The sequence below is a fragment of the Bos grunniens genome, chromosome 5 (genome assembly GCF_055505025.1).
Source record: "Bos grunniens cultivar Pamir isolate PY7600 chromosome 5, Bosgru_T2T1.0, whole genome shotgun sequence".
Taxonomy (NCBI): Eukaryota; Metazoa; Chordata; class Mammalia; order Artiodactyla; family Bovidae; genus Bos; species Bos grunniens.
Window position 1 is genome coordinate 57327883 of NC_141169.1, and position 143029 is coordinate 57470911.

General features: G+C 44.0%; 5 protein-coding genes and 2 pseudogenes across 24 annotated transcripts; all 7 read left to right on the forward strand.

Annotated features, from left to right (window-relative positions):
• The first annotated feature begins 263 nt into the window (after nt 1–263).
• LOC147372017 (retinol dehydrogenase 16-like) lies at nt 264–5822 on the forward strand. The gene is made up of 4 exons (XM_086400473.1): nt 264–790; nt 3065–3323; nt 4172–4335; nt 4877–5822. The coding sequence occupies exons 1-4, from the start codon at nt 391–393 to the stop codon at nt 5092–5094; spliced, it is 1041 nt and encodes a 346-aa protein (XP_086256599.1). The 5' UTR covers nt 264–390; the 3' UTR covers nt 5095–5822.
• Nucleotides 5823–23010: 17188 nt separating this feature from the next.
• Nucleotides 23011–32809, forward strand: LOC147372018 (retinol dehydrogenase 16-like). 2 transcript variants are annotated; one of them, XM_086400475.1, is made up of 4 exons: nt 23011–23147; nt 26262–26276; nt 31147–31310; nt 31873–32233. In XM_086400475.1, the coding sequence occupies exons 1-4, from the start codon at nt 23026–23028 to the stop codon at nt 32088–32090; spliced, it is 519 nt and encodes a 172-aa protein (XP_086256601.1). In that variant the 5' UTR covers nt 23011–23025; the 3' UTR covers nt 32091–32233. The 2 variants fall into 2 exon arrangements, with proteins under 2 accessions (XP_086256601.1, XP_086256600.1); XM_086400474.1 differs by lacking the exons at nt 23011–23147; nt 26262–26276 and adding exons at nt 27231–27614; nt 30030–30288 and having other exon boundaries at nt 31873–32809.
• A 3746-nt stretch (nt 32810–36555) lies between these two features.
• On the forward strand, nt 36556–65422 carry LOC147372019 (retinol dehydrogenase 16-like; annotated as a pseudogene).
• On the forward strand, nt 43084–44313 carry LOC147372020 (uncharacterized). The gene is made up of 3 exons (XM_086403671.1): nt 43084–43364; nt 43447–43714; nt 44125–44313. Exons 1-3 carry the CDS (start codon nt 43084–43086, stop codon nt 44311–44313), a joined length of 738 nt encoding a protein of 245 aa, XP_086259797.1.
• A 1545-nt stretch (nt 65423–66967) lies between the features above and the next one.
• LOC147372021 (retinol dehydrogenase 16-like) lies at nt 66968–75045 on the forward strand. 18 transcript variants are annotated; one of them, XM_086403935.1, is made up of 7 exons: nt 66992–67080; nt 68302–68354; nt 69098–69304; nt 69534–69599; nt 71326–71584; nt 72452–72615; nt 73183–75045. In XM_086403935.1, the coding sequence occupies exons 1-7, from the start codon at nt 67013–67015 to the stop codon at nt 73398–73400; spliced, it is 1035 nt and encodes a 344-aa protein (XP_086260061.1). In that variant the 5' UTR covers nt 66992–67012; the 3' UTR covers nt 73401–75045. The 18 variants fall into 18 exon arrangements, with proteins under 18 accessions (XP_086260073.1, XP_086260070.1, XP_086260061.1 ...); XM_086403938.1 differs by having other exon boundaries at nt 67028–67080; nt 68964–69304; XM_086403943.1 differs by having other exon boundaries at nt 67063–67080; nt 68989–69304.
• Nucleotides 75046–75162: 117 nt separating this feature from the next.
• Nucleotides 75163–79797, forward strand: LOC147372022 (retinol dehydrogenase 16-like; annotated as a pseudogene).
• A 2142-nt stretch (nt 79798–81939) lies between these two features.
• Nucleotides 81940–91532, forward strand: SDR9C7 (short chain dehydrogenase/reductase family 9C member 7). Of its 2 annotated transcripts, none has more exons than XM_086403953.1 (4): nt 81940–82389; nt 86070–86328; nt 86949–87112; nt 90358–91532. In XM_086403953.1, the coding sequence occupies exons 1-4, from the start codon at nt 82089–82091 to the stop codon at nt 90573–90575; spliced, it is 942 nt and encodes a 313-aa protein (XP_086260079.1). In that variant the 5' UTR covers nt 81940–82088; the 3' UTR covers nt 90576–91532. The 2 variants fall into 2 exon arrangements, with proteins under 2 accessions (XP_086260079.1, XP_086260080.1); XM_086403954.1 differs by having other exon boundaries at nt 81940–82165.
• The last annotated feature ends 51497 nt before the right edge of the window (nt 91533–143029 follow it).

The window sequence follows — 143029 nt, forward strand, 5'->3', positions numbered from 1 at the left end:
ATCCCATTATAAGAATCTTCATTAGAAAAAGTCTCCTGTGATGTACAATAACCTGGGGGACCCCGGTCACAGGCTTCAGTAAGAAAAAGGAAACAATTTGATTGTGAACCATGAAATCTGGAATGCAAAACTTCTAATGCGTGTGTGGGTGTGAGGATTGAGAAGGGAGAGGTGGGCAGAGGGAAGCAGGAGGAGTGGGAGGACCAGGAAAGTGAGGTTGGCAAAGGTATTGTCATCCTTAAGGTTTTGTGTTGGAAATGCAATGGTATTGATGAGAAGCGGGTTAAGAGTACCAAAAAGCAGGCACTGGGATCGTCGTCAGTAATAACTCACTGAAGAAGGTGAACAGGAAAATCTTGAGAAGTCCATGCCAGAGAGTCTGGAGCCTCCATGCTAACCAGCTTGGTGCATGTTCTTAATTGCTCCTGTCTGATCACTAACCAGACCCTATTCACCACAACCGTCCCCTACAAAGCCATGTGGCTGTACCTGGCAGTCCTCTTGGGCCTGTACTACTTCCTGCGCTGGTACCGGGAGAGGCAGGTGGTGAGCCACCTCCGGGACAAGTTCATCTTCATCACGGGCTGTGACTCGGGCTTTGGGAACCAGCTGGCCAGGCAGCTGGACCTGAAAGGCTTGAGGGTCTTGGCTGCGTGTCTGACAGAGCAAGGGGCGGAGCAGCTGAGGAACCAGACATCAGACAGGCTGCAGACAGTGATCCTGGATGTCACCAAGACTGAGAGTGTTGCTGCGGCCACCGAGTGGGTGAAGGAGCGTGTGGGGGACAGAGGTACCGCCACATTTCTTGTATGTTTACTCTTCTCTCTGTGTGAGGGGCACTGGTTGTCAGCCCCCCTGGGGAAGAGTCCAAGGTGTTTTCCTAGATGTGAAGTCCCATCTGCCTTCCTCACCTCACTCAGCTGACCAGACGAGCCTCTTCCAACTCTCACCCCTACCTCCTGACCTTGAGGGTTGCAGTTTGGGGGAGAGAGTTCCCTGATGAGACAGTGTCCTTGTAGATTCCCTGCCTGGTATTCCCTCCGGTCTCAGCAGAAAGTCTGGGTTTCTCTCTACTGAGTGAGCAGGGTGATCAGGGTGGACTTCCTGGGGGAGGGGTGGAGGTAGGGGCTCTGGTTGAAAGGCTGCAAGGGTGTCTGAGGGAAGCACTTGAGCTGGGCTGTGTTCTCAGCACTTGATCATGTTCTTGTTGGAGACCCATAGTCATTTCACTTGGCTTTAAATGTCACTCATCTTCAAATAACAATACTGAGTTCTCAGGGCTTGTCTAGGGGAAGTCAAATAACTACTATGGAGTTACTTTCTCTCGCGGCTTTCTGATTTTCTCTACTGATTTTTTTTTTTTTAAATTCCTACAAATCTGCCTATGTAAACTAGAGATATGCCAAACACTCTAAAAATCTCACCACCCAGAGATAAGGGTTATTAGTGTTTTGACATACATGATCTTATATTTACACATATTTATCCTTTCCTTCTACTATATAAAAATACATAGATTTAGAACATGATAAAAATTTCTTCAAAAACATCATAAATTATGACTGAGAAAATACTACACATTAAAATAGCATCACTTACTAAAAAGTATTTCATGGTATGATACATAATTATTTCCTATCTTGTATTCACCATACTCCACAGAAATGATATCTCTGCAAACTTCCTTCTACCCAAGTCCCTACACTATAACCATGTATGGTGATTGTGTCTTTGATACTGTATTCATCGTACAAGTCAAGCATGTTGCTGAACAGGGTAGTGACTCAGCTCTCTGTGTGGAACTTCTGGTTCCCTTACCCCAGCAACCTTGAATGCCTGCTGCTGCCATGAGGCCTATGGTTGCTAAAGGTTTACTTTAAAACCTTGGGATTGTGTCTTCGATTCTTGCAAGTGGTTTCCTTTAAGCCGGGCGAATTTGTACCAAGAAGATGAAGCCAGGGTGGCCTCCTGTGTGAGTGGGAGGAGAAGGTGGAGTTTTCTGGGGTAGGGGGTGAACTCTGTGCTCTGGGTGTTAAGGGTAAGGAGAGGCATCCCTGCCCTCCCCCAAAATAGCCCTTGGAATTCTCCAGATTCCTGAGACACATTGCTCAGTATTGAAGTGCGGGTGTTTCAAGCCCAGGTCCTAGAGGTCAATACCAGGTCTGCCACTAAGTTCCCTCAATACTGAGATCTCAGGTCTGTTTCACCCAACCAATCCGCACTCAGTTATAGTCATCTTTTTTTGTTTTTGTCTTCATCTCTTGATTCCTTTTTTTCTCTCTTTTCCTCTCTATGTTTCCTCTCTTTTCCTCATACTAACTGTTGGGCACTCAGTCCTGAAGCTGTCAGAAAATCTTGAAAGCTGGGAAATATTTATTAATGGTGTGCAAAGACACCATTGATAGCTCAGTTGGTAAAGAATCTGCCTGCAATGCAGGAGACACTGGTTCAATCCCTGGGTCAGGAATACCCACTGAAGAACAGATAGGATACCCACTCCAGTCTTCTTGAGCTTCCCTGTGGCTCAGCTGGTAAAGAATCTGCCCCTAATGCGGGAGACCTGGGTTTGATCCCTGGGTTGGGAAGATCCCCTGGAGAAGGGAAAGGCTACCCACTCAGTATTCTGGATTGGAGAATTCCATGGACTCTATAGTCCCTGGGGTCACAAAGAGTTGTATACAACTTAGTGACTTTCACTTTCAAAGATACCATGGACCGTGAAAACCCAAAACTTCACTCTTGAGTTCCATACTATAGACCCACTAGATTTCCTCAAGCTCAATACCTGTCTTCATCAACTCTGGGGTTCCTGTTCCTTGTCACCAGGCAGTGGGTGGAGTGTGAAGACTGGGTTGGGAGGAAGGCACACCTTCTGTGTGTGCCTACTACTACTCACAGGTTCTGACCTCCTCAAACCCCCAGGAGTGTGTTGGTCTCTGCTCCAGCCCCTCCCCTGCAGCCTCTCTCCTAAAGTCCTTCCGGGTTGGAGGGTGAACGGCAGCATGGCTCAGTCCTCTCTCCTGGGACGAGCACAGTGTTGCCCTCTCCCCCTCACCCTTCCCAGGACTCTGGGGTCTGGTGAATAATGCCGGCATTTGCACACCCATGGCACCCAATCAATGGCTGACCAAGCAGGACTTCGTGAAGATTCTGGAGGTGAACCTGTTGGGAGTGATAGATGTAACCCTGAGTCTGCTGCCCCTGGTGCGGAAGGCAAGAGGCCGTGTGGTCAACGTTTCCAGTGTCATGGGCCGGATGGCTGTCTTTGGTGGAGGCTACAGCATGTCCAAGTACGGCGTGGAGGCCTTCTCAGACTCCCTCAGGTAATGGTCTGGGAGGGAGGCCCTTCTCTTCTTCACATATTCACTGAGGCAGGGAAGGGGGCAAGAGGGGGGGTGTTCTACAGGGATTTTCATATATCACAGGCCTAATGCCTCTTCCTTCTAGGTTCCTCTCACTTACTGTGTATGTCTTTTGATGGGAAGCATGTTCGTGTCTTTGGCATCCCCAGGTGGTCCCAGACCTATAGAGTTTGATTCAACTTATTACTGCCTTGCAGGAGGGCCCACGGTCAGAAATTATTGGAGGCACAATAATGGATAGTTTTGCCTGTGCAGGCCTTTCATGTGCTCAGCTGCTGTGGTATTTAGGCTCTGGGAGCCCTGGGGGGATGTGTACCCCTTGAAGCAATTAGTCAAGGGAGCCACGTAGTCAAATCAGTGGTAGAGACCTCTGGTTGCAGAGAGAGGGTGGCTCTGATGTGTGGGAATTCTGTCCACAGGCAAGTGGATGCTCCTTAGAGGACAGAGGGGTTACTGGGGTGAGAGAGGGGAGACAGGGGATGTGGACTATGGAAAGACATAATATGCAGACATGGTGATTGATTGGAACGAGAGGAATAGGAGGAGGCAGCGTTTAAGCGATGCTCTGCAGTACAGTTTGTCAGATGTAGAGCTGATAGGCACAGGGCATAAAATAATTGGGAAAATGGTCAAACTCTATAGAGAAGCAGTAACATCACCATGAGCTTCTCTCCCTGGCTTCTGTGCCTTCCAACTTCTGAGAGCTCCCAGCCCATCTCACCCAGGCCTGTAGTGGTGTCTGACTGTTCTTTCATGTTCTTCTTGTACAATCTCTTGAGTCCTTGCTCCTCATCCTGTCTACATTACAGGAGGGAGCTCTCCTACTTCGGAGTGAAGGTGGCTGTGATTGAGCCGGGTTACTTCCTGACCGATTTGACCCAAGAAGAGGTGTATCATGAAAATCTCCAGACATCATGGGATCATGCCAGCCCAGAGATCCAGGAACTCTATGGAGACAACTTTCTTGCAGACTGTGAGTAAGCTGTGGGCTTTGGAAAAATATTCAGAAATACATCATTAGTACCTCCTCTAGTCTCAGTCCTATCCTCTACGCCCTGAGTTACCCACAAAGTGGAGATATGAGCTCATACCCAAGGTCTCTGTTTGGTCAACTGGTGACAGAAGTGAAGGATTGAAGCTTGGTAGATCTAGAGAACAGTTTCTCTTCAGAAACGCTTTTAATTTGGAAAGGAGACTGATGCCACAGAGGGATACATCCCTGGAATCACGGCAAGGTCATGTTAGTACCACCTTTTCTCAGGTGCCTCTATTTCTAGTGTGGGTAGAGACCTCCAGTATGTAGTATTCGTATTCCTTGGAAAGGTACTAGAGGGCATTAACTTAGTGTGGAAGTGTATTTTTTGCAAAGTGCTAGGACATATTGCAGTGAAATCTACTGATATGATATGGACCATGATTTTCGAAGAGAACAGAATTTTTGGGAAGTCAAATTGATCTGGAAGTGGGAGGGCTGGAAAATGAGAATAACTAGGATGGTGTCTCCTTCTGGACAGTTATAAAGGCATCGGATTTTCTGAAGGCACCATGGGCTAGAAATCTGTCCTTGGTGACCAACTGCATGGAGCACGCCCTCACCGCCTGCCATCCCCGCAGCAGATACTCAGCTGGTTGGGACGCCAAGTTCCTCTATCTCCCCATGAGCTACCTGCCCAGCTTCCTGGTGGATCTCATGATATATTGGAATTACCCCCAGCCTGCTAAGGCCCTGTAATCCAAGAGTGGGGTGTGTGGTAGGCGGGAGTTGGGTCATGGGTGGGGAGAGGACACATGGAGGAAGGGAAATAGAGTGGAGAGGGGGATTCTCAGGGCACCAGAACACACATTCCGCCTCACTCCCACCCAGTCCCCAGGCTTTGTTTGGGTCATTGCTTAGGACTCTAAGAAATTAGGAAGAAAGAGACATATTATGCTTGAGGAACTGGGGTCAGATGCTCACGTCTTCATTCTGTCCCTTGTGTGTTATGACCCACATCAGCTGTGAAAAGCCGTACTGTGGGGAGGACATGAGGCACTGGGGCTTTCAGTCCCCTGTGCTTTGGCTCTGTCCACCTCTTCAGATGAATCTTTCCCATGTCCTGTCTCCCTCTTCCCCAGGATGGAAATGATGGGCAGGGGGATAAAAGCCCCTCTTCACTGAATGTGTCTATTGACAGTGGACGGTGTCTACCAGACTGATCCAATAGCCTGGGTGCCAATTTGGTGGCCTTGGCAGGTTTGGGCACAGAAACCGGGTTTTGATCCATCTTGGAAATAAGAATTTCTGTTGATTATTTTTTCTCTAAAATTTCATTTGAAAAGTTCACCTATTAGAATGCATGCTAGGGCTTCATAGTTAAACTGAAGGCACTTGATTTTCAAATTATTATTTATGACACATACAAATAGTATTAGTCTCAGCAAACCAAATGAAATCAAATAAAGCATCATTGATTCACTCTATGTCTTGGGGGTGTGTGTTCAGAAGGTTTGGAATCACCCCCTGGAATCCTGTCCAGAATGTCAGAGGGCTTGTGAGGTTGTAAAGCCCTGACCCTCGTTGCTGGTCCCACAAGGGGTTGGGGGACGCAGGGCTGCAATGAGATGGGTTCCATGGCCACCTGTTTGATCTGTGACACAAGGGCTCTCAGACAAGGCTGAAAAACAAATGCATTGAGAAAGAAGTGCAGTGCACACCAGCTGAGTCTTCGGACTGGACCCTCAGCAGATTCCCATCCTCCTCCCTCCAGGCTGCCTTCTTTGGGGGTGGAGCCAGGTCTGGTCTGATGGTTGTGAGCAGGAGCTGGAACCGTGCCAGAGATCTCGCAGCAGCCACAAGGCAGTCTCCCTCCTCCGCCCTTTGGCCATGCTGGTGGTTTTGGAGAACAAGTTCAGTGGCTCCCCAACCCTAATACCATCTCCATACCAGAATCAGACCCTTAGGACATGAAGACAGGATTTGTCTGTCTATTTTGAGAACGGAATGTGGGCCAGCTGCACCTCCCAGGATCAAAGATGCAGAGATTTTAGTCAGTGAGTTTCCCTGACAGGGTGGGCCCTGAAAGATGTCTTCTTGTGGGCTCTGCAGCTTCAAGGTGAGTGAGAGTTATCCCGGCTTCCTGTCTTGGGTCTCTACTGATCTTCCTATGATCTTCCCCACTTGGAATGTAGTGTGGAGCTCCTGAAAGGCCCCAAACCCACACTGTAACTTTCAGAATTCACAAAACAGAGGCAAATGCCCTGAGGGCTGGCACCAGTCTGCTGCCTGGCCCTGTGAGAATTTATGGTTGATGCTTTCAAGGTCACTGAGAAAAAAAAAAAGTCTTGTTACTTTGAGTAAAGAAACCACAACCATTTCTCTTAGCAGGGCTAGTGTTTGTATAAGACTTGCATGTTCCCCCAGCTTCCTGACAGTTTCCAGGGCACCATCCTCCATCCTGGCCTTCTTCCTCCTCAACTTTTGGGGAGTCCCTGTCAGAGGGTCCTGCTGGTCACCCAGGAAGCTGGCAGAGGCTGCTTTCTTTAGGACCACCCTTTCCATTACTGATGCCAACTGCCCCCTGAGGGACAACTCCTTTCAGGATGACAATCAGCTTCCTGCAGGTGAAGTGACCACTCAAAGCTGAATCTGTCTGTGTTTGTTGGCTGCTGGGGTGAGTTCCAGGAGCATCTGAGCCTCTGTGGGTGGCTCTCCTTCCACCCAGGACCTGTAGTCTTTCCTGACTCCGCAGTCAGAGCTATGATAAACGTGGATGGTGAGGAGATGCCAGGGACACTGACCCCAGCTCCTTCTGTCCCTGACCCTCCCACCAGCTCCGTGCCCCTCGTGGTCCAGCCCCATTCCTGGATGGTATCCTCCCCCTCCCCATGAACCCCCTCTATGCCTAGCCATTCTGTGGTCCAGTCTCAGGACCTTTCTTCAGTCTCCTGAGCAGGCAGCTCTCTCCTCCTCTCCACCCCCTCATACAAATGAACTAATTCTGTTCCAATTACTGTGGTTTACTGACCTTCCTACTAATGGGAGGGCATACCCCATCCCATGCATCCATGGGCACTAAATTGCTTCAGTGTTTGGACTCTCTGCAATCCCATGGACTGTGTAGCCCACCAGGCTTCCTTATCCCTGAGTTTCACCAGGCAAGAATACTGGAGTTGTTTGCCATGCCCTCCTTCACGGGATCTCTCCGAATCAGGGATCAAAACCATATCTCCTATGTTTCTTGCTTTAGCAGGCAGGTTTTTTACCACTAGGGCCACCTGGGAAGTCCACCCCACCCCATAAGAAAGTTGCTCAGTCATGTTCAACTCTTTGTGACCCCTGGACTATACACTCCATGGAATTCTCCAGGCCAAAATACTAGAGTGAGTAGCCTTTCCCTTCTCCAGAGGATCTTCCCATTCCAGGGATCCAACCCAGGTTTCCCACATTGCAGGCAGATTCTTTCCAGCTGAACCACAAGGGAAGCCCACCCTGACCCATGGTCCCTGTGAAACCAGGCTTTTCCATCAGTCTTTTCTCCATGTCACAGTGGTCTGGTTGCTGGGTGTGGTGCTTGGCAGGGCAGTCTATGCAGAGTGTGTAGAGGGTGATGGAGCTGGGCACCCAAGCCTGTGATCAGGGAATCTCATGGAATGAAAGGGGAACAATTGTTAGAGCAGCTTTGTTTGAGTCCTTTCACCACTCATTCCAGCATCTGGGAGAAGTCTCACCATTGCCTGTGTCCCCTCATTCCCTTCGTGTCCCCTCTCTTTGCCTCAGACACCCCCACTGCTCTTCTGACCACCTTTTGGGTCCAGAGAACCATTGTATCAGGAGAGCCTTATTCTCTTTTGCCTTCTCCTTCTAATCCTAGAGAGGCTGAGTGGACTTAGTCTTTCAGGAGGGAATTCTGTGAGCTGAGCTAGAGGAGGAAACCAGGTCAGAGGCTAAGCCAGCTGCCCAGGGCACACAGCTAGTTGGTAGGAGAATTGGGCTTTGAAGCCACGTGTGTCTTGATTCCAGGTGTATTCCCTTTGTAAGAAACTCCACTAGATCTGGGAGACCCAGGTCTGAGACTTAACCAGAAAAAAGGACAAGGATAATTGTGAACCATGAAACCTGGGATGCAAGGGTCTAATGTGTGTGTTTGCATAGGGGAGGGGGAATTTAGAGGGAGGAGGTGGGCAGAGGAAAACAGGGAGGAGTGGGAGGACCAGGAAAGTGAGGTTGGAAAAGTATTGTCATCCTTAAAAGTTTGTGTTGGAAATGCAATGGTATCGATGAGAAGTGGGTTAAATGTACCGAAAAACAAGACTGGGATCTGAGTCAGTCATGCTCACTGAAGAAGGTGAATAAGAAAATCTTGAGAACTCCCTGCCAGAGAGTCTGGAAGTTGACTGGCCAACCAACTTGGTGCATGTTCTTAATTCCTCCTGTCTGGTCAATAGCCAGATTCTATTTCACCCCAGCCTGTGTGTGTCTGTCCCCTGCAAAGCCATGTGGCTGTACCTGATGGTCCTTGTGGGCCTTTACTAACTCTTCAGCTGTTACCAGGAGAGGTAGGTGATGAGCCACCTCCAAGAAAAGTTCATCTTCATAACAGGGTGTGACTCGGGCTTTGGGAACCTGCTGGCCAAGCAGCTGGACCTACGAGGCTTGAAGTTCCTGGCTGCGTGTCTGTCTGAGTAGGGGGCCTAGCAGCTGAGGAATTAGACATCAGACGGGCTGCAGACAGTGTACCTGGACGTCATCAAGACTGAGAGCATCACTGCGGCCACTGAATGGGTGAAGGAGAGTTGGGGGGGGAGGGTAAGAGGTACCATCCACATTTCTTGTTTGTTTACTTCTCTCTGTGTGAGGGTAGACCCGGTGTTAACTCCCTGGGGAAGAGTCCAAGGTGTTTTCCTGGACATGAAGTCCCACCTGCCTTCTTCACCTCACCCAGCTGACCACACGTTTATCCAGGCCCAGTGACTGTGACCATGGCCTTGGGCAGCAGTGGGTGTGTCTGAGACAAAGAGTCAGGTGACCTCTCGGACGTGTAGGGGTGTGTGGGGCGACCTGAGGAGGATTTGAAGAAGGCAGTGAGGTCATTCCTTTGTCTGCAGAAGTGAGGGGCTAATGTGTCTTTCTGGGGCTTATCGTGTGACCTGGGATCCCAGGATTAACCCAGGGATGGACAAACAAGGAGAGGTCTGTAAGGGAGAGGCAGGGCCCAAACCCTTCCCAGGGACATGTAGCATCTCCCTCACGAGAACTCTCCCTGTGGTCCTCCTTCCATCCCCTCCTATAGAGTCACTACCCTCCATCCTTTGCCACCTGCCAGGTCCCCCAGCCCAGATCCCCTTCCCCTACCCTCTAATGGAGGAGCCTGGGAGTCACTTCTGGAGCCTGGTCTTACGTCTTCTGCTAACTCTTAGTGAGCACCTACTGTGATCAGGGCAGGAATTCCCCTGATGTCCCAGTGCTTCCAGAGACCCTTGCTCTCTGTGTGTCCTCTGCTGTCATGATGGTCTGAGTATGGACTCAGTGGAGAATGCATTTGTACAGTTATACAGATACCTGGGCTGAGGGCAAATTGGAGTGGGAGGGACTTCTCCAAGAGTCAACTAAAATACTGAATTTTTATCTTTTTTTTTTTTTTTTCAAAATTGAGATTATGGTGTGTTTAAGGGAACCTTACGTCATAGAACAATATCACCATTTTCAAGCAAACAGAGAGCGAGATCAGATGCTGCAGGACCCCTGAAACTCAAACCTGTTTTAATGGCTTGGTGTCAGAGAGGGGACTGCTGAAGAGATGAACGTGACCAAGAGGATCCTCGAGGATCTCTGAATCCCTCAGGTTGTGGTGTGTCAGCCCCTCAAAGTCGATCCACGTTCTCCTCTTCAATGCAAACCTAGAGCTTCTTGCTTGATCTGAAGACCCCACATTTTCATATTTTTATTTACACACACACACCGCCAGACCTACCAAACCAACTGAAATCAAGTAAAGCATCACTAATTCACTTTATGCCCTGAGGGTTTGTCTTCAGGAGCTCTGGACTCATCTCCAGCAGTCCTCTACAGAATGTCAGAGGACTTGTGAGCTTACAAACCCTGATCCTCCTTGCTGGTCCTACAAGGGGGTTGGGGGGCGCAGGACTGCACAGAGATAAGTTCCATGGCCAACTCTGTGGACTGTGACTCATCGACCCCAACTCAGACAAGGCAGAACAACAAATGCACTGGAAAAAGGGTGCAGGGCACAGCAGCTCACATTCTCAGCCTGGACCCTCAGCAGAGCACCATTCCTCCTTTGTCCAGGCCACCTTCCTTGAGGAGGGAGCTAGGTCTGCTCTGATGGATGTATGCAGGGGCAGGAACCCATGCTATGAAGATCCACAGGAGTGCCAAAGGGAAGGTGCTGTCACTCTTTCCCTGGGCTGTCCTGGCCTTTGTGAGTTGCCTGTGGTCAGTGACTCCCCAACCCCTCCAACCTCCTGAACACGCTGACCTGTCTCCACATTTTAGAGTCTCCACTTCAGACAGTGGAGCTGGAAACAAGCTTGCACAGCTTGCCCTCACTTCCTACCCCTTCCAGCTCCTCCATTTGTTACTTACACTTACTGTTCAGAGAACTGTCCTGGGTGTAGAACAGGCAGTGGGTGGAGGGTGGCCTTAGTTTGGCAGTGGTCCCCGCTGAGATGTACTGGGGCTACGCCAAGGGGTACATGTGTCAGCTCTGGGTTACATGTGGGTCAGAAGTTTGGCCCTGGAATCTGGCCCAACTACCCCTCCGAGGAGATAAGATGCAGAGATTTTTGTCAGTGAGTCTCCGTGACAGAATCACATCTGAAAGATTTCTTGTTCTGGCCCATTAGATTCCAGGTGAGTGTCACCCCAGCTCCTGCCTCTTACTGCTCTCTCCTGACCTGCCTGTCATTGTACCCACCTGGAACAGGCGTCTGAAGCTCCTGAGACCCCACAAGTCATCATATGAGTTTCAAGACTCACAAAAGGGAAGCTGATGTTGTAAGGAGTAGGATGGGGCTGCTGCATGGACCCGTGGGAATTTATGGTGAAGGAATTCATGGTCAGAGAAAAAAAAATCTCCTGTTTCTTCCAAGTAAAGAAACCACAACCTTTGCCCTTAACAGGCTTCAGTTCAGTTCAGTCAGTTGCTCAGTCATGTCCGACTCTTTGCGACCCCATGAATCGCAGCACGCCAGGCCTCCCTGTCCATCACCAACTCCTGGAGTTCACTCAGACTCACGTCCATCGAGTCAGTGATGCCATCCAGCCATCTCATCCTCTGTCGTCCCCTTCTCCTCCTGCCCCCAATCCCTCCCAGCATCAGAGTCTTTTCCAATGAGTCAACTCTTCACATGAGGTGGCCAAAGTACTGGAGTTTCAGCTTTAGCATCATTCCTTCCAAAGAAATTCCAGGGCTGATCTCCTTCAGAATGGACTGGTTGGATCTCCTTGCAGTCCAAGGGACTCTCAAGAGTCTTCTCCAACACCACAGTTCAAAAGTATCAATTCTTCGGTGCTCAGCCTTCTTCACAGTCCAAATCTCACATCCATACATAACCACTGGAAAAACCATAGCCTTGACTAGACAGACCTTTGTTGGCAAAGTAATGTCTCTGCTTTTCAATATGCTATGTAGGTTGGTCATAACTTTCCTTCCAAGGAGTAAACGTCTTTTAATTTCATGGCTGCAGTCACCATCTGCAGTGATTTTGGAGCCCCAAAAAATAAAGTCTGACACTGTTTCCACTGTTTCCCCATCTATTTCCCATAAAGTGATTGGACCAGATGCCATGATCTTTGTTTTCTGAATGTTGAGCTTTAAGCCAACTTTTTCACTCTCCACTTTCACTTTCATCAAGAGGCTTTTTAGTCCCTCTTCACTTTTTGCCATAAGGGTGGTGTCATCTGCATATCTGAGGTTATTGATATTTCTCCCGGCAATCTTGATTCCAGCTTGTGTTTCTCCCAGTCCAACATTTCTCATGATGTACTCTGCATATAAGTTAAATAAGCAGGGTGACAATATACAGCCTTGATGTATGCCTTTTCCTATTTGGAACCAGTCTGTTGTTCCATGTCCAGATCTAACCCTTGCTTCCTGATCTGCATATAGATTTCTCAAGAGGCAGGTCAGGTGGTCTGGTATTCCCATCTATTTCAGAATTTTCCACAGTTTATTTTGATCCACACAGTCAAAGGCTTTGGCATAGTCAATAAAGCAGAAATAGATGTTTTTCTGGAACTCTCTTGCTTTTTCCATGAACCAGCAGATGTTGGCAATTTGATCTCTGGTTCCTCTGCCTTTTCTAAAACCAGCTTGAACATCTGGAAGTTCACGGTTCACATATTGCTGAAGCCTGGCTTGGAGAATTTTGAGCATTACTTTACTAGCGTGTGAGGTGAGTGCAATTGTGCGGTAGTTGGAGCATTCTTTGGCATTGCCTTTCTTTGGGATTGGAATGAAAACTGACCTGTTCCAGTCCTGTGGCCACTGCTGAGTTTTCCAAATTTGCTGGCATAGTGAGTGCAGCACTTTCACAGCATCATCTTTCAGGATTTGGAATAGCTCAACTGGAATTCCATCACCTCCACTAGCTTTGTTCGTAGTGATGCTTTCTAAGGCCCACTTGACTTCACATTCCAGGATGTCTGGCTCTAGGTCAGTGATCATACCATCGTGATTATCTGGGTTGTGAAGATCTCTTTCGTACAGTTCTTCTGTGTATTCTTGCCATCTCTTCTTAATATCTTCTGCTTCTGTTAGGTCCATACCATTTCTGTCCTTTATCGAGCCCATCTTTGCATGAAATGTTCCCTTGGTATCTCTCATTTTCTTGAAGAGATCTCTAGTCTTTCCCATTCTGTTGTTTTCCTCTATTTCTTTGCATTGATCCCTGAGGAAGGCTTTCTTATTTCTTCTTGCTATTCTTTGGAACTCTGCATTCAGATGTTTATATCTTTCCTTTTCTCCTTTGCTTTTCGCTTCTCTTCTTTTCACAGCTATTTGTAAGGCCTCCCCAGAAAGCTATTTTGCTTTTTTGCATTTCTTTTCCATGGGATGGTCTTGATCCCTGTCTCCTGTACAATGTCATGAACCTCCATCCATAGTTTATCAGGCACTCTATCTATCAGATCTAGGCCCTTAAATCTATTTCTCACTTCCACTGTATAATCATAAGGGATTTGATTTATGTCATACCTGAATGGTCTAGTGGTTTTCCCTACTTTCTTCAATTTAAGTCTGAATTTCTCAATAAGGAGTTCATGATCGGAGCCACAGTCAGCTCCTGGTCTTGTTTTTGCTGACTGTATAGAACTTCTCCATCTTTGGCTGCAAAGAATATAATCAATCTGATTTCAGTGTTGACCATCTGGTGATGTCCATGTGTAGAGTTTTCTCTTGTGTTGTTGGAAGAAGGCGTTTGTTATGATCAGTGCATTTTCTTGGCAAAACTCTATTAGTCTTTGCCCTGCTTCATTCCGTATTAACAGGCTTAGTGTTTGTAAAAGACTTGCATATCTCCCTGGCTTCCTGACAGTTTCTAGGGCACCATCCTCCATCCTGGCCTTCTCCTTCCTCACCCTTTGGGGAATTCCTGTAGGAGGGTCCTGCTGGTCACCCAGGAAGCAGGCACAGGCTGCTTTCTGCAGGACCATCCTTTCTATTACCACTGCAGATTGCCACCCGAGGGACAACTCCTTTCAGGAGGCAGCCAGCACGCTGCAGGTGACAGTGACCACTAGAGGCTGAATCTCTCCTCCTCTCTGTGTATCTTGGCTGCTGGGGTGGGCTCCAGGGGCATGGAGCCTCTGTGTCATTGGGGAATCCTCTCCTTCCACTTAGTGTCCATCGTCTTTCCTGACTTGGAGTCGGAGCTGTGATAAATGTGGATGGTGAGGAGATGCCCAGGGCACTGACTCTGGCTCCTTCTGCCCCTGCCTCTCTCACCAGCTCAGTGCCCCTGGTGGTCCAGCCCCATTACTGAGTGGTATTCTTCTCATCCCTGTGAACCCCTGTATGCACAGCTGTTTTGGGATCCAGTCTCGGGTCCTTCCTCCAGTCTCCTGAGCAGGCAGCTCGTTTCTCCTCTCCACCATAACCCTCATACAAATTGAGCTAATTCCTTTCCAATTATTGAACTCCCTGCTTGGGGGAGTTAGCATTCCAATTAATGATATGACATCAAGGTTCAAATCAGGCTTTTCTCTATGTCTGGGTGGTCTGGATGTTGTCTGTGGTGCCTGGCAGGGCAGGGTCTGACCACAGAAGGAGAGAGAGCAATGGAACCCAGCATCCAGGTATGTGGACAGAACATCTTCTTGGAGTCAAAGGGGAACACGTGTTAGAGCAGCTTTGTGTGAGTCCTTCCAACACCCATCCCAGCATCTGGGAGAAGTCTCACCATTGCTTGTGTCCCCTCATTCCCTTCATGTCCCCTCTCTTTTCTCTGACACCCCCACTGCTCTTCTGAACATCTTTCTGGTCCAGAGAGCCACTGTATCAGGAGAAACCTTATTCTCTTTTGCCCTCTCCTTCTAATCCTAGAGAGGCTGAGGGGACTTAGTCTTTCAGGAGGGACTTCTGTGAGCTGAGCCAGAGAGGAAACATGGTCAGAGGCTCACCAGCTGCCAAGGTCACACAGCCTGTTGGCAGCAGAGCTGGGCTTTGAAGTCATGTGTGTCTTGATTCCAAGTGTATCCCATTATAATAATCTTCATTAGAAAAATCCTCCTGTGATGTAAAATAGCCTGGGAGACCCAGGTCACAGGCTTCAGTAAGAAAAAGGGAATTTGATTGTGAACCATGAAATTTGGAATGCAAAACTTCTAATGTGTTGTGTGGGTGTGAGGATTGAGAAGTGAGAGGGGGCAGAGGGAAGCAGGAGGAGTGGGAGGACCAGGAAAGTGAGGTTGGCAAAGGTATTGTCATCCTTAAGGTTTTGTGTTGGAAATGCAATGGTATTGATGAGAAGCGGGTTAAGAGTACCTAAAAGCAAGCGCTGGAATCGTCGTCAGTAATAACTCACTGAAGAAGGTGAACAGGAAAATCTTGAGAAGTCCATGCCAGAGAGTCTGGAGCCTCCATGCCAACCAGCTTGGTGCATGTTCTTAATTGCTCCTGTCTGATCACTAACCAGACCTTATTCACCACAACCTGTGTGTGTCCGTCCCCTACAAAGCCATGTGGCTGTATCTGGTGGTCCTCTTGGGCCTGTACTACCTCCTGTGCTGGTAGCAGGAGAGGCAGGTGGTGAGCCACCTCCGGGACAAGTTCATCTTCATCACGGGCTGTGACTCGGGCTTCGAGAACCAGCTGGCCAGGCAGCTGGACCTGCAAGGCTTGAGGGTCTTGGCTGCGTGTGTGACGGAGCAAGGGGCGGAGCAGCTGAGGAACCAGACATCAGCGAGACTGAGAGTGTTGCTGCGGCCACCGAGTGGGTGAAGGAGCGTGTGGGGACAAAGGTACCGCCACATTTCTTGTTTGTTTACTTCTTCTTTCTGTGTGAGAGGAGACCCATTGTCAGCACCCTGGGGAAGAGTCCACAGTGTTTTCCTGGACGTGAAGTCCCACCTGCCTTCTTCACCTCACCCAGCTGATCAGATGAGCCTCTTCCATCCCTCACCCCTACCTCCTGACCTTGAAGGTTTGCAGTGTTGGGGAGAGATTTCCCTGATGAGACTGTGTCCTTGCAGACTAACTGTCTGGTGTCCCCTCTTCTCTCAACAGAAAGTCTGGGTTTCTTGCTACTGAGTGAGCAGGGTGATCAGGGTAGACTTTCTAGAGGAGGGGTGGAGGTGGGGGCTCTGGCTGAAAGTCTGCAAGGGTATCTGGGGGGCAGCACAGGAGCTGAGCTGTGTTCTCAGCACTTGATTGTGTTCTTACTGGTGACCCATAGACATTCCACTTGGGTATAAATGTCATTCACTTTCAAATGACGATATTGAGTTCTCAGGACTTGTCTAAAGAAAGTTAACTACCATGGAGTTATTTTCCTTTTCTCTTTGGTTTCTGTTTTCCTTCTATTCTCTGTGCTTTAAAAAAAAAATAATATATATATATATATATATATGGTTTTTTTTTTATTGAAGTATAGTTGACTTAAAAATTTTCAAATACACACAATGTGATTCAGTTGTACACATACACATGTATTATTTTTGAAATCATTTTCCATTATAGAATATTACAAGATATTAACTATAGTTCCCTGTGCTATTCAGTAAACCTTTGGTGCTTGTTGTATATCTCATTTTTTAAATTAAAAGTTAGCATTCTATTCATACTAAGTCATACAAGTGGAATCAAAATGTCACAAATTTTTTAGTTAGGCAAAATTCATGACTTCTATGGCAGAAAGCAAAGAAGTAAAGAGCCTCTTGATGAAAGTGGAAGAGGAGAGTGAAAAAGCTGGCTTAAAACTCAGCATTCAAAAAACAAAGGTCATAGCATCTGGTCCCATCACTTCATGGCAAATAGATGGGGAAACAATGGAAACAGTGAGAGACTTTATTTTTTGGGGGCTCCAAAATCACTGCAGATGGTGACTGCAGCCATGAAATTAAAAGATGCTTGCTCCTTCGGAGAAAAGCTATGACCAACCTAGACAACATATTAAAAAGCAGAGACATTTCTTTACCCACAAAGGTCTGTCTAGTCAAAGCTATGATTTTTCCAGTAGTCATGTATGGACATGAGAGTTGGACTATAGGAAAGCTGAGCGCTGAAGAATTGATGCTTTTGAACTATGGTGTTGGAGAAGACTCTTGAGAGTACCTTGGACTGCAAGGAGATCAAACCAGTCAATCCCAAAGGAAATCAGTCCTGAATATTCATCAGAAGGACTGAAGCTGAAGCTGAAACTCCATCACTTGAGGCGAAGAACTGAATCCTTGGAAAAGACCCCGATGCTGGGAAAGATTGAAGGCAGGAGGAGAAGGGGACAACAGAGGATGAGATGGCTGGATGGCAACACTGACTCAATGCATATTAGTGTGAAGAAGCTCTGGAAGCTGGTGATGGACAGGGAAGCCTGATGTGCTGCAGTTCATGGGGTGGCAGAGTTGGGCACGACTGAGTGACTGAACTGAACCGAACTGACTGATATGTATGTATACAAAAGGTCTTCTACTACTCTTGATAAAGGCTCGAGAAAGAACATCAAAAAAATAAAGAAGAGATGGAAAAATTGAAAAACATAAACTAAATGAGATGGGAGCACTGAATGTGAAATAGAAAAAATGAAACTAGATAAAAGATCATCATCTAATCCAGTTGGTTTTAAACAGAGCTGTTCATCAGAAATATATCTGGAGATTTGGAGGAAAAAAAAGCAATACCTGGGCATTTGTATTTTTCAAAAACCTCTAAGATAATTCTGATATGCATCTGGATTTTAAAGTGTTTATGGGTTTTTCTATTAAACGATAGTTTTGAGGATACAGAATCTATTATTTTTCTGTTGACCAATCATGATACAACCATATTGAGTAATAGTTACGTAGTCAAAATAGTAAAAGATGTTTATCAGTTTTCACAATCAATAGCCAGATTAAAATAAAAGATAATTACAATTGCAAAGTATAATGGGAACCTGATTAACCTAGCAATATAAAATAATTACATACAATTTGGGGGGTCAAGCAGAGTAATGTGATAAGTGGAAGTGTATACAAGCACATGTTTTCATCCACCCAGCCAGTCTATGTCTTTTGGTTGGGATATTTAACCCATTTACATTTAAGGTAATTATTGATATGCTGTGCTGTGCTTAGTCGCTCAGCCATGTCTGACTCTTTGCGACCCCATGGACTGTAGCCCACCAGGCTCCCCTGTCCATGGGTATTCCTCAGGCAAGAATACTGGAGTGGATTGCCATGCCCTCCTCCAGGGGGTCTTCCCAACCCAGGGATCGAGCCCAGGTCTCCCACACTGCAGGCGGATTCTTTACTGTCTAAGCCACCAGGGAAGCCCAGTTATTGATATGTATGATCCCATTTTCTTAATTCTTTTGGTTTATTTTCTGTTAGGTTTTTTCCTTCTCTTACGCTTCCTGCCTAGAGATGTTCCTTTAGCATTTGTCATACAGCTGGTTTGGTGGTGCAAAGTTCTGTTAACTTTTGCTTGTCTGGAAAGCTTTTGATTTCTCCATCAAATCTGAAGGAAAGTCTTTCTGGGTAGAGTATTCTTGGTTGTAGTTTCTTCCCTTTCATCACTTCAAATATATCATGCCATTCCTTTCTGCCTTGAAGCGTTTCTGTTGAGAAATCAGCTGATAACTTGATAGGAGTTCCCTTGTATGTTATTTGTCATTTTTCCCTTATTGCTTTTAATATTTCATCTTTGTCTTTAATTCTTGTCAGTTTGATTACTATGTGTCTTGGTGTGTTCCTCTTTGGGTTTATCCTGATTCTCTGTGCTTCCTGGACTTGGTGATATTTCTTTTCCCACGTGAGGGAAGCTTTCAGCTATTATCTCTTCAAATATTTTCGCAGGTCCTTTCTTTCTCTCTTCTCCTTCCCAGACCCCTGTAATGCAAATGTTGATGTGTTTACTGTTGTCCCAGAGGTCTCATAGGCTGTTTTCATTTGTTTGTTTGTTTTTTAATATTTTGTTCTGCAGCAGTGATTTCCACCATTCTGTCCTTCAGGTCATTTATCCATTCTTTTGCTTCAGTTATTCTGCTACTGATTCCTTCTAGTGTATTATTATCTCTGTTTGTTTGCTTTTAGCTCTTCTAAATGCTTGGTAAACATTTCTTGCATCTTCTCCATTGCTTTCCCAAGATCCTGGATCATCTTTACTATCATTATTCTGAATTCTTTTTCTGGAAGGTTGCCTATCTCCACTTATTTGTTTTCTTGGGGTTTTATTTTGTCATCTCATCTGGGACATAAATTTCTGCTGTTTTCTTCCAGATTACTTTCTGTAATGTGGTTTTTGCTCTACTCCCTGTGGGATTGTGGTTCTTCTTGCTTCTTCTGTCTGCTCTCTGATGGAGGATGCTAAGAGACTTGTTGTGTAAAGCTTCCTGATGGGAGAGACTGGGTCAGTTTTTCCTTGCTCAGTAAAACTTTAATCCAATTATCTGCTGATGGGTGATGGATGGAGTTGTGCTCCCTCCCTGTTCGTTGTTTGGCCTGCAGCGATCCAGCCCTGGGGCCTACAGGCTCTATGGCCGGGTTAATGGTGACCTCCAAGAGGGCTTATGCCAAGGGAGACCTTCCAGGACTGCTGCTGCCTGTGCCTCAATCCCTTTAGTGAGCCCCTGCCAATCCAAGCCTCCAATGGCACCCCACTCCAGTGCTCTTGCCTGGAAAATCCCATGGATGGAGGAGCTTGGTGGGCTGCAGTCCATGGGGTCGCTAAGAGTCAGACAAGACTGAACAACTTCACTTTCAATTTTCACTTTCATGTATTGGAGAAAGAAATGGCAACCCACTCCAGTGTTCTTGCCTGGAGAATCCCAGGGATGGGGGAGCCTGGTGGGCTGCCATCTATGGGGTCACACAGAGTCAGACATGACTGAAGCGACTCAGCAGCAGCAGCCAACCCAAGCCTCCATAGGAGACCTTCCAATATCATCAGATAGGTTTGCTTCAGTCTCCTATGGGGTCACTTCTCCTTTCCTCTGGGTCTTGGTGCACATGAGATTTTGTTTGTGCCCTCCATGACTGGAGTCTGTCTTTCCCCCAGTCCTGTGTAAGTCCTATAATCAAATCCTGATGGTCTTCAAGGTCAGGTTCCCTGGGCATTCCCAGTTCCTTTGTCAGATCCCCAGGCTGGGAAGACTGATGTGGGGCTAAGAACCTTCACAACACTGGGAGAACTTCTTTGGTATTTTTCGTTCTCCCATTTGTGGGTCATCCACCAGGTGGTTATGGGATTTAATTTTATCGTGACTCTGTCCCTCCTCTGGTCTCACTGTGGCTTCTTCTTTGTCTTTGGACCTGGGGTATCTTTTTTTGGTGGGTTCCAGCATCCTCTTGTGGATGCTTGTTCAGCAACTGGTTGTGATTTTGGTGTTCTCATTGGAGGACATGAGCACACATCCTTGTACTCTGCCACCTTGAACTGGAAGCCTCTACACTTTTTATTTTATTTTTTTTTACTACAAATCTGCTGATGTTTGGCAGGGGATAGAGAGAACTTTAGTTTTTTTTCTTCTAAGTATAAATGTAAAGCATAATCATTGTGGAAACTGAGAGACATGCAGGGATTAAAACCAAACACTCTCAAAATCTCACCACCCAGATAAGTGTTGTTAATAGTTTGGTGTACATGGTCTTATATTTTGCAGATATTTATCCTTTTCTTTCTACTATATTAAAATATGTAGATTTAGAACATAAAAATTTCTTCAAAAACTTCATAAATTACCATTGAGAAAAATGCTACACATTAAAATAGCATTACTTATTAAAAAATGCTTCATGGTTTGAGACATAGTATTTCCTACCTTTTAATCACTATATTGAATGTAAACAATATCTCATAAACTTCTTTCTACCCAAGTCGTTACACTATAACCGTGTATGTTTGATTGTATCTTTTTTTTAAAAAAGATATGTTGTTTGTTTATTTATTTATTTTTGGCTGTGCTGGGTCTTTCTTTACTTGTGGAGAGCAGAGGCTATTCTCTATTCGAGGTGTGTGGGCTTCTCTTGTTTCAGATCACTGGTTTTATGGTGCACGGGCTTCAGTAGCTAGAGCTTGTGGGCTCTAGAGTACAGGCTTGGTAATTGTGGCACACGGGCTTATTTGTCCAATGGCATGTGGGATCTTTCCAGAGGAGGGGTCTAACTGGTGTTCCCTGGACTGTAAGGCAGATTCTTAACCACTGAAACAGCAGGGAAGCCCTTGATCGTTTCTTTATAACAAATGGTTGGACCATATTCATCCTACAAGTCAGGCCTGTTGCCGAGCAGGGGAGGGACTCAACTCTCCTTGTGAAACTTCTGGTTCCCTTACCCCAGCAACCTTGAATGAATGCCTGCTGCTGCTGCCCTGAGGCCTAGGGTTGCTAAGTGTAGTGTGTAGTCACTCAGTCATGTCCGACTCTTTGCGACCCTGTGGACTATAGCCCACCAGGCTCCTCTGCCCATGGGATTCTCCAGGCAAGAACACTGGTGTGGGTTGCCATTTCCCTCTTCATATATGGATACTAGCAATCTGCTAATTAAAGAAAGGAAATGTCTCAAAACTCAGAGAATGGCACCAGGTGAGTCATCCAGGGGCAAAAAATGGTTGACAATATTCTCGAAGAAAGGCAGGTTTCCATATAAATATATAGTTTCATTAACATAGATTAGGAGAACAAGGTATCAGTATAACATACGGCTTTGTCAAGTCGGTTCTGAGCCTTTGGGGGAACCGACTTGAAGACAGAGTCGAGGGTAAATACATGGTATGTTAGCACGGCTTAAGACAAACATTTCCATAAGAAAGATGCATGGGTTAGCTCAAGGCTTAAGAAAAGTTAAGTTCAGGTGGAACCAGGTGTCACTATGGCAACAGAATTTTAAGAGAAACTTGTTTATAAATTTCTATAGAGAAGGGGAAAAAATATAACACTTGTTTGTTTCCTCCTGCCACTTAAGAGAGAGATAAAAAAATGTCTGACACTTGCAGCCTATTTCCTCCGTTTGGAGACCCCTTGCCCTCCGGCCTGTTACCCTCAAACTGTTGGAGGAGTTATGTGTGAGTCCTGCCAATACCCATCCCAGCATCTGAGAAATCTCACCATTGCCTGTGTCCCCTCATTCTCTTTGAGTCCCCCTCTTTGCCTCAGACACTCCAACTGCTCTTCTGAACACCTTTCTGGTCCAAAGAACCACTGTTATCAGGAGAGACCTTATTTTCTTTTGCCTTCTCCTTCTGTTCCTAGAGAGGCTGAGGGGACTTAGACTTTCAGGAGGGAATTCTGTGAGCTGAGTCAGAGGAGGAAAACAGGTCAGAGGCTAAACCCAGCTGCCCAAGGTAACACAGCCAGTTGGAAGCAGAGCTGGGTTTGAAGTCAGGTGACTTGATTTCACTGTGTTCCTTTTATAAGAACAATGAATCCAGGTCCCAGAGATAAATAATATAAATGTAAGAAAATGGCTGTGATCCATGAAATCTGGGATGTAAGGGTTCTACATGTATGGGAGTAGAGGTGGGGAGGGGAGTTGTGGCTGGAAGGAAATAAAAAAGAGTAGGAAAACCAGGAAAATGAGATTGGGTAAACTACTGTCATCCTTAAAGGGTTGTTTTGCAAGTGCAAAGTCATATGGTAGAAATGGGTCAAGTGTATTAAAAAAATAAAAAACGTGTTGGGGCCAGAATTTATATTAATAGTAGTCACCAAAGAGAATGAACAGGATAAGCCTGAGGACCCCATGCCAGATAGCCTGGAGCCTGACTGGCCACCCAACATCATATGTGTTCTTAATTCCTCCTGTCTGAACACTAGCCAGATTCTAGTTTCACCCTAGCCTCTGGGTGTCTGTCCCCTGCAAAGCCATGTGGCTGAACCTGGTAGTGTTGATGGCCTGTGCTATCTGCCCTGGTACTGAGAGAGGCAGATGGTTAGCCAACTCCAGGACAAGTTTGTCTTCATCATGGGCTGTGACTCGGCCTCAGGAACCTGCTGGCCAGGCATTGGACCTACGAGGCTTGAGGATCCTGGCAGCATGTCTGATGGAGTTTGGGGTCGAGCAGCTGAGGAACCAGACATCAGGCAGACCAGAGAAGGGAATCCAGCACGTTACAAAGACAGAGAGCAATGCTGCAGCAGCCCCGTGGTTGAAGGAGTGTGTGTGGAATACATGGTTCCTGTCTCTGTGAAGGGGAGTCCACTTGACAGCTCCAGGGAGAAGATTCCAAGGTTCTCAGGATGTGAAGTCCTACCTGTCTTCTTCACCTTACTCAGCTGACCAGAGGAGCCTCTTCCATCCCCAACCCCCACCTCCTGACCTAGAGGCTCTGTAGTTTGGGGGAGAGTTTTCCGTGATGAGAATGTGCCTTGCAGACTTCCTGTCTGGCATACCCTCCTCTCAGCAGAAGGTCTGAGTTTCTTTTCTTTTTTTTTAAATTTTATTTTATTTTTAAACTTTACAATATTGTATTAGTTTTGCCAAATATCGAAATGAATCTGCCACAGGTATACCTGTGCTCCCCAACCTGAACCCTCCTCCCTCCTCCCTCCCCATACCCTCCCTCTGGGTCGTCCCAGTGCACCAGCCCCAAGCATCCAGTATCGTGCATCGAACCTGGACTGGCAACTCGTTTCATACATGATATTATACATGTTTCAAGAAGCTGAGTGAGCAGGGTGATCAGGTCAGACTTCCTGGAGGAGATTTTGGTTGGAAGGTGCATGGCTGGCTGGGGGCAGGGCTGGAGCTGGGCTGTGTTCTCAGCCCTTGATCATGATCTTGCTGGTGACCCGTAGTCATCCTACCTGGGGCTCAGTGTCACCTAATTTTAGTGATGACACTGAGCTCTGAAGCCTTCATTAAAGAAGGTCAGAAAATTACTATGGGGTCACTTTCTCTCTTTTTTGTTTTTCTCTTTGTGTGTGTATGTTTGCTTTTTTCCACAATTTTTACGTATCATAGAGTAAGAAAGAACTATAATTTCTTTCATTCTAGAATACATGTAAAATATGATTATTGTGGAAAATGGGAAAAGTACACAGATTAAAACCTACAGTGACACCAATCACACCACGACAGATATGAACTGATAACGTTTTTCATATCCATGTTACATTCTGCCTTTAATGTGTAGTCTAATTTTCCACGGAGAAGGTAAGCAATTTTACACACATAAAAATTTCTTCAAAACAAAATAAATAATGATTAAGAATATTATACACTTTAGAATAGCACTGCTTAGTCACAAGTACATCATGCAATAAATGTAATTCGTTCCTAGATGTTATTCACTGTATTCGACATAAATGATATCATGGTAAACTTCTTTCTAACCACTTCCCTACACTCTAATCACAAGTATTAACTTGATCTTTGGTCAAATATGGTGGGAGATATACATTCCTTCAAGTGCAGGGTTGGAACTGAGCAGCAGACAGACTACATCTGTGTGCTAATAATTCTAACAGCTTGTACCCAACTCCCATGACTCTGCTCTTGGCTCTGAATTCTGTTAGGTGATTAGTCTTTAAGCTCTTGGTATTTGTCTTTGTGTCTCACAAACAGGTTCCATGAATCTGGGTAACCTGTGAACTGCGGGTAAAGGGGCAGAGTGGCCTCCTGTGGGTGGGAGGAGAGGGTGGATTTTTCTAGGGCAAAGTATATCAATTTAGGGGGAGGCAGGTTAATAGAGGCAGGTGTGTGCCCCTGACAGACTACGCTTGAATCCCCAGATTCCTATAGAAGTAAGCTCAGTTTTGATGTGGTTGTTTCAAGGCCAGGCCTAGAGGTCAATACCACCTATCAACAAGTTCCCCAAACCTGAGGTGTCAGGTCTGTTCTACCAAACGAATCTGCACTCAGCCTTTACTCACCTTTTTGTTTTTGTCTTTTATCCATGTTTCTTTTCTTCCTCTGCCTTCTTCATTGTCCCTCTCTGTTTTCCTCTCTTTCCCTCATATTAGGTGTTGTGCACTCACTCCTGAAGGTTTCAGGTGATCTGAAAATGCAAGGGAATATTTATCAGGACTGCAAAGACAACATGAACATGGCCCCACCCATCAGAACAAGACCAAGGTTCCCCCTCAGTCAGTGTCTCCCATCAGGAGGCTTCCATAAGCTTCTTATCTTCATCTCTCAGAGGGCAGACAGAATGAAAACCACAATCACAGAAAACTAATCAAACTGATCACATGGAACACAACCTTGTCTAACTCAATGAAACTATGAGGCATGCCCGTGTAGGGCCACCCAAGACAGATGGGTCATGCTGGAGATTTCTGACAAAATGTGGTCCACTGAAGAAAGGGAATGGCAAACCTCTTCAGTATTATTGCCTTGAGAACCCCATGAACAGCATGAGAAGGCAAAAAGATAGGACACTGAAAGATGAACTTCCTAGGTCAGTAGGGGCCCAATATGCTACTGGCGAAGAGTGCAGAAATAATTCCATAAAGAATGAAGAGACAGAGACAAAGTGAAAACAACGCCCAGCTGTGGATGTGATTGGTGATGGAAGTAAAGTCCGATGCTGTAAAGAACAATATTGAGTAGGAACCTGGAATGTTAGATCTATGAATCAAGATAAATTGAAAGTGGTCAAAAGGAGATGGCAGCAGTGAACATCCACATTTTAGGAATCAATGAACTAAAATGGACTGAAGTGGGTGAATTTAACTCAGATGACCATTGTATCTACTATTTTGAGCAAGAATCTTTTAGAAGGAATGGGAGTAGCCCTCATAGTCAACAAGAGTCAGAAATGAATTACTTGGGTCCAATCTCAAAGATGACAGAATGAACTCTTCGTTTCCAAGGCAAACCATGTGATATCACAGTAATCCAAGGCTATGCCCCAGCCAGAAATGCTGAAGAAGATGCATTTGAATAGTTCTATGAAAACCTACAGGACCTTCTAGAATGAACACCCAAAAAAGAAGTCTTTTTCATCACAGGAGACGGGAATGCAAAAGTAGGAATTCAAGAGATACATGGAGTGACTGGCAAATTTGGCCTTGGACTACACAATGAAGCAGGGCAAAGGCTAACAGGGTTTTGCCAAGAGAATGCACTGGTCATAGCAAACATCATCTTCCAACAACACAAGAGAAGACTCTACGCATGGACATCAACAATTGGTCAATACCGAAATCAGATTGATTATATTCTCTCGGTATATAGATAGTTGTGAACCATGAAACCAGATGTGTAAGGGTTCTAATGTATGGAGGTGGGGGTGGAGAGGAGAGAATTGGGTAGAGGGAAACTGGGAGGAGAGGGAGGACCAGGCTTAGGTGGTTGGGAAAACTATTGTCATCCGTAAGAAGTTGTGTTGAAAATACAATGGCTTCGATTAGAAATGGGGTAACTGTACCAAAAAGCGTTGTAGTGAGAAGGAAAAAAGAGGAATGAGTGTTTCTCTTTTCCTTTCCTGAGAACAAAGAAGATAAAACAGTAGCAGGCCTCAACATTCCTAGCTTTTTTTTCACTTTAACTGTTTCTAACCCTGTATGTCCGTAACTAAGGTTGCTTTTCTGCCCCAAATTCATTAGGAGCTACAATTCACATGTTTCCTTTGACTCTATGCTAAATACATCCCCTACTTGCTGTTTACCCTTACAACATCCTTCCCCTTGTAGTTCCATATCAGAAAGAAGGCCACAGAGCTACCGAACTGCCAGACTCAATTACTGGGTTATTGACACTAGTTCATGACTATCTTTGAAGTAATGCATGAGGAGGAAATCAAGATCCTATCGCCTTTGTTGCTCATCACTGACTCCTGACTGTGAGCCCTTGCCTTACGTAAGCCCCTACACTCCTCATCGAAGAAAGCAATGGCAACTCACTCCAGTACTCTTGCCTGGAAAATCCCATGGGCGGAGGAGCCTAGTAGACTGCAGTCCATGGGTTCACGAAGAGTCAGACACAACTGAAGTGACTTAGCAGCAGCACACTCCTCATGGAGTGGGAGTGGGAGGGCACAGTACTTGAGGCATGAGCCTACTGTGTTCCCCTCTCCATTGGCTGAGAGTAAAAGCCGCCTTTCTATTTCCTCTAAATTCTGTCCGTATTTTTCATTCGGCTTCTGTGGACAGAGAAGGCCAAATTTTGGCCGGCAACAAGAGTATGCTTTGGGGTTCGAGTCAGTAATACTCACTGAAGAGGATAAACAGGAAAATCTTGAAAACTCCTTGCCAGAGAGCGTGGAAGCTGGTTGGCCAGTCATAATCCTGTGTTCCTAATTCCTCCAGTCTGATCACTAGTTAGTCTATTCCACCCCAGCCTGCGTGTGTCTGTCCCTGGCAAAGCCATGTGGCTTTATCTGGTGGTCCTTGTCGTGCTGTACTACCTCCTGCGCTGGTACCGGGAGAGGCAGGTGGTGAGCCACCTCGAGGACAAATTCGTCTTCATCACGGGCTGTGACTCAGGCTTTGGGAATCGCCTGGCCAGGCAGCTGGACCAGAGAGGCTTGAGGGTCCTGGCTGCGTGTCTGACAGAGCAGGGGGCCGAGCAGCTGAGGAACCAGACATCAGACAGGCTGCAGACGGTGATCCTGGACATCACCAAGACTGAGAATGTCACTGCAACCACCAACTGGGTCAAGGAGCGTGTAGGGGACAGAGGTAACACCCAGATTTCTTGTTTGTTTACTTCTCTCTGTGTGAGGGCACTGGTTGTCAGCTCCCTGGGGAAGATTCCAAGGCATTTTCCTGGATTTGAAGTCCCACCTGTCTTCACCTCACCCAGCTGACCAGCGGAACCTCCTCCACTCCCCACACCCACCACCTGACCTTGAGGATCTGCAGTTTGGGGAGAGATTTCCCTGATGAGACTGTGTTCTTGCAGACTACCCGTCTGGTGTCCCCTCCTTTCTCAGCAGAAGGTCTGGGTTTCTTGCTGCTGAGTGAGCAGGGTGATCAGGGTGGACTTTCTGGAGGAGGAGTGGAGGAGGAGTCTGGCTGAAAAAGTGCTTGAGGTGGGGGAGGGGGGCGTGGTTGAGGGGCTGGAGCCCAGGACTGGAACTGGGCTGTGGTCTCAGCTGTTGATCATGTTCTTGCTGGCTACCCATTGCAGTACCTTTTGGGTTTAAATGTCACCCGTTTGGGGGGATGACACTGTGCTCTCAAGACTTGTCAGAAAAAGTCAGAAATCTACTATGGGGTCACTTCCGCTCTCTCTGTCTCTTTTTTCAGTTTTTCTTCTTCTGCATTTTCTTTTTATTACAATCGTCCCAAGTTTTGAAAGGGAAGAAAAGAACTTTAATTTCTCTTATCTTACTACATGATCATTGTGGAAACTCAGGAAAGTGTAGGGATTAAGACCAAACACTCTGAAACAAGTTCCTCCCCCCAAAATAAGTAATGTTAACATTTTGAGGTACATAGTCTTCTGTTTTCATGTGTTAGTATCTTTTTCTTTCCTCTGAATAAGTATATGTAGATTTAGAACATTTCAAAAATTTCTTCAAAAACATCATAGGTTATGATTGAGAAAATACTATACTTTTAAATAGCATTACTTATGAAAAAGTACTTTATGGTATGATACATAATCATTTCCTACCTTTTATTCACCATAAATGATAACTCAATAAACGTCTTTTTACCCAAGTCCCTACACTATAACCATGTATATCGATTATGTCTCTGATAGCAAACGGTTGAAGAATATTCTTCCTACAAGGTAGCCGTGTTTCTGAGCAGAGGAGGAACTCAGCTCTCTGTGGATATTTCTGGCAGTCCTACCCCAGCAACCCTGAATGCCTGCTCTTGCTGCCCTGAGGCTTCTGGTTACTGTGTTTACCCTAAATAAAACCTTGAGATTGTCTCCATTCGTCCCACCCTCTCCTTCCCCACTGTGTTCACAAGTCTGTCCTCTATGTCCCTGTCTCCACTGCTGCCCTGCTAATGGGCTCATCAGTACCAATATAAATTACCGTATGTCAAGTGGGAAGCCAGTGGAAATTTGCTGTATGATGCAGGGAGCTCAGATCAGGTGCTTGGTGACCACCTAGAGGGAGGGGATAGGATGGCAGGTGGGAGGGAGCTTCAAGAAGGGAACTTTTGTATACCCATGGATGATTCACACTGAAGTATCGCAGAACCAGCACAATATTAACCTTCAATTAAAGAAATTATCTTTCAATGAAAACTTAGGAAAAAAAAGAGCAAAAAAAGAAATCCTTAGGATTGTGCCTTTGATTCCCGCAGCGTAGTTTCCTTCAAGCTGGTGAATCTTTCCCGAGGAGATGGGCTAGAGTGATCTCTTATATGAGTGGGAGGACAGGTAGGGTTTTCTAGGGTAGAGGGTGAACTCTGTGTTCTGTGGGTGATGGGTAAAGAGAGGGAGCCCAGCCTCCCCTCCAAATACCCCATGTAATCCCCCAGATTCCTACAGAGACATGACTCAGTATTGATGGGGGTGTTTCAAGCCCAGGCTCTAGAGGTCAATACTAGGCCTATCCACAATTTCCCTCCAAACCAGGATTCAAGTCTTATTTATCCACACAATCTGCATCCATACTATACTCATATTTGTTTTTGTCTTTTATCCAATGTCTCTTTTTTGTCTCTCTTGCCCTCACTCTCTCGCTGTCTCTCTCTGTTTCCCTCTCTTTCCCTTATATTAGCTGTTAACCACTCAGTCCTGGGGGGTCAGAAAATCTGAGCAGCTAGGGAATATTTATCATGTCTGCAAAGAGAACAGGGACTGTGAAAGACACAACTTCACCCTCTGAGTTAGAGACTGTAGACACACAAGTTTTCCTCAAGCTCAATACTTCCCTTCATCAGCTCTGGGGTGCTAGTTCCTTGTCACCAGGCAGTAGGCGGGGTGTGAAGACTGAGTCAAGAGGGAGCACACCTTCTGTCCTCCCACTGCTCACAGGGTCTGGACTCTCCAAACCCCCAGGAGCATGTTGGTCTCTGCTCCCACCCCTCTCCTAAAGTCCTTCCGGGTTGGAGGGTGAATGGTACCATGGCCCAGTCCTCTCTCCTGGGCCCAGCACACTGTTGTCCTTTTGTCCTCACTCTTCCCAGGTCTCTGGGGTCTGGTGAATAATGCTGGCATTTGCACACCCACGGCACCCAACGAGTGGCTGACCAAACAGGACTTTGTGAAGGTTCTGGATGTGAACCTGTTGGGGGTGATTGACGTGACGCTGAGTCTGCTGTCCCTGGTGCGGAAGGCGAGGGGCCGTGTGGTCAACGTCTCCAGTGTCTTGGGCCGGGTGTCTCTCAGTCCTGCAGGCTACTGCATATCCAAGTACGGTGTGGAGGCCTTCTCAGACTCTCTCAGGTAATGGCCTGGGGTGGATGCCCTTCTGTTTTGCTTCTGTGCGCTGAGCCAGAAGCTGGGGGATGGGGGTTGGCAGGGAGTGGGGCGGAGGTTCTGCAGAGATTTTCATACATCACATATCTAATGGCTCTTCCTTCCAGGTCCCTCTCCCTTACTCTGTGTATGTCTTTCACTGGGAAGCACCTTCCTATGTTTTGCACACCCAGTTGTTCCTTGACCTGTAGAGTTTGATTCAACTTATCCTGCCTTACAGGAGGGCCCACGGTCAGAAATTATTGGAGGCACAATAATGGATAGATTTGCCTGTGCAGGCCTTCCACGTGCTCAGCTGCTGTGGTATTTAGGCTCTCGGAGCCGTGGCGGGAAGTGTACTCCTTGAAGCAATTAGTTAAGGAAGCCACCTAGTCAAATCAGTGGTAGAGACTACTGGCTGAGGAGAGAGGGTGGCTCTGATGTGTAGAAGCTCTGTCCACAGGCAGGTGGATACTCCTTAGAGGACAGAGGGGATACTGGGGTGGGAGAGGGGAGACAGGAGGCGTGCACTATGGAAAGACACAAAGTGCAATGTGGTGCTTTTTGGGGGGAGAGGAACAGGAGGAGGCGGGATTTCAGTGATGCTCTGCAGCACAGTTGGTAGGATGTAGAGCTGATGGGCATGTGGTGTTAAATAACTGGGGAAATGGTCAAACTTGGTAGAGAAGCACTAACATCACCATGAGATTCTCTCCCTGGCTTCTGCATCTCACAACTTCTGAGAGCTCCCAGCCCATCTCACCCACTCCTGTACTGGTCCCTGACTGTTCTTTCATGCTCTACTTGAACGACCTCTCAATTCCTTACCCTTTGTCTTGTCCACAGAAGGGAGCTCTCCTACTTCGGAGTGAAGGTGGCTATGATTGAGCCTGGTTACTTTGTTACCAATATGACCCAAGATGAGGGTTTTATTGGATACCTCCAGGCATTGTGGAATCGGGCCAGCCCAGAGCTGAAAGAACTCTATGGAGAAAACTTCCCTGCTGACTGTGAGTGAGCTGTGGTCCTTGGGGAGAGAAACCAACTCTTGTCTGGAAGCCTGGGTCCATCATTAATGCCTTGTCTAGTCTCAGGTCCACCCTCCAGGCTCTGAGTCCCCCCACACTATGGGGACATGAGCTCATCTCCAGGGTCCCGTGTGGTCAACTGATGACAGAAGGAAAGGATCCAGGCTTGGCAGACCAGAAGGCCAGTTTCTCTTACAATATTCTTTTATTTGGGAAAGTAACTGAAGTCATAGAGTGATGCCACCCATGGAATCATGGCAAGCTGATGTTAGAACCACCTTGTTTCAGATGCCTCAATTTCTTATTTCTAGTGTTTTTAGAGATCTTCGGATTATGTAGTATATCTACAGGATGAGCTCTAGAGTAGGCTTACTTAGTGTGGATAGAAATATGGGGGTGTTTGGACACTTTTCAGTGAAATCAATTGATTTAATATGGAGGATGATTTTGGGAGAAAAAGGAATTTTTAGAAACTTTGAAGTTGATCTGGAATTGGGAGGGTTGGAAAATGAGAATAACTTAGATGGTGTCTCCTTCTGGACAGTCTTGAAGACATTGAGTTTACTGAAACCACGGTGGACTCAGAATCTGTCCTTGGTGACCGACTGCATGGAGCACGCCCTGACTGCCTGCCACCCCCGCACCCGATATTCAGCTGGCTGGGATGCCAAGTTCATCTACCTCCCCATGAGCTACCTGCCCAGCTTCCTGGTGGATCTCATAGTGTACTGCTATTACCCTCAGCCTGCTAAGGCCCTGTAACCCAAGACTGGGGTGCATGATAGGGGATAGTTGGGTGCTGGGTGGAGATAGGGTGTATGGGGGAGGGAAATAGAGTGGACAGGAGGCTTCTCATATCCCCAGGACACCCATCTCACCTTGCTTGCCACCTCCACCCCAGGCTTCTCTTGGGACATTGCTTAGGATTCAGAGGTATTACAAAGAAAGACACAGGTTTTGTGGCTGAGGATCTTGAGTCAGGAGTTCAGTCTCCCTTTTGTTCCTTGTGCCTTATGACCCACATCCAGCTGTGCAAAGCCATATTTTGGGGAGGGTATGAGTCACTGGGGGTTCCAGTCCCCCTTGCTTTGCCTGTGTCCACCTCTTCACAGTATCTTTGCTATATCCAGTCTCCTTCTTCCCCAGGATAGAAATGGGCAGGGGAGATAAAGGCCTTCTGGTAAATGCCTGAAGGTATCTGTTGACAGTGGAAGGTGACCAAGCCTGACCCATCAGCCTAGTGCCAACTCAGTAAACCTCGGCCAGAATAGGATCCTGAAGAGGAAATAAAGGCAAGAATTTCCATTGATTATCTTTTTCCTCAAAATTATAGTAGAACATTTCAACTACTCGAATGCATGCCAGAGCTTCATGCTTAATCTGAAGACTCCTGATTTTCAATTTATTATTTATACACACACATACATAGCCAGTCTCACAAAACCAACTAATATCAAATAAAGCGTCATTGATTCACTTTATGCCTTGGGCGTATGTGTTCAGGAAGTTTGGACTCATCCCCAGGACTCCTCTCCAGAATGTAGAGAGCTTGTGAGGTTACTAGGCCCTGGTCATCCTGCTGGTCCTACAAGTGGTGGGGGCAGGGCTTCACTGAGATGGGTTCCATGGGCAACTGTGTGGACTGTCACTCAAGGGCCCTATCTCAGACAAAACAGAATAGCAAATGCATTGAAAACAAAGTGCAGTGGATAATAACCTGCAGGTGGCAGAGGTTTAAACCCTGGTCCGTGATGATTCCACATGCCACAGAGCAACTAAGCTCATGTGCCACCACTACTGAGTATGGGTTCCTAGAGCCCTTGAGTCACAAATACAGAGCCCGTGTGCTATAAGTACTGATGCCCGTGGGCCTGGAGCCTGTGCTCCACAAGGGAAACCACAGCAATGAGAAGCCCATGCACCTCACCAACAAGTAGCCCCTGCTCCCTGCAACCAGAGAAAACCCATAGAAAGCAAGAAAGATCTAGATCAGCAAGAAAAACAAGTGCAATGCACACCATCCTGAGCCCTCAGCCTGGACATTCAGAGATCCCCAATCCTCCCCTTCCGGAATGCCTTCCCTGGGGGCAGAGCCAGGTCTGGTCTGATGGACATGAGCAGCGGCTGGAACCCGTGCCAGAGTCCACACAGCACCCACCAGGCAGTCTTCCTCTTCCTCCCCTTGGCCGTCCTGGTGGTTTTGGAGATAAGGTTCAGTGACTCCCCACCACGAATATCATCTCTTCCCAGAATCAGACACTTAGGACCTGAAGGCAGGCTTTGTCTGTCCATTCTGGAAGCTCACTCCAATAGGGGGACAGCAGACAGGTGGGGCTGCAAACAAGGTTGCACAATTAGCCCTCACTCGTGGCCCCTTCCAGCCCCTTTTGTTACCTAAGCCTCTCTCTCTTCGGAGGACTCATCCTGGGTGGAGATGAGTGGATGGGTGTGGAATGCCCTGTGTCTTGACTGCGGTCCTCTTGAGACTGGGAGAGTGCCACCAGGGGATGACAGCCCTGCTCCCGAGCGTGTAGGCTTGACAGCTGCTGACTTGGAATGTGGCCACCCTGCAGCACCCAGGACAAGGATGCAGAGATTTTTGTCAGTGAGTCTCCCTGAAAGATTTCTAGTTCTGGGCCTTGCAACTCCCAGGTGAGTGAGAGTCACCCCAGCCTCCTGTCTCTTCCTGCTCTCTTCCGACCTCCCTGTGGTTGTTCCCAGCCTGAAGCTCCTGAGACCCCCACAACCACCGTATTACTTTCAGGATTCACGAAAGGAAAGCTGATCGTGTGGGGGCTGGGATGTGTCTGGTGCATGGCCCCTTGGGAATTTATGGTTGAAGAAATTCGTGTTCACTGAGAAAAAAATCTCCTGTTTCTTTCAAGTAATAAAGTCATGACTCTACCCCTTAGTAGGGTTTGTGTTTGTCTAAGATTTTCATGGCTCCCTGGCTTCCTGCCAGTTTCCAGGGCACATCGTTCATCCTTAATTGTCTCTGCATTACTATTACCAATTCCCACCTGAGGGACAAAAATTTCAGAAAGACAGTCTGCCCCTTGCAGGTAGCTGCTGCTTCTAAGTCACTTCAGTCGTGTCCAACTCTGTGCGACCCCATAGACGGCGGCCCACCAGGTCCCCCCTCCCTGGGATTCTCCAGGCAAGAACACTGGAGTGGGCTGCCATTTCCTTCTCCAATGCATAAAAGTGAAATGTGAAAGTGAATTCATTCAGTTGTGCCTGACTCTTAGCGACCGCATGGACCACAGCCTACCAGGCCCCTCCGGCCATGGGATTTTCCAGGCAAGAGTACTAGAGTGGGGTGCCATTGGCTTCAGTTCAGTTCAGTTCAGTTGCTCAGTCGTGTCTGACTCTTTGCGACCCCATGAATCGCAGCACGTCAGGCCTCCCTGTCCATCACCAACTCTCTTCACTCAAACTCATGTCCGTAGAGTTGGTGGTGCCATCCAGCCATCTCATCCTCTGTCGTCCCCTTCTCCTCCTGCCCCCAACCCCTCCCAGAATCAGAGTCTTTTCCAATGAGTCAACTCTTCACATGAGGTGGCCAAAGTATTGGAGTTTCAGCTTTAGCATCAGTCCTTCCAAAGAACACCCAGGACTGATCTCCTTTAGAATGGACTGGTTGGATCTCCTTGCAGTGCAAGGGACTCTCAAGAGTCTTCTCCAACACTACAGTTCAAAAGCATCAGTTCTTCGGTGCTCAACTTTCTTTACAGTCCAATTTTCACATCCATACATGACCACTGGAAAAACCATAGCCTTGACTAGGCAGACCTTTGTTGGCAAAGTAATGTCCCTGCTTGCCTTCAGTAACCTGAAATTCTGAATCTGTCTTCCTCTCAGAGTTTGTTGACTGCTGGGATGAGCTCCAGGGGCATCTGAGCCTCTGTGTCCTTGGGGAAGCCTCTCCTTCCACCCATTGCCCGTCATTTTTCCTGACTTGGCAGTCACAGCTGTGATAAACGTGGGTGATGAAAGTGATAAACGCACTGACCCCAGCTCCTTCTGTCCCTGTCCCTCTCACCAGCTCCACGGCCCTGGTGGCTCACCCCTTGTTCCTGGATGATATCCCCCCTCCACATAGATGTTCTGGGGTCTAGTCTTGGGTCCTTTCTTCAGTCCCCCGAGGGGTCAGCTTCCTTCTCCTCTCCACCATCACCCTTATAGAAGCTTACTTAATTTCAAATTTGGGGGGTTTACAGCCCTCCCTGCTTAGGGGAGGCAAACACTCCGCATCCCGTGGTCCCTGTACAAAGTTGTCTCTACTCTCAGTCTTTTCTCAGTGCCTGAGAGTATGGATTCTGGGTGTGTGCTGGGCAGGGTCTGAGCACCTGAGGCACAAAGGGCAATGGAGCCGGGTACCCAGGTCTGTGAGCAGGGCATTTTCATGGAATACAAGGGCCACAACTGTTACAGCAACTTTGTGTGAGTCCTTCCAACATCCGTCCCAGCATCTGGGAGAAGTTTCACCATTGTCTGTATCCCTGCGTTCCCTTTGAGTCCCCTCTCTTTGCCTCAGACACACCCACTGCTCTTCTGAACATCTTTCTGGTCCAGAGAACCACTTCATCAGGAGAGAACTTACTCTGTTTTGCTTTCTCCTTGTAATCCTAGAGAGGCAGAACTTAGTCTTTCAGGAGGAAATTCTGTGAGCTGCTCCAGAGGAGGAAACCAGATCAGAGGCTAAGCCAGCTGCCCAGGGCACACAGCTAGTTGGCAGGAGAACTGGGTTTTGAAGCCATGTGTTTATTTTAAGTGTATCTCTTTGTAAAACTATTCATGAGATTTGGAGACCCAAGTCACAGGCTCCAATAAGAAAACGGGAAGAATTTAGTTGTGAACCATGAAACCTGGCATGTAAGGCTTAAAATGTGTGGTCATGGGGCTGAAGAGAGCAGAGCAGAGAGAAACAGGCATGGATGGAAGGACCAGCAAAAAGTAACTGGGGAAAGTATTGTCATCCCTGAGAGGCTGTGTTAGAAATGCAATGGTGTCTATTAGAAATGGGTTAATGTACTAAAGAGAATGCACTATCATTAGAGTCAGTCATACTCAATAAGGAGGGTGAACAAGAAAATCTTGAGAACACCACGCTGGAGAGCCTAGAGGCTGACTGGCCAATAATAATTGTGCATGTTCTTATCTCCTCCTGTCTGAACACTAGCCAGACTCTAGTTCACCCCCTCCTGTCTGTGTTTGTCCTCTCACCATGTGACTGTAGCTGGTGGTCCTCCTGGGCCTGCTGTACCTCATGTGCTGATACCAGCAGAAGCTGGCGATGAGTACGTCTGGGACAAGTGCATCTTCATCACAGGCTGTGACTGGGGCTTCAGGGAACTGCTAGCCAGGCAGATGGACCTGCGTGTCTTGAGGGTATTGACTGTGTGTGTGTGTGCCGGAGCAGAGGGTGGAGAAACTCAGGAACCAGAGGTCTGAAGGCTGGCAATGGTGATCCTGAACTTCGCCAAGACAGAAAGCATCACTGTGGCCACCCAGTAGATTAAGGAGCATGCAGGGGACAGAGGCACCATCCAGATTTCTTTTGTTTATTTCTTCTTTCTCTCTGAAGAGGAGACCCTTGACAGCAACCAGGAGAGTTTCAAGGTGTTTTCCAGAAGTTGAAGTCCTACCTGCCTTTACCCACCAGATGAGCACAGCCTCTTCCTACCCCCTCCCCCATCTTCTGATCTCGAGGCTCTGCAGTTTGGGGGACAGATTTCCCTGATAAGAATGTGTCCTCGCAAGACTTTCTGTCTGGCATGCCCTCCTCTCTCAGCAGAAGGTCTGGGTTTCTTGCTGTTGTGTGAGCAGGGTGATCAGGGCAGACTTTCTGGAGGAGGGGTGGAGGCAGGGACTCTGGCTGGAAGGCTTCATGGGTGGCTGGGGCAGAGCTGGGGCTGGTCTGTGTTCTCAGCCCTTGATCAAGTTCTTGCTGGTGACCCAGATTCTCCTGACTTGGGTTTAAATGTCACCCATTTTCAGTGATGACACTGAATCTCAGGAGTTGTCTAAGGAAGGCCTGTAAACTACTGTGGAGTTACTTGCTCTATTTTTTTTTTCCCCCTGAATGTGTAAATCTACAATTGTGCCTATTTTTTATGGGAGAAAGAAAGAACTTTAATTTATCTAAGTATAGATTTAAAACATGACATGTGGACCATGAGAATAGTATGTGGATGAAAACCAAATTACCCCAAATCCTACCATGCACAGACAAGTGCTCATAACATTTTGACATACATGATATTACATTTTGGACTCAGTCTGTATCCTAATTTTTCACTGAAAGAATGTGAACAATTTTACAGGTAATAAAAATTTCTTAAAAACAAAATAAATAATGATTGAGAACATTGTATTTTTTAATTTATTTATTTTTAATTGAAGGATAATTGCTTTACAGAATTTTGCTCTATTCTGTCAAACCTCAACATGAATCAGCCATAGGTATATATATATCCCCTCCCTTTTGAACCTCCCTCCTGTCTCCCTCCCAATCCCACCCCTCTAGGTTGATACAGAGCCCCTGTTTGAGTTTCCTAATCCATACAGCAAATTCCCATTGGTTATCTATTTTACATATGGTAATGGAAGTTTCCATGTTACTCTTTCCATACATCTCACCCTCTCTTCCCTTCTCCCCCTGTCCATAAGTCTAGTCTCTATGTCTGTTTCTCCATTGCTGCCCTGTAAATAGATTCTTCAGTACCATTTTTCTAGATTCTGTATGTATGTGTTCAGTTCAGTTCAGTCGCTCAGTCGTGTCCAACTCTTTGCGACCCCATGAATCACAGTATGTCAGGCTTCCTTGTCCATCACCAACTCCTGGAGTTCACTCAAATTCATGTCCATAGAGTCAGTGATGCCATCCAGCCATCTCATCCTCTGGCGTCCCCTTCTCCTCTTGCCCCCAATCCCTCCAAGCATCAGAGTCTTTTCCAATGAGTCAACTCTTCGCATGAGGTGGCCAAAGTACTGGAGTTTTAGCTTTAGCATCATTCCTTCCAAAGAAATCCCAGGGCTGATCTCCTTTAGAATGGACTGGTTGGATCTCCTTGCAGCCCAAGGGACTCTCAAGAGTCTTCTCCAACACCACAGTTCAAAAGCATCAATTCTTTGGTGCTCAGCCTTCTTCACAGTCCAACTCTCACATCTATACATAACCACTGGAAAAACCATAGCCTTGACTAGATGGACCTTTGTTGGCAAAGTAATATCTCTGCTTTTCAAGCATCTTTTAATTTCATGGCTGAAATCACCATCTGCAGTGATTTTGGAGCCCAGAAAAATAAAGTCTGACACTGTTTTCAGTGTTTCCCCATCTAATTCTCATGAAGTAATGGAACCAGATGTCATGATCTTAGTTTTCTGAATGTTGAGCTTTAAGCCAACTTTTTCACTCTCCTCTTTCACCTTCATCAAGAGGCTTTTTAGTTTCTCTTCACTTTCTGCCATAAGGGTGGTGTCATCTGCCCATCTGAGGTTATTGTTTTTTTTCCCAGCAATCTTGATTCCAGCTTGTGCTTCTTCCAGCCCAACGTTTCTCATGATGTATTCTGCATATAAGTTAAATAAGCGGAATACAATATGTATCTTTCTCTTTCTGACTCACTTCACTCTGTATAATAGATTCTAGGTTCATCCACCTCATTAGAACTGACTCAAAGGTGTTACTTTTTATGGCTGAGTAATACTCCATTGGAAGGAAAGTTATGACCAACCTAGATGGCATATTCAAAAGCAGAGACATTACTTTGCCAACAAAGATCTGTCTAGTCAAGGCTATGGTTTTTCCTGTGGTCATGTATGGATGTGAGAGTTGGACTGTGAAGAAGGCTGCTGCTGCTAAGTCACTTCAGTCGTGTCCGACTCTGTGTGACACCATAGACGGCAGCCCACCAGGCTCCCCTATCCCTGGGATTCTCCAGGCAAGAACACTGGAGTGAGCGCTGAAGAATTGATGCTTTTGAACTGTGGTGTTGGAGAAGACTCTTGAGAGTCCCTTGGACTGCAAGGAGATCCAACCAGTCCATTCTGAAGGAGATCAGCCCTGGGATTTCTTTGGAAGGAATGATGCTAAAGCTGAAACTCCAGTACTTTGGCCACCTCATGCGAAGAGTTGATTCATTGGAAAAGACTCTGATGCTGGGAGGGATTGGGGGCAGGAGGAGAAGGGGATGACAGAGGATGAGATGGCTGGATGGCATCACTGACTCGATGGATGTGAGTCTGAGTGAATTCTGGGAGTTGGTGATGGACAGGGAGGCCTGGTGTGCTGTGATTTATGGGGTCGCAAAGAGTCGGACACGACTGAGCGACTGAACTGAACCAAACCGAATACTCCATTATGTATATGTACCACAATTTCTTTATCCATTCATCTGTCAATGGACATCTAGGTTGCTTCCATGATCTAGCTATTGTAAAAAGTTTTGCAATGAACAGTGGGGTACATGTGTCATTTTCAACCCTGATTTCCTCAGGGTATATACCTAGGAGTGGGATTGCTGGGTCATGGTGATTTTATTCCTAGTTTTATAAGGAATCTCCATACTGTCTTCCATAGTAGCTGTATCAATTTACATTCCCACCAACAGTGCAAGAGTGTTTCCTTTTCTCCACACCCTCTCTAGCATTTTTGATGCTGCCCTTTTTGATGACTGGCCTTTTAGGCTTTTTGATGATGGCCATTCTGACCCGTGTGAGGTGATTGTAATTTTGATTTGCATTTCTCTAATAATGAGCGATGTTGAGCATCTTTTCTTGTGTTTGCTAGCCATCTGTATGTCTTCTTTGGAGAAATGTCTGTTTAGGTCTTTTCCCCACTTTTTCATTGGGTTGTTTGTTTTTCTGGGATTGAGTTATATGAGCTGCTTCAATACTTTGGAAATTAATCCTTTGTCAGTTGTTTTATTTGCTATTATTTTCTCCCATTCTGAGGGTTGTCTTTTCACCTTCCTTACAGTTTCCTTTGTTGTGCAAAGCTTTTAAGTTTAATCGGGTCCCACTTGTTTACTTTTGTTTTTATTTACATTACTTTAGAAAGCGGGAGGATCTTGCTTTGATTTATGTCATCGAGTGTTCTGCCTATGTTTTCCTCTAAGAGTTTTATCCTTTTTGGTCTTAAATTTAGGTCTTTAATCCATCTTGAGTTTATCTTTGTGTATGGTGTTAGGAGGTGTTCTAATCTCATTCTTTTACATGTAGCTCTCCAGTTTTCCCAGCACCATTTATTGAAGAGGCTGTCTTTGCCCCAATGTATATTCTTGCCTCCTTTGTCAAAAATAAGGTACCCATAGGTGCATGGGTTTATTTCTGGGCTTTCTATCTTGTTCCATTGGTCTGTATTCTGTTTTTGTGCCAGTATCATACTCTCTTGATGACTGTAGCTTTGTAGTATAATCTGAAGTGAGGAAAGTTGATTCCTCCAGCTCCATTCCTCTTTTTCAAGACTGTTTTGGCTATTCAGGGTTTTTTGTGTTTCCATATGAATTGTGAAATCTTTTGTTCTAGTTCTGTGAAAAATGCCATTCGTAATTTGATAGGGATTGCACTGAAACAGTAGATTGCATTTGGTAGTATAATTTTTTTCACAATATTGATTCTTCCCACCCAGGAGCACGGAATATCTCTCCATCTGTTTATATCATCATTGATATCTTTAGTTAGTGTCTTATTATTTTCTGTGTACAGTTCTTTTGTCTCCTTAGGTAAGTTTATTCCTAGATGTTTAATTCTTTTTGTTGCAGTGGTGAATGGGATTGATTCCTTAATTTCTCTTTCTGATTTTTCATTGTTAGTATATAGAAATGCCAGTGATTTCTGTGTATTCATTTTGTATCCTGAAACTTTGCTAAATTCACTGATAAGCTCTAATAATTTTCTGATACTATCTTTAGGATTTTCTATGTACAGTATCATGTCATCTGCAAACAGTGAGAGCTTTACTTCTTCTTTTCCCATCTGGATTCCTTTTATTTCTTTTTCTTCTCTGATTGTTGTAGCTAGGGCTTCCAGAAGTATGTTGAATAATAGTGGCAATAGTGGGAACACTTGTCTTGTTCCTGATCTTAGAGGGAATGCTTTTAGTTTTTCACCATTGAGAATAATGTTTGCTGTAGGCTTATCATATGTTGCCTTTACTATGTTGAGGTAGGTTCCTTCAATGCGCATTTCTTGAAGAACTTTAACCACAATGGGTGCTGTATTTTGTCAAAGGCTTTTCTGCATCTATTGAGATTATCATATGGTTATTATTGAAGGAGGAAACAGAACAGGCTCCATCTTGAAAGCAGGACTTCATCTTGGCCCTGACTGTAGACTTTGAGCTATATGCCCAGTATCTATGGAAACGACATACCAGCTGGAAAACCAGAAACCCCCCCCCACCCCGCCCTACCCCCCCCCCCCCCCCATCCTCGGATGGAAGAGTCCCAGGGCTCTTACCTAGACTCTCCGTGGCCTAAAAGAATACCCTAATTATCTGTGTAACCGAATAGAATCATAAATTCTATTATGCTTATTGGAGTATGACCCACAGGCCTATTGATAATTGTCCACTGTTAACTACCTAGGCTTAAGGCATACGAATCACAGGTTAACTTTGATTGTATCTTCCTTTTCCTTTGTTCAGACTAGTTTCAGAGAATTTGGGGAGGTGGGTTTGAGCACGTACCCTTGGGGTATATAAGGTTTTCACAAAAACTGGTCAGAGTCCTTGGCTAAGAGGAGACTCTGCCTTGGGCCCACCGGTGTAATAAACTGCACTCCACTATCTGCATTGTCCTTCTGAGTGAGTTTGTTTCCAGGAATGCGTGGCTACAACATTTGATGCATTGGCTGGGAAACTTCTCACTTTGAAGAGACAAGTCCCATTTGGGACTACTCCGAGGCCTTGTGGCTTGAATCTTCTAGAGGAGGGAAGGTGCCTCGCCCTTCTGGAAGGATTCTGTTTCTCAACACCCAGACCTTTCAAGTTAGCAGGTAGTGGGGCAGGTAGCAGGTAGTGAGGAACTGAGCACCCAGGTGAGGAGGAACCCACCCGGCAGGGTGGAAGAGGGGGCCTGATCACCGCCCTGGGAGGGACTAGAAGGGGCACGGACCCACAGGAGCCTGAAATAGGCAGTGGCAGTGATTGCTTGGTACACAGGTTGACAAGTGTGTTAGGGCTTAGGAAGGAAATTTGTGAAGGTCATTTAGGAGGTGGTGTCCAGGCCATCTTGGGGAAAATTATTACCAAGCAATTGCCAGGGGATTTTTAGAAAAAGAAACTTGGTCTTTTTGTGCTCGTATTCTGCCCTCCCCAAGGAGATGTCCCATCTGCTGTGAAATTCTTGGTGCCCTTGGAATCATCAGGCTAGAAGGGGGATACAAAAGTGAGTATGAATTGGCTTTTCCAGAGATGGCCTGGACGTGGGATATTTAACCCATATGTGTCTTCATCCACACCTGATCCAGCCCTCCAAGGCAGAACGGACTTTCGAAGTTACGGGAGAAACAGTCTTGGACCACGTGGTGTTCTGGTTTGGCAGTGCTGACTGGCAGGTGAAGACATGCCAATCCCCCTTCTCCCACTGGGATCTGGCAGGTAAGGCCCTTCTCACCCCAATTAGGAAGGAGGAGAAATGGCAATTTAAGTGTTTCATTGAGTGGAAATATCAGAAATACATAGGGTACTGAGAACTTCATAGACAGAACGAAAAGGAAAAGTAGAAGAAGGTCCGAGAAGGTAAGCAAGATGGGGGGAAGTGAATCTAAGGCAACTGTATTGGAGTGCGTGATTAAAAATTTAAAGACGGGATTTGGAGGAGACTATGGGGTGAAGATGATGCCTAACTGCCTCCACATACTCTGTGAGGTTGAATGGCCCCCTGTGGGAGTAGGATGGCCACCAGAGAACACCACGAACTTAAAAATAGTGGAAGCAGCCTATGCAGTAGTCACAGGAGAGCCAGGACACCTGGATCAATATCCATATATTGACTCATGGCTAGGGTTAGCTCAAGACCCTCCTACTTGGACAAGGTTCTGTATCCAGAAGGGAAAGGGAAAAATATTAATGGCACAAAAATTGGCTGATGATAAAAAAGGAAATTCTACAGGATTTGGACGGGGATGACCTGACCCCTCCCCCATACTGGATAATGATGCGCCTGCCTCCCAGTACCACACCAGGACCAGAGGCCACCTTAATGCCTGATCCAGGGCCAGGTGAAGTTCCTGCAGCAGCTGCTGTTCTTCTGCCAGCTCTCCCAGAGATCATAGAGCTGCCGTTCCGGCAGGCTCCGATCCCAGCAATGGAGACCTCTGGTCAATGCCCCCAGAATTCCACCTCAGCCAGATCTCCTAGATTGTATCCTCCTCTCCCGGTGAGTACTGTTGGGAAGGGGGAAGAAAACACAGGAATTAGACAGAGGCTGTGCTCTGCCAAGGAAGAGGGGGAAAGAACCCCACTACATATGTCCCTCAGAGAGCTACAACAGCCTCCAGTTCAGGACGCATGTAGGCACTACCGTCAGCCCCTTGTAGCCTATTATTACCAGCCATTTTCCTCTACGGATATATTAAACTGGCAGAGACACACTCCACCATACTCGGGGGAGCCACAAGCCATGATTAGGCTAATGGAGACTATTTTTCAAACCCACTGCCCTAAATGGGATGACATAATCCAACTACTAGTCTCCCTTTTCAGCACTGATGAAAGACACAGGATCCTAACTGAGGCCAGAAAAAATGGTTAAGATAAATGACACCTGAGGGTACTGCAAACCTGCAGTGGTGGGCAGAACTAGCCACCACCGATGAGAGCCCCAATTGGGACTGTAACACAGAGGAAGGGAGGGGCCACCTGGAGAGATATCAGGCAGCTATTTTACAAGGTCTCAAGAGGTGGGGGACCCCCAAAACCTATGAGTATGGCAAAACCCTCCGAAATGATTCAAAGGGAAAGCAAATCACCCTTTGAGTTCTACAAAAGACTGTGCAAGGCCTGTAGACTTTGTACACCAATAGATCCAGAGCCTACTGGGTCTCACATGGTGATAAATGCAGCTTTTGTGTCTCAAGCCTACCCTGAAAATGTCAGATGGGGGGGCACCAAGTGACTCATGAACTTTTTTTTTTTTTTGACTCATGAACTTTTATACATCCCTGAATGCCTAGTACCTTTGTTGGGAAGAGACTTACTGCCTAAATTGGGGGCACAAGTGACCTTTCCCCCCAACAAAAGACCCACTCTTCAAGTGGGCTCAACCACCTATTTACTCTTCCTCTTGGTAATCCCTCAAGATGAATGGAGGTTACATGATTTCCTGGAAGGGAAACTGGATGGGCTAAACAGTCAAAAGAGAGAGTTAACTCAACAATTCCCGGAGGTCTGGGCAGAAGACAACCTCTTTCCAGGCTTGCAAAACAAGTCCCACTGGTAATAGAACTCAAACCCAGTACCATTACATCAGCACCCGCCTTAGGCCTGCCAGACCTTGCTAAGCTGTTTACTCTTTACGTGACTGAAAAGGACAAAGTGGTTATGGGAGTGTTGTCCCAGACTATGGGGACATGGGACAGACTCGTGGCTTATCTCCCGAAACAGCTGAATAACGTTGCCACTGGGTGGATGTAGGGCAGTTGCTGCAGTTGCCTTACTGGTCTGGGAGGCAATCAAGCTGACTTTGGGCCAAGATTTGATCATAAAAGTCCCACATGAGGTTAACACTCTCCTGTGAGGGGACCCCCATAAATCGCTGTCAGCATCCCGGATTACTCAATACCAGGGACTGTTATGTGAGAACCCCCATGTTACTACTAAGCCTTGTCAGGCCCTGAATCCAGCCGCTCTTCTTCCTGTGGGATAAGGTGGGCCCTCACATTATTGCAAGGAAATATGCCAGCAGACCTGACTTGAGAGACCAGCCAATCCCAGACCCAGATTTGATCCTGTACACCAATGGCACCAGCCTGGTGAAACGAGGGCAACAACTGTTGGGATATACAGTAGTCATGAAAGAAACCATCATTGAGGCTAGCTCTCTGACATCACAGTGGTCTACTTGATGGGCTGAACTATATGCTCTAATCCAGGCCCTCCAGCTGTCAAAGGTCAGACGACAAACATTTACACAGACTCCAGGTATGCTTTTGCCACACTACATGTGCACTGGGCTCTGTATAAGGAGAGAGGCCTTTTGACAGCTAGTGAAAAAGATATTAAAAATAAGGAAGAAATTAAGACCCTATTAGATGCTGCCTAAGGAGAAAGCAATGGCAACCCACTCCAGTACTATTGCCTGGAAAATCCCATGGACAGAGGAGCCTGGTAGGCTGCAGTCCATGGGGTCGTGAAGAGTCAGACACGACTGAGCAACTGAACTGAACTGAACTGAACTGAACTGAACTGATACCATACCATACCATTGAAACACAGACCTTGTCCACCTAGCATGTAAATAAGGTAGATTTACCAGGGCTTGTTGTAGGGTAGGCTTTATGCTGCCATGGGCAGAAGTGAATCCCAATGTGCAGCGGCTTACCCAGCTGATTGGTAACCAAGGCCACTTCACTGAAATGAAGTCTACTCACAGACACTACCATTACCTGCTGGTCATGGTATGTACATTCTCAGGATGGGTAAAAGCTTTCCTACCCGGACTGAAAGAGCATCAGAGTAGCCCAGTGTCTGCTTAGGGAGATAGTTCCCAGATTTGGATTTCCCACCAGCATCGGATCGGACAATGGCCCAGGTTTTGTAGCTGATTTAGTATAACAAGTAAGCAAAACTTTAAACCTTAAGTGGAAATTACATACAGGATATAGGTCCCAGAGTTCTGGGATGGTGGAAGGAACCAACTGGACACTTAAAAGAGACACTCTCCAAGTGGATCATAGAGACTGACTGCTCCTGGGTGGACTTGTTTCTGATGGCTCTGCTCAGACTCAGGATAACCCCATGGTCCCATGGCTATTCTCTGTATGAAATTGTATGTGGGAGGCCCCCTCCCATAATACAATAGGTGTCAACAAATTTGCCTCAGGTAAGGGGAGATGAGATTTCACAGCAGATGGAACAACTGGGTAAGGTAATAAATCAGGTAACTAAGTTTGTATAAGAAAGGGTGCCATTCCCCCTTGGGGAACAGATTCACCAATTTGTGCCTGGGGATCAGGTGTGGGTCAAGGACTGGAAACATGACTCCTTGGCCCCACATTGGAAGGGCACATATACTGTTGTTCTAACCACCCTTACTGCAGTTAAAGTTGCAGGTGTCGCTCCCTGGATCCACCACATGAGGATGAAGAGAACATATCATGCAGACCCAGAAAACACTGAGTGGAGTGTGCAGAGGGACCCCACTGACCCCCAAGAGACTAAGATCATCCTTAAAAAGAAGGAAAAGAAGACCCCAGATGAGCTCCTTCAGGATGAAGCCGCATAATCAACTCCTGCTGCTTGGCTTCATCAACGTGATTTTGAATTTAACTTCTGTTTCAGCTCAGGACACTGTTTTCATCTCATGGGCACATTCCTACACGGACTTCCACAACACCTCCAACTGCTGGGTATGTGGGGCTATGCCTCTGTCTGTGATGGATGGACTTCCTTGGTGGGTGTCCCTGCTCTGTCAAGGAGATTTTAAACCACTCTGCTCTTTTCTGGGATGATAAAAACAGACTTTCCTTTCTCTTGTCAATCATAATCTCTCCCTGCTCTCTTGGTGTAAGCCATACCTACAGTCAATAGACTCCTGTCATGGGGTTACATTTGATGTAAACACCAGTTTCATAGGAGTAACAAAAGCCTATACCTCATATTTAAAGAACAAAAGGAAAAAAGCTCCCTGACCAGCAAAGGAGGACAGGTCTGTAGTTTGTTGAACAATTCTACCAAGTCTGGGATGAATATTTCTGGATGACTCCAGAAAAGGGTCAATTAATTACTCCCACTGCTATATGCTGGGAACAAAAAGAACAAAAGGTAGGATTTGGTGACATTCATTAGACCCAAAAGAACTAAAATATATGGGGTACCTATCCCCTGAAAAATGTAAATGAACATTTGAGGTCACATACTACCCCAATCAGTCCATCCATTGGCCAGGCTCTGATTGGAAATATGACCCTGGAATCCACTGGATGGCATCCTGCTGTTGCTGCTGCTTCTGCATCGCTTCAGTCGTGTCCGACTCTGTGCGACCCCATAGACGGCAGCCCACCAGGCTCCCCCGTCCCTGGGATTCTCCAGGCAAGAATCCTGGAGTGGGTTGCCATTTCCTTCTTCAATGCATGAAAGTGAAAAGTGAAAGTGAAGACACTCAGTCGTGTCTGACTCTCAAGTGACCCCATGGACTGCAGCCCACCAGGCTCCTCTGTCCATGGACTCTCCAGGCAAGAATACTGGATGGGGTGCCATTGCCTTCTCAGGATGGCATTCAAGGGAACCCAATGGCTTTGTGGGCCTAACCTTTGGCCTTGGTTACCAATCGGCTGGGTAGGCCGCTGCACACTGGGATTCACTTCTGCCCATGGCAGAATAAAGCCTAAGCTACAACAATTCAGTTCAGTTCGGTCGCTCAGTTGTGTCTGACTCTTTGCGACCCCATGAATCACAGCACGCCAGGCCTCCCTGTCCATCACCAACTCCCAGGGTTCACTCAAACTCATGTTTGACATCATCATCATCATGAAACATCATGAAACATCATCATCGAGTCGGTGATGCCATCCAGCCATCTCATTCTCTGTCGTCCCCTACTCCTTCTGCCCCCAATCCCTCCAAGCATCAGAGTCTTTTCTAATGAGTCAACTCTTCGCATGAGGTGGCCAAAGTACTGGAGTTTCAGCTTTAGCATCATTCCTTCCAAAGAAATCCCAGGGCTGATCTCCTTCAGAATGGACTGGTTGGATCTCCTTGCAGTCCAAGGGACTCTCAAGAGTCTTCTCCAACACCACAGTTCAAAAGCATCAATTCTTCGGCACTCAGCCTTCTTCACAGTCCAACTCTCACATCCATACATGACCACTAGAAAAACCATAGCCTTGATTAGACAGATTTTTGTTGGCAAAGTAATGTCTCTGCTTTTGAATATGCTATCTAGGTTGGTCATAACTTTCCTTCCAAGGAGTAAGCGTCTTTTAATTTCATGGCTGCACTCACCATCTGCTGTGATTTTGGAGCCCAGAAAAATAAAGTCTGACACTGTTTTCACTGTTTCCCCATCTATTTCCCACGAAGTGATGGGACCAGATGCCATGATCTTTGTTTTCTGAATGTTGAGTTTTAAGCCAACTTTTTCACTCTCCTCTTTCACCTTCATCATGAGGCTTTTTAGTTCCTCTTCACTTTCTGCCATAAGGGTGGTGTCATCTGCATATCTGAGGTGATTGATATTTCTCCCAGCAATCTTGATTCTAGCTTGTGCTTCTTCCAGTCTAACGTTTCTCATGATGTACTCTGCATATAAGTTAAATAAGCAGGGTGACAATATACAGCCTTGATGTACTCCTTTTCCTATTTGGAACAAGTCTGTTGTTCCATGTCCAGTTCTAACTGTTGCTTCCTGACCTGCATACAGGTTTCTCAAGAGGCAGGTCAGGTGGTCTGGTATTCCCATCTCTTGAAGAATTTTCCACAGTTTATTGTGATCCACACAGTCAAAGGCTTTGGCATAGTCAATAAAGCAGAAATAGATGTTTTTCTGGAACTCTCTTGCTTTTTTGATGATCCAGCGGATGTTGGCAATTTGATCTCTGGTTCCTCTGCCTTTTCTAAAACCAGCTTGAACATCTGGAAGTTCACAGTTCACATATTGCTGAAGCCCGGCCTGGAGAATTTTGAGCATTACTTTACTAGCGTGTGAGATGAGTGCAATTGTGCGGTAGTTGGAGCATTCTTTGGCATTGCCTTTCTTTAGGATTGGAATGAAAACTGACCTTTTCAGTCCTGTGGCCACTGCTGAGTTTTCCAAATTTGCTGGCATATTGAGTGCAGCACTTTCACAGCATCATCTTTCAGGATTGAAATAGCTCAACTGGAATTCCATCACCTCCACTAGCTTTGTCTGTAGTGATGCTTTCTAAGGCCCACTTGACTTCACATTCCAGGATGTCTGGCTCTAGGTCAGTGATCACACCATCGTGATTATCTTGGTCCTGAAGATCTTTTTTTGTACAGTTCTTCTGTGTATTCTTGCCATCTCTTCTTAATATCTTCTGCTTCTGTTAGGTCCATACCATTTCTGTCCTTTATCGAGCCCATCTTTGCATGAAATGTTCCCTTGGTATCTCTAATTTTCTTGAAGAGATCTCTAGTCTTTCCCATTCTGTTGTTCAGTGACAAGAAAATGCACTGGTCATAGCAAACACCCTCTTCCAACAACGCAAGAGAAGACTCTACACATGGACATCACCAGATGGTCAACACCAAAATCAGATTGATTATATTCTTTGCAGCCAAAGATGGAGAAGCCCCATACAGTCAACAAAAACAAGACCAGGAGCTGACTGTGGCTCACATCATGAACTCCTTACTGCCAAATTCATACTGAAATTGAAGAAAGTAGGGAAAACCACTAGACCGTTCAGGTATGACCTAAATCAAATCCCTTATGATTATACACTGGAAGTGAGAAATAGATTTAAGGGCCTAGATCTGATAGATAGAGTGCCTGATGAACTATGGACGGAGGCTCGTGACATTGTACAGGAGACAGGGATCAAGACCATCCCATGGAAAAGAAATGCAAAAAAGCAAAATGGCTGTCTGGGGAGGCCTTACAAATAGCTGTGAAAAGAAGTGAAGTGAAAAGCAAGGGAGAAGAGGAAAGATATAAGCATCTGAATGCAGAGTTCCAAAGAATAGCAAGAAGAGATAAGAAAGCCTTCCTCAGCGATCAATGCAAAGAAATAGAGGAAAACAAAAGAATGGGAAAGACTAGAGATCTCTTCAAGAAAATTAGAGATACCAAGGGAACCTACAACAAGCCCTGGTAAATCTACCTTATTTACATGCTAGGTGGACAAGTCTGTGTTTCAATAGTATGGTATGGTATCACTTCAGGTCAGTTCAGTTCAGTTGCTCAGTCGTGTCTGACTCTTTGCGACCCCATGAATTGCAGCACGCCAGGCCTCCCTGTCCATCACCAACTCCAGGAGTTCACTCAAACTCATGTCCGTCAAGTCGGTGAGGCCATCCAGCATCTCATCCTCTGTCGTCCCCTTCTCCTCCAGCCCCCAATCCCTCCCAGCATAAGAGTGTTTTCCAATGAGTCAACTCTTGTATGGTTGGTATATTGCTGCCTTATTCGTACCTTCTATAAGGACAACAGATATTATGATTAAAGTAGAGGCCTTGAGAGATGGCCCTAAGATGGCGGAGAAATAGGACGGGGAGACCACTTTCTCCCCAACAAATTCATCAAAAGATCATTTGAACGCTGAGCAAATACCACAAAACAACTTCTGAATGCTGGCGGAGGACACCAGGCACCCAGAAAGGCATCCCATTGTCTTTGAAAGGAAGTAAGACAAAAGATAAAAGATAAAAAGAGAGACAAAAGAGTTAGGGATGGAGAACCATCCCGGGGAGGGAATCTTAAAAGAAAAGTTTCCAAACACCAGGAGACCGTCTCATCAGCGGGTCTCTGGGGAGTTTTGGAATCTCCAAAGGGCAACATAACCGGGAGGAAAAAATAAATAAATAAAACCCACAGATTATGGGTCCAACTACAGTCCTAGTGGAGAAGTAGCCCAGACGCTCGCCTCTGCCACCAGCAAGCGGGGGCTGAACAGTCAGGTGTGGGCTGCACTGCTTAGGGTAAGGATGGGGCCTGAATGCCCTGAGGGCAATCTGAGGGAGCTAACATGAGACAGCAACCCAAACTGTGGGATAGCCAGAGGGGCGGGGAGAGGAAAGAGATAGAGAACTTTCCTGCGAAAAGCTCTAACCTAAGGCACTGCCAGCCCAACCACAGAACAAAGGACTGAGCAAATGCCAAAGGAGAGGTAGCTGGCTGCAGACCAGCCCATCCCCCACCAGAGGCAGGGAGGCAGGCAGGCGCCATCCAGAGCAGGAAGGAAAGGGGGCAAACTCGGCCCCAGAGATGGCATCCCTACCAAACTGCCAGCAGGCTCTCAGTCGCTAACCAAGTTTTCCTGGGATCCTGGATGGTTAACATCCATCAGGAGGGTCGCAGCCAGAGATCAGCTCCCTAGAAGAGACACAAGGCACACCTGAGATGCAGCTGCACACCCAGGAAACCGAGCGGCTGGGATGGGGAGCACCACACCTGGGGAGTGTGGGCTCGCCAAACACCTGGTCACCTGAGCTGCTCGGACCTCGGAAGGGCACAAAACGTGGGCCCAACTGAGTCTGTGCCTTTGGAGTGCCTGAGAACCAGAACCTGAGCAGCGTAGATCTGGGAAATGCCCACAACCCAGGGCCTGCCTCAGACAGTTCCTGGCAGAACAACCCAAAGCCTAAGCAGTGTAGAACGGGAAAGCACACACACCGTGAGTAGGGGCAAGCCCAGTGTGACCCAGACACTGCAAGCACTCCCCGCACATGCCAGTGATATTTCTATGCAGTGTTCCTCCCTCCCCGCAGCAAAATTGAACAAGTGAGCCTAAATAAATGACCATCTTCGCCCCCTTGTGTCAGGGTGGAAGTTAGATACTAAAGACTTGCAAACAGAGGACGCCAAAATAAACAAAGAAGAGGGAACGGCTCGGGAAGTGACAGGTGCAACAGATTCAGTTCCGTTCGGTTCAGTCGCTCAGTCGTGACCGACTCTTTGCGACCCCAGGAAACGCAGCGCGCCAGGCCACCCTGTCCATCACCAACTCCCGGAGTTTACTCAGACTCACGCCCATCGAGTCAGTGATGCCATCCAGCCATCTCATCCTCTGTCGTCCCCTTCTCCTCCTGCCCCCAATCCCTCCCAGCATCAGAGTCTTTTCCAATGAGTCAACTCTTTGCGTGAGGTGGCCAAAGTACTGGAGTTTCAGCTTTAGCATCATTCCTTCCAAAGAAATCCCAGGGCTGATCTCCTTCAGAATGGACTGGTTGGATCTCCTTGCAGTCCAAGGGACTCTCAAGAGTCTTCTCCAACACCACAGTTCAAAAGCATCAATTCTTCGGCCCTCAGCCTTCTTCACAGTCCAACTCTCACATCCATACATGACCACTAGAAAAACCATAGCCTTGACTAGACGGACCTTTGTTGGCAAAGTAATGTCTCTGCTTTTGAATATGCTATCTAGGTTGGTCATAACTTTCCTTCCAAGGAGTAAGCGTCTTTTAATTTCATGGCTGCACTCACCATCTGCTGTGATTTTGGAGCCCAGAAAAATAAAGTCTGACACTGTTTTCACTGTTTCCCCATCTATTTTCCATGAAGTGATGGGACCGGATGCCATGATCTTCGTTTTCTGAACGTTGAGCTTTAAGTCAACTGTTTCACTCTCCACTTTCACTTTCATCAAGAGGCTTTTTAGTTCCTCTTCACTTTCTGCCATAAGGGTGGTGTCATCTGCATATCTGAGGTTATTGATATTTCTCCCAGCAATCTTGATTCCAGCTTGTGCTTCTTCCAGCCCAGCGTTTCTCATGATGTACTCTGCATATAAGTTAAATAAGCAGGGTGACAATATACAGCCTTGACGTACTCCTTTTCCTATTTGGAACCAGTCTGTTGTTCCATGTCCAGTTCTAACTGTTGCTTCCTGACCTTCATATAGGTTTCTCAAGTGGCAAGTCAGGTGGTCTAATATTCTATTCTCTTTCAGAATTTTTCACAGTTTATTGTGATCCACACAGTCAAAGGCTTTGGCATAGTCAATAAAGCAGAAATAGATGTTTTTCTGGAACTCTCTTGTTTTTTCTGTGATCCAACGGATGTTGGCAATTTGATCTCTGGTTCCTCTGCCTATTCTAAAACCAGCTTGAACATCAGGAAGTTCACGGTTCACGTATTGCTGAAGCCTGGCTTGGAGAATTTTGAGCATTATTTTACTAGCGTGTGAGATGAGTGCAATTGTGCGGTAGTTGGAGCATTCTTTGGCATTGCCTTTCTTTAGGATTGGAATGAAAACTGACCTTTTCCAGTCCTGTGGCCACTGCTGAGTTTTCCAAATTTGCTGGCATATTGAGTGCAGCACTTTCACAGCATCATCTTTCAGGATTTGAAATAGCTCAACTGGAATTCCATCATCTCCACTAGCTTTGTTCGTAGTGATGCTTTCTAAGGCCCACTTGACTTCACATTCCAGGATGTCTGGCTCTAGATGAGTGATCACACCATCGTGATTATCTTGGTCATGAAGATCTTTTTTGTACAGTTCTTCTGTGTATTCTTGCCACCTCTTCTTAATATCTTCTGCTTCTGTTAGGTCCATACCATTTCTGTCCTTTATCGAGCCCATCTTTGCATGAAATGTTCCCTTGGTATCTCTCATTTTCTTGAAGAGATCTCTAGTCTTTCCCATTCTTTTGTTTTCCTCTATTTCTTTGCATTGATCGCTGAGGAAGGCTTTCTTATTTCTTCTTGCTATTCTTTGGAACTCTGCATTCAGATGTTTATATCTTTCCTTTTCTCCTTTGCTTTTAGCTTCACTTCTTTTCACAGCTATTTGTAAGGCCTCCCCAGAAAGCTATTTTGCTTTTTTGCATTTCTTTTCCATGGGGATGGTCTTGATCCCTGTCTACTGTACAATGTCACGAACCTCTGTCCATAGTTCATCAGGCACTCTATCTATCAGATCTGGGCCCTTAAATCTATTTCTCACTTCCAGTGTATAATCATAAGGGATTTGATTTAGGTCATACCTGAACGGTCTAGTGGTTTTCCCTACTTTCTTCAATTTAAGTCTGAATTTGGCAATAAGGAGGTCATGATGTGAGCCACAGTCAGCTCCTGGTCTCGTTTTTGTTGACTGTGTAAAACTTCTCCATATTTGGCTGCAAAGAATATAATCAATCTGATTTTGGTGTTGACCATCTGGTGATGTCGATGTGTAGTCATCTCTTGTGTTGTTGGAAGAGGGTGTTTGCTATGACCAGTGCATTTTCTTGGCAAAACTCTATTAGTCTTTGCCTTCCTTCATTCCATATTCCAAGGCCAAATTTGCCTGTTACTCCAGGTGTTTCTTGACTTCCTACTTTTGCATTCCAGTCCCCTATAATGAAAAGGACATCTTTTTTTGGGTGTTAGTTCTAAAAGCTCTTGTAGGTCTTCATAGAACCGTTCAACTTCAGCTTCTTCAGCATTACTGGTTGGGGCATAGACTTGGATTACTGTGATATTGAATGGTTTGCCTTGGAAACGAACAGAGATCATTCTGTCGCTTTTGAGTTTGCATCCAAGTACTGCATTTCAGACTCTTTTTTGACCGTGATGGCTACTCCATTTCTTCTGAGGGATTCCTGTCCGCAGTAGTAGATATAATGGTCATCTGAGTTAAATTCACCCATTCCAGTCCATTTTAGTTCGCTGATTCCTAGAATGTCGACATTCACTCTTGCCATCTCTTGTTTGACCACTTCCAATTTGCCTTGATTCATGGACCTGACATTTCAGGTTCCTATGCAATATTGCTCTTTACAGCATCGGACCTTGCTTCTATCACCAGTCACATCCACAGCTGGGTATTGTTTTTGCTTTGGCTCCATCCCTTCACTCTTTCTGGAGCTATTTCTCCACTGATCTCCAGTAGCATATTGGGCACCTACTGACCTGGGGAGTTCCTCTTTCAGTATCCTATCATTTTGCCTTTTCACACCATTCATGGGGTTCTCAAGGCAAGAATACTGAAGTGGTTTGCCATTCCCTTCTCCAGTGGACCACATTCTGTCATATCTCTCACCATGACCTGCCCGTCTTGGGTTGCCCCACGGGCATGGCTTAGTTTCATTGAGTTAGACAAGATTGTGGTCCTAGTGTGATTAGATTGACTAGTTTTCTGTGAGTATGGTTTCAATGTGTCTGCCCTCTGATGCCTTCTGGCAACACCTACTGTCTTACTTGGGTTTCTCTTACCGTGGGCGTGGGGTATCTCTTCACGGCTGCTCCAGCAAAGGGCCCCCACTGCTCCTTACTTTGGACGAGGGGTATCTCCTCACCGCTGCCCTTCCTGACCTTCAACGTGGGATAGCTCCTCTAGGCCCTCCTGCGCCCACACAGCCACCACTCTTTGGATGTGGGGCTGGTCCTCCCGGCCACCGCCCCTGGCATCAGGCGTGGGGTGGCTCCTCTTGGCTGCTGCCCTTGACCTCGGACTTGGGTAGCTCTCTCAGCCCTTCCTGCGCCGTCGCAGCCTGGCACTCTCAGCTGCTGCCCCGACCTCGGACGTGGGGTAGCTATCCTCTCAGCCGTGCTCAGTGAGCCGGTCGCAGCCGCCCATGCTTATTGTGCCAGAAACCCTGTGGTTAACACTGACTACATTGGAAAGGACCTATAGACCTTGAGAAGATGTATAAGGTGGAACAAGGAGCTATTTGAAACTGAACTGACCGTTCACTGCCTTCAACGTCTCCAGAGAAATTACTAGATATATTTTACTATTATCATTTTTAATTTCTTTTTAATTTTTTTATTTTTAAGTTCTTTATTAATCCTTTAATTTTCATTTTTAAAACCTATTACCTTGGGGGGGAAATATCCTATTTTTAAAGCAAGTTTCATATTTTTTGTATGCTTTTTGCAATTTTGTTTTGTTTTTTTAATATTGTATTTTTGAGAGTCTAAGCTCTACTCTAGATTTTTAATCTTTGCTTTTTGGTATTTTTTATCAATTTTGTACCTTTAAGAATTCAATCTTCAGTACCCATTTTTACTTAGGAGTGTGATTACTGGCTTGATTGCTCTCTCAACTTTTGACTTTTTTTTTCTCCCCCAGGTCACCTCTATTTCCTCCCTCCCCCTTCTCTTCCCTACTTTGTGAATCTCTTTGGGTATTTCAGGCTGTGGAGAAAACTTAGGGAACTGATCACAGGCCAGATTGGCCTCTCTCCTTTTGTCTCCCCCTCCTCTCCTCCTGGTTACCTCTATCTCCTTCCTCCCTTTTCTCTTGTCTATGGAACTCTGTGGACCTCTCTGAGTGTTCCAGAATGTGGAGAGCAAAAAGGAAATTGATTACTGGCTAGACTGCACTCTCCCCTTTTGATTCCCCCTCTTCTCCTCCTGGTCACCTCTGTCTCCCACCTCCCTCTTCTTGTCTTCATGTAACTCCAAGAACCTCTCTGGGTGTCCCTCACTGTGGAGAATCTTTTCACCATTAACCTAGATGTTTTGTCATCAGTGCTGTGTGGATGGAGAAGTCTTGAGGATACTACAAGAATAGGACTGAAAGCCAGAGGCAGGAGGTCTAAAGCCAAAAATTGAGATCACCAGAAATCTCCTAATTCCCTGGACCATTACGACAAAAGCTCATCCAAAAGCCTTCATACCTACACTGAAACAAGCTCCACCCAAGAGCCAACAAGTTTCAAACCAAGGCATACCAAACTAATTCTCCAACAAAGCAGGAACATAACCCTGAGCACAAAAATACAGGCGGCCAAAAGTCACACCAAACCCATAGACACCTTAAAACTCACTGCTGGACACTTCATTGCACTCCAGAGAGAAGAGATCCAGCTCCACCCACCAGAACACCGACCAAAACTTCCCTAACCAGGAAACCTTGACAAGCCACTCATCCAACCCCACCCAAAGGGAGGAACCTCCACAACAAAGAGGAACCACAAACTTCCAGCATACAGAAAGGCCACCCCAAACACAGCAACCTAAACAAGATGAAAAGGCAGAGAAATATTCAGCAGGTAAATAAACATGATAAAAGCCCACCAAACCAAACCAAACAAAAGAGGAGGAGATAGGGCATCTAACTGAAAAAGAATAAAGAATAATGATAGTAAAAATGATCCAAAATTTTGAAAACAAAATGGAGTTACAGATAAATAGTCTGGAGACAAGGATTGAGAAGATGCAAGAAAAGTTTAACAAGGACCTAGAAGAAATAAGAAAGAGTCAATCAATAAGGAATAATACAATAGCTGAGATCAAAAGCACTCGGGAGGAACCAACAGTAGAATAACTGAGGCAGAAGATAGGATAAGTGAGGTAGAAGATAGAATGGTGTAAATAAATGAAACAGAGAGGAAAAAAGAAAAAAGAATTAAAAGAAATGAGGACAATCTCAGAGACCTCTGGGACAATGTCAAATGCCCCCACATTCGAATCATAGGAATCCCAGAAGAAGAAGACAAAAAGAAAGGCCATGAGAAAATTCTTGAGGAGATAATAGTTGAAAACGTCCCTAAAATGGGAAAGAAAATAGCCACCCAAGTCCAAGAAACCCAGAGAGTCCCAAACAGGATAAACCCAAGGTGAAACACCCCAAGACACGTATTAATCAAATTAACAAAGATCAAACACAAAGAACAAATACTAAAAGCAGCAAGGGAAAAACAACAATTAACCCACAAGGGGATCCCCATAAGGATAACAGCTGATAGTTCAATAGAAACTCTTCAAGCCAGAAGGGAATGGAAGGACATATTTAAAGTGATAAAAGAGAAAAACCTACATCCCAGATTACTGTACCAAGCAAGGATCTCATTCAAATACGAAGGAGAAATCAAAAGCTTTACAGACAGGCAAAAGCTCAGAGAAATTAGCACCACCAAACCAGCTCTACAACAAATGCTAAAGGATCTTCTCTAGACAGGAAACATAGAAAAGGATTATAAACGTGAACCCAAAACAATAAAGTAAATGGCAATGGGATCATACTTATCAATAATTACCTTAAATGTAAATGGGTTGAATGCCCCAACCAAAAGACAAAGACTGGCTGAATAGATTAAAAAAAAAAAAAAAGACCCCTATATATGCTGTCTACAAGAGATCCACCTCAAACCTAGTGACACATACAGACTGAAAGCGAAGGACTGGAAAAAGATATTTCATGCAAATGGAGACCAAAAGAAAGCAGGAGGAGCAAAGCTCATATCAGATAAAACAGGCTTTGAAATATAGGCCGTGAAAAGAGACAAAGAAGGACACTAAACAATGATCAAAGGATCAATCCAAGAAGATATAACAATTATAAATATATATGCACCCAACATAGGAGCACCACAGTATGTAAGGCTGCTGCTGCTGCTAAGTCGCCTCAGTTGTGTCTGACTCTGTGCAACCCAATAGACGGCAGCCCACCAGGCTCCTCCGTCCTGGGATTCTCCAGGCAAGAACACTGGAGTGGGTTGCCATTTCCTTCTCCAATGCATGAAAGTGAAAAGTGAAAACAAAGTCGCTCAGTCGTGTCCGACTCTTCACGACCCAATGGACTGCAGCCTACCAGGCTCCTCCGTCCGTGGGATTTTCCAGGCAAGAGTACTGGAGTGGGGTGCCATCGCCTTCTCCAAATATGTAAGGCAAATGCTAACAAATATGAAAGGGGAAATTAACAGTAACACAATAATAGTGGGAGGCTTTAATACTCCACTCACAACTATGTATAGATCAACTAAACAGAAAATTAGCAAGGAAACACAAACTTTAAATGATACAATGGACCAATTAGATCTAACTGATATCTATAGGACATTTCACTCCAAAACAATGAATTTCACCTTTTTCTCAAGTGGACACAGAACCTTCTCCAGGATAGATTACATCCTGGGCCATAAATCTAGCCTTGGTAAATTCAAAAAAATCGAAATCATCTCAAGCATCTTTTCTGATCACAATGCGGTAAGATTAGATGTCAACTACAGGGAGAAAAATACAAACATATGAAAGCTAAACAACACACTTCTGAATAACCAGCAAATCACAGAAGAAATAAAAAAAGAAATCAAAATATGCATAGAAATGAATGAAAATGAAAACACAACAACCCAAAACCTATGGGATTCAATAAAAGAGTGCTAAGGAGAAAGTTCATAGCAATACAAGCCTACCTCAAGAAACAAGAGAGAAATCAAATAAATAACCTAACTCTACACCTAAAGTAACTACAAAAGGAAGAAATGAAGAATCCCAGGGTTAGTAGAAGGAAAGAAAACACAAAAATTAGGGCAGAAATAAATGCAAAAGAAACAAAACAGACCATAGCAAAAATCAACAAAGCTAAAAGCTGGTTCTTTGAGAAGATAAATAAAATAGACAAACCATTAGCCAGACTCATCAAGAAACAAAGGGAGAAGAGTCAAATCAACAAAATTAGAAATGAAAATGGAGAGATCACAACAGACAACACAGAAATACAAAGGATCATAAGAGACTACTATCAGCAATTATATGCCAATAAAATGGACAACTTGGAAGAAAAGGTCAAATTCTTAGAAAAGTATAACTTTCCAAAACTGAACCAGGAATAAATAGAAAATCTTAACAGACCCATCACATGCACAGAAATTGAAACCATAATCAGAAATCTTCCAACAAACAAAAGCCCAGGACCAGACGGCTTCACAGCTGAATTCTACCAAAAATTTAGAGAAGAGCTAACACCTATCCTACACAAACTCTTCCAGAAAATTGCAGAGGAAGGTAAACTTCCAAACTCATTCTATGAGGCCACCAGCACCCTAATACCAAAACCTGACAAAGATGCCACACACACACACACACAAAACCTACAGGCCAATATCACTGATGAATATAGATGCAAAAATCCTTAACAAAATTCTATCAATCAGAATCCAACAACATATTGAAAAGATCATACATTATGACCAAGTGGGCTTTATCCTAGGGATGCAAGGATTCTTCAATATCTGCAAATCAATCAATGTAATACACCACATTAACAAACTGAAAGATAAAAACCATATGATTATCTCAATAAATACAGAGAAAGCCTTTGACAAAATCCAACATCCATTTATGATAAAAACCTTCCAGAAAGCAGACATAGAAGGAACATACCTCAACGTAATAAAAGCCATATATGACAAACCCATAGCAAACATTATCCTCAATGGTGAAAAATTGAAAGCATTTCCCCTAAAGTCAGGATCAAGACAAGGGTGCACACTCTCACTACTACTATTCAACATAGTTTTGGAAGTTTTGGCCACAGCAATCAGAGCAGAAAAAGAAATAAAAGGAATCCAGATTGGAAAAGAAGTTAAACTCTCACTGTTTGCAGATGACATTATTCTCTACATAGAAAACCCTAAAGACTCCACCAGAAAATTACTTAGAGCTAATTAATGAATACAGTAAAGTTGCAGGATATAAAATTAACAAGGTATAAAATTAAAATTAACAAGAAATCCCTTGCAGTCCTATATACTAACAATAAGAAGACAGAAAGAGAAATTAAGGAAACAATTCTATTCACCATTGCAAAGAAAAGAATAAAATACTTAGGAATAAATCTATCCAAAGAAACAAAAGACCTAAATATAGAAAACTATAAAACACTGATGAAAGAAATCAAAGATGACACAAATAGATGGAGAAATATATCATGTTCATGGATCGGAAGAATCAATATAGTGAAAATGAGTATACTACCCAAAGCAATCTATAGATTCAATGCAATCCCTACCAAGCTACCAAGGGTATTTTTCAGAGAATTAGAACAAATAATTTCACAATTTGTATGAAATTACAAAAAACCTCGAATAGCCAAAGCAATCTTGAGAAAGAAGAATGGAACTGGAGGAATAAACCTGCCTGACTTCAGGCTATACTACATAGCAACAGTCATCAAGACAGTATGGTACTGGCACAAAGACAGAAACATAGATCAGTTCAGTTCAGTTCAGTTCAGTTGCTCAGTCGTGTCCGACTCTTTTCAACCCCATGAACCGCAGCACGCCAACCCTCCCTGTCCATCGCCAACTCCCAGAGTCTACCCAAACTCATGTCCATTGAGTCGGTGATGCCATCCAACCATCTCATCCTCTGTCGTCCCAATGGAACAAAATAGAAAGCCCAGAGATAAATCCATGCACCTATGGACACCTTATCTTTGACAAAGGAGGCAAGAATATACAATGGAGAAAAGACAATCTCTTTAACAAGTATTTATGGGAAAACTGGTCAACTGTAAAAGAATGAAACTAGAACACTTTCTAACACCATACACAAAAATAAACTCAAAATGGATTAAAGATTTAAACGTACGACCAGAAACTATAAAACTCCTAGAGGAAAACATAGGCAAAACACTCTGACATAAATCACAGCAGGATCTTCTATGACCCACCTCCCAGAGTAATGGAAATAAAAGCAAAATTAAACAAATGAGACCTAATTAAACTTCAAAGCTTTTGCACAACGAAGGAAACTATAAGCAAGGTGAAAAAACAGCCTTCAGAATGGGAGAAAATAATAGCAAATGAAGCAACTGACAAAGGATTAATCTCAAAAATATACAAGCAGCTCCTGCAGCTCAATTCCAGAAAAATAAACGACCCAATCAAAAAATGGGCCAAAGAACTAAACAGACATTTCTCCAAAGAAAACATACAGATGGCTAACAAACACATGAAAAGATGCTCAACATCACTCATTATCAGAGAAATGCAAATCAAAACAACAATGAGGTACCATCTCACACTGGTCAGAATGGCTGCTATCAAAAAGTCTAAAAACAATAAATGCTGGAGAGGGTGTGGAGAAAAAGGAACCCTCTTACACTGTTGGTGGGAATGCAAACTAGTACAGCTACTATGGAGAACAGTGTGGAGATTCCTTAAAAAGCTGGAAATAAAACTGCCATACAACCCAGCAAATCCCACTGCTGGGCATACACACCAAGGAAACCAGAATTGAAAGAGACACATGCACCCCAATGTTCATCACAGCACTGTTTACAATAGCCAGGACACGGAAGCAACCTAGATGTCCATCAGCAAACGAATGGATAAGAAAGCTGTGGTACATATACACAATGGAATATTACTCAGCCATTAAAAAGAATGCATTTGAATCAGTTCTAATGAGGTGGATGAAACTGGAGCCTATTATACAGAGTGAAGTAAGTCAGAAAGAAAAACAGCAATACAGTTTATTAAAGCATATATATGGAATTTAGAAAGATGGTAACGATAACCCTATATGCAAGACAGCAGAAGAAATACAGATGTAAAGAACAGACTGTTGGACTCTGTGGGAGAAGGCGAGGGTGGGATGATTTGAGAGAATAGCATTGAAACATGTATATTATCATATGTGAAATAGATCGCCAGTCCAGGTTTGATGCATGAGGCAGGGTGCTCAGGGCTGGTGCGCTGGGATGACCCTGAGAGATGGGATGGGGAGGGATGTGGGAGAGAGGGTCTGGATGGGGAACACATGTACACCCATGGTTGATTCATGTCAATGTATGGCAAAAAGCATCACAATATTGTAAAGTAATTAGCCTCCAATTAACATTAAAAAATAAATAACTAAAATAAAGTAGAGGCCTTGACTAGTTTCAGAAAACAGGCCCTCCTAGATGGTGCTAAAGCCATCCAAGCCTTAAATGAAGAACAAATCCAAATGAGAAAAGCAGTAATTCAAAATAGAATGGCTTTGGACATGCTCACAGCCGCTCAAGGAGGGACATGTGCTATAATTAAAGTTGAATGTTGTGTATATATTCCTGACTTATCTGGCAATGTATCAGCTGCTTTAGATGACGTGAAAAACCAGCTAAAAGAAATGTCAAATGAAAACATTCCTTTCTGGGCTTCAGTCCTATCTTGGGTGAAGGGTAATTGGCAGGAAACTATATTTACCATTGTTACAGTTGCCTTGATAGAAATGCTTTGTGGACCCTGCATTTTACAAGGTATTATGAACTTTGTAACCCAAAGGTTGGTGTCGTTCTCCCAAATTGGCAGTCAGAGAGCCAGGGTGCAATATATCCCTATGAGTGATGCTCATACTATGAGTTAAGAGCATCAGGAGTGGGGAATGAAGGAGGAAAGAGACAGAACAGGCTCCATCTTGAAAGCAGGACTCCATCTTGGGCCAGACTGTGGACTTTGACCTATATGCCCAGTATCTATGGAAACAACATACCAGCTGGAAAACCAGACACCCCCCCAGCCCCCATGGAAGAGTCCCAGGGCTCATACCTAGACTCTCCGGCGCCTAAAAGAATACTCTAATTATCTGTGTAACAGGATAGAACCATAAATTCTATTATGCTTATTGGGGTATGACCACAGGCCTATTGATAATTGTCCACTGTTAACTACCTAGGCTTAAGGCGTACGAATTAAGGGTTAACTTTGATTGTATCTTCCTTTTCCTTTGTTCAGACTAGTTTCAGAGAATTTGGGGAGGTGGGTTTGAGCATGTACCCTCAGGGTATATAAGGTTTTTACAAAAACTAATCAGGGTCCTTGGCTAAGAGGAGACTTTGCCTTGGGCCCGCCGGTGTAATAAACTGCACTCCACTATCTGCATTGTCCTTCTGAGTGAGTTTGTTTCCTGGAACTAGTGGCTACAACATTATCTTTCAATTTGTGAATATAGTGTATCACATTGATTGATTTGCATATATTGAAGAATTCTTGTATCCCTGGAATAAACCCAACTTGATCATGGTGTATGAGCTTTTTGATGTGTTGCTAAATTCTGTTAGCTAAAATTTTGTTGACGATTTTTGCATCTATGTTCATCATTGATATTAATTGGCCTGTAGTTTTCTATTTTATTGTTGTTATCTTTGTCTGGTTTTGGTGTCAGGGTGATGGTGGCCTCATAGAAGGAGTTTGGAAGTGTTCCTTCCTCTGCAGTTTTTTGAAAGAGTTTTAGAAGGATAGGCATTAGCTCTTCTATAAATGGAAAATATTGTATTCTTTAGAACAGCACTACTTAGTAAAAAATACTCATGGTGTGAATATAATAGCTTCCCACATTTTATTCACTGTATTCAACATAAATGATGTCTTGGAAAACTTCTTTCTATCCAATTCCTTACTCTCTAGTCATGTATATTAAATTGATATTTGGTCAAATATGGCTGGAAGATGAACATTCCTACAAGGGCAGACTTGTTGCTGAGCATCGGAGGGACTAATTATGTGTGTTAATAATTCTGACACCCTGTACCCAACTTCCCTGACCCTGCTCTTCTGCCCTGAGTTCTGTTATTTGGTACATCTTTAAATTCTTGGTATTCATCTTTGTTTCTCCTAGACAGGTTTCCATGAAGCTGGGCAACCTGTGAATGGAGGGGACTGATCAGCACTTGAGGGAGGGAACTGGGGACTGACTGGCTTCCTATGGTTGGAGGGAGGGTGGACTTTCCTAGTGCAAAGTGTAAATTCCAGTTTGGGTGATGGTGGTTAATACAGGCATGTCTGCCTCCCTCTGAAACACTACCCCTTGAAGGAATTCCTCAGATTCCTTCAGGAATGTAGTTTAGTGTTGATGAGAGTATTTCAAGCCCAGGGCCATCATCCTGAAGCTGTTTGAGAATCTGAATATGTAATGGGATATTTATAATGTCCAGGAAGACAATGGGGACTATGAAGTTTCTCACACTGACTTCCTGACTATGGATCCATCTTATTTCATTTTGTCCATCCTTGCTTTCATCAACCCTGGGGTGCTAGTTTCTTGTCACCAGGCAGTGGGCTGTGCTGTGAAAACTGAGTCAAGAGGGAGGCACACCTTCTGTCCTCCCACTGCTCACAGGGTCCAGGGTCTAATGCTCCCCAAACCAGCTGGATCATGGTGGTCTCTGTTCCAGCCATTCCCCCTGCAACCTCTGTCCTAAGTCCTCCCTGAGTTGGAAGGAATTTGGCATCACAGCTGGGTTCTGTTTCCTGGGCCCAGCACACTGTTGCCCTCTCACCCTCAATCTTCCCAGGACTCTGGGGTCTGGTGAGTAATGCCGGCAACTCCACATCCACCCCACCGAATGGGTGGCTGATACTTCATGAAGATTCTGTATGTAGACCTATTAGGGGGTGATGGAGGTGATCCTGAGTCTGCTGCCCCTGGTGTGGAAGGTGAGGGGGCCATGTGGTCAATGTCTCCAGTGTCATGGGATGGGTGAACCTTGGAAGCTACTTCATGTTCAAGTACAGTGTGGAGACCTTCTCAGACTCCCTCAGGTAATGGCCTGAATAGATGTCCTCTCTGTCCTCCTGCTTCTGTGCTTGCAGGGCACTGTTCTTCAGGGGTTTCCTCTCTCTGGAAACTGTTCCTTCCAAGTCTCTCTCTCTTGCTCTGTGTAGGTCTTTCACTGGGAAGAAACTTTTTATCTATTTGGTGTCCAGTTGGGTCTAGGACTAAGGAGTTCGATTGAACATACTCCTGCCTGCATGAGGGCCCACAGTCACACAGTTTTGGAGGCAGAATTGGAACTGAAATGATTTGAGTGTGCAGTCCTTCTGTGTACTTAACTGCTACATACAGGTTCCAGGAGCCCTGTGGTGATGGTGGGGGCAGGGATTCCCATGAAGTAACTAATCAAGGGAGCTACTGCATCACAGCTGTGGGCAAGAGACTCTGGGGCTTCAGTGAGAGGTCGCTTCTAAATGTGTAGGAGTTGTGTCCACAGGCAGGGTGATGTTCCTAGAGGAGAGATGGCCAGGGCATTACTAGGGGAGGACAGCAGAGAGAGGATAGGTTTGAAGTGTCTGAGTTCTGAGTGCTTGGTGTCAGACAGGGGAATTCTGAAGAGTCAGCATGATCAGGAGATTCTCAAGAGTCTCTGAGTCCTTCAAGGCTGTGGTGTCAGGCCCTCACGTCACTCCATGTCCCTTACTCAGATGCAGGCCTAGAACTTCATGCTTGATCTGAAGACTCCAGTTTTCATATTGTTATTTACACACACACATACACAACACACAGAATGCCAGACATATCAGACCAACTGAAATTAAATAATCATTGATTCGCTTTATAACTTGAAGGCATGTGTTCAGGACCTTGGGACTAACCCTCAGGAATCCTCTTCAGCTTGTAGAGAGTTTGAGATGTTAAACCTCATGACCCTCCTTGCTGAGCCTACACAGGGGCCGGGGAGGGCGGGCAACGGCTGCAATGAGATGGATGTCATGGTGGACAGAGTGGACTGTGACTCAAGGGCCCCAGTTCAGACAAGGCAGAACAGCAGGTGCATTAAAAGGAAGTGCAATGAACACCAGTGCACATCCTCAGCCTGGACCCTCGGGGCAGAGCCCTGTTTCTCCTCTTTCCTGGCCGCCTTCCTTGGGGAGGGAAGCGGGTCTGGTCTAATGGATATGTGCAGGGGCAGGAACCCATGCTATGAACATCCACAATAATGCCATAGGAAGCTGTGGTCACTTTTTCCTTAGGCCATCCTGGCCCACTGTGAGTTGAATGTGGTCAGTAACTCCCCATTCCCAATCCTCAACTGCGGAAATTCAGCACTGGAAGGCAGTGTTATGTCTCCAGGTAGTGGGACTGCATCCATGTGGAGCTGGAAATAAATTGCACAATTAACTCTCACTCCAGTCCTACCACCTCCCGTTGTTACAGATGCCTTCCCTTCTTCACAGGACCCTTCCTGGGTGGATGGAGAATTGTTTGTGGCCCTGACTCTTGACAAGTGCATCTCATGACACCCTGCAGGGCGTCAGCAGGGGGCGAGCCTCATCTATCCAATTAACAGGAAGCTCAGACATGTGCTGCCTTAGTACAAAGGGCAGCTGTCCCTTGTAGGACTTCCTGCAGAGATTTATGTCAGTGAGTCTCCCAGCAGGGTTCACATCTTGGAGATTTCTTGTTCTGCCCCTTGCAGCTCTCAGGTGAGTGAGTGTCACCCAGACTCCTTCTTTCCTCTCTCTTGACTTTCCTGTGGCTGTTCCCACCCAGAATGTTGTCTGAAGCTTCTGAGACCCCAGGGAGTCATCACGTTACACTCAGATTCACAAAAAAGAAGCAAATGGGGTGAAGGCTGGATTGTGTCTGTTGAATGGCCCCTTGGGAAGTTATGGTGGTGGGATTCGTGGTTATTGAGAAAAAAAAAATCTCATTTCTTTCAATAAAGAAACCACAACCTTCTCCCTTAGCAGGGTTAGTGTTTGTATAAGACTTGCATGTCCTCCCAGCTTCCTGACAGTTTCCGGGGCACCATCCTACATCCTGGCCTTCTTCTGTCTCACCCTTTGGGGAGCCCTGTAGGAGGGTCCTGCTGGTGACCCGGGAAGCACACACAGGCTGGTTTCTGCAGGACTGTCTTTTCCATTACTGCTGCTGACTCCCATCTGAGGGACAACCCCTTTCAGGATGACAGTCAGCTCCCTGCAGGTGGAAATGACCAGTAAAGGCTAATCTGTCATCTCCTCTCTGTTTGTTGGCTGCTGAGGTGGATTCCAGGAGCATCTGAGCCTCTGTGTCCTTGGGGAAGCCTCTCCTTCATCCCAGCGTCCGTTTTCTTTCCTCACTTGGAGTTATAGGTGTGATAAATGTGGACGGTGAGGAGATGTCCAGGGCATTGACCCTGGCTCCTTCTGTCCCTGTCCTTCTTTCCAGCCCCACGATCCTGGTGGTCCACCCATTACTGGATGGTATCCTCCACCTCCCCGTGAACTCCTCCATGCACAGCTGTTCTGAGGTCCAGTCTCAGGTCCTTTCTTTAGTCTCCTGAGGGGTCAGCTTCCTCCTCCTCTCCACTGTTACCCTAACACAAACTGCAATTATTCCTTTCCATCATTGTGATTTATAGATCTCCCTGCTTGCCAGAGTTAGAACTCCAGTTAATGTTTGCCACAGTTCAAATCAGTCTCTTCTCAGTGTCTGATTGGTCAGGATTCTGGATGTGGTGCTGGGATGGGCAGGGGCTGAGCACAGAAGGGAGAGGCCAATGGAGCTGGGCACACAGGTCTGTAGGCAGAGTATCTGCACAGAGTAAAAGGGGAACAACTGTTAGAGCAACTTTGTGTGAGTCCTTCCAAGACCCATCCCAGTGTTTGGGAGAAATCTCACCATTACCTGTGTCCCCTCATCCCCTTCCTGTTTCCTCGTAGTGCCTCAGACACCCCCACTGTTCTTCTGAACACTTTCTGGTCCAGGGAACCAGGTAAGATCTTATTCTCTTTTGCCTTCTCCTTCTAATCCTAGAGAAGCTGAGGGTATTTAGTCTTTTAGGAGGGAATTCTGTGAGCTGAGCCAGAGGAGGAAACCAGGTCAGAGTCTAAGCCGCACAGCTAGATGGCAGACGAACTGGGTTTTGAAGCCATGTGTTTTGTGAATCTAAGTATATTCCCCCTGAAGAATATTCTTTAGATCTGGGAGACTCAGGTCCCAGACTTGAAAGGGACAAAAGGAAGAAGATAGTCGTGAGCCATGGAACCGTGCCATTGCGGGTCCAATGTATGGGGTGGGGATGGAGGGGAGAGAGGCGGGCAGAGGCAAACAGGGAGGAGTGAGAGGACAGGACAGAGGTGGTTGGGAACCTATTGTCATCCCTAAGAGACTGTCGTAAATGCATTGACATCTATTAGAATTGGGTTAAGTGTACCAAAGAGCACGTATTGGGTTTAGAGTCAGTCATACTCACTGAAGAAGGTGAGCAGGACAATCTTGAGAATTCCAAGCGAGAGAGCTTGGACCCTGGCTTGCCAACAATAATCCTGTGTGTTCTTAATTTCTCCTACCTGATCACTAGCCAGACTCTATTTCACCCCAGGCTGTGTGTGTCTGTCCCATAAAAGGCCATGTGGCTGTACCTGGTGGTCCTCGTGGGCCTGTACTACCTCCTACGCTGGTACCGGGAGAGGCAGGTGGTGAGCCACCTCCGGGACAAGTTCGTCTTCATCACAGGCTGTGACTCGGGCTTCGGGAACCTGCTGGCCAGGCAGCTGGACCTGAGAGGCTTGAGGGTCCTGGCTGCATGTCTGACAGAGAAGGGGGCTGAGCAACTGAGGAACCAGACATCAGACAGGCTGCAGACGGTGATCCTGGATGTCACCAAGACAGACAGCGTTGCTGCGGCCACCGAGTGGGTGAAAGAGCGTGTGGGGGACAGAGGTAACACCCAGATTTCTTGTTTGTTTATTTCTTCTCTCTGTGTGAGGGGACACTGGTTGGCAGCTCCCTGGGGAACATTCCAAGCTGTTTCTGTGACTTGAAGTCCCACCTGTCTTCTTCACCTCACCCAGCTGACTAGCCAAACCTCTGCCACCCCATACCCCCACCTCCTGACCTAGCTTCTGTAGTTTGGGGGAGAGATTTCCCTGATGACACTGTGTCCTTGCAGACTACCTGTCTGGTGTCCCCTCCTCTCTCAGCGAAAGTCTGGCTTTCTTACTGTTGTGTGAGCAAGGTAATCAGGGTGGAATTTCTGGAGGAGGGGTGGAGAGGGGGAACTCTGGCTGGAAGGCTGCATGGGTGGCTGGAAGCAGGGCTGGAGCTGGGCTGTGTTCTCAGCACCTGAACACGGTCTTGCTGGTGACCCATAGCCAGGCTGCTAGAGGTTTAATGTCACTCATTTTCGGTGCTGACACTGAACTCTCAGGAGTTGTCTAAGGAAGGCCTGAAAGCTACAGTGGGGTCACATTCTCTTTTTTCTGTTTGTTGTTCTCCACGTGTGATGTGTCTCTTTGTGGTACTATAGTTGTACCTGTGTTTTATGGGAGAAGGAAAGAACTTTAATTTATCTAAATACAGATTTAAAACATGACACGGTGGACAGTGGGGAAAGTATGTGGATGAGAACCAAATCACCCTAAATCCTACCACCCACAGATAAGTGCTGATAACATTTTGACATACATGATATTACAATTTGGACATAGTCTCTTTCCTAATTTTCCAGTGAAAGAAAGTGAACAATTTTACAGGTAACAAAAATGTGTTCAAAAATTAATAAATAATGATTGAGAATAGTATATTCTTTAGAATAGCTCTACTTCATGAAAATTACCTCATGGTATGAATGTAATTGGTTCCCATATTTTATTCATTGCATTGAGCATAAATGATGTCTGGGTAAACTTCTTTCTACCCAATTCCCTAAGCTCTAATCATGGCTATTAATTTGATCTTTGGTCAAATAATGAGGAATATCCATTTCTACAAGGGCAGGCTTAGTGCTGAGCAGTGGAGGGACTAATTCTGTGTGTTCATTCTGACATCCTGTTCCCAACTGCCCTGAACCCTTCTGTTCTGCCCTGAGTTCTGTTAGTTGATAAGTCTTTAAGTTCTTGATATGTCTTTGTGTCTCACAGACAGGTTTCTATGAAGCTGGGCAACCTGTGATCTGAGGGAACTGGGTCCAGAGTGGCCTCTTGTGGGAGGGAGAGGGTAGAGATTTCTGGGAAAACATGTAATTCCAATTTGGAGAAACATGGCTTCTCCTGAAAACCTACCCACTGAATTCCCAAATTTTTGTATGAATATGACTCAATATTGATGCAGGTACTTCAAAGCCAGGCCCTACAGGTCAATACCACACCTCTCAACCAGTTCCCCCAAACCTGGGACTTCAGATCTCTTTTCCTCAACCAATCTGCCTTTAACCTTCATTCATCTTTTTATTTTTGTCTTTTATCTGTTTTCTCCTTCCTTCCTCTCTTTCCCTCCATTCCTCATTATTTCTCTCTGTTTTCCTCTTTTTCCTTCATACTAGCTATTGAGCACTCTGTCAGAAAATCTGAAAAGTCAGAGGAATATTTATGTCTGCAAAAGCAATATGGATTGTGAACATTCAAAAGTTCATTCTCAAATTCCAGACCATAGGCACACTAGATCTCCTGAAGCTCAATACCTGCATTCATAAACTGTGGTTCCTTGTCACCCGGTTCCTTGTCACCAGGCACTGGGTGGGGTGTGAAGACTGAGTCAGGAGGGAGGCTGGCCTTCTGTCCTCCCACTCTTCACTGGGTCTGGTCTCCCTAAACCCCCAGGAGCATGGTAGTCTCTGCTCTATTCACTCCCACTGCGGCCTCTCTCCTAAAGTCCTCCCAGGTCGGAAGGTGACTTGGCACCATGACAGGGTCCACATTGCTAGACTCGGCACAGTGTTGCTCTCTTGCCTTCACTGTTCCCAGGGCTCTGGGGTCTGGTGAATAATGCTGGCATCTCCACGCCCACTGCACCCAATGAGTGGCTGACCAAACAGGACTTCGTGAAGATTCTGGACGTGAACCTGTTGGGGGTGATTGATGTGACCCTGAGTGTGCTGCCCCTGGTGCGGAAGGCAAGGGGCCGTGTGGTCAATGTTTCCAGCATCATGGGCCGGGTGGCCCTCCTTGGTGGAGGCTATTGCATGTCCAAGTATGGCGTGGAGGCCTTCTCAGACTCCCTCAGGTAATGGCCTGGGACAGACTGCCCACCTTGGTCCTCCTGCTTCTGTGCTTCTGGGGGAGCCTTTCACAGTATTCCTTTCATCATTGACTAGAGCTCTTTTTTCTGTAATTGCCTGTCTTACTTAACCAGGCATTCCTTGGGAAGCTCCTTCCTAAGTTTGTGATATCAGGATGGGCTCCATGACTGTAGAGTTGGCATGAACTTACTTTGCCTGGATGATGTCCCACAGTCTGAAAGTGAGGCAGAATTGTCACTGATATAATTGGCTACAGCATGTTCCACATATATTGCTGCTATAATATTAGGTAGGGGCAACCTTGTAAGCAGTGTAACCTTATGGAAGCAATTAATCAAGGGAACCAATTAATCATATCAGCAGTAGAAACCCTAACTTATGCTGGGCTGAAGATAGCTCCAATGTGGGGGAAGGGTGTACTCAGGTAAAGAGATGATATTTAGGGGATAGTTAGAACAATCCAGCTGATAGATGGCCAGGAAGTAGATCTGTTAGGAGAGGAAGAGAGGAAATTGAGGAGTATAGAGCAGATAAAATATAGAAAATTTGGTGATCAATTGGATGTGAGGGAAATATGAAGAGATGGTACTTAAGCGGTACCTTGGAACACAGCTGGTAGGATTTAGAGGTGTAGGCACATGTGTACAAAATATTAGGAAAAATATTCAAACTCTATTCAGAATAACAGCATCATTAGATTTCTCCTTTGGCTGTCTGTACTTCACAACCTCCCAGAGCTTTCTGCTTATCCCACTGCAGTCTTTCTTGTCATCTTACAATTTTTGGTGTGTTTTTGTGTTTATGTTGGAAGACCTCTGAAGTCCTTGCCCCTCTGCCTGTTTGCCTTGCAGGAGGGAGCTCTCCTACTTTGGGGTGAAGGTGGTTATGATCGAGCCTGGTTATTTTAAGACCACTGTGACCAGCCCTAAGGCACTTTCTCAGGGCTTCCAGGCATCATGGAATCAGGCCAGCCCAGAGATCAAGGAACTCTATGGAGAGAAGTTCATGGCTAACCGTGAGTGATCTGTGGACCTTGGGAAGTAAAGGGAGCTTGGGAGAGGTAAACCCTTGTCTGGAAGCCTGGGTCAGTCATTAGCACTTCCTTCAGTATCGTGTCCATCCTCCAGGCTCTGAGTCACCCACACAGTGGGGACATGGGTTCTGTCCCCAGAGTTCCATGTAATCACCTGGTGATCTAGGGAAAGTCTCCAGGCTTGGTAGACATGGGGACCACTGTCTCCCTGAACCCCTTTTTATTTTGGGAGGAAACTGAAGCCAGAGAGGGAAGACCCTGTGTAGTCATGGCAAGCTGGCATTAGAACAGCTGGTTTTCACGTCCTTGGATTTATTGTTTGTAGACACCTGCAGTTTATGTAGTCCTGATATTCTCAGGAAAAGAATTAGAGGTTACTTCATGTGGAACCATTGCTCCTGGTGTAAGAATGGGGCACTCATTTGAGAATGTAGGTTGATTCAAGTTAGGTGGCCTAGGGATTCTTAAGAACATTGATCCATAAGTTGATCCCTAAGTCAGAATGGACAGAGGTGGAAATATGTCTAGATTCTTTCTCATTCTGGACAGTCATGAAATCAGTCGACTTGTTGGAGACAACCAGCTGCCAGGATCTGTCCTTGGTGACCAACTGCATGGAGCACGCCCTGACTGCCTGCCACCCCCGCACCCGATACTCACCTGGCTGGGATGCCAAGTTCATCTACCTTCCCATGAGCTACCTGCCCAGCTTCCTGGTGGATCTCATGGTGTACTGGAGAAACCCCAGGCCTGCTAAGGCCCTGTAACCCAAGACTGGGGTGCATTGTAGGGGGTAGTTGCGTACAGAATGGGGAGAGGATGCATCGGGGGAGGGAAATATAGTGGAGAGTGGAGTTTTCATGTCACCAGGACACCTTTCCACCTCACTCCCATCTCCTCCCCAGTCTCCTTTTGGGACATTACTTAGGACTCGAGGATAGAAGGAAGAAACATGTTTTGTAGTGAGAAACTGAGATCAGTAGCTCTTATCTGTGTCCTGTTCCTTCATCAGCCTCTCAAGGCTCTGAGCCTTATGGCCCTCCTGCCACCCTGAGGAATCCATACTTAAGGGGAGGGTTGAGCAGCCAGGAGGGTCCAGACCCCTGCATCTTCTGCCCCTGTCCGCCTCTTCCAGGTGTGCCTTGGCCCTGGCCAGTGTCCCCCTCCCACTGCAATGCACATGAGAGATAAAGGCCCTTCTTCCCTAAAGATACTTGTAATCAGGGATGTGTGTGAGGGGTGACCACCAGCCTGACACATCAGCCTAGGTGCTAACTCAGCCAATCTTGGCTGGAAAGTGGTGTCATCAGTGGAGATCCTGACAGAGAACACAGAAACCAATTCTTGTTTTGTCTTGAAATCTTAAATTTCCATTGATTATATTCCCCTAAAATAAAAATTTAGACATTTACCTAGGCCCAGTGATTTTGAACAAGGCCTTGGACAGCAGTGGGTGTGTGTCTCTGAGAGGAAGAGTTAGAAGACCTCGCGGAGGTGTAGGGGTGAGTGGGAACACCTGAGGAGGATTTAAAGAAGCAAGTGAGGTCATCCCTTTGTCTGCAGAAGTGAGGGGCTAATGTGTCTGTCTGGAGATTATCGTGTGACCTGGGATCCCAGGATTAACACAAGGATGGACAAACAAGGAGAGGTCTGTAAGGGAGAGGCAGGGCCCGGACCCTTCCCTGGGGACATGTAGCATCTCCCTCACCAGAAACCTCCCTGCCGTCTTCCCTCTGTCCCCTCCTATAGAGTCACTACCCTCTATCCTTTGCCATCTGCCAGGTCCCCCAGCCCAGATCCCTTTCCCCCACCCTCCAATGGAGGTGAGTGGGAGTTACTTCTGGAGCCGGGTCTTATGTCTTTGCTAATGCTTATTGAGCACCTACTGTGATCAGGGCAGGAATTCCCCTGATGTCCCAGTGCTTCCAGAGACCCTTGCTCTCTGTGTGTCCTCTCTTCTCATGATGGTCTGACTATGGACTCAGTGGAGAGGGCATTTTTACAAAGTCATATAGATTTCTTGACTGAGTGCAAATTGAAGTGGGAGGTATCTCCCAGTCATCTTAGTTCACCTTCCTGATTATAAAAATTAGGTTATAGAGACTTTGGGGGATTTTAAGCCATTGAACAGTATGTTTTAATATTACATACCTTAAAAAAGCATTGACTTCAGATTTCCTTGGTGTTCCAGTGGTTAAGAATCTGCCTTGCAATGCAGGGTATGTGGGTTCAATCCCTGGTTGGGGAACTAAGATCCCACATGCTGTGGAGCAACTAAGCCTGAGGGCCACAGCTACTGAAGGCCACATGACACATCTACAGGTCCATGTTCCCACTGAAAGACCTCACACAATGCAACGAAGATCCTGCATGCTGCAACTAAGACCTGACACAGCCAAATAAATAAATAAATACTTTTTGTTTTTAAGATGTATTTACTTATTGAATCATTTGGAATGTAACAGAAGTAAACATTTACTGACTGAAGTTGACATAAGCACAGACAGTTTAAACTATAAGATCTAGATCAGAAGGGACTCCAGTATGAACAGGAGGATATCTGAGTACTCCATGACAGAGAGTGCTGGAACTCTAGTTCAACTGCAGCCTTTAGGCACTGTCCCCTGCAAAGCCTTGTGGCTGTACCTGGCAGTCCTTGTGGGCCTGTACTACCTCCTGCGCTGGTACCGGGAGAGGCAGGTGGTGAGCCACTTCCAGGACAAGTTCATCTTCATCATGGGGTGTGACTCGGGCTTCAGGAACCTGCTGGCCCAGCAGCTGGACCTGCAATGCTTGAGGGCCCTGGATGCGTGTCTGACGGAGCAGGAGCTGAGCAGCTGAGGAACCAGACATCAGACAGGCTGGAGACGGTGATATTGGGCATCACCAAGACAGAGAGCATGACTGTGGCCACCTAATGGGTGAAGGAACATGTGGGGGACAGAGATACGACCCACATTTCTTTGTGTTTGTTCATTTACTGGGAAGATCCCCAAGGTGTTTTCATTTTCAAAGCCTTGATATTGCCTAGGAATTGGTGCAGGTTGTTTCAAAGCTTGTCTCCTGATGCGCAATGCAGGCCCATTCTCTAAATTCTCCTATCCGGGGTTTTCAAGTGTGTCTTTCCCAACCAGCTTGCAGAAAGTGATTATTCATGGTTGTTTTTTGTTTTTTGTTTTTCTGTTTGGTGTTTCTTTTTTCATTCATTTCCCTTTTCTTTTCTCTTCTCTAGTTTCCCCTTCATTTCTGTTTCTTACCATTCCTCTCTCCCAGTCTCTGTCTCTCTCCTCTGATATTTGTGAGCATCACTATTTTCCCAAACTCTGTCTGTGACCTTAATAAAGGGGCTTATTGTCTACTGATGGGCAGAAAAATGAGTAGGACCATCCCTGCCTTCCAATAGCTCAAAGAATATCCAAACCCTGACAGCCTTGCAGCCCCTACACCCTCTTTTCCTCTCCGGAACTCTTTTCCCTTCTACCTCATGGCACACTGTTGTTGACTCAATTAAAAAACTCAGTTGGAAGATGACCTGGCACCATGGCTGAGTCCTCTCTCCTGGGCCCAGCACAGTGTTCCCCTCTTGCCCTCACTCTTCCCAGGACTCTGAGGTCTGGTGAATAATGCCAGCATTCGCACTCCCACCGCACCCAATGAGTGGCTGACCAAACAGGGCTTTGCATAGTTGCTAGAGGTGAACGTGTTGGGGGTGATGAGGTGACCCTGAGCCTGATGCCCCTGGTGTAGAAGGCAGGGGGCCATGTGGTCAATGCCTCCAGTGTCATGGACCAGTTGAGCCTTTTGGCTGGAGGCTCCTCCATGTTCAAGTACAGCATGGAGTCCTTCTCAGACTCCCTCAGGTATTGGCTTGGAATGAAGACCCTCCCTTGTTCCTCTTACTTCTGTGCCTCTGGGTGGGGAGCCAACTTTTGTTGGGGTTTCCTTTCTTCACGGACCTTCCAACCCCTCTCTCTTGCTCTGTAGGTCTCTCATTGGGAAGCACCTTTCTAAGTTTCGGGTGTCAGAATGGGCTCCAGGACTACAGAGTTTGCTTCAACCACTCCCCATCTTTGATGTGGGCCCATATTCAGAAAGTATCCGAGGCATAACTGGAATCTGGATTACTTGGCTGTGGAGCCCATGTCCATAACCCTTGCAATATTCAGCTTCAGGGAGCCCTCAAAGAGGGGCTGCTGCTGCTGCTGCTAACTCGCTTCAGTCGTGTCCGACTCTGTGCAACCCCATAGACGGCAGCCCACCAGGCTCCCCCGTCCCTGGGATTCTCCAGGCAAGAACACTGGAGTGGGGTGCCATTGCCTTCTCTGCAAAGAGGGGCATGGAACACTTAACTTGAATCAACAGATACTTCTTGGTCACTTCTGTGAGTCCTCAAAAAGTGTTCCTGGTTCAAGAAGATTTGGCCCTTTACCTAAAGTGACTGACAGCTGAGAAAGGAAAAAGAGATACAGTAATGCCATTATCTCATTTTTGCTGCTTGTAACTACATTAGCGAAGGTAGGTAGCCTTGGTAGCCAGTGAAATGAGGTGAGGGTTCAGGAGATAAGGGTCTGAACTGAGGACTGAAGAAGTGAACTTGAGACTCTGGCAATTGGGCAAAGTAGGGCAGGAAGGCTTCAGGATATGAGAATGGTGTCAGCCTATGCCCAGCTCAATGAGTGACTGTGGACGGCCTAAGCTGTGGGGTCCACCAGGGACAGATAGGCATGGGTGGGCTTGTAGAAAGATGTAGGCCTTGGAAAGGCTGGAGACCATCTTTCTAATGGCAATGGAACTCCACAGAAGAGATTTAACCAGGAGAGTTAAAATAGTCAAATCAGCCTCTAGAACAAGGGGTGGCTTTGAATGTGGAGGAGCCGAGACAACAGGCAGGGAGGTGTTCCTTAGAGGACAGTTATGATAACCGAACTGACAGATGGCCAGGTTGTTGGCTAGAGCAGGAGAGGGGAGAGAGAGAACTGAGGAGTATGAAGGAGGTGATATTGGCAAACTCTGATAATTGAATACATGTGCAGAGAATAGGAGGAGATAGCTTATAAGTGGTGCCTTGCACCACTGTTGGCAGGATTTAGAATTGATAAGGGACTTCCCTGGTGGTTCAGCCCATAAAGAATCCACCTGAAATGCAGGAGACCCAGGTTCCATTGCTGGGTCAGGAAGATCTCCTGGAGAAGAGAATGGCAGCTCACTCCAGTATTCTTTCCTGGAGAATTCCATGGTCAGAGGAGCCTGGTGCACTACAGTCCATGGAATCGCAAAGGGTCAGACATGACTGAGCAACTAACACACACACCCCGAGTTGACAAGCCCATATAAATAAACTATTTCAAAAATTATTCAAGTTCGATACAGAAGGAGTACCATCATCATAAGTTTTCTCTCCCTGGCTGCTACACTTCATAACTCCTCAAACTTTCAAGATTATCCAACTCCACTCTGAATTGAGATTCTATTGTTTTCTGTTTGTTTCCTGAAATTCTGAATGCCTTGCCTCTCTGCCTCTTAGCCTCGAGCAGGGAACTCTCCTACCACCTTTGGGGTAAAGGTGGCTAGGATCAAGCACAGTTACTTCAAGACCAGCATGAATAATCCTGAGGTTCTGGATGGGAGCTTCTGGGAGGCATGGGTTTGGGCAATTCCATAGGTCAAAGAACTCTGTGGGGAGCTATTCCTGGCATCAGGTGAGTGAGCTGTGGACCTTGGGGTGAGAAGCAAACCCTTGTCTGGAAGCCTGGGTCCATCATTAGCACCTCCTCTAGTCTTAGGTCCATCCTCCAGGCTCTGAGTCATCCACACAGTGAGGACATTAGCTCTATCCTCAGGGTCCCATGTGGTCAATTGGTGACAGAAGGAAAGGATTCAGGCTTGGTAGACCTGGGGACCACTGTCTCATCTGAATCCCTTGTTGTTTGGGGAAGAAACTGAATCTAGGGAGGACAGAGACTTGTGGACTCAAGACAAACTGACATTAGAGCAGATGGTTTTCATGTGCTTAGATTTCAGCGTTTATTGTTGTTTAGTCACCAAGTTGTGTCCAACTCTTTGTGACTCCATGGACTGTAGCCCTCCAGGCTCCTCTGTCCATGGGATTTTCCAGGCAAGAATACTGAAGTGGGTTGCCATTTCCTCTTCCAGGGGATCTTCCCCACCCAGGGATCGAGCCCAAGTCTTGTGCATTGGCAGGCAGATTCTTTACCAGTGAGCCACCAAAGAAGCCCACTCTAGTGTTTATAGAAATATCCAATTTATGTATGGGATATTCTCAGGAATAGAGTCAGAGGTTGCTTAGTGTGGAACAGTTATTCCTGGGATAAGAGTTTGGGTGCTTCTTGGGGAATTTGAATGATTAATTTGGAGCATGGGTTTACAGGGGAGGGAAGGGCGGGAATTCTCTCATCCTAAACAGACATCAAAATAACTGAAAATATTTGGGAAAAATACAAGCTGAATCTCTGTACTTGGTCATGAACTGCATGGACACACCCTGACTGCCTGCCACCCACACACCCAATACTCACCTGACTGGGATGCCAAGCTCGTCTACTTCCTATGAGCTACCTGCCCTCCTTCCTGATGGATGCCATGGTCTACCGGAGTTCCCCAAGGGCCAGGGCCCTATCAAGTCAAGTCTAGTTGGGTGCTGTGTGAAGGATGATGCTTCAAGAGGAAGGAGAGAAGGTGGAAGGAGGGAGCTCTCTATTTCTAAGGTCAGGTAGCTCATCCTCCTCCTCATCTCTGCCCCAGGCTTCTCCTGAGGCTCTGGGATATTGGGAAGGAAGGACAAAGTTTTGTGGCTGAGAAACAGGGATCCAATAGCATACATCTGTGTCCTGTTTCTTGGGCAGCATCTCAAAGCTCTCAGCCCCATGACCCTCTTGCCACCCTGAGGAATCTTCAATGTCTGGAGGATGTGAGCCTCTGGGAAGGGGCTCAGCCCCACGTGCTCTGTCTCTAGTCACCTCCTCAGGGCGTGACTTGGTTTCCCCATCCCATGGGATGGAAATGGCCTGGAGGAGGTAAAGGGTCCTGTCTCCACTGAAAATACCTGTGGGCAGGAGTCAAGGATGCACAGGGCACCCAGCAGCCTCATCTGAGTAGGAGGGCCAGTCATCAGAGGGGGCAGAATTCTCAGTCCTGGGAGAAGAGCTCTCTGTGTTGTCCTGCAGCCCCCCAGTCTCCCATTCCACAACCTGCCTTTTCTGATGTTGGAAGTTTGAGTCCAGGGAAGCGCTGTGTGTCCTGGCAATCAGCAGACTGGCCTGCAAGATGGTAAGTCAGGCCCAGGCCTGTGCTGGGGCAGTTCCAACTCATTCTTTTTCAGGTTTAGAGACAAACCCCTGGATTTCACCATCTGGGGCTATCTCAAGAACTGGGACATTCCTGGGCCTGCTCAGCCCTTGAGTGACATTGTCTGACTTCCCTGAGCCAAAACTTCCTTGTTCACTCACCAAGGAGGCAGATAGAATTCTGAGATGTCTCCCACATCAATTGCAGGCGGTGCCTTGGGGTGAGTAGGAAGTAAGTGAGGTTTGCCTCCACCTCCCATCTCCCATCTCCATATCCTACAGGCTTTGGGTCTGCTCCCCAGGACTGGGTCCATGAACTGTCACCACCGCCCCCCACCCCTGCCACCAAATCCCAGGACTCTTGGTATAGAATGCCATACTCCCTGCAATTTCCCAAGATGACACCTGCTTTATCTGATTTTAGAGCTAACTAACCTTGGTGGAGAGTGCAGCATACCAGCATCCTTGTCCTTCACTCTAGGGGATTTCATGGCCTCATTTCTATGTCAGACCCTCTAGACAAGGAAGGTGTAGGCAGTTGGTCCCGGGTCCTTCAGGCTGGTCACCAGGATAGTCCTGAGGAATAATGACCCTAGAGGTTTGTCCAGAGGACCAGTACAGACTCCAGCATCATTCTGTCCCCATATTTTTGCAATCCTGGGTGAGGGATTACTCACACCTCTGTCTCATTTCCTTGCTTCCTTTGCTTTACTGGCTTCCGTTCTACCTCTCTGTGAGTTCTTTGCCCCATGGCCTGTAATCTCTCCTTTCCCTCAAAGGCCTGACACAGAGAGTTTCCCAAGTCCCTGACCTGCATCCTCAGTTCTTCCTACGTCACCCCCTCTCAGAGCCAAGGGTCTGGCCCCAGGTCCTTCCTACAACTGCCCAGGGCACCCCTCCTCATCATCTGGCTGAGCCTCGGTCTCAGTGATGCTTCTCTCAGAACTCTCTATTCTCCTGCCTCCCCTCTCTGTGCCCCAAGAGTCTCCTCCTAACTTTTCTTACCACCTGTGGTTGGACCTGTTATCAGCCTCATGCCCTACAAACATTTTGGCTTCTGGCCTCCCTTCCCTCTGCACTTTCCATTAAGCACTGTGTCAGCTGACTTCATAGTCCTTTGCTTCCACTTTATAGTCCCTTGCTTCCCCTGACATCACCACCCCCCCCCCTTCAGAATCCTCAACTCAGCCTACCAGCTCCCTGGACCTGGGGGTAGAAGAAAATGCCCACTGGGGGCCCTGCCTGGGGAAGTTGATGTGTCCTCGATCCTTGAAGCCCTCTGCTTGTCCAGTTGCTGGGGGCGGGTGCTGGGCTTGCTTGGAGTGAAGTGGGGACTCCTCATTGGTGACTCAAGCATCATCTCCCAAGGATCCGGGCCCTGAGCGCCTCAGGAGTTTCTGCTTTCTAGGAGTTGGGGGTCTCACATAACCAGTTTCCCTTAAGGAGGCCCTGCTGCCTCTGACCTCGAGACAATGGAGGCACATCCGCCCTGGAGCAGACCCTTTATTTCTCATCCTCTCACATCAGGGGAGACTTACCTAAGAACAGAGAATTCCAAAGAGCTGATGGACTGGAACTCATTTCCCTTGGGGTTTGAAGGGCACAAAACCAGTTCTGTTTGTTTTGCATTAACAGATTTGTCTTCATCTTTCCATTCAAAATAACAATTACATTTATTTACATGCTTGCATTCATAACAAATGATTTTGATCCCTGGGCTGGAGGTGGGGGATTGCCAGGATGGGTCTTCTGGGCTTAGTCCTCCTTGCTCCTTCCCCTGCTCAGGCCACACAGGTGAGCCACTTTTCAGCACCAGCATCACCACTGTGGTTTGTCCCATCCCTGGCACCTTCACCCCTAGGGCTGGAGGAGAGAGAGAGGCGGCCACCAGGATGGTCTGAAGTAACAAAGCTTCAGGTTTAACTTGAATTTCTTGCCTCTGGCTAATTGGTGTGGTGAGGCATCCACCTATACAAATTACAGAGTGGCTCATGCAGGGGCTGTGCATCTGTTGCTGGCAGCCGAAGGGAGGAGAGCTCTTCTCAGCAGGCTCTAGCAGGTTTTGGCTCAGAGGGCACACCTCTCCGGCTATTCCCTGAACCCGATTCTTCTTGACCATCACCTGTCATCGCCGGCCCCTCCATACACACCATGGCAGCTATCTCAGACCTCTCCTTTATGTACCGCTGGTTCAAGAACTGCAATCTGGTCCGCAACCTCTCAGACAAGTACGTCTTCATCACAGGCTGTGACTCGGGCTTTGGGAACCTCCTGGCCAGGCAGCTGGTTGATCGGGGCATGCGGGTGCTGGCTGCTTGCTTCACTAAGGAGGGGGCCCAGAAGCTTCAGCAAGACACTTCCTATCAGCTGCAGACCATCCTACTGGATGTCACCAAGACAGAGAGCATCAAAGCAGCAACCCAGTGGGTGAGGGACCAAGTGGGTGAACAAGGTGGGACAAATTGCATTCTTTGGTTTTCTCAGTGTATCCTTCTTTTTCTCTCTGTCTCCCACAGGCATCTGACAGTTATCAGGGACCCTGTTCAGGTAGGGTGGGAGAGAAAGGGACTGAGGCTGTAGCTTAGTGGGATTGGGAACTGCTGCGTGGTTTGGACTGTCCACATGCATGCATGCTAAGTCGTTTCAGTAGTGCCTGATTCTTTGAGACTCTATGGACTATAGCCCTGTAGATAGGCTCCTCTGTCCACGGGATTCTCCAGACAAGAATACTGGAGTGCGTTGCCATGCCCCTCTCCAGGGGAATCTTTCCTGGAGACTCAAGGATCAAACCCACATCTCTTGTGTCTTCTGCATCAGCAGGGGGGTTCTTTACCACTAGCACCACCGGAGAAGCGCACTGGACTGTCCACGTGAAAAGATGATTTTCCAAGGAAGTTTTCTCTCCCAGAAACTCAGAGGGATGGCAGGGTTTGGTGGTAGCTGCACTAGAAGATCAGGGAGGAACATGTGTTCCGAATGTCCAAACCTTTAAATGTCTCACTGGGACTTCAGTTGTTCTAATCATCAGCTCCTGTAGAAATGTGAGCACGTTTCTTGTTGGGATCAGGCTGGAGGGAGGGGAGAGGGAACATGAGGTTGGACTCCCTGAGTCAGGGCATTTGTTCTCCTTGACTATATCAGGCTAGATTGCAGGGTGAGGAGTGAGACCTGTCCTCTTTCTCATATCATGATGGATACTGGGTTGACTTGAGGTTAAGTGTCTATGTCAGGAGGGCTGCTCTTATTGGGAAAGGAGTCTGTGGGCTAGGGCTAGACTAGGACTGCATGGGGACCAGCCCAGGGAGTTTCCCACATACAGGATGTGGGTGTAGGAATGGGAGGAAAGCGTGGCCCAGTTGTAGAAGCAGCAGTCTGGGGGAAGTCCTGCCTCCTGAGGGAACTAAACTGGGGACTGTGCACACGAGTCAGAGCAGAGAACTCTTGGGCCGAGAAGGGGCAGACAGTGACTCTTGCTGGATTTCCCTCTTTGGCATTTACCACTATTCAGTACTCAATGTTTTACTTAGTTTTCCTACTTATCTATTTCTCCTGCTAGAATAAAACTTCTGGGGTTGGTGTGTGTGTTGGGAGGGTGTTGTTCCTTTTATTTACTATATATCCTGAGTACTTACTTGTGTCTGGCATCTAGTAAGGTGCTCAGTAAATATTTGTGAAAAGAACTAAGTAATGAATAATTCAGCAAGAGTGAGTTTCTTTCTTCAACATGCTGCCTCCCCCCAGTGCCCTACATTCAGCTTTGAGCCCCTTGTGTTAATGATTCACCAGGTAATATTAGTTTCCTATGGTTTCCCAGGCAACTCAGTGGTAAGAATCTGCCTGCAATGCAGAGATGCAGAGGGTTTGATCTCTGCGTCAGGAAGACCCCCTGGAGAAAGAAATGGCACCCCACTCCAGTATTCTTGCTGGGATAATCCCAAGGTCAGAGGAGCCTGGGCTGTATGTAGTTCATGAGGTCACAAAGAGCTGGACACAACCTGAAGTGATTGAGCACACGTAATAAATGCTGTAATAAATACACACAAACTTAGAGGCTTAAGGGAGCACATACTTATTATCTTATAGTTCCGGAAGTCAGAAGTCCAAAATGGGTCTCCCCAGGCTAAAATCAACGTGTTAACAGAGCTTTAAGGAAGACTGCTTTCATTGCCTTTTCCAGCTTTAGAGGCTGCCCGCACAACTTGGCTCATGACTTCTTCATCACCAAGGCCAGCAAGGTCGGGCGCAGTCCCTTTCATGCTGCCATCTCTCTGGTTCTCTGTCTTCTGGCTTCCTCTTCCATTTAGAAGGACCTTTGTGATTATATTGGGCTCCGCAGGCTAATCCAGAATATATTCCCCATTTTAAGGTCAGTTGAGTTAAATTTCATCTGCTACTTTAATTACTCTTTCCCATGTAATCTACCTTACACAGCTTCCCGGAATTAGTACAGTGTCTAAGCAGCACTGGGAAATGGGGGGAAGGGGTCCTCATACACTTTCTTGTTGCCCCTTAGAGTCTCTGGACATGACAAGTTGACCTGACCCTGAAGTTGTTCACAGAGTTATGAAAGTTCTCTAGACCTCTTTGCAGAGAAAAAAAAAAGTTTAAGGCTGTCCTCGTTTACCAGCAGGCAGAGCTTTTTACCAGAACCACTCAGGTTTTACAGTCTTTGGGTCTCAGGGGCTCATGTCGTTCACTGCAAGGTAAGAGAGTCTCCTCTAGCTGGGAAGTTCTGAGTCCTGCCAGCCAGGGCTCTCCTGTGGTCTCTACTTGGAGGAAAGTAGAAAGAGAGGGTGGGGACACAGCTTGTGTGGGGACCCCTGCCCTAGAGGAAAGGGTGAACCAGGATTGGTGTGTACATCCAGACCTGCCCATGTGTGCGTGGAAGACTATCTTGAGGCTACATAGCCCAAGTCGGGTAGTGAGACAGGGGGAGGGGAAGGGAAGGAACCCCAAGCCCCTCCCCAGGTGGAATTTTACTTGGAACCTCAGTATGTAAAACAAATGAAAACTGAGGTTCTCCTGCATCTCCCTTCCTTAGCATGTTATGGGATTCAGCCTTAAAGCTCTCAGGATTGCAAACCACAGGCTAGAAATGACCGTCCTAATCCAGCCAGCAGTGAACCTGAGGCCCAGGGAAAGGAAGTGATTTCAAGGCTAGAGTTAGAACCAGTACTAGAACTTGAGGCTCTTCAAGTCTGGCCCTTGCAGAGCTAAATGATAATACCTAGCATTATTTCTCTCCATTTATATTAATACCAACTCATTTAAATATTTCAAAGAGAGCTCTTTTCACATTTTTCCAAAATTATTTAAATGTTTTATATATTTGTTTATAAATCTTATTTCTTTTCTGGTTTGTGAACTCCTAGAAAAATAAGACCCTGTTTTGTTCATTTTGTGCCTCTAGCACCTTCCTTTATAACTGACAGATGTATGAAATGAATGAATGTGTGAATGGATGAATGAATGGAGCAATTTTGGTAATGTGTGAAGTAGAATTGGTTTCTTATACTCAGATGAATAGAGAGGGGGAAGTATGATGGGGGAAGGAATTGAAACATTAATTCATTGGTATGAAAATGAGATCTCTTTTTCCCTGAGCTAATAGCTTAGATCCTATTAAGCCTGGATCATAGTTTGTACAGGGCACAGCTAAGCTGATAGACTGTGTGCATCAGCAAAAGTGCCCCTCTAGGTATATGTCTGGGCTGTCATAGCTCCCAACCCCACACCCTCAGTCTGGCTGTCCTGTACTTTATGAAATGCTTAACCCACTCCAGTACTCTTGCCTGGAAAATCCCATGGATGGAGGAGCCTGGTAGGCTGCAGTCCGTGGGGTCACTAAGAGTCGGGCACGACTGAGCGACTTCACTTTCACTTTTCACTTTCATGCATTTGAGAAGGCAATGGCAACCCACTCCAGTACTCTTGCCTGGAGAATCCCAGGGACAGAGGAGCCCAGTGGGCTGCCGTCTATGGGGTCGCACAGAGTCGGACACGACTGAAGCGACTTAGTAGCAGCAGCAACCATCCTCAGCAGCCCAGAGCTGGTGGGTAGTGGACCCTGGTGATATTCCAGAGACACTGCTGATTTCTGTCTGGTTCTCTCTCCCTCCATCTTACCCCCAGGCCTCTGGGCCCTGGTGAACAATGCTGGTGTGGGCCTGCCCAGTGGTCCCAATGAATGGCTGACCAAGGAGGACTTTGTGAAGGTGATCAACGTGAACCTGGTGGGACTGATTGAAGTGACCCTCCATATGCTGCCCATGGTCAAGAAAGCCCGGGGCAGGGTTGTCAACATGTCCAGCTGTGGGGGCCGTGTGGCTGTCATTGGTGGAGGCTACTGCATCTCCAAGTTTGGTGTTGAGGCTTTCTCTGACAGCATCAGGTAACTGGGCCCAAGTGCCAAACCACTCAGGGTGGGAGTTCCGGGGGGTTTCACCCCAGGAAAAGAGAGCTGGGTTGGGGAAGTTATGGAGGGAAGATGTTATAACAGTAGCAAGAAGAAGACTAGCCCACCAGGGGCCTTCCCCAGGGACCTAGAAAAAAAGGGATGAAAAGAGGTGGGGTGGTGATGGGTAGCCTTCCCTTGGACTGCTTTGGGCCTGTGTGAGTAGGAGAGAGAGTCCCCCAAAGAGACAGAGAGGCCTGGAGGCAGATGCACTGTGGGCGACCTTCCAAGGATAATGCAAGCCTTGTATAGACCCTGCATTTCTTTGCCACCTGGATGTTGGGGGTGCGGCGAGTGGGAGGGACCTGGTGGGAGCAAGGCGTGGTCTAGATTCTTCCGGGCTGGGCTGGCCTAATGTGAATTGCCCAGAGGCAGGCTTGGGAAAGGGCTTATTTGCATGAAAGCAGCGCTGGGCCTGGGCAGGAGTGGGGGGTCGCACCCCCAGGTTCCTGATCTCCCGGGGAGATCAGCTCCTCTGGACGTGTCAGAGGTGATTCTCTCTGATGACCCTTGGTCATCGTGGGGTCCCAGACTGAGTCCAAGCTCTTCCTTCCCAGGCGTGAGCTCCACTACTTCGGGGTGAAAGTCAGCATCATCGAGCCGGGGAACTTCCGGACAGCCATTCTGGGCAAGGACGGCCTGGAAAAGCACATGCGCAAGCTGTGGGAGCGTCTGCCTCCGGAAACCCGCGAGAGCTATGGAGAGGAGTACTTCCGGATCTGTGAGCTCCCCAGAAGGGACAGGGGTCTCTGAGAGGGGTGGAGAGGTCTTGGGAGTCACCAACCCGATTTCGTTTTCCGGATATTGGGATGGAGGCTCGGAGCGGTTATGAGCCTCAGGCCACACCGCTGGAGGCAGAGCTGGGGTTTGAGAACTGCTGGGAGTACCAGAACCATACCTGCGGGGAGATGGGGTTCTTAGGAGAGATCTCCCCACCTCGGCCTCTCCCCGCGGCGCCCGCCCACCATCACCACCCCACCCCCCACCCCGGCGCCAAACATCCCTATGCTGGTGAATCAGGTGCAGGTGAATCTGCCCTGGGTACAGAGAAGTTATTATGAGCACAGCTGCTTGGGCCAGATTGCCTGGGTTTGAATTCCGGCTCTGCCACTTACCAGCTAGAAGATTTTGGGAATGCTACCTAGTCATCGTAAGCCTCGATTTTCTCATTTAGAGAATGGAGTTAATGAGAGTGCCCACCTCCCAGGGCTTCTGTGAGGACTGATATCTATGAAGTATCTCACACGCATTAAGTGCTTGTTAGGTCAGTAAAGAGAAAAAGCACCCAGTATTTACAAGGAAGGCACTCTAGGCAGCTCTGTTTCTCCCTGAGCTAAGGGAATCCTGTGAATCTCAGGTCTCTTTGGAGAAGTGGAGAAGAGCCCTCACAGCTATTGGTTATCATGGCCAACCAAATAGCCTCCTGCCTTGTGAATCCCAGAATCAGGCCAGGTATCTTGGAGTGATTTGTGTGTGTGCGCGCGTGTGCACCCAGTCAGGCTCCTCTGTCCATGAAATGTTCCAGGCAAGAATCCTGGAGCAGGTCGCCATTTTCTTCTCCAGGGAATCTTAGACCCAAGGATTGAACCCATATCTCTTGAATTTCCTGCATTGGCAGGCGGGTTCTTTACCACTAAGCACCATTAGCCATACCCAAAATAGAACTATATTGGAAATGGCAGTTAATTGCAATCTAACCTAGGCACATTTCTGAGAATCAGCACAGAATCCCTGGAATAGGCATGTAAACAGGACACAGTGTTCTGGTGCCTAAGGGCCTGGAACTGAGCCACAGCCTGGCTTGGTTAGCATGCTTCAGAACAACATAGCCACCTGCCAAGTTTCTTTATCTCAACTCTGCCGGGGAAGCCACCCAAAGTTGCCCTTTTAGTCCACTTTCTTCCTAGGGAGGGAAGGACTGTTGGGTCCATACTAAGTGCCAAAGCCTCATCTCTGCTGTTTTATAGACTTTGCGTGTGTGTCAAGTTGCTTCAATCATGTCCGACTCTTTGCAACCCTATGGACTATAACCTGCCAGGCTCCTCTATCCATGGGATTCTCCAGCAAGAGTACTGGAGTGGATTGCCATGCCCTCCTCAAGGGGATCTTCCCAACCCAGGGCTCAACCAGTCTTCCCGACCAGTCTCTTATGTCTCCTGCATTGAGGCTGATTCTTTACCATTAGCACCACCTGGGAAGCCCCTTTATAGACTATTTTGCTTAATTCTCACAATAGCATAAACGTTTCCTGGATGTCTGAATGCAAGGCTCATGTTCTTTCTCACTGTCCAGGAGACTGACAGGGGCTAAAGGGTACCTCTGTCTCCCTTCCAATCTGTGTCAAGCTAGATGCTGAGCACAAAGCAGGAGCACAGTAAATATTTGAGAGAACAAGGAAAGAATGTGCCATAGACTATTTCCAGGTCTCAGATAGCTTCTTCCACCCTGCTGCTTCTGTGGGTCCTCCCTTCTTTCAGAACCTGGTTCAAAAGCCATCTCATCCCACCAGCCTGCCTCCCCTGATGATGGCATAGACTTCCCTGCCTCTGAGGGAGCCATGACCCTGAGCTTCTTGGATGAGGCCTTTGACACTCACCTGCCCGCATGGGCCCTGTTTGTGATGGACTCTGTGTCAGACCCATGGACAGAGCACAGAGTGTTGGATTCCTAAGACATTATCTCACCATAGACCTTCTGGCTTTAAGTCAGCATGGCTCTTTTGGTGGACCCCATTTGGGCTTAGCTCAGACTGTAAAGAATCTCTCTGCAATGCAGGCGACTCCATTGTTCCAGTTCAATCCCTGTATCGGGAAGATCCCCTGGAGAAGGGAATCGCAACCCACTCCAATATTCTTGCCTAGAAAATGGGGTGGCAAAGCTGAGGGACTTTCACTTTCAAAATGTAGTTTGCCTCTTTTCACTGCAGTTTTCTCCCTAGGAAAGAGAAAGGGAGTTCCTTGGAGTTGGGGTGGGGGGTTAAGGATACTTGAATAACTCTGTTCTGCCCTTACCAACCACCCACCAGCATCCTGCATGGAAGGGGTGACTTCTCTGCTTCCTGGACCATGCCCAAAATCAGGACAGCTTTTGCTCTCTCCTTGTTTTCAAGTTCTAAGTCCTTATCATGAATCCTGGCTCTCAGGCATCACTTCCTCCTGAGTTCTTGGGGCACTCAGTGAAGTATGAGCCCCATTGAGCTGTTCCTGTCTCAGCAGGGGTGAGGGTGCAGATCAGGGCTACATAAGCTTATCATGTGGCTTGTCTCCTGTATGTGTTGTTAGTACAGCGGACTTGGACCATCTCCACATCCATGTGCAGCAGGCTAACAGAATGGCCCTCACATTCGTCAGTGCCTTAGCTCATTAGAGCCCCATCATGACCTTATGACCAAAGCAAAGGCAGTGTTACTATTTTTTAATAACATCTTTCTTTCTCCCCTGCAGGCTTTTGTAGAAAATTTGGGAACTCCAGGAAGTTTTCCTAGGAGGAAAAAAAACCCCTCTAGTGACTAGGAATTTCACCAGACCATGTTTTTCCTTATTTCCTTCCAATTTTTCTGTGCACTTATATTCACCCATTTTCTTATCCTCTTCTCTACTGTCTACCCTGCTATTAGTCATCTTTATTATTTTCTAGGGCAGGGTATTATCATCCCCATTTTACAAATGATAACAGTTTAAGCTCAAGGTCACACAGCTAAAAAGTGGCAGAACTGGGCACAGTTCTTCTCATTGCTAGTCTAACACAATAGTAGGGATTCAATTCATAATTACTGAATTGGGGAAGGGAAATAAGATTATTTATAGTTTGTTTAAGGAACAGCCTAGAGCTTGTGAGATCTGCCTGAAATGTTAGATCTGTAATCTGATGGAAAAGGAGCTTGGATGGAATTTAGAAGACATGATCTTTAATAAAGAATAATAGAGCCTTTGTTTTTTTTTTTTCCTGTCTTGTACCCTCAAACAGATACTGACAACTTAAAGAGCACAATGCAGTTAGCAGACCCAAGGATCAGCAAAGTTACCAACAGCATGGAGCACGCCATTGTTTCCCGGAGCCCTCGCATCCGTTACAACCCGGGCCTGGATGCCAAACTCCTGTACCTCCCCTTGGCTAAGTTTCCCACCCCTGTGACAGATTTCATCCTGAGCCGGTACCTTCCAAGGCCAGCAGACAGTGTCTAAGCTGGGGAAGCTCAGGGGGGTGATCAGTGGAGTGTAGGGGAGGGGGGTGAGAGAAGCCACCATCAGGTCACAAGAAGAGGGATCAGATGTTCTGGGAGTATTTTGCTTAGCTGACACCCTGCCTGCTGCTGGCAAATTTATGGGTAACTTCTAACAGAAAATACATGCCTCTTCTCACTCACTGGGGCCCACAGAAAGTTGAGGTGGCCTTTGCAAGTTCAAAAAGCTATATAGCATGAGGACTCCCTGGTGGTTAAAACTGCACTTTCAATGCAGGGGGTGCAGGTTTGATCCCTGGTCAGGGAGCTAAGATCCCACATGCCACACAATGTGGCCAAAAAGTAAAATTTTTTTTTAAATTACTTAAAGATCTATAGTATAGCTCCAAGAACATCTATTTCCCAGTCAGGAAATGACTTTTCTTGACCTGAAAGAGTCAGGGAAGGGAAAACTAGCTCCTGCTGAATCATGAGCCTCCCTCAGTTATCACCACCACTGGGAAACTTTGTGGGATACTGTAGCCCACAGGAAAACCCAACCACTTTCCTCTTGTGTCTCTAAATATGCATTAACCTTATTCACATAGCCCTTTATTTAAAGTATGTTTTAGGACAGACACAAAATGCAAGATTATATCACATAAAATTTATCCTAGTATTTTCTCTGTCTTTTATGGATTTCTGTATCCATAGGTGATTGGGACTCACATAAAATAACATTTATTTAATTACCATGGATTAATTCTTCAAATATTTATTGAGGACCTGCTACAGACTAGCACTGTGTAGGAGCTGGAAGGATACACTTCACTTCAGTTCAGTTGCTCAGTCATGTCCAACTCTGTGACCCCATGAACTGCAACCCGCCAGGCCTCCCTGTCTATCACCAACCTCCCTGTCCATCACCAAGGAAGGATAAAAATATGATTAAATCATGATCTTGGTTTTTCACTCTTTATTTTGTGGTTTTGTTTTTTCTGTTTTAGCATAGCATCTAGTACTAGAGATAGACAATAATAGAAGAAACAGAAATCAGTAAGTCAAATTTTTGGAGCTGTGAGGAACCCCTAAGTGAAAGTCACTCAGTTGTGTCCGACTCTTTGCAACCCCATGGACTATTCAGTCTATGTAATTCTCCAGGCCAGCATACTGGAGTAGGTTGCCTTTCCCTTCTCCAGGGGAACTTGGACTATTCCAACCCAGGGATCGAACCCAGGTCTCACACTAGTGAATTCTTTACCAGCTGAGCCGTAAGGGAAGCCCAGGGATACTGGAGTGGGTAGCCTATCTCTTCTCCAGCGGATCTTCCCAACCCAGGAATCGAACCAGTGTCTCCTGCATTGCAGGTGGGGAACCCAGGTCTCCCACATTGCAGGCGGATTCTTTACCAGCTGAGCCACAAGGGAAGTCCAAGGATAATGGAGTGGGTACCCAATCCCTTCTCCAGCAGATCTTCCCAACCCAAGGATCAAACCAAGGTCTCCTGCATTGCAGGCAGATTCTTTGCCAACTAATCTATCAGGGAAGCCCCGAGGAACCCTCAGTTCAGTCACTCAGTCGTGTCCGACTCTTGGCAACCCCATGAACTGCAACATGCCAGGCCTCCTTGTCCGTCACCAACTCCCAGAGCTTACTCAAACTTCTGTCCATTGAGTCAGTGATACCATCCAACCATCTCATCCTCTATCATCCCCTTCCCCTCCTGCCTTCAACCTTTCCCAGCATCGGGGTCTTTTCAGATGAGTCAGTTCTTTGCATCAGGTGGCCAAAGTATTGGAGTTTCAGCTTCAGCATCAGTCCTTCCAATGAATATTCAGGACTAATTTCCTTTAGGATGGACTTGTTGGATCTCCTTGCAGTCCAAGGGACTCTTGAGAGTCTTCTCCAGCATCACAGTTCAAAAGCATCAATTCTTCTGCCCTCAGCTTTCTTTATAGTCCAACTCTCACATCCATAAATGATCACTGGAAAAACCATAGCTTTGACTGGATGGACCTTTGTTGACAAAGTAATGTCTCTGCTCTTTAAAATACTGTCTAGGTTAGTCATAACTTTTCTTCCAAGGAGCAAGCATCTTTTAATTTCATGGCTGCAGTCACCATCTGCAGTGATTTTGGAGCCCCCCAAAATAAACTCTGCCACTGTTTCCATTGTTTCCCATCGATTTGCCATGAAGTGATGGAAACAGATGCCATGATCTTAGTTTTCTGAATGTTGAGTTTTAGCCAACTTTTTCACTCTCCTCTTTCATTTCATTAAGAGGCTCTTTAGTTCTTCTTCGCTTTCTGCCATAAGGGTGATGTCATCTGCATATCTGAGGTTATTGATATTTCTCCCAGCAATCTTGATTCCAGCTTATGCTTCATCCAGCCCAGCATTTCTCATGATGTACTCTGCATATAAGTTAAAGAAGCAGGGTGACATTTTACAGCTTTAACATACTCCTTTCCTGATTTGGATCCAGTCTGTTGTTCCATGTCCAGTTCTAACTGTTGCTTCCTGACCTGCATATAGGTTTCTCAGGAGGCAGGTAGGTGGTCTGGTATTCCCATCTCTTTAAGAATATTCCAGTTTGTTGTGATCCACGCAGTCAAAGGCTTTGGCATAGTCAATAAAGCAGAAATAGATGTTTTTCTGGAACTCTCTTGCTTTTTCAATGATCCAGCAAATGTTGGCAATTTGATCTCTGGTTCCTCTGCCTTTTCTAAAACCAGCTTGAACATCTGGAATTTCACAGTTCACTTACTGTTGAAGTCTGGCTTGGAGAATTTTGAGCATTACTTTGCTAGTGTGTGAGATGAGTGCAATTGTGCAGTAGTTTGAGCATTCTTTGGCATTGCCTTTCTTTCGGATTGGAATGAAAACTGACCTTTTCCAGTCTTGTGGCCACTGCTGAGTTTTCCAAATTTGCTGGCATATTGAGTGCAGCACTTTCACAGCATCATCTTTCAGAATTTGAAAAAGCTCACCTGGAATTCCATCACCTCCACTAGCTTTGTTTGTAGTGATGCTTCCTAAGGCCCACTTGACTTCACATTCCAGGATGTCTGGCTCTAGGTGAGTGATCACACCATCGTGATTTTTTTGGGTCATGAAGATCTTTTTTGTATGCCTCTTATGTGTATTTTTGCTACCTCTTTTTAATATCTTCTGCTTCTGTTAGGTCCATACAATTTCTGTCCTTTATTGTGCCCACCTTTGCATGAAATATCCCCTTGATATCTCTAATTTTCTTGAAGACATCTCTAGTCTTTCCCATTCTATTGTTTTCCTCTATTTCTTTGCATTGATCACTGAGGAAGGCTTTCTTATCTCTCCTTGCTGTTCTTTGGAACTCTGCATTCAAATGGGTATATTTTTCCTTTTTTCCTTTGCGTTTCACTTCTCTTCTTTTCACAGCTCTTTGTAAGGCCTCCTCAGACAACCATTTTGCCTTTTTGCATTTGTTTTTCTTGGGAATGGTCTTGATCCCTGCCTCCTAAACAATGTCATGAACTCCACATGCCCCCCCCACCCCCGCCCCATAGTTCTTCGGGCACTATGTCTGTCAGATCTCATCCCTTGAATCTCTTTGTCACTTCCACTGCATAATCGTAAGGGATTTGATTTAGGTCATACCTCAATGGTCTAGTGGTTTTCCCTACTTTTTTCCATTTAAGTCTGAAATTGGCAATAAGAAATTCATGATCTGGGCCACAATCAGCTCCCTGTCTTGTTTCTTTTGCTGACTGTACAGCTTCTCCATCTTTGGCTGCAAAAATATAATCAGTCTGATTTTGGTATTGACCATCTGGTGATGTCCATGTGTAGACAGAGTCTTCTCTTGTGTTGTTAGAAGAGGGTGTTTGCTATGACCAGTGCATTCTCTTGGCAAAACTCTGTTAGCCTTTGCCCTTCTTCATTCTGGCCAAAGCCAAGGCCAAATTTGCCTGATACTCCAAGTATTTCTTGATTTCCTACTTTTGTACTCCAGTCCCCCATGATGAAAAGGACATCTTTTGTGGGTGTTAGTTCTAGAAGGTCTTGTAGGTCTTCATAGAACCATTCAACTTCAGCTTCTTCAGCATTACTGGTCAGGGCATTGACTTGGATTACTGTGATATTGAATGGTTTGCCTTAAAGCAAACAGATCCTTCTGTCATTTTTGTGATTGTATCCAAGTACTGCATTTTGGACACTTTTGTTGGCTCTGATGGGTACTCCATTTCTTAAGGGATTCTTACTCACAGTAGTGAAAGGTTGTTGCTGAACCATGAAAGACGCCGGGATTCTTGGCCTCCAGAGGAGAAGAATTCAATCCGGGCCCAGAGATAAGGCTTGATCGCTCAGAGCTTTTGTGTAGTAGAGTTTTATTAAAGTATAAAAGGGATAGAGAAAGCTTCTGACATAGACATCAGAAGGGAGCAGAAAGAGTACCCCCTCGCTAGTGTTAGCAATGGACTTATATACTTTTTAATTACTTATTACAGTGAATCAAAAGAATGTCTGGAGGTTGTAAAGACCTCACTAGACCCACTCCCATAATTTACATTTTAAGATAAAGGATTAGCCAGAGAGTTTTTTCCAGAGACTATCCTCAAGCAGGATACATTATTGTTATATAATCCTAAGGAATGCAGAGGTAAAAAAAAGTTTGTATTTTCTTCCTCCTTGAGAATTCTGGACCCCTCTCTCCTTGGTCACCCCTGGACTTCTTATCAACCTGCCTAGGAATTGACTCTCTCAGTAGTAGATACAATGGTAATCTGAGTTAAAGTCACCCATTCCAGTCCATTTTAGTTTGCTGATTCCTGAAATGTCAATGTTCACTCTTGCCATCTCCCGTTTGACCACATCCAATTTGCCTTGATTCATGGACCTAACATTCCAGGTTCCTATGCAATATTGCTCTTTACAGCATCAGACTTTACTTCCATCACCAGTCACATCAACAACTGGGTGTTGTTTTTGCTTTGGCTCCATCTCTTCATTCTTTCTGGAGTTATTTCTCTGCTGATCTCCAGTAGCATATTGGGCACCTACCGACTTGGGAAGTTCATCTTTCAGTGTCCTATCTCTTTGCTTTCTCATACTGTTCATGGGGTTCTCAAGGCAAGAATACTGAAATGGTTTGCCATTCCCTTCTCCAGTAGACTACATTTTGTCAGAACTCTCCACCATGACCCATCCATCTTGGGTAACCCTACCCAACCTTGGGCGTGCCTCATAGTTTCATGGACTTAGACAAGGCTGTGGTCCATGTGATCAGATTGGTTAGTTTTCTGTGATTGTGATTTTCAGTCTGTCTGCCCTCTGATGGAGAAGGATAAGAGGCTTATGGAAGCTTCCTGATGGGAGAGACTGACTGAGGGGGAAACTGGGTCTTGTTCTGATTGGCAGGGCCATGCTCAGTAAATCTTTAATCCAATTTTCTGTTGATGGATGGGGCTGTGCTCCCTCCCTGTTATTTGACCTGAGGCCAAACTATGGTGGAGGTAATGAAGATGCCTGGTGTGCTGCAGTCCATCCATGGAGTTACAAAGAGTTGGACAGGACTGAGCAATGGAAATGAACTGAATGAAAATAATGGCGACCTCCTTCAAAAGGTCCCATGCATGTGCTGCTACATTCAGTGCCCCCAACCCTGAAGCAGGCCACTGCTGACCCACACCTCTGCTGGAGACTCCTGGACACTCATGGGCAAGTCGAGGAACCCTAGAGATAATCTAACTCAGTAGTTTTCCAACTTGTCTGTATGACATAGTCATCTGGTTAATTAAAATACAGATTTCTGGGCCTCAGTGTTAGAAAATCTGATTCATTAGGCTTAAAATGGGGCCTAGGAATCTGTATTCATAACAAGGACCTAGATGATTCTGATACTTCTGGGTAGTTGAAACTGCTGATATCCACAGGAGTAACTAATGCTCAGAGGAGAAGTGACTTACAAGGGAACCCTCCACCATAGTAGCCTTGACATAGCTCAGGTGTTCAGATCCCCAGACTAGAATTCTAGTTGTAGAAGAATAAATTTCTGAAATTTGTAACATTGCCATGAGTCATGAAACTCAATTATTATTTTTTTTAAAGCCTTAAACTCTTGAGCCATGTGAAGTTCTGTTGAAAAGACTTGATCTTGAGAAATGATCATGTAATAAAAATCAAATGTGAATTTTATTTAATTAAATCTTTAGTCTGTCTCTTCAATATCCAGCTGAACTTGAAAATAACTAAATATAACTTAATTACATCTGCAGAAGACCCTGTTTCCAAATAAGGTAATACTCACAGCTTCTAGGGATTAAGATGCAGAGTGCCAGCACACAACCCACTAAGTCTGTTAACTGCATCACTTCTATTCTTGGCGCCAAATTCTGTATCAGGTAGGACGCATTGAGCATTAAGTAACAGAAAAGTCAACTCACATTGGTTTAAACAACAAAGAAAGGAGCAGGACCCCACAGCTATTAACTGCATCATCTTACTATTTCTTTGCTCTGCCATCCACAGTGTAGTCAAGTCACGTCAGACTCTTTGCAATCTCATGGACTGTAGCCCGCCAGGCTCCTCTGTCCATGGGATTCTCCAGGCAAGAATACTGTAGTGAGTTGCCATTCCCTTCTCCAGAGGATCTTCCCGATTCTCCTGTGTCTCCTGCACTGCAAGTGGATTCTTTATCGCTGAGCTATTGGGGAAGCCCTGTAGTCATTTCCCAAATCCAGTTACCTTTATTGTCATGGCATTACTGCCAATGGGAACTCATTCACAACTTATAAGTGAAGCTAGAGCCTATCTTTCCATGACACTATAAATCAAGGAAGTTTCTTTCCCAGAGCCCTCACCAGTGCGTTCCTTGAATCTCATTGACCCAAAAGAGACCCAGATGGCTCAGATTTGTGCATCTGTGAACCAGCATTGACAAGGGGCTAACTTGCTACAAATTGTTTAGTCATGAGACAGAATGGGAACGTTAGTCACAGTGCCTATCTCCTTGGAAAATTCAAACCTCAGACTCCATGCTATTAAGAGGGTTAAATCTAGGTCAAAAATAAATTTTCTTGTTGAAGACACAAAAATTTATGAGGGTGATTGGCCATACTACCTATAGCTAGATAATACTTTGAGATATTAATTTATAGATTTTCATTGCTCCTTGGTTTCTCATTTCCCCCTTCCCCACTCAAGTAAGGAGCCAATTTGGTACAGCTTTGCCTGAATGTGAATGTGAAGTCGCACAGTCATGTCTGACTCTTTGCGACCCTATGGACCGTAGCCTACCAGGCTTCTCCGTCCATGGGATTTTTCCAGGCAAGAGTACTGGAGTGGGTTGCCATTTCCTTCTCCAGGGGATCTTCCTGACCCAGGGATCGAACCCATGTGTCCTGCATTGCAGGCAGATTCTTTACCACTGAGCCATTTAAAAATTTCATATAACCCTAGAAATCATACGCAAAATGTTCTGTGTTTATGTACATTTGTATATTTGCCGGGGAGATTTTTGAAGGGGTCCACAACATGCCAAAGACTAAGACTCTCTAGGTAGACTCTGCTAGTGGGAAGATCACCAAACAGGCAACCATGAAACCTGGGCATCCTGACTGACAGTTTCAGAACCCCAGGCAGGCCACCTGCTTTCAGATCTGTCATCTGTGGGAAGATTTAGGGTGTTCCTGGTATTCTTTATTTTCACAAAGAAAAATCCCCATGGTACTGTCATTCGTCTATATAATACCACAAGTATTATATGCCAAGCTCAGTGATCCAGAACTGAGGACAGTGCCTGTCACATGGTAAGCTTAACAAAGAGGGGTTAAATAAGTAAATAAACTCTCAATTTTCTCCTTGCGCCATTAACACACTGTCAATCTAGTAACAAGTTCACTTATTCAGAAAGATGGCTTAATTCTCTGTACGTCAACGTCCCCACCCTCCTGAAGGTACTAAGAGAAGAATAAGACTGGTGCAGCAGTTTCTGTGACAAACAACTCTATGGCTAGCCCACTTTTAAGTAACAGGTTCAAAATCTTTGCACTTCTATTAATCACACTGCTTCACAGTAAACCTAAGACCCCAGACATCACCACATTCACTCCCTCTCTCTTACACACATAGACAAGGGCTCAGCAGACTTTCTGCAAAGGGTTAGAAAGTATTTTCGGTTTTACAAGCCATACGGTCTCAGTCACAACTGCTCAATTTGGCCACTACAGGGCAAAAGCAGCCACAGACAATATGTAAACAAATGAACATTGCTGTGCTCCAACAAAACTTTATTAATGAACTGAAGCTTGAATTTCATATACTTTTTATGTGTCAAAAAACACTTGATCTTTGTTTAAACCACTTGAAAATGTAAAAACCATTCTTAGCTCTTAGACTGCAAAAACAGATGGCAGGTTGGATTTCCCCCATGAGCTAGGTCTTTTCTTAGGACATTCTGCATGGTGTAGAAGTTGGAAAGGAGCAGTAAAAGCTGAGTGGTACTTTCTGACAAAAGGGTCTACAGAATCAGCTGGTTGACTTCTCTATTCTCTTTTATAGTTTTGTCCATTTTTAAATTAGAAATACTTTGAAATTAGAAGAAATGAGATAGCAAAAATTATGAAATCTGCTTGTTAGTATCTGATCATAACAGTGCTGAATGATAAAAAGTTTGTTTTCACTTCTGAAAAAAAAACTATTCAATATTTAAAGTCTTATTATACAGAAATAAATTCTCTATCAATCTGAATTGAAATGCAATTCTATTTCTTCTCTCTACCCTCTGGACTCAAAAGTTGTTGCCTGAATAGTAACATACAAATCAAAGCAGTGGACTATCACTTTTCATCGATAAGAAAGAGGGGAAAAAACTATCAAAAAACATCAACAACACTGGTTTTAAAAAGCTAAAAAGGAATATTCACCCCTAGTGGCTATATAAATTAGTGCAATCCCTTTTGAGGTCTGTTAGGAAAATTTACCGAAATTTAAAATGTACATAACTTTTGACTCAACAATTATACTCTAGGAATTTATCTTAAGAAGATAACCAGACAAGTGAGCAAATATGTATATACAGTTAGTTTCATACTTGGGAGAATTTGGGTTTCTTTTTTAATATTATGGAAGTAGAGATGACTTACAGTGCTGTGTTCATTTCTGCTGGTACAGCAAATTGATTCAGTTATATACATGAGTATATTCTTTTTCATTATATTGAATATAGTGCCCTCTACCATACTGTAAGTATACCTTGTTCTCTGATCCTGTACTAGCATCTGCAAATCCCAAACTCCCAATCCTTCTCTCCCAAAGAATTATTAATATCATGCAAAGATTAAAACTACTTAAATGTCCACTGGTTTAACAGTGGAAGGATACAATGGAATTCTAGGTAGCTATAAGAAATAATGATGTGGATAAGCATTTGACATAGGATATACATTTGACATGTACACATCTATAACATATTAAGATACAAAAGCATGTTACAAAACTGCATACATATACGGTTTGATCTTAACTGTGTATGAAATGTCTAGATATGGTGTTTGTATAGGTACCTGTGTGAGACAGACAGAAGAAAAACAAGAGGCAAAGAGGCAGAGTTTAAAAAATGCACACCATGGTGTTGACAGGTGATTTTTACTTTCTCATTTATAATTTTCTGTTTAAATTATTTTGCAATGACCATGTATTACTTTTATAATTTAAAAAAGACTTATAAGAAGGTACAACACCATGAATGGCCCCTAATGTAAACCATGGACTCTGGGCAATAATGGTGTGTCCGCTGTAACAAATAACCCATTCTGGTGGAAATGAAGCCAGTGAGGGAAGCTGTGTGTGCATGTCTCATGGAGGTGGGGGCAGCAGGGAGAAGGAGATATAGCAACTCAACTTTCTGCTCAATTTTAAAGTGATCTAAAAACTAAAGGCTATTCTTAAAAATACATATTAAAACATGCAAACAGTTCAAAAGTTTTGTTCATTAGAAACAATCTGAGCCCCACAGAAGTGAATGTGAAAGGCTTCAGAACACTGCACGGACAGAGGAACTTGGCAGGTCCATGAAGTTGCAAGAGTCGGACACAATTTAGTGACTACACCACCACCACCAAACCAATGAAACATTTCTAACTGCCTTACTGTCAGGCAGCAGGACACATGGGGGTTGTCGTTCTGCTCTGACAACACTCTCCACACGTGTGCCCAAAAAGGGAGCCACTCCCTCTGGTCTAGACAGCTTCCCTGCATAAGGAGTGTGTGAACGCTCCCCATCTTCCAGGATCATTGAGAGAATGTGAAATGAATAGAATGAAAGCCTTTCTAAAAAGTCAAACCACTATACAAACATGGCTTCTCAGGTGGCTCAGTAGTAAAGAATCGCCTGCCAATGCCAGAGACGCAGGTTCCATCCCTGGGTCAGGGAAACTCCCTGGAGAAGGAAATGCCAACCCACTCCAGTATTCTTACCTGGGAAATCCCATGGACAGAGAAGCCTGGTGGGCTACAGTCCATGAGGTAGCAAAAAAGTTGGACACGACTTAGGGACTAGACAACAACAACTATACAAATACACAGTGTGCTAAGAATGTCCAACTCTGAATGTTTCAGCAACACGGAGATTACTTTCTAAATGACAGAAAAGATCCTAACTGTACTTTATTGATATTAGTAGCCACCTTGGTGTGTCTTTTACTGGCGTTTGTCTTTACCTAGGGTGAGATATTTAATGGAATAAAATACATTTCTTGTACTTTCTCCAGATTTAGTTTTCCCCAACGGTAATATCTTTAAAGAAATTACAGAACTTAGAGAAAGAAGCAACAGGGAATGCATCTTGTGGGTGAAATAGAATATTCCTGCCATATCAATAAACAAGGATGTCACAGTCATCACTAATTTTTGGCCCTCCAAATGTGAATTTCTGAGCCCTAAGGGCAACCAGGAAAGAAAACAATACCTGCGATCCGGCAGCCATGAGGCTCCCAAACTCTCAACTTTCAGGTTGTGCCTATTTTTAAAGTCGACAAGAGTTTATACCATGTCTCAGAGAAGCAGAGCCTTTCCCCTAAGACCAGAAGACTCACTCTGGTGAATTCTGATGTGGAAAGAAGTGAGATTTGAAGCTTCCGGAGCAGGAGGGACCAGGGTTCACTTTCTGGAAGGATGATGCGGAGGTGGCAAGACTCAAGAGTCCCAGCTGCATTGTGGTTAGGACTGTGAGACTCTGGCTGACCTCACTGATGACTTAAAATAAAGCACAACATAAGCATTGCGAGTTAAATTTTATTTGGGGCAAAATGAGATTGCAGCCCAGGAGACAGCACCCCAGATAACTCCGAGAAACTGCTCCAAATAGACACAATAGCCTCATTCTGAGGCTACATAGTTTTAAAGAAGATCAATTTTGCCACCATTGAAGAATGAGAATTTTAATGTCAAACTTGAAACAATAACAAAATGCTAATTTTGGAATTTCTTAAGAACAGGAGGAGTAGGATTTTTTTTTTTTAACAGTGCATGTTTGTTTAGTCAGGGACAAGTTTCAACCAAGAAATGAATATGAACTTCAACTATAAATTTTCAAAGGCAGAACTGAAACTCCACATAGGGAACATTTCAGAGGGCTTTGTAGGTAAGGAGAGAATTGCGAGTTCTTCCAAGGTTGCCAGGAAAAGAGAGATCTGAATTTCCTTCTGCCAAAGGAGGGGAGAAAGAACTCCCCTGGGTGGTTCTCTCATCTTCTGCACTAGTATCTGAGAGGCCAGTGATAGGTGAGCCACCTCCAAGACAACTATGACTCAATTGTGACAGGTTGAGAGAACTAATCCTTAGGTAGGTTGATAAGGAGTCCAGGGCCTTCAAGGAGGAAGTAATCTGGGGCTTTTGAGGGGTCTAGAATTCTCAAGGAGGTGTAAAGGATAAACTTTTTCCTACATTCCTTAGTTTTAGTCAAATAAAATGTTTTTGCTTTAAGCCCAGAGCTGATGATTACACAAAAAACAACTCAGCTTAAAGTCTGTAATAAAGATTATATAACAACAATGTCTGGCTCTAGGTCAGTGATCACACCATCGTGATTATCTGGGTCGTGAAGATCTTTTTTGTACAGTTCTTCTGTGTATTCTTGCCACCTCTTCTTAATAGCTACTGCTTCTGTTAGGTCCATACCATTTCTGTCCTTTATCGAGCCCATCTTTGCATGAAATGTTCCCTTGGTATCTCTAATTTTCTTGAAAAGATCTCTAATCTTTCCCATCCTGTTTATTCCTCTATTTTTTTTGCATTGATCGCTGAGGAAGGCTTTCTTATCTCTTCTTGCTATTCTTTGGAACTCTGCATTCAGATGTTTATATCTTTCCTTTTCTCCTTTTCTTTTCACTTCTCTTCTTTTCACAGCTATTTGTAAGGCCTCCCCAGACAGCCATTTTGCTTTTTTGCATTTCTTTTCCATGGGGATGGTCTTGATCCCTGTCTCCTGTACAATGTCACAAACCTCATTCCGTAGCTCATCAGGCACTCTATCTATCAGATCTAGGCCCTTATATCTATTTCTCACTTCCAGTGTATAATCATAAGGGATTTGATATAGGTCATACCTGAATGGTCTAGTGGTTTTCCCTACTTTCTTCAATTTAAGTCTGAATTTGGCAATAAGGAGTTCATGGTCTGAGCCACAGTCAGCTCCTGGTCTTTTTTTTGCTGACTGTATAGAGCTTCTCCATCTTTGGCTGCAAAGAATATAATCAATCTGATTTCGGTGTTGACCATCTGGTGATGTCCATGTATAGAGTCTTCTCTTGTGTTGTTGGAAGAGGGTGTTTGTTATGACCAGTGCATTTTCTTGGCAAAACTCTATTAATCTTTGCCTTCCTTCATTCCATATTCCAAGGCCAAATTTACCTGTTACTCCAGGTGTTTCTTGACTTCCTACTTTTGCATTCCAGTCTCCTATAATGAAAAGGACATCTTTTTTGGGTGTTAGTTCTAAAAGGTCTTGTAGGTCTTCATAGAACCATTCAACTTCAGCTTCTTCAGCATTACTGGTTGGGGCATAGACTTGGATTACTGTGATATTGAATGGTTTGCCTTGGAAACAAACAGAGATCATTCTGTCGTTTTTGAGATTGCATCCAAGTACTGCATGTCAGACTCTTTTTTGACCATGATGGCTACTCCATTTCTTCTGAGGGATTCCTGTCCGCAGTAGTAGATATAATGGTCATCTGAGTTAAATTCACCCATAGCAGTCCATTTTAGTTCGCTGATTCCTAGAATGTCGACGTTCACTCTTGCCATCTCTTGTTTGACCACTTCCAATTTGCCTTGATTCATGGACCTGACATTCCAGGTTCCTATGCAATATTTCTCTTTACAGCATCAGACCTTGCTTCTATCACCAGTCACATCCACAGCTGGGTATTGTTTTTGAACTCTACAAAAAAGATCTTCACGACCCAGATAATCACGATGGTGTGATCACTCACTTAGAGCCAGACATCCTGAAATGTGAAGTCAAGTGGGCCTTAGAAAGCATCACTACGAACAAAGCTAGTGGAGGTGATGGAATTCCAGGTGAGCTATTCCAAATCCTGAAAGATGATGCTGTGAAAGTGCTGCACTCAATATGCCAGCAAATTTGGAAAACTCAGCAGTGGCCACAGGACTGGAAAAGGTCAGTTTTCATTCCAATCCCAAAGAAAGGCAATGCCAAAAAATGCTCCAACTACCGCACAGTTGCACTCATCTCACACGCTAGTAAAGTAATGCTCAAAATTCTCCAAGCCAGACTTCAGCAATATGTGAACCATGAACTTCCTGATGTTCAAGCTGGTTTTAGGAAAGGCAGAGGAACCAGAGATCAAATTGTCAACATCCGCTGGATCATGGAAAAAGCAAGAGAGTTCCAGAAAAGCATATATTTCTGCTTTATTGTCTATGCCAAAGCCTTTGACTGTGTGGATCACAATAAACTGTGGAAAATTCTGAAAGAGATGGGAATACCAGACCACCTGATCTGCCTCTTGAGAGATTTGTATGCAAGTCAGGAAGCAACAGTTAGAACTGGACATGGAACAACAGACTGGTTCCAAATAGGAAAAGGAGTACATCAAGGCTGTATATTGTCACCCTGCTTATTTAACTTATATGCAGAGTACATCATGAGAAACACTGGACTGGAAGAAACACAAGCTGGAATCAAGATTGCCGGGAGAAATATCAATCACCTCAGATATGCAGATGACACCACCCTTATGGCAGAAAGTGAAGAGGAACTAAAAAGCCTCTTGATGAAAGTGAAAGTGGAGAGTGAAAAAGTTGGCTTAAAGCTCAGCATTCAGAAAACGAAGATCATGGCATCCGGTCCCACCACTTCATGGGAAATAGATGGGGAAACAGTGGAAACAGTGTCAGACTTTATTTTTGGAGGCTCCAAAATCACAGCAGATGGTGACTGCAGCCATGAAATTAAAAGATGCTTGCTCCTTGGAAGGAAAGTTATGACCAACCTAGATAGCATATTCAAAAGCAGAGACATTACTTTGCCAACAAAGGTCCGTCTAGTCAAGGCTATGGTTTTTCCTGTGGTCATGTATGGATGTGAGAGTTGGACTGTGAAGACGGCTGAGCGCCGAAGAATTGATGCTTTTGAACTGTGATGTTGGAGAAGACTCTTGAGAGTCCCTTGGACTGCAAGGAGATCCAACCAGTCCATTCTGAAGGAGATCAGCCCTGGGATTTCTTTGGAAGGAATGATGCTAAAGCTGAAACTCCAGTACTTTGGCCACCTCATGCGAAGAGTTGACTCATTGGAAATAAGACTCTGATGCTGGGAGGGGTTGGGGGCAAGAGGAGAAGGGGACGACAGAGGATGAGATGGCTGGATGGCATCACTGACTCAATGGACATGAGTCTGAGTGAACTCCGGGATTTGGTGATGGACAGGGAGGCCTGGCGTGCTGCGATTCATGGGGTCGCAAAGAGTCGGACACGAATGAGTGACTGATTTGAACAACAATGTATCCTGCTTGAGGACATGTTTCTCCTTGAGAACCTTCTGACTAATCCTGTTATATTAAAATGTGTATTGTGGGAGTGGGTCTGGTAAGACTTTTACAACCTTGAGACATTCTTTTGATTTACTGTAATAACCAATTGAAAATGTATATAGCCCCCTTGCTAAGTGAGGGGGGCGCTCTCCCCTCCCCCTGCCCTGATGTCTGTGTCAGAAGCTTTCTCTGTCCCCTTTCACTTGAATAAAACTCTGCTACCAAAGCTCTTGAGTAATCAAGCCTGGTCCCTGGTCCTGAAGCTAAACCTTCTTCAGAGATCATGAATCTGACATTGTTCACCATAAGCTAACAATGTGATGTTGGCTTTGTGAACCTGCTGGCCAGGAAGGTGGGCCTGTGAGGCTTCAAGGTGCTGGTTGGGTGTCTGATGGGCAAGGGAATACAGCAACTGAGGAGCCAAGCATCAGACAGTCTGGAGACAGTGATCCTGGATGTCACCAAGACAGCATTGCTGCAGCTGCCCAGTGGGTAATGGAGTGTGTGGAGGACAGAGGTATGACTTAGATGTGTGTCCGTGGCCTGCTAAGTTGCCTCAATCATGTCTGACTCTTTGCGACCCTATGGACTGTAGCCTGACAGGCTCCTCTCTCCATGGGATTCTCCAGGTAAGAATACTGCAGTGGGTTGCCATGGTCTCCTCTAGGGGATCTTCCCGACCCAGGGATCAAACCTCTTTCTCTTACAACTCCTGCATTTGGAGGCAGGTTCTTTATACCTCTAGCACCACTTAGGAAGCCCACGACTTAGATATACTTCTTTTAATCTAGATGTCCTCTTATTCCAAGCACTGGTCCCATAAGATGACACCAGCCCACTAAATAAGAGAGAGATACTATCAAGTTATAAAATATATTCAATTTTTACTTTGAGAGAAAAGAACGATCATATGGGTCCAAGACAGCAGCTGATTCTACTTAGTCATACTCCATGGCATGTGGTGAAAGTCATCCAAACACACTTCAAATAAGTGCAAACTAAAAACAAGATATCTTTGTATAGCACTTCACAATTTTACAAAATTCTTGTATATACACTACTCCATGTCCAGTTTAAAGATCTTTGATTTCAAAAGGAAGACCCATAGCAGAGGTCATTGCTCATTGTTCCTGCACATGCTGGTGCAATGAGACGTGAAAGTTGAAGTCTAGATCGTTGTTGTTGTTCAGTCACTCAGTTGTGTCCGAGTCAGCAACCCACAGCAATACTCCAGGCTTCCCTGTCTTTCACTATCTCCCAGAGTTTACTCAAACTCATGTCCATTGAGTCAGTGATGCTATCCAGTAATCTCATCTTCTGTTGCTCCCTTCTTCTCCTGCCCTCAGTCCTTTCCAGCATCAGTCTTTTCCAATGGGTCAGCTCTTTGCTTCAGGTGGCCACAGTATCGGAGCTTGAGTTTCACCATCAGTCAGTCCAATGAATGTTCAGGATTGATTTCCTTTCGGATTGACTGCTCCTTGCTCTCTCACATCTATACATAACTACTGGGAAAACCATAGCTTTGACTTTGTCAGCAAAGTGATGTCTCTGCTTTTTAATATGCTGTCTAGGTTTGTCATAGCTTTTCTTCCAAGGATCAAGTGTCTTTTAATTTCATGGCTGCAGTCACCATCCACAGTGATTTTGGAGCCCAAGAAAATAAAAACTGTCACTGTTTGCAATTTTTCCCCATATGTTTGCCATGAAGTGATGGGACAGGATGCCCTGATCTTAGTTTTTTGAATGTTAAGTTTTAGGCCAGTGTTTTCACTATCCTCTTTCACCCTCATCAAGAGACTACTCAATTCCTCTTTGCTTTCTGCCATGAGACTGGAATCATCTGCATAACTGAGGTGATTGATATTCCTCCCAGCAACTTTGATTCCAGCTTATGATTCATCTAGCCCAGCATTTCATATGATGTACTCTGCATATAAGTTAAATAAACACGATGAAAATATACAGCCTTGATATACTCCTTTCCCATTGTTCCATGTCCAGTTCTAACTTTCGCTTCTTGACCTGCATACATATTTCTCAGGTAAGATGGTCTGGTATTCCCATCTCTTTAAGAATTTTCCACAGTTTGTTGTGATGCACATAGTCAAAAGCTTTAGTGTAGTCAATGAAGCAGAAATAGATGTTTTTCTGGAATTCTACTGCTTTTTCTATGATCCAATGGATGTTGGCAATTTGATCTCTGATTCCTCTGCCTTCTCTAAATCAAGCTGGTATATATGGAATATCTTAGTTCACATACTGTTGAAGCCTAACTTGAAGGATTTTGAGCATTAACTTGCTAGCATGTGAAATACCTGTGATAAAATTCTCCACTCTGTGTGACCTTAGGTAAGTCATCTAATTGTCTTTCCCAGTCACATGGGAATAATAATACCTCTCCTCAAAAGTTCTGGTAAAGCTTACATGGTGTAATGTATATAAAAAACTTTGTAAAGGAGAGATGGAACCTATAATGGCTACTACATTTCTTCTAGGGATTTCTGCCCACAGTAGTGGGTATAATGGAGGAGGTCCTCTTGTAGGAGGTTGCCATTTACCTCACCATAGAGCCACCGGAACTTACACAGGACTGGGGAAACAGACTCTTGGAAGGCACAAACAGAACCTTGTGCACACCAGGACCCAGGAGAAAGGAGCAGTGACATCATAAGAGACTGACCCTGATTTGCCCATGAGTGTCCAGGAGTTTCCGGTGGAGGCCTGGGTTGGCAGTGGCCTGCTGCAAGGTCGGGGGCACTCAGTGTAGCGATAAATGCATGGGACCTTTTGAAGGAGGTCGCCATTATTTTCATTACCTCCAACATAGTTTGGCCTTAGGTAGATAACAGGAAGGGAACACAGCTCCACCCATCAACAGAAAATTGGATTAAAGATTTACTGAGCATGGCCCTGCCAACCAGAACAAGACCCAGTTTCCCCCTCAGTCAGTCTCTCCCATCAGGAAGCTTCCATAAGCCTCTTATCCTTCTCCATCAGAGGGCAGACAGACTGAAAATCACAATCACAGAAAACTAACCAATCTGATCACATGGACCACAGCCTTGTCTAAGTCCATGAAACTATGAGGCACGCCCAAGGTTGGGTAGGGTTACCCAAGATGGATGGGTCACGGTGGAGAGTTCTGACAAAATGTAGTCTACTGGAGAAGGGAATGGCAAACCATTTCAGTATTCTTGCCTTGAGAACCCCATGAACAGTATGAGAAGGCAAAAAGATAGGACACTGAAAGATGAACTTCCCAAGTCGGTAGGTGCCCAATATGCTACTGGAGATCAGCAGAGAAATAACTCCAGAAAGAATGAAGAGACGGAGCCAAAGCAAAAACAACACCCAGTTGTGGATGTGACTGGTGATGGAAGTAAAGTCTGATGCTGTAAAGAGCAATATTGCATAGGAACCTGGAATGTTAGGTCCATGAATCAAGGCAAATTGGATGTGGTCAAACGGGAGATGGCAAGAGTGAACATTGATATTTTAGGAATCAGCAAACCAAAATGGACTGGAATGGGTGAATTTAACTCAGTGCCACCTGGAAAGCTCAAACAGAACACTAGATTATTGCAAACTCATTCTTGTTTTACTTGGCATTTCTTTAACTACTGAGGAGATTAAGTTTCTTTTCATATGTATACTGATGCTTTTCTCCTTTTTAAAGTGAGGGTTCTCATTTATTGCTTATTTTTCTAGAGCAATTTGAATGCCTTGTTTCATTTGAGAATTAGGTCAGTACCCAGGATTCCTGGGACTCAAAGCCCTGTGTGTAATGATAGGTATTAAACTAGGTTTTGTGTGTCTGCATGTGAGTAAGTGTGTATCCTTGAGCAAGGCATTACTGAGAGAAAATATTTACTGAGGCTACTTTGATTATTAAAATTAATGTTTAATTTACTAAAGTTGTAACTAAGAATGGACTTCCTTGATAGATCAGTTGATAAAGAATCCGCCTACAATGCAGGAGACCCTGGTTCAATTCCTGGGTCAGAAGGATCCTCCAGAGAAGGGATAGGCTACCCACTCCAGTATCCTTGGGCTTCCCTTGTGGCTCAGCTGACAAAGAATCTGCCTGCAATGGGGGACACCTGGGTTCGATCCCTGGGTTGGGAAGATTCCCTGGAGAAGGGAAAGGCTACCCACTCCAGTATTCTGGCCTGGAGAATTCCATGGACTGTATAGTCCATGGTGTTGCATATTTTTTCTTTACCAACTGGTTCATTTTACAGATCTTTTGCATTCATAAAATTTAGCAAGTTGTTTCAGTTTTTAAGAGGGGGTTGGATTAATAGTTGGTTTGCTAATTAAACTTCCCTTCAGAAATTTAAAGTACATTTGTAAATTTAATGTATTTAATTTTCTTTGAAAGTATATCATTTGTGTGATAAATAAACCTCAAATAATAAGCTTTATAAATCAAATAACAATGTATAAATATGGCAAAATCAAGTTATCTTAAACTTTCTAATATGGTTTATGAATTTAGCACAATTTTCTCTTATCTAAAATCACAAAACTAATACTCATTATGCATTTTAAAATCGAGGTACCTTCCTGATGGTCCAGTGGTTAAGACTTCACCTTCCAATGCAGGGGGTGCAGTTTCAAACCTTTTTTGGGGACCTAAGATCCCCATGCCTCTCTGCCAAAAAACCAGGACATAAACAACAGAAACAGTATTGTAACAAATTCAACAAAGACTTTAAAAATGGCCCACATTAAAAAAAAAAAAAAATCTTGGAAAAAAATGTAATTATAAGGCAAATCTTTTAGTCTGTTTGTCCTTTAATATACCAAATTCTCTTCCTTGTTTTTAGTACAGGAAAACCTTGTTTTGTTGTGCTTCACTTTAAAGTGAAGCTTGTAGACACTAAGTTTTTTTTTTACAAATTGAAGATTTGTGGTGCTTTCCTCAGATACCGCTAAGGTGCTCTGTCCTTTCTTCCATGGAAGCTAAGGACATGTTGGGATTGGCCCTCACTCTATCCAGTGAACTAGCCCCGAACCTGGCAGCCCCCACCTAGCACTCACCTGCACTTTGGTATCTGTCTCTCCATGATGATAAGATCACTGTCCTCATTAAAGTGCTTGGCCAATGTCAGCGTTGGGAGCCTCACCTGCAATGTAGGGTTGGTGGACCTGCCCCAGCAGCTGATGCTATGCCAGCAGAGATCCTGCCCCCTCCACCACTGTTGCCCCAGTTTTTTATAAACATATAAGAGAATTTAAGCCTCATTAATCAGGGGAATACAACGTGGACACAATATGATATCACTAGTCACCCATCAGAACAGGTAAAGTGAAAAAGATGGAAAACACTCAGAGAAGATGAGGATGTGCAAAAGCTGGAATTCTTATATACTGCTGGGGACAGATAGACCACAAGCACTGTGGGAAACAGCCTGGCCTTCCCTATGAGCTGGCAATTCAACTCCTTGAAAATAAATAAACCACAGCTATACACTGCAACATGGATGACACTCGCAGACAGAATACAGAGCATGAAACAATCTATGGTGTATAATTCCACTTAAATATAACTGAAGAGTCTTCATAACTATCTATGGTATTTAAGGATTCATGAATAAGTTGAAAAGCTATAATGAAATACAAAGAATAGTTATCACAGGAGTCAGGGTAATGGTTATTTTTTTGGGGGGGAAAGATAGTCATAGGAAAAATGAGGGTGACTTCTAGGGTCCAAGCAATATTCTATTTCTCAGACTGGCTGGTGGTAACATGGATGTTTGATGATAAACTGTTTAGCAGCACATTCATGCTATGTGCATGCTCTAGTAAGTGTGCTCTATTTGATAACTAAGAAAATTTAAAATTAAATTTGAAAAATTAAATTAAAAAGTAGAAGCCAAGAGAGAAGAATCTGAAGAGTCTGATGATGACATGGGCCTTGGTCTTTTTTTTTTTTAATTGGAATATAATTGCTTTATAATGTTGTTGCTTTCTGCTGTACGATGTGAATCAGCTATATGTATATATCCATTGCCTTCCTCTTGAGCCTCCTTCCCACCCCCCATGCCTCCATCCAAGCCCTTTAGGTCATCACAGAGCACTGGGCTGAGATACAGCATACAGCAGCTGGTATACATCAGCTTCCCACTAGGACTTTGGTCTTTTTGATTAAACCTTTATAGTAACACGTTTAATAAAAAGCTGAGCTCTTTGCTGGGAGAAAAAAAAAAAGATTGTGGCATCATGTGTCAAGCAAGTCTATCAACGCCATTTTCCAACAGCATTTGCTCACTTAAAGTGACATTTATGTGTCACTTAATGTAATGTGTCGCATTATTTATTTATTTATTTTTATTATTATTGTATTTGTTATGGTGATCTGTGACCAGTGATCTTTGATTTTACTACTACCACTTATTGAAGGTTCACATGATCTTTAGCAATATAAATTTTTAGCAATAAATTATTTTAAAATTAAGGTATGTACATTGTTTTTTAGACTTCATGCTACTGCACAGTTAACAGACTACAGCATAGTGTAAACTTAACTTTTATATGCACTAGGAAACGCAAAACTTCATGTGTTTGCTTTACTGCAATACCCACTTTGTTGTGGTGGTCTGGAACCAAACCTAAAGTATCTCTGAGCTGTGCCTGTACTTAAAATACTAGATAGCTATAGACTATTCCCAAATTTAACTCAAAATAATAATAACTCAGAGTTTGGTTAATTTTACCATCTCTATACTTAACTCTAAATCCCCTCAGACATTTACCCATGAAGGAGGAAATTATTTCCTCCCAGGTAATTTTCCATTGCCCTGTTTGATAGCTGAGGTTTTATGTAGACTTGACACTTCGGGTGGGATAAGAATATTTATCACTATAGACATTGTCAAATGATAAATAAAACAATTTAGTGATGAGTTTAATTCCCTTTATTCAGGGGAAAGCAATCCATGGATTGGGGGCATACAGCGCCTCACAAGCAGTGGAACACCTTTCCTGAGGTATTTTGGGTAACGGTGAGTTTTGCAAAGCTTTATAAGTTCCAACGTGGAAAGAAGGCATGGTTGATTAGGGTTGTATATCTGACCTTATTTAGAAACATCAAGGAACAAGGAAATGAGTCCAGAGTCCACAGCTGGCCCAATATATGGAATTGTCTGATTGGATACACCATGTTTCTGGTCACATGAAACACGAAAGTTTGCTGATGTAACACTCCAGACAGGAGCAGCTCCATCTTGAGTCTGGATGTTTATTTCAACAAGCATGAAAGGAGAAATTAACAATAACACAATAATAGTGGGAGACTTTAATACCCTACTCACGCCTATGGATAGATCAACTAAACAGAAAATTAACAAGGAAACACAAACTTTAAATGATACAATAGACCAGTTAGACCTAATTGATATCTATAGGACATTTCACCCCAAAACAATAAATTTCACCTTTTTCTCAAGCGCACACGGAACCTTCTCCAGGATAGATCACATCCTGGGCCATAAATCTAGCCTTGGTAAATTCAAAAAAATTGAAGTCATTCCAAGCATCTTTTCTGACCACAATGCAGTAAGATTAGATGTCAATTACAGGAGAAAAACTATTAAAAATTCCAACGTATGGAGGCTGAACAACACGTTGCTGAATAACCAACAAATCACAGAAGAAATCAAAAAAGAAATGAAAATATGCATAGAAACGAATGAAAATGAAACCACAACAACCCAAAACCTGTGGGACATTGTAAAAACAGTGCTAAGGGGAAAGTTCATAGCAATACAGGCATACCTCAAGAAACAAGAAAAAAAGTCAAATAAATAACCTAACTCTACACCTAAAGCAACTAGAAAAGGAAGAAATGAAGAACCCCAGGGTTAGTAGAAAGAAAGAAATCTTAAAAATTAGGGCAGAAATAAATGCAAAAGAAACAAAAGAGACCATAGCAAAAATCAACAAAACCAAAAGCTGGTTCTTTGAAAGGATAAATAAAATTGACAAACGATTAGCCAGACTCATCAAGAAACAAAGGAAGAAAAATCAAATCAATAAAATTAGAAATGAAAATGGAGAGATCACAACAGACAACACACAAATACAGAGGATCATTAGAGACTACTATCAGCAATTATATGCCAATAAAATGGACAACGTGGAAGAAATGGACAAATTCTTAGAAAAGTACAACTTTCCAAAACTGGACCAGGAAGAAATAGAAAATCTGAACAGACCCATAACAAGCACGGAAATTGAAACTGTAATCAGAAATTTCCAGCAAACAAAAGCCCAGGTCCAGACAGCTTCACAGCTGAATTCTACCAAAAATTTAGAGAAGAGCTAACACCTATCCTGCTCAAACTCTTCCAGAAAATTGCAGAGGAAGGTAAACTTCCAAACTCATTCTATGAGGCCACCAGCACCCTAATACCAAAACCTGACAAAGATGCCACAAAAAAAGAAAACTACAGGCCAATATCACTGATGAACATAGATGCAAAAATCCTTAACAAAATTCTAGCAATAAGAATCCAACAACACATTAAAAAGATCATACACCATAACCAAGTGGGCTTTATCCCAGGGATGCAAGGATTCTTCAATATCCGCAAATCAATCAATGTAATACACCACATTAACAAATTGAAAAATAAAAACCATATGATTATCTCAATAGATACAGAGAAAGCCTTTGACAAAATTCAACATCCATTTATGATAAAAACTCTCCAGAAAGCAGGAATAGAAGGAACATACCTCAACATAATAAAAGCTATATATGACAAACCCACAGCAAACATTATCCTCAATGGTGAAAAATCAAAAGCATTTCCCCTAAAATCAGGAACAAGACAAGGGTGCCCACTTTCACCATTACTATTCAACATAGTTTTGGAAGTTTTGGCCACAGCATTCAGAGCAGAAAAAGAAATAAAAGGAATCCAAATTGGAAAAGAAGAAGTAAAACTCTCACTGTTTGCAGATGACATGATCCTCTACATAGAAAACCCTAGAGACTCCACCAGAAAATTACTAGAACTAATCAATGAATATAGTAAAGTTGCAGGATATAAAATCAACACACAAAATCCCTTGTATTCCTATACACTAATAATGAGCAAATAGAAAGAGAAATTTAGGAAACAATTCCATTCACCATTGCAACGAAAAGAATAAAATAGGAATATGTCTACCTAAAGAAACTAAAAACCTATATATAGAAAACTATAAAACACTAGTGAAAGAAGTCAAAGAGGACACTAATAGATGGAGAAATATACCATGTTCATGGATTGGAAGAATCAGTATAGTGAAAATGAGTATGCTACCCAAAGCAATTTATAGATTCAATGCAATCCCTATCAAGCTACCAACGGTATTGTTCACAGAGCTAGAACAAATAATTTCACAATTTGTATGGAAATACAAAAAACCTCGAATAGCCAAAGCAATCTGGAGAAAGAAGAATGGAAATGGAGGAATCAACCTACCTGACTTCAGGCTCTACTACAAAGCCACAGTCATCAAGACAGTATGGTACTGGCACAAAGACAGAAATATAGATCAATGGAACAAAATAGAAAGCCCAGAGATAAATCCACACACCTATGGACACCTTATCTTTGACAAAGGAGGCAAGAATATACAATGGAGAAATGACAATCTCTTTAACAAGTGGTGCTGGGAAAACTGGTCAACCACTTGTAAAAGAATAAAACTAGAACACTTTCTAACACCATACACAAAAATAAGCTCAAAATGGATTAAAGATCTAAACGTAAGACCAGAAACTATAAAACTCCTAGAGGAGAACATAGGCAAAACACTCTCCGACATACATCACAGCAGGATCCTCTATGACCCACCTCCCAGAATATTGGAAATAAAAGCAAAAATAAGCAAATGGGATCTAATTAAACTTAAAAGCTTCTGCACAACAAAGGAAACTCTAAGCAAGGTGAAAAGACAGCCTTCAGAATGGGAGAAAATAATAGCAAATGAAGCAACTGACAAACAACTAAACTCAAAAATATACAAGCAACTCCTGCAGCTCAATTCCAGAAAAATTAATGACCCAATCAAAAAGTGGGCCAAAGAACTAAATAGACATTTCTCCAAAGAAGACATACAGATGGCTAACAAACGCATGAAAAAACATTCAACATCACTCATTATCAGAGAAATGCAAATCAAAACCACTATGAGGTACCATTTCACGACAGTCAGAATGGCTGCAATCCAAAAGTCTACAAGCAATAAATGCTGGAGAGGGTGTGGAGAAAAGGGAACCCTCTTACACTGTTGGTGGGAATGCAAACTAGTACAGCCACTATGGAGAACAGTGTGGAGATTCCTTAAAAAAACTGGAAATAGAACTGTCTTATGATTCAGCAATCCCACTGCTGGGCATACACACTGAGGAAATCAGAATTGAAAGAGACACATGTACCCCAATGTTCATTGCAGCACTGTTTATAATAGCCAGGACATAGAAGCAACCTAGATGTCCATCAGCAGACGAATGGATAAGAAAGCAGTGGTACATATACACAAGGGAGTATTACTCAGCCATTAAAAAGAATACATTTGAATCAGTTCTAATGAGGTGGATGAAACTGGAGCCTATTATACAGAGTGAAGTAAGCCAGAAAGAAAAACACCAATACAGTATACTAACGCATATATATGGAATTTAGAAAGATGGTAACAATAACCTTGTATACAAGACAGCAAAAGAGACACAGATGTATAGAACAGTCTTGTGGACTCTGTGGGAGAGGGAGAGGGTGGGATGATTTGGGAGAATGGCATTGAAACATGTATAATATCATATATGAAACGAGTCGCCAGTCCAGGTTCAATGCATGATACTGGATGCTTGGGGCTGGTGCCCTGGGACAACCCAGAGGGATGGTACGGGGAGGGAGGAGGGTTCAGGATGGGGAACACGTGTATACCTGTGGCGGATTCATGTTGATATATGGCAAAACCAATACAATATTGTAAAGTTAAAAAAGAAAAGAAAGAAAAAAATAAATTAAAAAATAAAATAAAAGTCCCCCCGCCAAAAAAAAAGTCTAGGATGAGTTTTCTCACAATGATGGGGCACTAGTCTTATTAGAAGTCTCTCTAATGTCCCTATGCCAGATAAGGGGATCTCACACAAACCACTGACCTTTCGTTAGAGTGTATGAGCCCTAATTTTCACATATGATTTAACCCCACAATCCTCATCCACATTGCCTCACTAATTGTTTGGATCCAGTGAGTCATATCTAGTTATATTCTAGGCTGAATGATTTTTATATTCTTCCTATCTGTCATGCTACAAGTCTTACAGTATTAAAATGACATCTGTTTGGATTCTGTAAAATCTATGCCCGTCTGATTCAAAGGTCAGAATTCTAACATCATTCTTGTGATAATAGATAACACTTTTTTTAAAGGCAAATAAAACAGGATAAGTACAAAGTTTTAAAGTTACTGCAATAAATAATCACTGGCAATTAACCAGGTTTAGTTCAACCATATGAGCTGCCCTGATGGCTCAGGTAAAGAATCTGCCTGCCAATGCAGAAGACATGAGTTCGATCCCTGGGTCAGGAAGATCACCTGGAGAAGGAAATGGCAACCCACTCCAGTATTCTTGCCTGGGAAATGTCATGGACCGAGGGGCCTGGAAAGCTACAGTACATAGGGTCACAGAGAGTCAGAGACAACTGAGCAACTAAACAACAAGTTCAACCATAGAGTCCTCCTTTCCTTCTTCCTCCCTCCTGTCTTCTGCAAATCATCACACTCATATATTATCACTTCACTTATAAGTTTTTGAATGACCAATGTGTGGCTTTATTGCTTCTGGAATAAGACAGTTTTATAGTAAAACTTTTGCATAGTGGGCTAATGTTTAACTCACGTGCCCCAAACATAAAACGACAAGTTTCATAAATTGTCATTTAACAATACAATCACTTCACAGAGGCCTTAACAAATGCTATTTTGAAACTGCTGATTTTTCCCCCCTCATCACACTATAGCCACTAGAGCAAGTTGACGAGCAATCATTGCAGAAAGGAGGGATAACACTTGATACAAAATTATCTGAATCCCACAAAATCACTCTACTTCTGCTGAATGGTCTAACTTGGAACCTTCTAAAACTTTTGATATTTGCTACTTAGTGTGTGTTTACATTCAAGACAAAAATAAATGAACAAGTAGCAAGTGAATTTTAGTAAATATTAGTACATAAATTCAAAAATAAGCAATCATGCTTACTTTGACAGTTTTTAAATTAAATTTTTGGACTAGTACAAAGATATCTGTGATTTTAATATGCATACCTATAATACAATGATATTCTCTGCTAAAACTATTTCTAGTCCTTATGATGAAATTAATTTTTTCTGGGTTTGAAGCAAAGTGCATTGTGAGTAAAAAATAAAAAGAAATACAGGCCTAAAATTAATTGCATGGGAACTTCTTGTTATTTCAGTTTTCTGGCAACTTTTTATCTCAAATATAGAACTTTGGGTAATTTCCCAGAAGTTTTCCTTGTCTCTTTAATACATGATCATATACATATACACAGAGATATATGTACATGCACGCATCCATATAAACACTTATAAATGTTGAATCCCTAAATGTTTAATTGGCTAGAGATCGGCTCTGTGTAGGGAGCTGATCTCAGAATTTAGAATTAAAGTTAGAAATCATGTCCCTCTCTAAATGTGGGGTGAGTAATTTTAGAAGTGACCCTACCCAAGAAATGGTTTGCTAGTGCCACTCTGAAGTGTCATGAGAAACTCCTCAGTTTTATTTGGGCAAGACAGTTCCCCAAGAAGGCAAGACGGACCTGTGATGTGTGTACATTACATGCATGCACTTACACTGCACAAGTGTGGTATGGGAGGATTATGACAGACGGGTGATAGGTAACATGGAGCCTAGGAGAAGGTAGCCAAAGAGGAGAGCCATGGCAGATGGTCTGCTGCCCTAACCCAAGAGAGAGGCTGTTCTGACCCTAAGGGCTACTGCTGATCCTCAGGACCCCAAAGCCCTAGTGTGGGGAGAGAAGTTCGCTAATTTGTTGGTTTGGTGCTAAACCTGTCCTCTCTATAAACAACTCTCTGATCAATAGTAGGGACTCCAGGTATTCTTGGTCTCACCCAGAATAAGTAAGTCCTATGAAAATACCCTAGATAGCTTTTATACCCAGAAGCAGTCTCTCCTGTAAATGGGGTTCTTGGTTTGTAGATCATTTTCCCACCAGAGTTCGATCTTCTTGAGTAATGGTTGGAATTAGATGTAAAGACCAGCAAAGCTAAAATACAGAATTAGCTGAGGGACCGTTTACCATTAGAGCCCACTAATAGAGTTCAGCCTGAGGCAAATGGCCAAGTAACCTCCCTGCTGACTTTTCTTTAGTTTTACTTTGGCTGTGAATCTGGTGAATGTAGAATTCAAAATTAGTAGGTTCTGATCTTTCAATGGAATAAGACTAATTTTTATGAAAGTGGAAAGAAAAGTTCAGATAGGGAAGAAGTTGGTGCTTTATGGCAAATGAAAACAGGGAACTGATGAGTTTTGTTGAGGTTTTGGGAATAACTGGCTTCTATTCACAGCAGAGACAAAACAAAGACCAGTAGCATTTAAAGTTGCATGTAGCCTATTGTCATGTGAAACACATGGTCCCTGCAGCCAGCTTGTTTAGGACTGAATCTTGGCTCCAACACTTGCCAACTGTGTAACCTTGGGCAAGCAACTTCATTTCTCTGTGCCTTGTTTTCCTTATGTCTAAAATGAATTGTTGTAAAGATTAAATGAGATGGTGTACACAAACTGTTTAAAATTACATCAGACATATAGTAAGATATTTTTATAATCTAATAATTGTGGAGTAGCTTATTTCTCATGATTTAGATGGAAAAGAAAGCCAACCAACAGCTTGTTAAGAAGCTGGCATAAACAATGGAAGAAATGGTTAGCTAAACTCTTAAGTCTGTAATCTTTTCTGACTAGTAAAGAGCACAGACTACTTTTTTTTAATTAGAGGAAAATTTCTTTACAATGTTGTGTTGGTTTCTCCCAGCAACATGAATCAGCTGTAAGCATACATATGTCCCCACCCTGTTGAACCTCTCTCCCAGCCACCCTTCTAGGTGGTCACAGAGGACTGGCAGAGCTCTCTATGTTATACACAACTTCCCACCATCTATTTTGCATACGGTAATGTGTATGTTTCAATGCTACTCTCTCGATTCATCACACCCTCTTCTTCCCCCACTGGGGCACAGACTTTTGACCCCAGTCACACAAGATTTATTTCCATTAAACAGGAAATGCTTACATAGTACCTGTTAGGTGCCAGACACTGGTTTATGTGCCTTACAAATACAAAGAATTGATGCTTTTAAATTGTGGTGCTGAAGAAGACTCTTGAGAGTCCCTTGGACAGCAAGGAGATCAAACCAATCAATGCTAAAGGAAATCAACCCTGAATATTCATTGGAAGGATTGATGCTGAAACTGAAGCTTCAATAGTATGGCCACCTGAAGCGAAGAGCTAATTCACTGGAAAAGACCCTGATGCTGGGAAAGATTGAGGGCAGGAAAAGGGAGCGACAGAGGATGTGATGGTTGGATGGCATCACCGACTCCATAGACATAAATTTGAGCAAACTCCAGAAGATAGTGAAGGACAGGGAAGCCTGGGGCATTGCAATCCATGGGGTTGCAAAATGTCAGACATGATTTAGCAACTGAACAGCAAGAACAACAGCAGCAAGGAGTGGGTGGAGTTTCCATAGAGCAGCACAGCTGGGCTGAGGCTCTTGATCACAGTGCTGGGGGCAGCATTTCTGCACACAGCCCACTGCTGCCATCTTGATTTGCAGGGTCATGTGCAGGTCTTCTCCACGTGGTCCACAGAGCTGAGGTGTCAGTCACAGCCATTCCACACGAATACCTTGGGTCTGAAGTGCCTGCTGTAAGGCCTCTGCAATTGGCACCATATGAGCAGGTGAAACAAGACAGACTCAAAGGAAAAGAAAAGAGAAAAGGTTAGACTTTATTACCCAGATTCTTTTTTACTTTCTCAGGAATTGTTAACAGACTTTACCAGTGACAAAACAATGGAGATAAGTGTTTACTCTCAGTTACATCAGCCAAAGTAAGGGCTGCAAGTACTTACTATACTTGACATTTTGTGCTGGTAGTGAGTATATAGGGTTTCCATGTTAATTCAGTGGTAAGAATCCCCCTACCAAGGCAGGAGATGCAGGTTCGATTCCTGGGTTAGAAGGATCCCTTGGAGGAGGAAAAGGCAACCCACTCCAGTATCCTTGCCTGGGAAATCCCACGGACAGAGAAGCCTGATGTGCTACAGTACAGGAGGTCACAAAGAGTCAGATGCAACTAAGCATGCAGTGAGTACATAGGAATTAAATTTGGTTAATTCCTGATTGGCCTGTAGTGTGCTTCATTTTATTACTGGCCTTGGCAGAGTTTCTTCTCCTTTTATAACTTTTGCAGCTACAGAGATTAAGTTTAATAAGTTCAGTGTTGGTTTGTTAATAAGAAATGGAAGCAGGGGACTTCTCCAGGTAATGAAAACTCCATACTCCTTTTACCTCTGTTAGAGTAAATCTAACCTGTAACAGAATTAAAGGGCAGGGACTATGTATCTTTGTCTCAGTCTTCTTAGCACATAACCCAATACCTGGCATGCACATGCTTGTTCCATTCAGTTGAATCTTGGAGTGAAATAGAAATGTTCTAGGTTAAATGCTCTGCTCATAGGAAATACACTGAATCTTAGCTGAAATTCTAACAGCAATTATCTTTGGATAGTGAGATTCTTGTGCTTTTTTATTTCCTTCCTTATCCTTTTGCTATTTTCCAAAACCAGTGCTATAAACTACAACAGATGACTGCCTATAGGAAAGAGTTCCCTTCTCCTTATCTCATTCGTTTCTAATATGTGGGTTTTATTTTTACAAAACTGGCAATTTTACAAAAATTTTATGGGCACAGATAGTCAAATAGTTTTACGAAGAGCAAATGAAGACACTCTTTAGATTCTTTTAGTCAGTTATGTGGTATTTACTTCTACATATCTAAACAACATGCTTATGTTGTTTTTTATTTTTGAATCTCCCATTGGTTTCTCTGTGGGGTGATGAGACTAACCTGTTTCACCACTCTTACCCTATTGCCAGGTACATTCCAATCACCTCCATCTTTGCAGAAATTTGGCTAGATGGATGTTCATTGTTGACATTATGCTAACTTGGTAAATATTTTTGATTCAGTGAACAACATTTTATTTTCTCTAGAGTTAATAATTACCTTTATTGGCTTAGTTTTTGATGTTTTACCACTAAATTGACCTTGTTCCCTTCATCCTCCCTACCCCATCATTTTATAAACCACTTCTTAGTACATTCAAATATCTTAGATATTCTCTAATTTCATCTTCTAGAGCCTCTGGGCTTGCTCCAATCTGGGCTGACATCTCGAGGCCTGCTGCACAGCTTGGGATTCCTTTTCACTGCCATCCTAGGACTTCCTTTGCCTTTATTCAATGTTGGACCCACTGTTGCCTGGATCTTTATGCCTTCCTTTTTTTTTTTTTTTTTTACTAATTCTCTCATTTTAGAGTATCTTTCTAACAAAGAGTCTATGGGATATAATACTTTTGAGAATTTCCATATCTGAAAATACCTTTACTTCATGTTCATCTTTAATTAATTCTGGCTGGATATAGAACCCCAGAATGGAAATTCCTTTCTTTCTGAAATTTTAAGGCATAACCCCCTTCTCTTATAGCTTCTATCATTACTATAAAGGAACCTGATGCCACTCTGACTCCTGACCCTTTACAAGAATCATGTTTCCCGGACCAGTCATTATTCAGCCACCACGAGCAAGCTTGAAGCTTCAAGAAAAATCCAAAAGTGGCGAAAAAAAAAAAAAAAGAATCATGTTTCCCTCTCTGGAAGTCTATAGGATCTTCTCCTTATCTTCACTGTTCCTGACTTTCACCCCAGTGCCAGAGCCAGGGTCTGCTTTCACCCATTGTGCTTGGTGCTCCCCATCCATCTGGAAATTCATGTCCTTTATTTCTAGAAATCTTACTAAATTTTTCCTTGAAAATTGTATACATCACTATTTGTGTGCCCTCTTTCTAGAATTTCAAGTATTTGGAAGTTACATTTCTATGGTTTTCTGCATTCCATTTCTTTGCCTTAGCCCATCCACTGCGTTTTCATTTTTGCTATTATAATTTCCAAGAGCTCTTTTTTGTTCTCTGATTGTCCCTTTTTAAATAGTATCCTCTTCTTGTTTCATGCGTGTAGTGTTTCTCTTATCTCTGTGAAGATATTGAGAATATTGTATATATGTTTTCCCACTTGCATTTCATGCTTCCTTCAGGTGGCTTTATTCTGTCAGCTCATTTTGGTCTTTACCTTTCATACTTAATGTTTTCTTCTAAAGTCTGTTAATCCTTAGCTATTTGCTCACATTTGAATGGGGAACTAAAGAACTGCAAATTGGTGGGGCTTGTCGCTATTTTGCTCTGACTGGATTATTTCAGTGAATACCTGATATCAGTGTCCTAGGCTGTTTTTTTTCCCCTTCTCTCTCAGATTTCTCATATTCCCTAGAGAAGCTTTCCAGTCTCTCACCTGGAGAGTATCTCTGGCTGCCACCATTTTGGTTGCCAAATTCAGGAAGAAAGCTGGGTCCATGGTTTCAGTGCTTATTTTGGACATTTCATTCCATCCCATTTCTCAGGACAATATCCATGCCCTCCACTCTGCCAAATGCCCAATCCCATTGTCATCTAGATACTCTTTGTTGTATCTTTATATTGACTACACCACTTCCTCCCAGGTGTGAGAGGGACAGTTCCTATACAACCCATTTGGGAGGGGATCCAATGGTCTGTTTCTTAAACAGGCTTCCAAACAATTCTTTTCTCTGCTCCTTCTCTACCCCTAGATCTATTCATGTTGCTGCAAATGGGATTATTTTACTCTTTTTATGACTGAGTAATATTTCCACTGTATATGTATAAAGCACATCTTCTTTATCCATTCATCAGTATTTGGACTTTTAGGTTTCTTCCATGTCTTGGCTATTGAAAATAGTGCTGCAATGAACATTGGGGTGCATGTATCCTTCCAAATTATAGTTTTCTCTGGATATATGCCCCAAAGTAAGATTGCAGGATCATACAGTAGCTATATTTTCAGTTTTTTAAGGAACTACCATACCATTCTCCATGGGCTTCCCAGGTGGCTCAGTGGTAAAGAATTCACCTGCCAATGCAGGAGACACAGGAGATGTAGGTTTCATCCCTGGGCCAGGAAGATCTCCTGGAGAAGGGAATGGCAACCCACTCCAGTACTCTTGCCAGGAAAATCCTATAGACACATGAGCCTGGCAGACTATAGTCCATGAGGTCGCAAAGAGTTGGACACAACTGAGCATACTGTTCTCCATAGTGGCTATAGCAATTTATATCTCACCAACAGTATAGGAGGGTTCCTTATTCTCCACACGCTGTCTAGCATTTATTTGTAGATGGCCATTCTGACTGGTGTGAGGTGATACTTCACTCTAGTTTGCAGTTTTGAGTTGTATTTCTCTAATAATTAGCAAAAGTGTGAAAGTGTTAGTCACTCAGTCATGTCAGGTTATTTGCGACCTCAAAGACCATATGGCCTCTGTCCATGGAATTCTCCAGGCAAGGATATTGAAGTGGATAGTCATTCTCTTCTCCAAGAGATCGTCCCAATCCAGGGATCAAACCTGGGTCTCCCACTTTGCAGGCAAATTCTTTACCATCTGAACCACCAGGAAGTGTTTTTCCAGTAATCATGTACAGATGTGAGAGTTGGATCATAAAGAAGACTGAGTGCTAAAGAACTGATGCTTTTGAACTATGGTGCTGGAGAAAACTTTTGGGAGTCACTTGACAGCAAGGAGATCAAACCAGTCCATCCTAAAGGAAATCAACCCTGAATACTCATTGGAAGGACTGATGCTGAAGCTGAAGCTCCAATACTTTGATCATCTGGTACAAAGAACCAACTCATTGGAAAAGACCCTGTTGCTAGGAAAGATTGAGAGCAGGAGAAGAAGGGGGCAACAGAGGATGAGATGGTTGGATGGCATCACTGACTCAGTGGACATGAGTTTGAGCAAACTCCAGGAGATAGTGAAAGACAGGGAAGCCTGGCATGCTGTAGTCCATGGGGTCACAAACAGTTGGACATGACTTAACAACTGAACAACAACAATATTTACCAATGTTGAACATCTTTTCATGTGTCTTTGAGCCATCTGTATGTTTCCTTTTTCTTTTTGTGGGGGACATGCCATGTGGCATGTGGGATCTTAGCTCCCCAAAAAGGGATTGAACCTATGACCCCTACAGTGGAAATGTGGAGTCCTAAATCCTGGAACAACCAAGGAATTCCCATCTCTATGTCTTCTTTGGAGAAATGTCTATTTAGATCTTCTGCCTATTTTTTGATTGGGTTGTCTGTTTTTTTAATATTGAGCTATATGAGCTGTTGGTCTATTTTGGATGTTAATCTCTTGCCAGTTGTTTGCAAATATTTTCTTCCATTTCTGTAAGTTGTCTTTTTGTTTTGTTTATGGTTTCCTTTGCTGTGTAAAAGATTTTAAGTTTAATTAGATCTCATTTCTTTACTTTTGTTTTTATTTCCATTTCTCTAGGATATGGATCCAAAAACACACTGCTGTGTTTTATGTCAAAGAGTGGTTTGTCTATGTTTTCCTCTAGGAGTTTTATAGTACCCATTTTTATATTTAAATCTTTAATGTATTTTGAAGGGTTTTTTTGTGTGTGGTGTTAGTGAATGTTCTAATTTCATTCTTTTACATGTAGCTGCCCAGCTTTTCTGGAAACCTGCTTTTGAAAGTGTCACAACACCTACCCTGAGCATGCTGAAAAGTCAAGAGAAGCCACTTATCACACAATCTAGAACCATGCTATTTAAAATAGTTCTGGTAGCCCAGTATCACCTGGGAATTTATTTTAAAATGCAAAAACTCAGTCTCCACCCCTGCCAAATTTACTGAATCAGAATCCACATTTTAACAAGATCTCCAGCTATTTCATGGCCAAATGAAAAATCAAGAAGCACTAATCCATAGCAATAGCCCTTAATGTTCATTCAGCAGTATTAAATTGGGTTTGGAGATCAGGATCTTTCAAATCAATTCACACAATTCACACAAATCAATTCACATATCCTTAGGGGTACGACCTTCAAGAAAAAAACAGTGGTTAGTAATACAAATTAAGTGGTGATCCAGAACAGATCCCGGGACTTCAAGTTCTGAAAGTAGTTATGGCATTTTTCAGAGTAAAGACTCAAAAGAATGCCAAATACAGACACAGTTTACTTTACTGGAAAAACATATAAAGTGATGTATTTCTTATGCCTTATTGGGAACCAGATTTTCAAATTTATTCTTATTATAAATGCCTGATAAATACATGATATTGACAAAGATTACAACAGTCACTTAACCTTTTACCAACCCTTTGCCAAATTTTGACTCTGAAGAACTAGAAAGAAACATGTACTGCCTTGAAAATAAGGCCATCTGTTCTCTCCAATCCAGGTCCTTTACAGATCCAGGATATTAAACCTCCAGAAGAAAAGACTCACAGACTGAAATTTGGTCACTTGGCTCAAGGTGTGAGAAGGAGTATGCTCTATGAAATCTCATTAGGACTGGAACAATGTAGCTAGTAGCTTTACATAACTTGGCATTATCAAATTATAGCTACAGATTGAGTGCACTGACCTTAAATAAACAAGCCTAACACCAGCAGGCCAAAGGCTAATAAGATTAGCCAATTGTCTGGGGTAAGGAAACCGGTCAGGCCATGAGAGCAGAGTTCATAGGACAGTCAACTGACTCAGGTGAATTATTGCAAACCATAGCTGCAATGGAAAGTAGGAATAAGCATTTGTTTAGAGTCTGCCCTGAAAATACAAATAAGGAAAGTGAGTGAGCAGAAGTGTAATCTTACAATTACAGGGACCTTGTCGGTTCCTGGTCCTGCTGAATCAGCTGGATGCATCCTGGGCTGAGCTCAGCAAGAGGAACTTTTACTTGAGAGGTTACATAGACAGAAAAAGAACCATGTCATTTGTAAAAGCATGCTCAGGTTGGTGTTGGTGCCAAGGGTTAGGTCAAAAAAATTATTCAGAAGTGCAGCTGAGTAAATGAGGTGAAAGTGAACACAAGACAGTTTTCAACGATGTCAGAAGTGTTGGATCAGGTGTGAGGAGCAGATTAGCAGGTGTGAGGAGGTACAGAACAAGACCAGGAATGAGTTCCTTTGACTCCTGCATTTCCTGCAGTAGCTACTTCAAAGACCTTCATGGAGTCAGATGTTAGCTCTGAAGATTCCATTTGGACAACTTCTGGTGTAGGAATGTTCTTTTAGATAGGATCTCTAATTTGGATAAACAGAAGTTTGGTAAACATAGTGTTATCTGAATGGAGTAATAATCACTGTAAACTAACACCTGAAGCTCAATGAAACTATATTTCAGAGACAATCTCTCAAAATGGAATCTTTTCCTCTCTTGGGAAAAAAAAATGAGTTGAGTCCTCACTTTAATGAAGTATAGGATAGGATAAGGGTATCAGAGTGGGTTTTATTTTAACCAGCTATATGTCTATCTTCCCTGGTGGCTTAGATGGTAAAGAATCTGCCTGCAATGTTGAAGACTTGGGTTCAATCCCTGGGTGGGGAAGATCCCTTGGAGAAGGGAATGGCAACCCACTCCAGTATTCTTGCCTGAAAAATCGCATGGACAGAGGAACCTGGAGGGCTACAGTCCATGGAGTCACAAAGAGTCAGACACGACTGAGAGACTAGCACTGATACACACACACACTTATCTTCCAGAGAAAGATACTGTAATTGTTACCAGGGATGGATCAAAGAGTGTTAGGATTTCGTGTCTTTGTGTTATGGGGAGAGAATGAGACTGTGTTCATTTATATAAAAGAAAGTTATATCTTGCCATTAAAGGCATAAATTTGTTTTGTTCTTGTATGGAAGTTCAATATGATTAGAAGGATTGGGTGGATGCTGAGTAGCCAAAGGGAGGGAACATGCTGGTTATGAAGCTATTTTTTCTAAGTTTCTCCCCTGCTTTGCTCTGTTTAGTGCTGCTGTGCCTTGGACCCTGCAAGCTTCTCTAGCAGCTCTCCCTGTTAGGATCTTCTAGTAGAGATTCTACAAGGAGCCTAGAAGGCTGGGTGGTATGCGATTTACAGCCTCCTGTTTGCTTTCTGTTCCTATCATTGCCCCCCCTAGCAATTGGTCCTCACTCTCATATCAGCACTTGGTTTCAGTAGCAATACTTGACTGCAGTCCATATTCATTGGAAGGACTGATGCTGAAGCTCTTATACTTTGGCCACCTGATTCAAAGAACCAACTCATTAGAAAAGACCCTGATGCTGGGAAAGATTGAAGGCAGGAGGAGAAGTGGATGACAGAGGATGAGATGATTGGATGACATCACCAACTCAATGGACATGAGTTTAATCAAGCTCTGGGAGATGGTGAAGGACAGGGAAGCCTGGCATGCAGCAGTCCATGGGGTCGCAAAAAGCTGGACATGACTGAGCGACTGAGCAACAACAACAACTTGACTGCAGGTTGCAGATCTTTCCTCTACTCCCCAGACTGGCATCATTATACCTCTTCAGAGATACCAACACCAGCCTGCTGACACCTCCTCCCCAGAGGTCTGAGGCTCAGCTCTGCAGAGACTTCCTCCAAGCTCCAAGGGCACTGGCACCTTCCAGCCAGTGCTTCATCCTCAGGGATCTGAGTTTTAGCTCCTTGAGAGTCTCTCTTTGGAGCACAGAGATTCAAATAATCCCCCAATCTTTTCTTTCCCAGCCCTAGGAGTGGCAGTTACTTCTTGCAGTTCTACCACCAGAAAACTTCTATGTTCCCTGTTTGTCTTTTCAGTTCTTTCAATCACAGATTAATGTTTTATGTTAAATTCTCTCTCTTAAAATAGCTAGTGTGTTTTATGTTTTTATGTACTTAGGCCCTGACGGATACTCATACCCCTAGCTATTCTGACATACTCCTACACCCTTTTAGGAGATGAAGCCATCTCCCCAGCTGAAAATCACTGCTGTAATTTAGCCACTTATTATGTCCCAGTTTGTCTGGAACTATACTGATTTATGCCTGTTGTCCTGACATAATTATTAATAGTGTAGTGAAATAATAGTTCTCTTAGATATTAAGAGCCACTTGTGGGAATGTTTTATATCTTTCAAATATATTGTAGAGCAAGAAAATCAGAACCACTGCTATAAAGGTATAGTAATCTAAACAGTATGACACTGGTTTAAAAACAGACATATAGATCAATGGAATAGAATTGAAAGCTCAGAAATAAACTCAACTAATGTTTGACAAAGAAGCCAAGAATACTCAAAGGAAAAAGGATAGTCTCTTCAGTAAAAATGATAATGATAAGAAAACTAGATATTTACATACAAAAGACTGAAATTGACTATCTTACCCCATTCACAAAAGTTAATTTGAAATGGATCAAAAACTTAAATATTAAGACCTGAAACTGTAAAATGCCTGGATGAAAATATATCAGAAAAGCTACTTGACACTGGTTTTGGCAACAATTTTTAGACTATGATACCAAAATAAACAAATGCAAAAGCAAAAATAAACAAGCTCCTTGATATTGGTTTGGCAATGATTTCTTGGGATATGATACCAAAAGAAACAAATGCAAAACCAAAAATAAACTGAAACATTAAACTAAAAACTTCTACACAACAGAAGACTCAGTGAACAAAATAAAAAGGCATCCTAAGAATGAGGGAAAATATTTGAAAACCATATATCTGATAAGAGGTTAATATCCAAAAATATAAGAAACTCATACAACTCAAAAACAAAGCCAAAACAAAACAACACAATTTAAAAATGGGCAGAGGACTCAAATAGACATTTTTCAAAAGAAGATATATGAATGGTCAACAGGTTCATGAATAGATGCCCAACATCGCTAATCATAAGAGAAATTCAAATCAAAAATACAGTGTACCCTTCTATTAGAATGGCTATTATCAAAAAGACAAGAGATTGGCAAGGATGTGGAGAAAATGGAATCTTGCGCACTATGAGTAGGAATGTAAATTGGTACAGCTACTGTGGAAAAGCAATATGGAGGTTCCTAAAGAAATTAAAAACAGAACTACTGTGTGATCCAGCAATCCCACTCCGAGTATGTATACAGAGGAAATGAAATCACTATATCGAAGAGATATCTGTGTCTCCATGTTCGTTGCAGTATTACTCACAGTGACCAAGAGGTGAAACAGCTTCAGTGTCTTTTGATGGATGAATGGATAAAGAAAATGTGATATATACACACACACATATATATGTGTGTATCATACAATGAAATATTATTAAGCTGTTTAAAAATAGAAGGAAATCCTGTCATTTATGACAACATGGGTGGACTGTGAGGGCATTATGCTAAGTGAAATAGTCAGAGAAAGACATTTACTGTATGATATCACTTAAATGTGGAATTTAAAAGAAGCTGAATGCATAGAAACAGTGGAATGGCTGCTGCTGGGGGCTGGGAGGGTGAAGAAAATGGGGAGATATTTGTCAAAGGATACAAACTTCCAATTATAAGATGAATAAATTGAGGAAATCTAATATACAACAATATACCAGGGCTTCCCTGGTAGCTCAGTTGGTAAAGAATCCACCTGCAATACAGGAGATCCCAGTTGGATTTCCTTCCAGGGAGTAAGCATCTTTTAATTTCATGGCTGTAATCACCATCTGCAGTGATTTTGGAGCCCAAAAAAATAAAGTCTGAAGGAAAAAAAAAAAAAGTCTGACACTGTTTCCACTGTTTCCCCATCTATTTCCCATGAAGTGATGGGACCGGATGCCATGATCTTCATTTTCTGAATGTTGAGCTTTAAGCCAACTTTTTCACTCTCCTCTTTCAATTTCATCAAGAGGCTTTTTAGTTCCTCTTCACTTTCTGCCATAAGGGTGATGTCATCTGCGTATCTGAGGTTATTGATATTTCTCCCGGCAGTCTTGATTCCAGCTTGTGCTTCTTCTAGCCCAACGTTTCTCATGATGTACTCTGCATATAAGTTAAATAAGCAGGGTGACAATATACAGCTTTGATGTACTCCTTTTCCTATTTGAAACATGTTTAAGCAATGCAAAAAACAGATGAACAATTTTGGAGTGTAAGAAATTTAAAATGTAAAATTTTACTGAATTAAAAGAGACAGCATCTTAAGTGCTTAAGGTTAACACCTTGTTTCAGGGTAAGGTTTCTGGGTAAAACCAGGCTCCTTAGTTGGGATTGAGCGAAGAAGTCATAACATTCATATTCCCCTAAATGACAGCTTTCAGTGCTGCATCTCAAATACTCCTAAATACTGCCAAAAGGCCTAGCAGAGAGGTTACACCAAAAGCTGAGCCTCCATGAGCAGCCCAGATATGCTGTGTTCCAGAATGTAATTGATAGATAAGACTCCTGGTGGGTGGGAGGCTAGCTGGTAAAGATAGCTCTGTTCTTTATCACTTCTGGAAATAAGTTCAAAGGTTGCTTAGATAATAAAAATCAGTTACAGAAAAAAAATACTGGGTTGACCCAAAGTTCATTTGGGTTTTCCATAACGTCTTATGGAATGAACTTTTTGGCCAACCCAATATGATGATGATGACTTTTAAATCTTTGATGTTGACATGGAAAAACTGCTGTTTTCCATGTCTCATGGAAACAGTCATGTCTCATTTAGACAAGACTGTTCTCCTCTCGTGTAACAAGAAAATGAGTGTTATGTGCAATACAGAAATTACATAGCAGAATGGAAACAGCAAACAATCATAAAAACGGAGGGTAGTAAAAATACCTCTCAAATAGAGCATTAAATTCTCATGTAAAAAGAAGAGTTACCAGGAATATTTTTAAGAGATTCAATAATTTTCTAGCTATAAGACTCACATTTTAAAAGATGCTGAGAACTTCCAGATGTACAAACTGATTTAGTAAAGGTAGAGGAATCAGAGATCAAATTGCCAACATACACTGGATCATAGAAAAAGCAAGGGAATTCCAGAGAAATATCTACTTCTGCTTCATTGACTATGCTAAAGCCTTTGACTGTGTGGATCACAACAAATTGTGGAAAATTCTTAAAGAGATGGGAATACCAGACCATCTTACCTGCCTCCTGAGAAACCTGTATGCAGGCCAAGAAGCAACAGTTAGAACCAGACATGGAACTATGAACTGGTTCCAAATTGGGAAAGGAGTGCTTCAGGGCTGTATATTGTCACCTTGTTTATTTAACTTCTATGCAGAGTACATTGTGTGAAATGCCAGGGTGGAGTCAAGGTTGCTGGGAGAAATATCAACAACTTCACATATCCATGGGGTCACAAAGAGTCAGACATGACTTACTGACTGAACCACAACAACGCTGTGCCTATTGAGTTTGAGTGTACTAGTTTATCTCTGATTCATTAGCATGGAGTATTTGCATTAATTTTTTTTTACTACTATCCCAGGTGAGATAATGATAACCTCAGTGCTTAAATTCACATATTTTGAACACTCTCCAAAAGTTTGTCATTTTATTTTTTGTTCGTGATTTTTTCTGTTCTCTTAAGAGATGGATTGTTAATATTGTTCTAATTAAAGTTACAATGTTTTAATATATTTTATGGCTTAAAGAAATGAACCTGTATGGGCCCCTGACTCCTCCTAGCCCTTCCCCTGACCAATCAAAGCCCAGACCCAAAGCTATTGCTCTGAAACTCCTACAGCAAATATCTTCCATACTCTGGCACCATCTGCCAAGTAAAACCTCAATTCTGGTTTAACCCACTGGTCCTCTTCTCTGCTATCATCCTCATTGCTGAGCTCTGCCAGAATAAAATTATGTGTGGGGGTCAGTGACATTAAATCTCCTCGGTCGGGGCCTCAGCTGTCCAATAATACTCCATGTCCCTACTCAGCTTCCTACCATATTCCCAAACACATATTTCACACATTCACATGAAAGAGTAAAACTTCAGTATAAGAGTTCCAGAAAAACATCTATTTCTGCTTTATTGACTATGCCTAAGCCTTTGACTGTGTGGATCACAACAAACTGTGGAAAACTCTTCAAGAGATGGGAATACCAGACCACCTGACCTACCTATTGAGAAATCTGTATGCAGGTCAGGAAGCAACAGTTAGAACTGGACATGGAACAACAGACTGGTTCCAAATAGGAAAAGGAGTATGTCAAGGCTGTATATTGTCACCCTGCTTATGTAACTTATATGCAGAGTACATCATGAGAAACGCTGGGCTGGAAGAAGCACAAGCTGGAATCAACATTGCCGGAAGAAATGTCAATAACCTCAGATATGCAGATGACACCACCACTATGGAAGAAAGTGAAGAACTAAAGAGCCTCTTGATGAAAGTGAAAGAGGAGAGCAAAAAAGTTGGCTTAAAGCTCAACATTCAGAAAACGAAGATCATGGCATCCGGTCCCATCACTTCATGGCAATTAGATAGGGAAACAGTGGAAACAGTGGCTGACTTTATTTTTCTGGGCTCCAAAATCACTGCAGATGGTGACTGCAGCCATGAAATTAAAAAACGCTTACTCCCTGGAAGGAAAGTTATGACCAACCTAGACAGCATATTAAAAAGCAGAGACATTACTTTGCCAACAAAGGTCCATCTAGTCAAGGCTATGGTTTTTCCAGTGGTCATGTATGGATGTGAGAGTTGGACTATAAAGAAAGCTGAGCGCCAAAGAATTGATGCTTTTGAACTTGGTGTTGGAGAAGACTCTTGAGAGCCGCTTGGACTGCAAGGAGATCAAACCAGTCCATCCTAAAGGAGATCAGTTCTGTGTGTTCATTGGGAGGACTGATGTTGAAGCTGAAACTCCAATACTTTGGCCACCTGATGCGAAGAGCTGACTCATTTGAAAAGACCCTGATGCTAGGAAAGATTGAGGGCAGGAGGAGAAGAGGACGACAGAGGATGAGATGGTTGGATGGCATCACTGACTCGATGGACATGGGTTTGGGTAGACTCTGGGAGTTGGTGATGGACAGGGAGGCCTGGCATGCTGCGGTTCATGGGGTCACCAAGAGTTGGACACGAATGAGCGACTGAACTGAACTGATAAGAGGTATGCAATAAAAAGTACTTTTTCCCTTATAACTATCTCTTAGTTCTCCAGTTCTCTTCCGTAGAAACAAGAGCTATTGCTAGTTTCTTAGATAAATAAATATTGCTTTCTGGAACATTCTGTTGTGTGCTTTGTTTTTTCTACATTGAAACAATCTCAAAAATACTTAAAAGCTTCACCTACAGTAAAAAGCTATTTTTTCCCCTGAATTATTTGAGAGCAAGTTGCTAACATAATGCCACATCACCCTTGGTTGTATTTCCCACTAACAGGATCATTCTACATAACCACCAAGCAGTCATCAAAAACAGGCAATTAACAGTGTTACAGGACTACCATCTAATCTTAGGCCCTGTGTAAGTTTTGCCAGTTGTCCTAATACTGTTCTTTGTAGGCAAAGATCCAGTTAAGAATTATAGGTTGTATTCATTTGTTGTATCTTTTTATCTCCTTCTGTCTGAAGCAGTTTCTCTGTCTTTTCTTGAATTTCATGACTTAAACACTTTTGAAGATTACAGACCAGTTATGTTGTAGAATGTACCTCAGTTTGGGTGTGTCTGCCATTTCCTGAAGGTTGGATTTAGGCTATGCATGAGTATCACACAGGTGAAGCTATGTTTCTCTCATTGCATCCTCTCAGGTGGCACACAATTTCAGTTTGTCCCATTACTATTAAAGTTCACTTTCATCACTTGATTCAGGTGGTGTCTGACAAATTTCTCTACTGTCAAATTTATTTGTCTTGGTAATTAGTGTTTTGTGAAATGATTGTTAAGTTCAGTTCAGTTCAGTTGGTCAGTCATGTCCGACTCTTTGCGACCCCATGAATCGCAACACGCCAGGCCTCCCTGTCCATCATCAACTCCCGGAGTTCACTCAAACTCATGTCCATCGAGTCGGTGATGCCATCCAGCCATCTCATCCTCTGTCGTCCCCTTCTCCTGCCCCCAGTCCCTCCCAGCATCAGGGTCTTTTCTAATTCTTCGCATGAGGTGGCCAAAGTATTGGAGTTTCAGCTTTAGCATCAGTCCTTCCAATGAACACCTAGGACTGATCTCCTTCAGAATGGACTGGTTGGATCTCCTTGCAGTCCAAGGGACTCTCAAGAGTCTTCTCCAACACCACAGTTCAAAAGCATCAATTCTTCGGCACTCAGCTTTCTTCACAGTCCAACTCTCATGTCCCTACATGACTACTGGAAAAACCATAGCCTTGACTAGATGGACCTTTGTTGGCAAAGTAGTGTCTCTGCTTTTCAATATGCTATCTAGGTTGGTCATAACTTTCCTTCCAAGGAGTAAGCGTCTTTTCATTTCATGGCTGCAATCACCATCTGCAGTGATTTTGGAGCCCAGAAAAATAAAGTCAGCCCCTGTTTCCACTGTTTCCCCATCTATTTCCCATGAAGTGATGGGACTGGATGCCATGATCTTAGTTTTCTGAATGTTGGGCTTTAAGAAATGATTGTGAAACTATTTAAATATTATATTACTCATTACCTAATTAACATATCAGTATGAACTTACGATTTACTACTTTATTCAATTGGTTATTTTCTATTAAATTTAATAATATTTTGATGCTCAACTTGTCACCCATTTAGCAAGTGGAACCCCTTCAAACCAGCTTCTGTACCCAGTTATCATGTCACCATCATTCTTTTAGCATTTTCCTTATTTCCAGCACAAATATGTGTTCCAGGCTCTACTTTTACTTTCCCTGCATCAGCCCTGACATCACTATCTTGTTTCTTTTTAGTGGAGAATGATGTTTAAAAGCCAAGATCTGGATGCTAGGTGTTCTCATTGATACTAGCAGGTTGTTGTTCCCAAACCCTCTCAGTGAGAGAGTTATGGAACATACATATGTGTTCACATACACCCGCAAATGTAGTCACTTTTGAATCAATCTATCAATCGAAAATATCCTGTCTTCACACAGATATCTCCATTTCCAACCTAATATCTCAGGTTTCATTCTAGTTTTCTCCTTTTCCTTATTTCTTACTACTTTCTCAGTGAGAACTCTGGTTTCAATTTTCCTTAGTAGATTTACCTATTTTAGCAAAACCCCTATATATAACAAAGTCCCCATTGCCCTCTCTTGTGTGCACATTTTTTCACACTCCATGTGAAAACACTGCACACCAGCAGCCTTTCTTTGTGGGCTACCTCTTCAACCTGTTTGGACTCTGACACTTCTGGCCACTGTGGCTCCTGCCGTACCCTACCACCTTCCCCCAGAATGAGCACTTGCTGTGCATTGGAACTGAATTATTCAGGAATGAACTGGCAAAGAAGAGGAAAAGTGAAGCTTACTCTTTAAAACTGCTCTTTTACGACTAAATATCACAATTATGTCTACACATTTGTTTTTTTAAAGTAGAGCATTACAGATAAAACCATAACCTCGGGACTTCCCTGGTATGCTAGTGACTAAGACTCTGAGCTCCCAATGCAGGGGGTCCTGAGTTTGATCCCTGGTCAGGGAACTAGATTGCACATGCCACAACTAAGATCTGGCACAGCCAAATAAATAAATAATATATTTTTAAAAAAGAAAAAAATTATAGCCTCTTTTGATCACTATCCCCAATTTTGCCCTGCTTATTCTGTCTCCAGAAATAATTCACTGGTACTAGTTTGATGTATATCTTCCTAAGCTTTTAAGAAAAATTTTAATTCATATATATGTTCCAAAAGAAAAAAATACAAATTTTTTCTTTAAATAATACAAATTTAATCTTTAAAATGTTGCTCTCCACTTTAAGAAAAGCTGTTGAGACCAGAATACTTAGAAGTCTGGCAAAATGTCTCCTCTTCCTTGAACAAGACTTACTGGGAGCATTAGTCAGGAGGTTCAGTGGTAAAGAACTCTCCTTCCAATGAAGGAGACATTGGTTCAATCCCTGGGTTGGGAAGATCCCCTGGAGAAGGAAATGGCAACCAACGCCAGTATTCTAGCCTGGAGAATCCCATGGAGAGAGGAGCCTGGCGGGCTACTATCCATGGAGCCACAAAGAGTCAGACAAGACTGAGCATCGAAACAATAAAATAATAACATCTGTCTGCCAGTGATAGAAATCCAGCTCAAAGTAGCTTAGGCAAGAAGAAAATTCACTGGCTCATAAAACTGGAAAATTCAAGGTGTAAGGACATTGGGCAAATAGCAAGGACCCAGATGGTGTCATCATGTGTATCTAAGTCAGCAGTCAATGCAAGTCTGCCAGAGCAGTGGGGATGAAAACAGCCATAGTAGTAAGGTATCCATTCACTGGCATGTACAATCATATGGAAGGAGGATATTATAACATCTATCAAGAAGAGATTAAAAAAAAAAAAAAAGATATTCTAGCTAGTATCCCACAGAACAAGTTTTTGGTTTACTGAGTAAGGCCACCACATTGTACAATTCCAGGAGGCAAATCGAAAGGATGTATTTCCAACTCTGCCCTGGAACATTCCAGGGCACTTTGAAAAGGGTGAATTTTGTAGTATATGAATTAAATCAATAAAAAAGTAAACAAAAAATTTGACCAAATAGCTACTTTAGAAATAAAAACAGAAAAATAATGAATAAGAATTGGACATCTAGGCATAGAATATGAGAGGATTCAAAATTGCAAGTGGAAGTTGCAAATGGAAGCATTCTCAACTATATACTACACAAATGAATTAATTACCTACCCTAATCAGTATTTAGTAGTTGCAGAGTTCAAGGGTAGATTAAGTTGCAAGGCAGGTATCTAAAGGCAGGTAGCTTGATTAAAAATAGCTTTTCCCCACTCTGCAGTAGTTTGAGCATGAACAGTCCAGGGTGGTGTGACAGGTCTAAAATGTCAGGAATCCTGCCCTTAGACCTTGTTGCTTTACCATATCTAACTGTGGTCCTTGTTCACATAGTCCAGTATGACTTGTCATCAAGTATTCGTGAGAACCAAAGTGTAGAGTTCAGTGATTTTTAAGTTGTGTAACCATTAACTACTATCTAGGACATGTCATTCCAGGTCATGTCCTTCCTAGGAAAAGAAACCCTGTACCCATCAAACAGTCACTTGCCATTCTCCTGTCCCTCAGCCCCTGTCAATCATTAATTCACTTTCTGTCACTATGGCTTCTTATTCTGAATATTTCATATAAATGGAATTATACAGGGGGTGATCTTTTGTGTCCTATCTCTTTCATTTAGCATATTTTTGAGGTTCATCCATGTTGTTGCATGTATCAATACTTCATCCCTTTTTATGGATGAATAGTATTCCATTACATACCTTATCCCTTACTGAAGAATCCATTCATCAATTGATGGATATTTGGGGTGTTTCCACATTTTAGTTATTATAAATAATGCTGATTTTTGTTTACATACAAACATTTGTATGTAAGTCTTTGTGTGAACATGTTTTCGGTTCTTTTGGATATATATCTAGGAGGGGAATTGTTGGGTCATATGGTAACTCTGGATCATATGTTTAACTTTGGGGGGAACTGCTCAACTGATTCTGAAACAGTTGCACCTCTTGGTGTGATTAACCTTACTATATGTTCTATTTGGCCCAAATTTCCTAAAATTGCATATGTTTGTGGTATTTAATTTTCTTAGCAGCTAAAGAATTATTTCACTTTGAATTTCACCCTTGATCTAGATAATAGTCAATAGAATATTATAATATATTTTCCATGTTGGACATTTTCCTATTCTGCTTGTTGTTCACTTTAAGATGTTGTAAAAGTAAAATATCCTGCCTTTAAATTTTTTGGAGTGAATCTTTGTGCCCTAGTATACAATCAAATTTGTGACATTTATTCTTGGAAAGAAATAATTATCTTTATCCTATTTGTCAGTGACTTATTGTAATATATACCTTGTAGGCATAAGACAAAACCCTAGAGTATATAATAGACTCTTCATTAAAAATTTTGCTTACTAAATATCATATTTTGATAGTCAAACATTATCTTTAATTCTATTTCTACCTATTTCTGATTTCTTCTCAATCATTTCCTCTTTAAAAATTATATTTTGGGTCCAGATGCTCATGATCATTAATTTTTAAAGCTATTTTTTATCATTACTGAGTGTTCCTGTTTATCTTCTTAATCAGTTTGCTCTGAAATTTGATATTATATTGATAATACTTGATTTTCTTAAATTATACTGACATGATAGATCTTAGATCTCCTAATTCTTTTTTTTGTTCCATCACTAAGTTGTGTCCAACTCTGTGACCCTATGGACTGCAACACGACAGGCTTCCTTGTCCTTCACTATCTCCCAGAGTTTGCTCAAACTCATGTCCATGGAGTCGGTGATGCCCTCTAACCATTTCATCCTCTATCACCCTCTTCTCCTCCTGCCCTCAATTTTTCCTGGCACCAGTGTCTTTTCCAATGAGTCAGCTCTGCATCAGGTGGCCAAAGTATTGGAGCTTCAGCTTCAGCATCAGTCCTCTCAATGAATATTTAAGGTAGGTTTCCTTTAGGATTGACTGTTTTGGTCTCCTTGCTGTCCAAAGAATGCTCAAGAGTCTTCTCCAACACCACAGTTTAAAAGCATCAATTCTTCATTGGTTACCCTTCTTTATGGTCCAACTCTCACAACCATACATGACTACTGGAAAAACTATAGCTTTGACTATAAGGACATTTGTCGGAAAAGTGATGTCTCTGCTTTTTAATATGTGGTCTAGGTTTGCCATAGCTTTGCTTCCAAGGAGCAAGCATCTTTTAATTTCATGGCTGCCATCACCATCTGCAGTGATTTCAGAGCCCCACCCCCCCCCCAAATAAAGTCTGTCACTGTTTCCCTTTTTTCCCCTTCTATTTGTCATGAAGAGATGGAACTGGATGTCATGATCTTAGTTTTTTGAATGTTGAATTTTAAGCCAGTATTTTTTCACTCTCCTCTTTCACCTTCAAGAGGGTCTTTAGTTCTTCTTCACTGTCTGCCATTAGAGTGGTATCATCTGCATACGTGAAGTTGTTGATATTTCTCCTGGCAACATTGATTCCAGCTTGTAATTCATTTAGCCCAGCATTTCATATGATGTTTATGCAGAGTACATCATGCAAAATGCTGGGCTGGATGAAGCACAAGCTGGAATCAAGATTGCCAAGAGAAATATCAATAACTTCAGATATGCAGATGACACCACCCTTATGGCAGAAAGCAAAGAGGAACTAAAGAGCCTCTTGATGAAGGTGAAAGAGGAGAGTGAAAAAACTGGCTTAAAACAGCATTCAAAACACCAAGATCATGGCATCCAGTCCCATCACTTCATGGCAAATAAATGGGGAAATAATGGAACAGTGAAAGACTTTATTTTGGGGGGCTCCAAAATCATTGCACATGGTGATGGCAACCATGAAATTAAAAGACGCTTGCTCTTTGGAAGAAAAGCTATGACAAACCTAGACCGCATATTAAAAAGCAAAGACATTACTTTGCCAGAAAAGGTCTGTCTAGTCAAAGCTATGGTTTTTCCAGTAATCTATGTGGGTGTGAGCTGCTGCTGCTGCTGCTGCTAAGTCGCTTCAGTAGTGTCCGACTCTGTGCAACCCCACAGACAGCAGCCCGCCAGGCTCCAATCCCTGGGATTCTCCAGGCAAGAACACTGAAGTGGGTTGCCATTTCCTTCTCCAATGCAGGAAAGTAAAAAGTGAAAGTGAAGTTGCTCAGTGGTGTCCGACTCTTCAAGACCCCATGGACTGCAGCCTACCAGGCTCCTCCATCCATGGGATTTTCCAGGCAAGAGTACTGGAGTGGGGTGCCATTGCCTTCTCCACATGGGTGTGAAAGTAGGACCTAAAGAAGGCTGAACACCAAAGAATTGATGCTTTTGAACTGTGGTGTGGGAGAAGATTCTTGAGGGTCCTTTGGAATGCAAGGAAATCCAACCAGTCCATCCTAAAGAAAATCAATCCTGAATATTCATTGGAAGGACTGATAACTGAAGCTGAAGCTCCAATACTTTGGCCACCTGATGCGAAGAACTGACTCATTGGAAAATCTTTCCCTGATGCTGGGAAAGACTGAAGGCAGAAGGAGAACGGGGTGACAGAGGATGAGATGGATGGATGGCATCACCGACTCCATGGACATGAGTTTGAGCAAGCTCTGGGAGATGGTGAAAGACAGGGAACCCTGGCATGCTGCAGCCCCTGGGGTCACAGAGAGTCGGACATGACTGAACGGCTGAACAACAACATTGCGCATGTAAGTTAAATAAACAGGGTGACAATATACAGCCTTGACATACTCCTTTTCCTATTTGGAACCAGTCTGACAGAGGATGAGATGGCTGGATGGCATCACTGACTCGATGGACGTGAATCTCAGTGAACTCTGGGAGTTAGTGATGGACAGGGAGGCCTGGCGTGCTGCGATTCATGGGGTCGCAAAGAGTTGGACACGACTCAGCAACTGATCTGATCTGATCTGTTGTTCCATGTCCAGTTCTAACTGTTGCTTCCTGACCTGCATACAGATTTCTCAGGAGGCAGGTCAGGTGGTCTGGTATTTCCATCTCTTGAAGAATTCTCCACAGTTTATTGTGATCCACACAGTCAAAGGCTTTGGCATAGTCAATAAAGCAGAAATAGATGTTTTTCTGGAACTCTTATACTGAAGTTTTACTCTTTCATGTGAATGTGTGAAATATGTGTTTGGGAATATGGTAGGAAGCTGAGTAGAGACATGGAGTATTATTGGACAGCTGAGGCCCCGACCGAGGAGATTTAATGTCACTGACCCCCACACATAATTTTATTCTGGCAGAGCTCAGCAATGAGGATGATAGCAGAGAAGAGGACCAGTGGGTTAAACCAGAATTGAGGTTTTACTTGGCAGATGGTGCCAGAGTATGGAAGATATTTGCTGTAGGAGTTTCAGAGCAATAGCTTTGGGTCTGGGCTTTGATTGGTCAGGGGAAGGGCTAGGAGGAGTCAGGGGCCCATACAGGTTCATTTCTTTAAGCCATAAAATATATTAAAACATTGTAACTTTAATTAGAACAATATCAACAATCCATCTCTTAAGAGAACAGAAAAAATCACGAACAAAAAATAAAATGACAAACTTTTGGAGAATGTTCAAAATATGTGAATTTAAGCACTGAGGTTATCATTATTTCACCTGGGATAGTAGTAAAAAAAAATTAATGCAAATACTCCATGCTAATGAATCAGAGATAAACTAGTACACTCAAACTCAATAGGCACAGCGTTGTGGTTCAGTCAGTAAGTCATGTCTGACTCTTTGTGATCCCATGGATACGTGAAGTTGTTGATATTTCTCCCAGCAACCTGGACTCCAGCCTGGCATTTCACACAATGTACTCTGCATAGAAGTTAAATAAACAAGGTGACAATATACAGCCCTGATGCACTCCTTTCCCAATTTGGAACCAAGCCATTGTTCCATGTCTCATTCTCACTGTAGCTTCTTGACCTGCATACAGGGGTTTCTCAGGAGAGAGCTAAGGTGGTCTGATATTCCCATTTCTTTAAGATTTTCCAGAGTTTGTTATGATCCACACAGTCAAAAGCTTTAACATAGTCAATAACGCAGAAATAGATGTTTTTTCTGAAATTCTCTTGCTTTTTCTATGATCCAATGGATGTTGGCTGCCTGTTCTAAATCCCTTGTACACCTGAAAGTTTTCAATTCACGTACTGTTGAAGCCTAGCTTTAAGGATTTTGAGTGTTACCTTGCTAGCATGTGAAATGAGCACAATTGTACGGTAGTTTGAACACTCTTCAGCGTTACTGGTTGGGGCATAGACTTGGATTACTGTGATATTGAATGGTTTGCCTTGGAAACTAACAGAGATCATTCTGTCGTTTTTGAGATTGCATCCAAGTACTGCATTTCGGACTCTTTTGTTGACCATGATGGCTACTCCATTTCTTCTAAGGGATTTCTGCCTGCAGTAGTAGATATAATGGTCATCCGAGTTAAATTCACCCATTCCAGTCCATTTTAGTTCGCTGATTCCTAGAATGTCGACATTCACTCTTGCCATCTCCTGTTTGACCACTTCCAATTTGCCTTGATTCATGGACCTGACATTTCAGGTTCCTATGCAATATTGCTCTTTACAGCATCGGACCTTGCTTCTATCACCAGTCACATCCACAGCTGGGTA

Excerpts from the sequence above, each read along its gene's own strand:
- LOC147372017 (XM_086400473.1), top strand. The coding sequence starts at position 391 with ATGCTAACCAGCTTGGTGCATGTTCTTAATTGCTCCTGTCTGATCACT. Across the intron at positions 3,324-4,171 it reads GCCTTCTCAGACTCCCTCAG|GAGGGAGCTCTCCTACTTCG; the intron begins GTAATGGTCTGG and ends TCTACATTACAG. Across the intron at positions 4,336-4,876 it reads AGACAACTTTCTTGCAGACT|TTATAAAGGCATCGGATTTT; the intron begins GTGAGTAAGCTG and ends CCTTCTGGACAG.
- LOC147372018 (XM_086400474.1), top strand. The coding sequence starts at position 27,302 with ATGTGGCTTTATCTGGTGGTCCTTGTCGTGCTGTACTACCTCCTGCGC. Across the intron at positions 30,289-31,146 it reads GCCTTCTCAGACTCTCTCAG|AAGGGAGCTCTCCTACTTCG; the intron begins GTAATGGCCTGG and ends TCTTGTCCACAG. Across the intron at positions 31,311-31,872 it reads AGAAAACTTCCCTGCTGACT|TCTTGAAGACATTGAGTTTA; the intron begins GTGAGTGAGCTG and ends CCTTCTGGACAG.
- LOC147372020 (XM_086403671.1), top strand. The coding sequence starts at position 43,084 with ATGGGGGGAAGTGAATCTAAGGCAACTGTATTGGAGTGCGTGATTAAA. Across the intron at positions 43,365-43,446 it reads GCTCAAGACCCTCCTACTTG|GGATTTGGACGGGGATGACC; the intron begins GACAAGGTTCTG and ends GGAAATTCTACA. Across the intron at positions 43,715-44,124 it reads GATTGTATCCTCCTCTCCCG|TGGTGGGCAGAACTAGCCAC; the intron begins GTGAGTACTGTT and ends GCAAACCTGCAG.
- LOC147372021 (XM_086403934.1), top strand. The coding sequence starts at position 68,035 with ATGTTTGCCACAGTTCAAATCAGTCTCTTCTCAGTGTCTGATTGGTCA. Across the intron at positions 68,157-68,301 it reads CAATGGAGCTGGGCACACAG|TGCCTCAGACACCCCCACTG; the intron begins GTCTGTAGGCAG and ends GTTTCCTCGTAG. Across the intron at positions 71,585-72,451 it reads GCCTTCTCAGACTCCCTCAG|GAGGGAGCTCTCCTACTTTG; the intron begins GTAATGGCCTGG and ends TTTGCCTTGCAG.
- SDR9C7 (XM_086403953.1), top strand. The coding sequence starts at position 82,089 with ATGGCAGCTATCTCAGACCTCTCCTTTATGTACCGCTGGTTCAAGAAC. Across the intron at positions 82,390-86,069 it reads GGACCAAGTGGGTGAACAAG|GCCTCTGGGCCCTGGTGAAC; the intron begins GTGGGACAAATT and ends TCTTACCCCCAG. Across the intron at positions 86,329-86,948 it reads GCTTTCTCTGACAGCATCAG|GCGTGAGCTCCACTACTTCG; the intron begins GTAACTGGGCCC and ends CTTCCTTCCCAG.